Genomic DNA, 144,179 nt, shown 5'->3' on the forward strand with positions numbered 1-144,179 from the left:
AAAGTAATAATATACAAAAGAGCATTTATGTTTAGAGCTAACATCAATTATATTGGCATAGACACAGACACATTAAGATTTTGCATTACTGGACAATTGATATTCTACATCAGAAGGCATTAATGAAGAAAGAAAGGACAGAATGAGAGTTATGATGCAGTAGACAGTATACAATAGCTAAGTGTAATACAACAAATGATCACAAGGCTTCAACTGACATGACAATTACAATTCCAGTTGTTCCAAAGTTGATTTTTTAGTTAATTTTTAAATTGTGTTTTACACTTACTGATATAAATTAGGGTAGAAGATAGTAAATTCCCAAGTTTTCCTACTTATGATGAATAATATTCAGCTTTGGTCCTGTTAAGGTGGTAAATAACTGAGTCCAGTCTTTTGGCAGCAGTGCAAAAATCTTTATTTCACACATGCATGTGGGGGACAGAGTTTCAGGAACAGAGTCTCTCCGAAGTATAAATATCACTAGCTTATATACATTTAATATGTATTGCCAGCAGTTAGTTAGACAAAGGAATGTAATACTGACTAATAATCTTTGAAGAAGTACCAAAACATATAGCTTCACATATAGTACAATCTTGTTGCTAGCCTAGACAGATCTGGACAATCGACAAATTAGCGTTGTACACATCTTTAAACTAGCACATACCAGTTCCCCTGTTGCTGGGGTCTTAGGCAGAATATCAAACTTCCTAAAAACATGTTTATCAGTTAAATTCCAACTGTCAGCAGTTTGGTTTGAGAAGAAAAACATGCTTATTATTACTCCTTCAGTAACTGTATGCCCAAATAAGGTCAATACTTCTGAGACATAAGATTATCCCTAAAAGGACACACACATTAAGTTTTTTTTACAAATGTCAAGTTCTCTTACTTCCCTTTGCACATGCTCTTAATCACATACATACAAGGCCCTTCTACAGAAATGTACATTTTGTTTAATTTTTCCCTCTACAATCCCCCATTTGATACTGTGTAAGCATCACCTTTAACTTTTGTGTTATGCATTCATTCATATATTTTGCCAAAATCTTTCATTACCTCATCTGCATTTATATTAATTTCAACTAATTTCAACAAACCCCTCATCAGCATTTTGCCCAGTCCATAACATACTTTTAGCTTTACAGGAGTTCTTGTGATTAATAGCTTTAAACTTAATGCTTTTAATATAAACAAAAAAGCAAATAATACTATAGCAATGATTGCAATTAACATGAAAAACTTCAATATTTCACCTCCCCATCCAGAAAACAAATCAGTGAGCCAAACCCGCTGAGAACTGTCTGCTTTTTTAGCATGTGACAGTGCAGCAACCTTTTGTAAAGTTTCAAGATGGCTGTCTATTGCGTGCTTATTATCTGGAATAAATGTACAGTACTCCTTGTGCATGAGTGCGCACACAGCCCCTTTAGAAGAAAGCCCGAAATCATGTGCCATTCTGTTTTGCAGTACTACAGTTCTCATAGCAATCATTTTAGTATTGATTAGACTCACAGTTTCAAAAGCTGAATTTACTAAAACGTTTAGTAATTTTGACAACTGTTCCCAAATAGCTTTAGGGGCTCTGTAGGCAGAAAATATCCCTGCTCCGGAAATTACATCATCACCTAAATCCATATGGGATATGCCCTTAAATGCGACATGGGCCAAATCATGGTGATATATCTGTGATGCATCAATCTTTCCCACAGGGTTGTTGGTAGGCTTCACTTCATGCACATTTTGAATTTTTTTCCTGCTGACAAAACATCAGTGTGTCGGATGATAGGAATCAAGTAACCTAAAAAACAGTTCCCTGACCAGTTTTTAGGTAACATTTTTTTTTTACCACAAACAAAATAATTTTCAACAAGTACTGAATTATTTGAGGAAACAATAGAAGCACTCTGAAATGCATGAAACATTTTTTTATGAATTACACTCATTTTTCTTTGGAACGTCCTTGTTGTTTGATTATTGCTTTCATAAATCAAAATAGTTTTAACTTCTGAATATCTTGCATTACACCCTGTAGAGTTAGAGGAACAGTTATACATTACAGTGATATTACAAAAGCTCCAACCAACATTTAAGTTCCACCCATGCCTCAAGTTCTGTTTTCTTTGAAAACACAAAGTCCCATTTCATCTGCTGAATAACTGGGGCAAAACTGTTCTTGTGCTATTGGTGTTTAAAATTTAATTTAGCAAACTAGTCCAAGTCTCTGTGGCATTTAAGGGGACTGTATCCATCATCAATCCTCCATGCACAGTAGGAATAGCAGTACAAACCCAGCAGTTGCTAATGTTAAAATATAGGGCATAATTGTATTTTATGGCTTGATAAGTATTAAAAGTTGGGTGCCAGGAAGTAGCTTTTTTGGTAACATTAATGTCAGCATTGGCACCAGGCAAATGAATGTGTATGGCCACAACAGGAAATAAAAACGGCCAAAGCAGCACAAGTAGAAATACAAAAATAAAACAAAGGGCACTTACCCAGTGTCACTGCGGAAAATGAGTCTGTATCATAGATTTGCTGGAGTTTGGAAGACCAAAAGGTTTGAACTGAGTAGATGAGATGGGTGCAGAAGTTTTGACCAGAGGTGGTTGATTAGCCATTTTTATGGTAGCTGGCTTTTTGCTTTTGGTACGATGAGCAACTGGTTTGATAATGTTGTCCTCAGTGAAAGGAAGTGGCTGATGGTCATTTGTTGGCAGTACCTTACGCATGTGTGATACGTGAATCCAAGCTGGAGACCTTTGCAGATGAACAGCTGAAGTAGTTGTGAGAAGTACCAGGAATGGACCTTTTTATCAGGGTTGTAACAAATGTTTGCGTTGGAAATTTTTTACATAGATCCAATTACCAGGTTGGATGGAATGAGTGACGTCTGGATTAGGCAGCTGTAGGGAGGAGACAACAGTCTTTTGATAGCACTTCAAAAGTGAAACAAGGGTTTGGCAATAACGCAACAGAGAGTTATCAGTTAAGGTGTTTTTTATGTTTACTGGAGGGGAGGGTGGAAGCTGCATGGGGCAGCCCATTAAAATTTTGTGAGGAGAAAGTTTCCTAGTAGCACTTACTGCAGATCTAATGGAAAACAATGCCAAAGGTAAAGCCTCAGTCCATTTTAAACCTGTTTCAGCTGTAATTTTAGCTAACTTATTTTTGATACTTTGATGAGCTCTTTTAACCATGCCGGAGACCTGTGGCTTGTATGGGCAATGCAAAGACAACTTAACATTTAGCATAGTACAAATGTCATTAACAAGCTTGGCAGTAAAGTGGGACCCTCTGTCTGACTGTATTTTGCATTGAACCCCGAAATGGGGAATCAGTTTAGTTACCAGTTTTTTTGCTACTGTTGTGGCATTATTTTTAGCACGGGGAAGGCTTTAACCCACCATGAAAAAACATTAACCACAAACAACACATAAAAAAATTTAGCGCACTGTGGGAGTTTAAAGTCCCACTGTATAGTACAAAATGGTCCCCATGGCTTAGCAATATGTTGTGGAGAAATCAGAGTAGTTTTACAAATATTAAAAGCTAGACACACAGAACAAGTCTGAATTAAATGCTGAATTGCCTCGTAAAGGTAAGGTGCATACCAGTCAGTCAAAATTTGTTTAATCAAAACATTTTTACCCACATGAATTGGCAAATGATATGCTCTAACCAATTGATATAGAAAATTGCCTGGGGCTACAGGTCGGCCATCGGGGTGGTGCCAAAAATTATTCACTGACCGAGTGCAGCCATCATTAATTCATTTTACTTTTTCATGGTCATCAGAGGCATATTGAAATGAAAACACATTAATTAAACAAATAGACAACCCAGCATTAGATTTGTTTTCAGTTTGTAATGGCTGAAACTGTATTGCCTGAACAGGAGATGATAATGCAGGCTGTTTTGCTGCCTACTCAGCTAAATTATTTCCCTTGGTTTTAAAAGAAGAAGCTGATCTATGGGCAGCACACTTTACAATAGCTATCTGCTTTGGCAAAAGCAGGGCATTTAACAGTTTATGTACAAAATAAGAATTTTTTATCTGAGTTCCTGAGGATGTTAAATACCCTCTCTGCTTTTATAATATCCCAAAGTCATGCGCGATACTGTGTCCATATCTGGAATCAGTGAAAATAGTTCATAGGTTCATACTAAGCTAACTGCCCTTGCGAGCCATTTTAAGCCTAGCCAATTATCCCTTGTGAGACTCAAACCCTGCACCTTGTGTTTATAAGGCAAACACCTTAACCATTAGGCCACCCTCCCAACAGTTTTGTCTTTAGCAAGTTTTCAAGCTTTGGTCAATGCAGCTAATTTAGCTGCTTGAGCGGACACCTGTCCTTGCTGAATTTTAGTTACAAGTACACTTTTAAAAGTATAGACAGAAAACACAGGTACAAGCTGGTCATCCTCTCTTTGCAGGCAGGAGCCATTTACAAAGTGGATCAAATCTGGATTTTTTAGCGGCGTATCCTGTAGATCATTTCTAGGAGAAAGTATAAGGTTAACAGCAGAAAGACAATTATGCAGTTTCCCTCCTTAGCTGTAGATATTAGGAAAGCTGGATTTAGAGGTGGACAGCAGATAACCCAAAGAGAAGGGTTGTTTAATAATGCTAACTCATACTTAGTCAGATGTGTGGTAGACAGATACTGTGTTTTGGATTTTAAGAGTAAAGACTTCACTACATGTGGCACGGCCAGGAAAGTATTGTGGCCAAGGGTAAGGGATGAGGCCATGTCAAAGAGATGTGCTGCTGCAGTTACTGCGTGTAGACAAGGAGGCAAAGCAGCTGCCACTGAGTCAAGTGTAGCACTGTAGTAGGCAACTGGATGAAACCCATCTGTTCATCTTTGTGCCAATAGTCCAAGGGCAACATGTTTTTTTTTTTTACAACAGAAAGATAGAATTTCTTAGAGTAATCTGGCAATCCTAAAGCTGGGGGGGGGGGTGTTAGATAAAAGTGTTTTAAGCTGACAGAAGGCACTTTCATGGCTAGTTTTCCAGGGAAGAGGCTCAGAAGTCCCCTTTTTTAATAGTTTTAAAAGAGGTTTTACTACTTTTGCATAGTTGATAATCCACTGTCTACAATAACCAGTAAGGCCCAAAAAAGAAAGAGGTTGTTTTAGAGTAGTAGGGTGAGGAGTCGGCTAAATGGCTGACACCCTACAAGGGAGTACCTATCTGGAATTAGCGGCAATAAGGTGTCCAAGATACTGGACCTGGGGTTTCCACAGCTGTATTTTTTTCTATTTACTTTGAAGCCTAATTTAGCCAACTACTGGAGCAGAGTAAGTGTGTCAGTTTTACAGGTGTCAAGTGATGGAGAGGTAAGCAGCAAATTATTTACATAGTGTATTAGAGTAGAATTACATGGGAAATATAATTTATTTAACTGGCATTTTATTTTCCAAGAGGAAAGGATGGGGGACTCTACATAACCTTGCGGTAATCTTGTCCAGGTCTACTGTTGACCCTGGTATGTGGATGCAAAAAGATATTGGCTATCTGGATGTAGCAGGCTAGAGAAGAAGGCAGAAGAAATATATATGACAGAGAAAGTGGTAGCTGTAGGTGGTATAGAGCTTAGAATAGTAGCCGGATTTGGAACTACTGGAAATGCTGGTATTACTACAGAGTTTATTGCTCGAAGATCTTGCACAAACCTGTAGGTTTTTTCCCTGGTTTTGAATGGCACCAACTGTTAAGATGGTAAATAACTGAGTCCAATCTTTTGGCAGCAGTCCAAAAATATTTATTTCACATATGCATGTGGGAGACAGAGTTTCAGGAACAGAGTCTCCCCGAAGTATAAAAAGCACTAGCTTATATATCTTTAGTATGCATTGTCAGCAGTTAGTTAGACAAAGGAATGCAATACTGACCAATAATCTTTGAACAAGTAGCAAAACATATAGCTTCACGTACAGTACAATCTTGTTGCTAGGCTAGGCAGATCTGGACAACTGACCAGTTTGATTTGAGAAGAAAAATATGCTTATTATTTCTTCAGTAATTCTATGCCCAAATAAGGTCAATACTTCCGAGACATAAGATTATCCCTAAAAGAATACAGCACATTAAGTTTTTTACAAATATCAAGTTCTCTTTCTTTCCTTTGCACATGCTCTTAATCACATACTGAGGCCCTTCTACAGAAACATACATTTTGTCTAATTTTTTTCCCTCTACAGTCCTTCTATGATACAGTGGCTTAACAACTACTTAATAAACAGAACCTTCACAGCCAGATTTAATGGTTCTCATTCATGCCCAAAGAAAATCACCACTGGAGTTCCACAAGGATCAACACCCATTCTTTTCAGAAATTTTATCAACCCCTTCCCAGACTACCTAAATACAAACAATATCATTCTATATACAAATGATATAGTAAGATTCCATTCATCCTACACATACACACACACAAAAAAAAACATGCTGTAATACTTAAAACTCACCCTCAAAAACTTACATTTGTGGATAAAACATCACCTGCTAGTAATGAGTCCCAAAAGAACTAAATTCATATTCTTTGGCACCCCCGAGAAAAAAATCAGCAAATTGCCATCTCTCCTCACTCCTCTCACATATGATACCCAACCCATTGAACAAGATACCTCATTTAAATACCTTGGAGTATCTCTTGACCCCAGTCTAAACATGTCTATGTACATTAACAACCTTAAGGCAAACATAAAATTCTGTGGTCTTTTATCTCAGTAACTCAACCCAGAAGGAAGAAATGCAATGGACAAGAAAAAAAAAACCTACAAACCCTCTTAAACAAAATATGCAGATTCATTTTACTATCATAAAAATATGAACATCACTGTTTCACAATCTATCACACCACATGGTTAACCATATAAGAAAGAGCAGACCTCCTGTTCAACATTGTCCACAAAATATTTGTGGGCTGTGTGTATATTCAGACAGCCTGTATAGTAAAGGGAACATAGCTATGACTTGCAGGAGTCCAGTGCATGCATGAAAATTTGACATGCGAATGTTATGAACTATCCCGTAAAAATAATGTGCAAATTGGTCAGCCATCTGATTATCTATAAAGAGGAAGGAGGGAGAGGGAATATTATGTTCTGGATTGAGGAAATAGCCTGCAGTTTTCCAGATACTTTTAGCGTCTGCTGGGTGAGATAACAGTTTTTTTAGGTGAAATTATAATTTCCTTAACTTTTTACTACATGATGGCTAGAACCTAAAAGGTCACCATCTAGGTTGATTTTGAGACAGCCTACAGTTCATCTTTAAGAACTTTAAGCCCAAGGAAGCTTGACTGCTTCAATATTTCTTCTTCTGCAGAACACCCAACTCACTCACAATAAAGAGGAAGGTAGCATTAAATGGTTTATGACATCATCCAGAGATATCCGTTTTTTAGAAAAGACAAAATCCATAAGGTCGTAAAAAATCCAAAAGGTATTAAATTATTTCATAATTTGAGTTAAGTTGAGCATTTAGCTTTACAACAACTTAGTAATAATGATCAGATTTGCATCCGCTCTGCTGATAAGGGTGGTGCTATTGTAGTTATATATTGCCTGTTTTATAATGAGGCCATGTTGAAGCACTTATCAGATGCAGATGTATATTCTCCCATAAGTTTTATAAGAAGTTAGAAGGCTGATTACTGTATTTCAGAATGAATTGTATGATTTGTTATTATCAGGAATGTTTACTTATGTATTCTTATTTTAATGTTGAAGAACAGATTATTCCAATCATGCATAGTCTTCCCAAAATAGACAAGCATGCCACTACACCACCAATGAGACCAACAGCTGCTGGTCTAGGATGGATTACAGAGCCATTGTCAATTTTTGTAGAAGACAAATTGAAATTGGACTTGGACAAACCCTCTGCAGTGTTAAGGGATACAGAAGACTTCTTAGTTGATCTATATAAATTTGTTAATTCTTATCCAAAAAAGGCAGACTTGGTTTTAGTTGCACTTGATGTGCACAAATCATTCACAGTGATTTTGAATGAATATGGTTCACAGGCTGTTAGATCTTTCTCAATCTTTAACTTGGGATATACTGTATCCTAAGTGAATTTGATTATTTCATTGTTGATTTTAGTTTTGGAATTTAATATTTTTATTTTTAAGGATGCCTATTTTTTGCAAAAGTTGGGCTTAGCTATGGGCACAGCATGTGCCTATAGCTACACCAACCTATGTTTTTTTGGGAGAAGGAACATGTATTAAAAAATGATACATATAAGCAACATGTTTTTTACAGAAGATTTGTTGAGGACGTGTTTCTTTTACGGGATGGAGAAATACAGTATTTACATAGTTGTACTGATTATATTAATAAGAGTACACTTTTTTAAAATTTACAGTTAACTCTTCCTATTCTAGAATACAGTTTTTAGATGTGCCTATTTCTAAGGAACAGAATGGCAATTTTAATACATCCTAAATATGTTTTTAAAAATTCGATGAAGAGGCAGTTCCTGAGAATTTCTAGATTGCATACAGACTCTCAAGAAATTGATATGGCTTTTGAGACATTGATAATGGAATTTATAGAGAGGGGTTATTGGAAAGAAGAGGTTTTCGAAATATTCTCTCAAGTTAAGGAGTTGAGAAATAGTGCTGGTAGACCTTTCTTTTCTGAGAATGGCGGTATTAGCGAAGGTACTAAGAATGAGATAAATGGAAGGTTGAGGTTATCTCTAACATATACAAGTAATGTTAGTTTTGTGTGTGATATGGTTAAACGTAATTGGCAGATTTCACTGTTGAATGAAAAGATAAAGGGCATTGTTGGACAAACTCCATCATTTACTTTTAAGAATGTCCTTTTGTTGAAATATAGGCTAAGTTACACTAAGAAGAAGAGAATGGGTAAACTATCAGAAAGAATAGGAACATTTCCCTGTCGCTCTTGTAAGGCTTGCCTTATATTTCAGGGAAGAAATCTTTTGTTCATCCCACTACAGGAACCAGATTTTATGTTAATTTTTATGCAGATTGCACTAGTTCAAATTTGGTTTATTTAGCAACTTGTAAAAAATGTCACTGTTTTTATGTTGGCATGACTAGCAGGAGATTGAAGGATATGGTACTTGAGCATGTAGGTTACATGAGGACAGATGTACCTACAGATGCTTTGAATAAGCATGTTAAATTAATGGAAGGTCATTCTTTTGAGTTTATGGTATTACATACCCTATATGAGAATATTAGAGGGGGCAGTATGCATAATAGAATAGAAAATGAGAAACTGAAGTGGAGTTTAACTTTGCAAGCAGATAAAGGTTCTGGGTTGAATGACAGTATTTCTTTAAAATCTCTTTTGAAAACTTTGAGGCTGATTCACTGATTAATTGCCATTTGGATCCTTTCATTGACTAAATGCCTTGATAGGTTGACTAATTAACTAGTTATTGAATTGAATTAGTATATAAGAACATTGGATTTATGTCTGCTTTATGGTCTGATGAAGTGTTATATGAAAGTGCTTACCTGTAATTAAACTATTTTAACTACAACTCTGGTGTTCATACTCTTTTTTGGAATATAATTTAATACAATCAGGAAGAGGAATCAAAGAACACATGCATTTACACATAGTCCTAAAAATATATGCTGACGGACCATGGTTTGAAAACACCCCAAGGGTGCACTTATTCTACCACTGGCCAGATGCATTTTTAATGCGTGCGGGTTTCAATGAAGTTTCAAAGAATGTGATTTTCAAGGGCAGAGAAGTTTACTGTTGCTCATGTGAAGTCTGTTTTCATTGAGAGACTGTATTGTTTTGTTTAGCAAATGGCTAGTTTGTGTTATAAAGTCTGAAATAAAATTCTTCAGTTAAATCCGAATATCTTTAATCATTGTAAGAGTAAAGAAAACAACATTATGTACACTGACAGATTTGAACAGTGTTACTAGTAACTGGGAAGAGATAGCTAAGTAATGGGACACTGAATGGCTACTGAAGGAGACTGAGCCATTACCCTGCCTAGGGCTCCATTTCACCATGATCTGGCTCTAGTTGTGTATACACCATACTGTTGTGAGCAGTTGTGGACAGTAAACAGCTTTTTGTGCTAAGAAAACACAACTTGCATGCTGACAGCTAGCATATTTAGAAGAATATGCATCAGTGTCCAGAAAAGGTGCTCACAACAAGCATTACAGTGGAGGTATTGTCCTTTACATGCAATGGTTTCCAAAAGAAGCCTCAAAAATGTAGGTAGTTTCATAATATACAGGTAATAATATCTTCCATACAAGTCTTCATCTTCCACAGGCACATAGCAGGAGCATTATATAGATCTAAAAGGTAATAGAGCACAATTGATGAGTCATAAAATAAATCGACATACCATGGTATCAATCAGCTACACAATTCCCCCATGCAGAAGTAATCCCATATATGTGAGCATTTCAGAACACTGGTGTGAGGGAGGCTAATCATGAAGGCTTTATGAAGTCAAGAGCCATGAACAATGGCCAGAGTAAGTGAATGTGCAGGTTTTAAGGGGGTGTCACAACCTTACATTGGGGTATGGACATACCTAAAGAGAAGCTCATGACTAACAGCTCACAATAGTCTTTAAACATTGCCATCATAGATGGGGTTGAGCTTCTTGGTCCTGTGTCAAGCCACTATATTTGGGCAGCCATGTTGGCTCTTGGTCTCACATCCTGTTTTCACCAGTGCATACTAGCTGGTGACCCTGCCTGAGAGGAGAGGGGATTAAATACATTGGTGATGTTGTATAACTGTGGTACCATGGAGAGGAGGGCTCAGGAGAGCCACACTCCCATCACAATTCTTCACATACAGCAGAACATCTCTAGATTTACCAAAAATAAAAAAGTTCTTCAGATGAAATGTGTGTAATGCAGCACACATCACCAGATGCAGAGATGAGCACAGTTACATAAATATCTCAGCTTTTCAGGTATGCCTTGAATATTGCACTGATATAGAGCACACTGCAGCATGGTCATACCTGAATAAACATATGATGTCTGCTATTATGAGATAATCTGAGCAGAATGACCATATGCGTGTACACTATTGAACAATATAACACAATGTTTAACAGCTGATATTGGTTCACTCATATTAATGCAATTACTGTGCACAGAGCTATAACAATATGGTCATATACTACTCCTAAGCAGTACTAGTTGCTGTACTAACTAGTATCCGATACTATTATGGAAGGTGTTCTCATGCTAGTAAAATGCATTTATATGTGTAAGAAACTGAATGATTAATATATTACCCAGTCATCACAACCAAATCACCTAGAGCCATATTTTACATTTTTGAATGGCTAGCCCTGCCACAGTGCACAGTCTGTGATCTGTGTTGTCATCATGAAGATACTGTGTACCACCGCCACTAGTTCATACAACTCTTCCCCTTATAAGGCACTATGTAGCCTGTGCTGCTGCCCACAGCCCCATTCTTTGATGAGTTTGAGATGGAAACACTCTACTTTGGAGGTGAGAGAAACCCCACAGAGGCACAGGGAGAACATACAAACTCCAAGCAGGCAGTGGCCAGAGGTCAGGATCAAACCTTGTGCTTGACAGGCAAAGACCTTAACCATTATGCCAGCTGTGTAACTTGCTGCATACTTGTAGAAAAGGTTATATAATTACATAAGAGGAAACATGATGCTCAGTATATTCCCAATAATATGGATATGTAAAATAATAGGTTCTAGGGTCTTCTCTAGTTTAAAAGTACATATTGTTTAATGTAGTCATGAGCCATGGGCTTAGTGTATCTCCTTTTGTACTGTAATGTGTATGGTAGGGTTATGTTGCTTATGTATTCATGGGTTAATGTCTGATGTGTGGAACTGATGCTAGAGCATGGGTGCAAGAGTTAGGAACATATCATCGTAGGGACCATAAGATGCCCCACCATATATACGTCTAAGTAGACAAACTTAGACGTTCTTGCCACTCTTGTCAAGCACTTAATACTGCTTACCTCACAAATTAAGCAGAGCCTTCCAAGATAACAATGGTGTAAACTTATGTCTACCCATCAGTCATCAAGAGACTAACCTTAAAGTTAGCCAAAGCAGTACTTTGTTTGACCCGCTTATTCCATAAGCTGGGAATACATTGTTTTAGGAACCTATCCCTCCAGCAAGTCATGTTTATGCTTTTTTTTTGGTTGTATCCTCACCTCATCCTATAGCACCCTACCTCAGTGATGCCCCCCCATCCATTGCTGGGTTTATCAGCCTTCCCCAACATCACCACACTTTCTCTGTATGGGTTAGGGCCAGCATGGAGCCTAAGGGCATCCTGGGTGGTTTTGGCATCCTCACCATCTGCCTGGGGATTTTTCATTTTAAGCTCTACCCAATTCCCCCCTCCTCTGAGGCTTTTAATTGCATCCAGAGGACAGGTAATGGGGACACATTGGCCTACCCGCCTCCATACCTCTCAACCTGAAAACAACAAAAAACTGGACAAAGGCCCATGAAAAGTAAGTACAAGTGGCCAAAAATTAGGATGCTAATTAACATAAAATTTGCGTACATATTCATGTGCCCCACTCACTCCAATGGAATTGTGGGATACCAACATGAAAATTGAAGTGACTAAATAATAATAAATAATGGCAAACATTTGAATTTCAGACTTCATATCCCCTCAGGAAATACATAATAATGCAAAACCTGCTATTGAAGCAACTATCTGAGTTTACAGGAGCCATATTTAAAATCTGTCCCTATTTTGGGGCCTTTGTCCCAGCATTATTTTTGGATTTGTCCAGATTTCTTGTTCTGACAGATTGAGAAGTATGCTGCCTGTCACTATTGCAAGTACTTGAACAGCTGTGCAGCCAGAAAATTCCATAACTGTATGCATTATTTCCTCTGATCCCAGAAATAAATAATGATTCTAGTACTAAACAGGTTATTATGTACAGATCACTGTTGCAGGTTTTAATACACACAGCTATACACATAATCAGCTGGAATTTCTAATAGATGATTAAAAATGTATTTAGATGACTTTGGAGTTTGCACTGTTTATACTGCCCAATCATTTGATGGATGAGGAACTCGTATGTGTAGTGGTGTGAGTAGAAATAAAGACCTTTTGCACGTCCAACGCTTAATTTATTAGATCACAAGTGTTTGTGAGATGAATGCCTGATTATTTCTCATAATATGGCTGGATCGTTAAAGGTATTGGCTCAAGGTAAGCTGTAAGTAAACTGGAATTTGAAAAAAAGTAAAGTGCTTGTGCTGTCCCTTATTTCCAAGAAGTTCTGCATGACACGTAAATACTGATGTTCAGCATACCTTGCATGTGCTGACTTAGACTCGAGGATATAATAGATCATCATATATGTATTACTCCACCAGGCCTTCTGGTGTACCAAGTGATGTTGGATTTTTTTAAGGAGTTACATTTATTAACCTAATGAACTAAGCCTACACAGGTATTCCTCATTATCCGATATAAATTACAGATTTAATGTTTGTAGAAAACAGCTTCACTTTGCATAATGATGCCAGGTGTGTATCGGCAGCAATGGGCTGAGGCAGTTGTGTGAAATAATTTGCCGCTCCATATGAAATGCTTATATGAAATATTTTGACAGGGTAATTGCTATCAGCTTCGTCAGTCTCTGAATCCAACAGGCAGTCAGGCACTACCTCACAAAGCTGATGTAATCATGCACGCCCCTTGCAGGATATGTTGGCAATGCATGATGAGATCAACCATAACTTAAATTTGTAAATAAAAACTAAAAAAAAAAAAAAAAAAAAAAAAAAATTGGGAATTGAAGGGGCCATTCAGAAATTCATGACATTGGATTCAAAGATGGCCACCATTCTGTAGGCACTGCATATCTACAGCTCTTCAAATATTTGGAATAAAATCTAACCCTGAGGATATACCACAAGCTTTTCTACATTAATGTTTGGCTAAAATTAAACCACTACAGTTAAATATCGCTTGAGAGGTGAAGGGACTTGAGGGAATTAAACAAATTAACAGGATTGGAACTGATTGACTGACTGACTCTGAACAGAGTTCTAAACAAAGGAACTGTCTGAGTAGCAAACTTGGCTTATTTACTGTTCAGTTATAGTAAAGTCCTGCTTCGCTTTACAATGTCAAAAGAGAACAAAAGTATGGAAACAACAACAACAAAAACCAAATTATCAGAACTTCAATCACCAGAAAAAGATTTAACTTCAAAAAGGCAGAAGATTACAAAACAGCAGGAACTTCTAAAATCTGGAATGAAAAATAAACCGGATCAACTGGCCAATATGGAAGATATTAAAACTGCTTTGCTACCCATCCAAGAAGCTTTGAAAGAGCTATCTAACCAGGTACAATCTTTTGGTACTACATGCAGTCAAATTCTCGAAAGGATGGATAAAACAGAAGCCAGATTATCTGAGAATGAAGACAGAATAACACTGCTTGCTAAAAAAACAGACATTCATGACCTAGATATTCAGTCTATGCAAAATAAAATTCTGGATTTGGAGGCACGATCCCGGAGGAATAATATAATTATTAGAGGAATACCAGAATCTATTCAATATAATGATTTAATTTCAACTATTACACAAATACTGGAAATATTGTTCAATGACTCTGACATGGCTAAACAAATAGTTATAGAGAGAGCTCATAGAGCTCTCAGAGAAGCACAAGCCTCAAACATACCTAGACCAGTATACGTCAAAATACTCAACTACCAAGATGTAAACAAAATAATATTAACTGTTAAAAAAAATGGAGGTTATATTATGTGGCACAATAATAAAGTTTCCATGGCTCAGGATTTACCATTACAAATAAGGCAAGCTAGACAAGCATTATCTGCATACTGCAAGTTTCTCATTAAAAAGAACATTAAATTTCAAATGAAATACCCTAACACATTAATTTTTACAGTCGATGGCTCCAAATACTCCATATCTACAAAAAAAGAAGCAAAAGTTACCTTTCTGAAGATCTTTAAGTCTCTTCCTGCTTCGGAAGCTTGATCTGGCCATCCAGTCCGTTTGCAGCAACGTGGATGCTGGGATTCTACTGTTGCTATGTCTCGAGGCTTAAAGATCCTTTGTTTGTTTTCTTTTGTGCACCAGGCCTCTTGGAAAATGGTTATTTAGTTTTTTTTTTTACAGGTCCTGATCGTCTGCGAAGATCTTCCGAAATTTTATGGCTTTCACAAACTGAGCTCTTTCACGAAGTAACAGGAAGTCCTTCGGGTGCTGCTGAGGGTCCGTTTTCGAAGTGGCGCATCCGGAAGTCCGTCCATTTAATGGTTCCCCCGTCGCAAAGTCAAGGACAAGATTACAAGCTCAGGAAGCAGGAATTTCTTTGTTGAAGAAGGGGAAAGTTAATTAGACTGCAATACGAACATTCGTGGACATTTAAAGTATGTAAAATGTTTTTAGTGATCCAAAGGGAACTGTGAATTCATTCAGGTATGAATATAATTTAGTTAATGCTGTAGCAGTTTAAAATGTGTTAATTAACTGATTGTTTAGAGGAAATACAGCTTTACCATAATTATTCTTTTCCCTCAGGTATATTATGCTGAATGTTGATGTGGTGATAAGCTTGTATTATATTTTATTATTTGTTTTTTATTATTGCTATGTTCTAATATTGCAAATGGTTAGACAATGAGGTGATTTAGTGATGGGGTACTTAGTAGGTAAAGAGACCATAAGATATTACATTGTTGGTTCTCCAGGAATGTGAAGGATGTTTTGGCTATATATTAGCATTTGGTTCCGACTATTTTGAGAGTTGTGTTACTCAGTCATTATTTTATAAATTTAATTATATTAGTCATTAAAGTGAAGTTTGAGTTCTAATTTCATTCACCTTACTTGCAGACATTAAAATTCTAGATAATTTGGGCTTTACAAATAAAGTCAGATCCAGATATAATACTCAAGTGTTAAGTATTTACTTTCTCTGTAGTTCTTTTTTCTTTTTTGTTTTTTCTCTCTCTCAATTGACAGTACATATGGTGAATTATCATTAATTTAATAATTCTACTGTTTAATATGGGTAGTGTCTCATATTTGATTACTTTAGGTTTAAATGTGGCTGTTAGATAACTTAATGAGACACAACCAATTAGTACAAGTAAATAAAACATTTGAGATTTATTAGTAAGGAATGACAGTAACTATATGTGTAGTTAAGACCATTTACTTGATATGTTTAACTAAACAGTTTGCACAAGAGCTGTGGATATTTATCAGTGTTTATTAGGGAATGTTTTGGTTAGGCTTTGTAGAGTTAGATGTAGCTTTTATAGGTTTTTTGCATGCTTTTGATGTTATATTTTGTAAGGTAAAGAATAGATATTTAGTAAGGTTATTTACCCGTAAAACTTTTAACATTGTAAGAAACCTATGTATGTCCTGGTCCAGGGGAATAGTGGATAGGCACTGGTATGGGATGGGATGTCAAGATTGCTTCCAGACAATATATATTGTGCTAGTATATTTGAATTTAGTACAGTTTCTCAATTTTAAAGTATACTTAAACAAATTAAAGATCTTAGTATGTGGATAATAGATTCATGGAATACTAAAGGGCTCCAGAACTTGAAAAAAAGGAAATTATTTCTTCATCTATTTCTCCAGTCAAAGGCATATTTTATTTTACTACAAGAAACCCATTTGACCAATGACCAATGGGCTGTTGTTAAGGATAAGAAATGGATTAGAGAGGTTGTAGCTTCAGAAGGGACAACTAATAGTGCAGGAGTGGCTATTATTATTAAAAATCAGTATCAAGAGAAAATTCTAGATTCTAAAATAGACAAAGAGGGAAGATGGTGTTATGTGATTCTTTCATCTACCCTTTATGATAAACCTGTCCTACTTCTTAATATATATGCCCCGTGTACCAATCAACAACTTTTTATAGCATCACTTTATTTTATCCTGAATCAATATAATAATTGTTATATAATAATAGGAGGTGATTGGAATACGTATCAAGATCCCAAATTGGATAAATCAAGTTCACACAGGTCTTTTAATAATCAAGCAGTAATAGCATTAAAGGAACTTAAAACAGATTTTAAATTATATGACCCTTTTAAATATACAAACAATCAAATAAATTCAAACGACTTCACATTTTATTCAAGTTGTCACAAAATGTGGTCTAGGATTGATTTTTTCTTGATTTCAGACGTACTAATTAATTTAGATCCCTGTGTATCTATACAAGCTCGACACTTATCGGATCATTCTAGAATCACATTAACTTTTAACAAAGACATTAGAAATAGTATGCATCATAGAGGTTATAATTGGTCTCTAAATCCGAATTTATTAAATAAAGAAGATATAATCAATGAAGTTCAAGAGACCTTTAATCTTCTACTAGTTAACCTCTCTAAACACCGATATTCACCTGATATAGAATGGGCGGCGACCAAAGCACAAATAAGAGGAATCTTTCTTCAAAAAGCTACTTATTAGAAGAAAATACAAACTAGAGACATACAAGAACTGGAATCTAAAATTAAGCTATTAGATCAGGATTTAATTGGGAACTATAACAAACAAACTGAAACGGAGTTATTAAAATGTCAAAAAGATCTTTTCTTGCTACAGAATAGTAGATTGTCGTTTTATGAACATAAAATACTGGTAAAATATGCTAATCACATTCAGACCCCATCAAAAGCACTAGCTCGTATCATTAATCAATCGAAAATACCTTCTCAAATTCCTGAAATACAGTTTAATAATAAAAGACATACTAATACTGAAGATATTATGAATACCTTTGAACTAATATTCTCTCAAATGTATGGCGAGCATCAGGGATTACTTACAAATAAGATTAATAATGATTTTCTGCAGAAGATTATCTTTCTGAAAATTGGTGATGAATCTCATGTGGGTTTAATTAAACCAATTTCCTCTGAGGAGATAACAGATACAATTAATAATTTGAAACCGCATAAAGCTCCAGGACCGGATGGTCTGACTGCAGAGTTCTACAAAACTTTTTGTGATATGTTAGGTAAAATACTTCCACATGTATTTAATTATATAATCAACAATAAAATTAATGATCCACACTTTAATGCTTCGAAAACAATTCTTATACCTAAAGAGAATGCAGATCTTCAAAACCCGGATAACTATAGGCCTATTTCACTTTTAAATATAGACATGAAAATTATGACATCTATTTTAGCTAATTGATTGAAGAAGGTAATAAACTTAATAATATCTAATGAACAAGCTGGTTTTATAAACAGCAGACAAACTACTGATAATACGTTATCACTTCAGACACTAATTTCTTATGCCAGTCATAGAAATCTTAATGTTTACGCACTCATAATTGATGCACAAAAAGCTTTCGATAGAGTTAATTTAAAATTTTTGTTTGATATTTTACCATATTTCAATATACCCCAAGACTTTATTTTAACATTAAAAAAACTATATAATAATCCTTATACAACTTTATACATTAATAAAAACTTCTCAAAAAGAATACAAATTAAGAATGGAACCCGTCAAGGCTGTCCGTTATCTCCTATATTATTCAATTTATATTTAGAACCATTATTTTTACATATTAAGCAAAATACATATCATAATGCCCCAATAATATATGGTACTAAAATATCCATGGCTGCTTTTGCTGATGACCTTAATATTTACTGTACGCCTGTTTCAGATACCAAGAAAATACTAAAAGCAGTGGAAGATTTTGCAGAAATATCTAATTACAAAATAAATTAAAAAAAAAAACAATTTATTTCCTTTAAAAACGCCTAAACCCTTTTCGCTTTTACCATTGGTAGGTCAGTTAAAATCCGAAGAAAAAATAAAATATTTGGGTATTGTTTTTTCCACAGATAATAGAGATTTCTATGTGAACAATGTTAAGCTGATTTGGGATCATATATTGTCTGATTTAAAAAGATGGAATAATCTGAAATTACCAACAATGGCAAAGGTTTCAATTATTAAAATGAATGTACTCCCTAGAATATTATATATTTTTCGAGCTGCCCAAGTCTCAATTTCTAAGAAATTCTTTAAACAAATTCATACGGAATTAGCTAGATTTGTATGGGAACCTAGAAAAACTAGAATATCTTATGACAAATTGATGACTCCGAAAAATAAGGGTGGTTTAGACTTACCAAATTTTGAATTATATTATTTAATAATAAACTCTAATAGAATTCTAAGAGTGGTTAATTTTGACATATCCAGTAATAAATGGTTACCTGTGTGGTTGGTTCTGAATTATAAACATGCTGTTAGATTGGGTATTAACTCTAAGGCATTACCCTTTTTAAATAAAGATACCCTTAAATTGTATGCTTTGATGGAGCATATTAGACTATATATAATATCATTACAAAACCTGTTTAAATCTTTAAATCTCTTACAATATATGATGACTTTCCAACCATTTCATAAGAATCCAAATTTGAAAATCAGTAATCAATTGATAGATCTTAAAAAATTTCCACTTATAGTTGATTTAACCGTACTTGATCTATATCCTTATCTTGGTATCTCAATACATGACATGTTAAGAGAGATGAGCCTTCCTAACTCTTATTTAATTATAATGAGACAATTAAAGGATCTTTCCATAAGTTATTTTAGTAATTTCAAAATTAAAGAAGAAGATTTAACCAATTGTTCAAATCTATGGCAAACTCTTATGCAGGACTCTAAATATATAATGTCGTCATATAATTTGGTAAAAGACGTGAAATATAAAAACCAAATACTCTTATGAAAATACTGGAAGGATAAAATATTACTGATTGATGATAATAAAATATTGAAAGCAATTAACCTAACCTTAAAATCAGTATCTCTTCAAAAGTTATTATTTACTCAGCTGATGATATTTAACAATGCTTATTATACACGTCTCAGTCTGCATAAATTCAACTCTAAAAATTCACCTAAATGTCCATATTGTATTGATCAAACGGCTGACCTTTTACACATGTTCTGGAGCTGTAAATGTATATTTAAACTTTGGAACTCTTTAAAAATTCAATTACAAAAAATGGGTTATCAACAGTCCACACTTTCTTGGGAGTTTATGATTCTTCATATTCCCCTGAATAACTTGGACAGATCCCAAATGATCATACTTATAAATATTTTCTTGTTAATGAAGCTTTATATAGCTACAAATTGGCTGAATCCATCTCAGACCTCATGGGAAAACTTTAAAAGTGTAGCGATAAAACATATTTTAGCACATAAATTACTAATCAAAGTTCATAAGAAAAATATAAATAATACAAAAATATGGGAGCAAATCTTTAATATTGTGTTGGCTTAACGTTCTAATCCAGTTATCCCCTGGAAGTACATACTTAATATGGAAGTTAGTATTGATAAGCTTGTATATTGATACTAGATCTTTTAATACTCTTCAGAATTTTATCTCAATGTATAATGATCTCATGTAACTGTTGGAAGCATTCATGTATATAATTTATATATATTGTAGTATTGTATTAACAATTGGAAAATAATAAAGATTTATTATTGAAAAAAAAAAAGAAATTCATGACAGCCTATTATAAACTGGTAAATAGCAAGCAATTCAGTACAGTTGAGAGGTATGCCTACCTCTCTGGCAGCTCAGTTAATTTCCCCCACTATAATCCCTCTTTGGACTGTACACCATTCTTCACACATCTCTGGCATCCACCCTGGACCATGCAGAGAACACCCTTGAGACTGTGCTCCCCCTGGAATGGTAACACCCCTTCCTTTCCTACCACTCCTTCAGTTGCCCAAGCCCCTAGTCTACCCCAGGTTGGCTTGACTGTAGCCAGGGCTTTTTCTTTCTATGCCACTGAAGTGCCTGAGTTTTGATTATGTTTTGGTGTAGATTTAGGTCCCTAGTGCAGGTGTTTGCAGAGGCACTAGTTTGGCAAAGGAAATAGAGGTCAAGTAGAACTGGGTCATTCATGGCTTGAAAAGCTAGCTACAGGTCACCATGGAACAGCCAGTAGGCTGCTGGGTGTAAGGAGCATCATACTAATCTTTTGGGATAGTTGAAGGATTTAAGACTTCTAATTTTCTTTGTTAGAAATCTTTGGGGCCTTTCCAGTTGCATGATGTGCTTGAGCTTATACAAACCAAAGAGGGCTGTCGCTCTCCTATCTTGGACAAACTAGAAGAGTCTTTGTGGGTTTTGTTCAAGCAGCTTTATTTTATACAACCACATCTTGATAGAAGATTCCTGACTTTAACTTAAGTAACTTATATGCAAAGTAACTGCAGGATTCATACATGCTTACTCTCTGGCTGCTCTCTCTAAATGGCACTAGGTATGGCATGTGCTCAGTCTTTATACATGCATGTTACGTCTTTGACATGCTTCTTAAAGATACAGTACACACGGCACTGTGTACTCTGATCTACAAGGGCATTGTATAGAATAATAGAATCATAGATTGCACAAGGCAACTTTGACCTCACTCCCTTTTTCAAGACATTTCCTCCTCTTACAATGAGTGATAGGGCAGTCATAATACCTAGGGTGAATTTATGAATACTCATCCAGTTGTCTAATTCTTTCTTAAAGGAAGATTGTGCATTACATTGCTTGATTTGGAAAGGAAATTTGTTTCCGAGAAGGGATAGTTGTTGCATGACAAATATGTGTCTCCATTGTGATTTTTTTTATTTGCTGAAGCAGATTAAGATCTCTTATTCTAGTGTTCACAGGACTGTTGATTTGTGGAGAAATAAGAGGTCTTGGACTGCCATATCCCTAATGGCCTGGAAGGCAAGACGCAGATCATTCTTAAGAAGTGCGTAGGATAATGAATATAGAGACATGGCCTCTAGGCTCTATCAATAGCTCAGGTCCTTTAGTGCCATGATCTTTTTTTGACAGGAACCTTTGGGGTCTCTGTACCTGCTTGATATGTTTAGTAAGACATATCCCAAAGAAGCACTGTATTCTATGATGACTCTGATTAGAGAAGAATAAAGAGGGGTCAGGACTTCTTTGGACCTGGAGGAAATACCCTTTGTGATTAGCCAAACAGAAGGATTTCCTGACCACTGTTGCAACAAGATGGTCAAAGGAGCGGGAGTTATCTTCCCAACATTTTTGTTTTGAAGTTGGGTGTTTTCTCTAATATAAACTGGACAGAGATTTTGTTTGCCAAATACAACAAAATTGCATTTTTAGCCTTTAGTTTTAGCCCATTATCAGCACACCAGCTACTAACTTATGTAAGTTCATTTTGTAGCATCTGCATATCAGAAGGAGATTCAAGTATAACATCCAGTTTGCAATTGTTATCAAACCTGGTTAACCAGAGCTCTCAATTTTGATTTTGAGATCAGAAAAATATATGCTGAATAGCAAAGGTCTTAAGCACAGAACTCTGTGGTACCCCACTGGTTACTTTCATGAGCTGTAGTGCTGGACCTGCCACCTTTATAGACTCCTAGCACTGAGCTGCACCACTTGGATATTGCCTGGTGCTTTGTTATATATAGCTGAGTATTTGATGATAGGTCTGATAAGGGAAGAATCTCAGGGCAGGATTACTTCTTTGGTTCTTGAAGATATTCCCTTGGTAATTAACTAGGTCATTTAGGAGGATTTCCTAACTGTGGTGAAAACATGATGACTGAATGAGGTAGTGTTGTCTACATGAGTATCAGGGTCTTTTATGACAATCTCTGTCTGAAGAGGAGTACCATTTCTAACACATGAGGTGGAAGCAGCTGTTTTGCTGAATGCTTCTGTGCTGCACTTTTTTGTATCTAACTTGAGACCATTTTCAGTGCACTAGGTATGTACATATTCCAACCCTTGCTGAGAGCTGTTAAGAATGAGTGGATGAGTGCAGAACAATACCCAGACTACAGTCATCTGTAAACTTGATCACCTACACTTCTGGAATATTGGCAAAATGCCAAACAGGAGAAGGCCTGGCACAGATCCCTGTGGTACCCCATTCATTACAATGTTACATTCAGAGAGTTTACCAGCAACTTTCAGAATCTGAGATCTATTTGATAGCCAGTTTGCAATCCCTGCAGATAAAGTAGGCATTGCATTAAGTTTGTCTAATTTTCAATAATTTCAATATGGTGAATTGTGTCAAAAGCCTTAGCCAGGTCAAGATATTTACTGTGCACAGAATGATCACTATTAGCAGTCTCTGCAGCCTTTTCAAAGAAGCTTAACAGGTTCCAGAGGTACCTGCCAATCAAAAAAAAAAAAAAAAAAAACAATCTGTGTGTGGTCTAGTTAATTTGCCTTTGTATAAATAAGTTCTAGTATGGTATGTTCAATGGCTTTGCATATACGGCTGGTGCGAATGATGAGCCTCTAATTACCTGGGTCTGAAAAGGGGCCATCCATGTATAGGGAAGACACAGTGGCTATTCTGCAGGCATCAAGCTCAAACCGTGTAGACAGGCTGATATTGAACAGTTTAAGCAGAGGCTCGATAGTGCATAGTTGACACTTATGAGAATGAACTCTTAATATGTTGTCTGGTCCCATGAACGTATTATTTTTAGTCTTTGACAGGGATTCTCCAATAAGGAGATTTCATGACAGACTACATTTTCTGGAATAGTGGGGACAAGAATGTAGGCAGGTGAAGTAAAGTTAGCACTAAATTTGTTTGCTGATATATTAGCTATATCTTGGGATCAGAATGTGCTATATTATTATGGATGAGCTGAGCGTATTGTTGGATATTATTCCTTAATTTCCTGGCATAGCTGAATAAAAGTCTGTAGCTTCCTTTGGTACCTGTAGTAACCTAAGTTTGTTTTCTGCTTTACATTTTATAACAGTGTTGCTAGGTTCCTTGCTGGCATGTTTCAGTGTGGGCTTCAGGAAGGGGGATACAAATCTCTTGCAACTTTTCATTATTTTCCCTCTTTTGTAATGCAATTCTTTTACATGGGAGTTCCACCAGAGAGATCTTTTCTGAATTTTCCATTAAATTAAGTTAGTTAGGTTCTGACTTTTATATGCAGCTGTTTAGCTGCTGGTAAAAGTTGGAGGTGAATACAGCAGCCCTGTCAGACGGGCCTACTTGCAAGGTATTATTGGGAATTTTTGTGTATGTCTTCTACAAGCTGAAGTAGGTTTGCCCTGAAGTATCTAATGATGGCCTTATTTGCTGATAAGATAGTACAGCTAGCCTGACAGAGAAGACATCAGTTTGTAGTCAGATTTAACTTAGGATGAGGAGATGTGGAGTGGGGTACAGGCAAAGTTTTACAGCATGCAGTGGGAAGTTTTACAGTTTGCTCCAGGACATTGATATCAACAAAGTCTAGGAAATGCAGACTATATCTAGTTTAAGAGGTATAAGTGTACCAACTGATGCTTTGACAATTGTAGCAAGAAAATAGTTGGTTCTTATTTAATGTCTCAGTGATGTTAAGGTAATTTCCTTGATCTTTGGAGGACAATGTTCGGGATCTGTAGCTAGCAAGGAAGTAATAGTTGGATTTGTTGAGGGGGATTTGGATTTCCAGGAACTCCAATTTAGGGTCATGGGTAATTTGATGTGAGGTAATGGTGTTTCGAACAGATACAGATGCAGATGCAGATGTAGATACAGATGTAGATGTAGATGCAGATGCAGATACAGATACAGGCAGAGATACAGAAGCAGATGAAGATGCAGATGTAGATGTAGGTGCAGAAACAGGTTCAGGTACAAATACAGACACAGATACAGATACTTTCCTACAGTTACCCAAGTGTATAGAGGGAGTGCTGCTACTGCATTGAAATTGTACTTCACAAACTATACAAAATGAATGTATTCTTGTTGCAGAAGAGCCTCATGTTCTGAAATGCATGCCTAAGATATGCCCCATTGTCCTTTCCTTGACTGGCAAAGGGCTTCTTATTTCATCTGCCTCTGAACATTTATCTTCTTTTTTGTAAGTCAGTGCATCAATTTAGCAATTTAAACTGCTGTCTTTAATGCTCATCTCTCCTGAGTTTAGATCTGTTTGTTGAGTGCATTTTCATAATAATCTCTCACTGGCTGCCATTGTTTGTTGTTACTGCACTAGTCATACTAGCTTGTGATATATACTCACTCATTACCACTGCTCTTAAACTGTTTACCTGCCCTGTTCCATTACATTGATCAGACTGCTTTCTGTGTATTTCCTGTCATTTGTGCTATTTGTTTCCAAGCTGTGAGGTTCAGCCTTTGAAGCTTTAGTTGGGATGGGTACAGGTAGTCGAAGCTGTGTGCTATTCCTTAAGGATCAAACTGGGTCTCCCTAAGTAGTATATAAGGCTATATTCATACCCTACTCTTCCTACATGCTGTGTCTTCCACCAGTGTCTCTTAGCATTCACAGTGCATTCATTAAATCTGTCCACAGTCCCTAACCCCTTCTCCTACTCTGTCCTCCCCCCACAGCTTGGCATCCACCTTTGCTCAGCCTTCATTCCTTTACCTTGACCTGATCTGATACTCCTCACTTAGTTTATCTCCCTATCACTTCTCAAAAATGGTGATCAGATTAACATCTTGCTTTCTGTTTCCCATTCTCACTTACTATTTCCCATTCTCATTTCCTTCTGTGGTGTAACCCCTCAACTTTCCACAACCATAACCCCTCTTTCAGTTCCTGACCTATGTCATTCTGGCACTCCCAGCTTACCAGTGCAGGTACTCTGAGGTCCATTGGGATGCTGCAAAATAACATATTCACCCTCCTCCTGTATTTTATCATACAAGAAATGAATAATATGAGGTAATATTGCTGGGTGACCCCCAACTGTGACTTTGCCATCTTGCAAGATTCACAGGCCAGAGGTACAGGGATAACAAAAGACCATCACCAATGCACATCTTCACCAACAATGCTTGATCCAACCACCAGAAGACATAGTATACTGAAATGGGTGGCAAACAATTGGCCTGATCTGCTGTAGTCTGTAAGAACGAATGCTCAAAAGAGCGAATGCTTCAGCCTGCCAGCTACTTTATGTGTGAGATCACAGTCTGGGAATTTGTCCTTTCTCAAATGTTGGGCAACCTTGGAGTTAGAGTGTGGGGGTACAGGGGGACTTGCCTCCCTCACCAAAAAAAAGATCTTTTTAGATCTACTCTAAAAAAGAAAGATCGATCTTTTTGCATTCATTCTTCAGAATGTTTGATGTTTGATGAGACAATTGCCTGATCACATTCCTGATGCCATTAGTAGTTACTATCAAGTATGGGGAATCTGGAGAACCAAACCAGTAAGAGTTTCACTTCACATTTTCATATCTAGACAAATTAACAGCTGTCACCTCCATGCTTTCTTACATACTCGTATAAATATAAACTGAATATGGATATTTATAACGGATTTGCTTCACATTGACCAGCCACTTACCTACTTTCGAAGGTGTTTCTTGTTGATTCTGGACAATTATGCCCTTTTAAGAAAATTAAGACTTAACAGGTACTTGGTAACTTGGCTGTCTTCCGCTCTGAAGACCATGATCTTAGAAAGAAATAAAACCTGGCTAGTCCACTGTACCATCAGGACTACCCATCAGCTCATGCTTTCAAGTCCATCTGCAGTAAGTGCAAAGCCTTATTCAGAATGGCTAAACATACCTACCTACAATGTCCTCAAGAAAGTATTCTTTCCAATATACAGTTCTATTAAGAACTAAACAAATATTAAATGTGGAGTGTGATAATAATGTATACTCCAATTGTATATGCCCCAGTAATGACTTTGCCTCTTATTTTAGGATACCCAATAAACACCTACCACCCTGATTTAGGTCCTCAGGTTGATTCTGCAGCAGCCTGCACAATAACCTCCCCTTCCATCTGTGCCAAACTGAAATGCTGCCAGCCCAGCTAGCTGGAATTTTGTAAATAATCATATGTCATTTGTGAATATTAATATGATCCATAGGCTTGTCTTACAAATGTAAGAGAACTATATGTTGTGTGTATGTTAAACTATTGGTGCAGAAGTGTGTGGTGAACTGTATGTTATGTACTGAGCCTCCAAGAATGTAACCACAGTGTACCCTCCTGGAAAAGAACAGAAATTTATATAAACTATAGTTGGAACATACAGAGTTAACTTGCAAAACTTCAAGAAAATAAGTTGAAATTGTTTACAATGTGCTATAAAAGTTAGTTTCAAGGCAGCAAGGAGACAGAATGTCTAGAGCTAGGAGTTTCTTTCTTTTGTCTTGAAACAAAAATAATTACTAGCTTTGAAATGTAGAAGTGTTTAACTGTTTTATGACTTCCAGTTCTAAGCAAACTTCTGAGAGATATGTACTTCTCACACCGAGATGCTAAAAATTCTGTTGGTATTTGTTAGTTTGGGAACTGAAGGCAGGTGACAAATAGTGATATCATCCACCTGGCCCAGCAGTAATGTTTTGATATTAATTTGGGAACTCTCTCAGAGACTGTGCACTTTGTATTTATCTTTGGCCTGGAAACATCCCCCTTATCAGCACTTACCTTGCTATTCGGAAGTAATCAGGGTACAGTAATCTCTCTTAGATACAGATAGGAATATAGTAAAGATTAGTTTAGATGTTTTCTGTATTTATTTGAGACTGTCCTGCAATGTTGTTTTAAAATATTTCCTGTGATTCTGAACTCTGTAGTCATTGTGTTGAGTTGTTGAGTATTGTCTTGTTCTTTTATTTATTATTAAATATATTTAAGCCTTTTAATTGTGGCTGGTTTGTTTAGAGATATTTAAGCTCTTAGCGTACTTGCATATGTATTTGGTGACACTGTATAGGCCACTCCAATAGTCTTGCTGTTGGTCACACTTAACCATTTGGATAATAGTAACATTACACAGTAAGATTGGGCACTCTTTGGTAAGGGCCTAAAAGTAGTTGATAAGAGCTGGCTGGTGGCAGTGATAACTACCTTATAGTCTAGGTAGAAGGGGGCATAGCTAGTAAACCTGTGCCAGCCTTCCCCAGGAGTGTCTGTGGAATTGTATATAAGTCAAATCTCAAAGTGTGCGAGTGTGTCAGCTACTTGGACAGGGACATGAAGCACTGGTTGGACAGAGAGGGTGCTGGGGGTCTTAGCTTGGCCATTCAGCTGAGATCTTAACCCTATAGCTGTGCCAATGGGGAGTCTTATTGGGGATCTGCAGAAAGAGGGAAAAAACAGCCCCAGACTGACTGTGATCTCTGTGTGCTCTTAAGACAAATTGTACTTTACTGTGTGTGTACTTGTCATCATCCCAATGTGTACTTACCTCACTGGTGCTAGTGGTGAGAATTGAGGCTCCTTGATTACTGGGCCAGTGCAAGGGCATCACACCATCCTCCTTCTTCAATGCAGTTCTAAGATGGAGAATGGCTATTGAAGTCTCTGGAATAGCTACAGCAGACAATATTCCTTCTTGCTCATGAAGGTGGCCATACACAATGTTGCAACCCCAGCATGGCTATTTTTAAAATGTTCCCCAACTGAAAGTACCATCCCATATCTATGGAAAATGACTCTGTTTCGTCAATGTTAGCATTTCACAAAGCTTCAGCTGGATGGAGTATTCTGGCCAAAACTTCATCTTGACAAAATCCAAAACAGAAAGTGTTTTCTGCAAGGGAGGAAGCCTCCTTGCACCTCCACGTAGGGAGCAACCTTCCCCTTTAATGATGTATACTAATTGCTATGGCCCATAAATACAAAAAAAAAGAGAAAAGCCCACAAAAAAACAAATCTCTGTCAGTGCATAAGTAGAAACTACAGTGGGCCCGGAGTTAGAAACTAGACTGGTGGTGATTCCCTATTGGTAACAGTGGCCACTGAGTTTAAAGTTTGGGAACTGAAATTCATGAATCTTCATCCACTTTGCATGTGCCCAAGAGCAGGTAAGCCATGGAAAAATGCTGACATCACCCCTATTGGTAAGAGAGGAAAAAGGGATCTAGATAGTAACTGCTGACCAATTTCCCTAAAGAACCTATTCGCAAAACTGAGTGAACAATTTGCAGATTTATAACTTATATCTTGTCCCTACAGTGATATCCTACTAACTAGTTCCCAACATGAATTCAGAACTAACTATGGGATAGTAACTGCATTGATCTAGCTATCAAACCATTTTCTGACTATCATCAACAGATGCCAGTGTACATGCATTTTTTCCTAGATTACAGCAAGGCATTGGATAGCATATCTTATACCCTGCTGCTTAACCACCCCATGCATTCATCAGCTTCCTAACAGAGGGATATGTTAAAGTTCAGTGACCATCTTTCCTCTGTGAAGGAGGTAACACATGTAGTTCTATACTTGGTGCCCTAATGTTTTGCTTCTTTTTAAACAAAATATGGTGAGACTGCAGTACTTCTCATTGTTCAATATATAGAAATTTTGGCTTTGTTATGGTCTGAACCCTCCCCCACTACAATGGTAGCTGTACTACAATCTTTCTTTCATATACTGAAAAAAATGATTTTAAGCAACTTCCTACTCCTCGTGGTCTGAAATACAAAGACTATGTTACATGGTGAGTCTTGCAACCCTGACATGTTCCTTTTCAGCTGTCATGTTCTTGTCTTGTGCTCTCATTTAGGTTCCTATAAACAGCACAGTATTTCAAATGTCCAGGCTTTCTGCTTGATGAAGCAATATCATTCATTAAGCAGATCTCTGTTGTGGGAAAGACTCATTCAAAGATGAAATTATATCATATCAAAGGTTCCCTTACTCCAACTTAAATACAAGTGACAATTCATCTTCACTTGCTTTCCTACAGTAACTGCATTCTGCTTAATTTAAACCAAAGAGACGTAAGTAAACTCAGCTCTGTATCTCACAGGATTACAAGGTTCATCCTGGGAACAACCACTGATGTCCATCACTGTGCCATTTTTGTGGTAGCTTAACTGATAGGCTGACCTATATCTCATTTCCTTTTGCTATATTCATATCCAACCAGATGTTACTGCTGCTTTATTTAACTTCCTTGTGTGATACTGCCTGCATCCCTTTCTAGAACATGCCTTGCATGCCTCCAATGCCTCTCTTATTTGTTCACCACTACCTACAAAGCTGGAGACCATAGCTTTTCATGTGTCATGCCCAATTTGTGAAATCATTTATGTAAACCATTTAAAAGCTGAGCTTCAACCATTCCTTCAAACCTCTCATCCACAAGCAGTTGAAGAAATTGCCGGCTTCTGTAGTGCCTGCTCACAGAATCTAGCATATTGTGCTAAATGTCCCATGTCATTTGTGGGCACTCCAAGCTAGGGATGGTACCTATTTTATTAATTTATTTTCCTGTATAAATGCCTATTTACTGGTATTCGTATATTTGCACTTGTTATGTGGGCAAAGCTTACCTCCCAGAGCTCTACTGAAACTAGGCCATGGTTCAGTGGATCAACCCATTTAAATAAATAAGCAAACAAATAAAGACATGCATACATACATAAATATATGATTGAAGTAATTCTATTCCTAAGCCCCATGTCTAGAATCTACTTAACATCCGCTCACATACACCCATCAGGTCAGTCTGATATGTTTATTGGGAAAACCGCATCCTTATTTCTAAGCTACGGCAGATCAACTTGATAGATATTTCATGTTCAGTGCAGAATATTCTATGAATCGAGAAATGTTTTGAACATTCACAGTTGTCAAATAAATATTTTATTATTTGACAAATCAAATAATCATTTCCTTAGCATTATTAACACTTATTATTGATAACAAACATGCAAGATGAAATATTTAGCTACATGAGTTCTATTCCAAATTTCATATACAGTGTTAATTGCCTGCTGTCAGCTATAATACCCAGGCCATGTGGTAGTCTGTGAAAAGCTAGAGCTATCACTTTTGCATTTCATTAAGTTTCAGCTGAACAGTTGGTGCTCAATGGGCCTTTCTCAGATATGAAAACTAATTAATCAATCAATAATTAAAGCCAAACAAGATGTATTATATATGCTACCCATACAGTATGTCATTCTATTTTTTTGATATTTTGCATGTTGTTATTTTTTTCTAACTACAGATTTAGAAGGTCATATTCTGTCAGTCATATAATATCATTACAGAAATTTTCTTTTTAAGAATTGATACTGCAACAGATATTACCATGCACATTATCAGGGTTGTAACCAGGATTTTTGGAATTGTACACTAAACTCTTAAGAGGTAGCCCCAGCTAAAGTGTAGTCCCAGCATCACCACTGCTACATACCTAATTTTTGGACTGCATGCACTTTCAGTAGTAGAAAATGACTTCTAAAATGACAGCTTTATGTGAAAAAAAATCTGTCCAATAGTTCTGAAAAAAATATTTAGCACATATCATTCCAAATTCAACAGTGTGTGTGTGTGTGTGTGTGTGTGTGTGTGTGTGTGTGTGTGTGTGTGCGCGCACGTGCATGTGTGCATGTGTGAGTGAGTGTGTGTGTGTGTGTGTGTGTGTGTGTGTGTGTGTGTGTGTGTGTGTGTGTGTGTGTGTGTGCGCTCGATAACATAAAAGGAGGTAATGATATGTGCCTGGCTGTATTCTTGCATCTTGCATTGATCAAAATTTTCCATTTATGACATTCTGTTAACTTAATGAATACTCTGAAAAATGTCTATGGGCTGGATTCATGAATGCCTACACTAAGTGTTGCTATTGTGTACATGTTGCAGCATGCTGTGCAAACAATAGCACGGAATTTCATATTCATTAAATGGCTCTGCACTAGCAGAATATGCTAATGAATGCATAAGTAGCTGAATAACATGCCAATTAACCAATCCAAGTAAAGTAAAAAGTGGTTGCTGAACAATGAATCCGGTTTAACAAACAAAACAGAAATAATGCAGAAAGTAGAAAAAAACGGAACAACGGCTAAAGTTAAAAGCAGCTTTAATGATAACTTTTGGATACTGCTGAAGAGTTATTTTTAACTTCTTGTACTTAACTTTTGGATTTTGTAGAAGAGTGTTTTTAACATTTTATTATTAAATTTAACTTTTAAATGTTTAATTAATTCTAAAGTTTAACTTAGTCATGGTTTTGTTTTTTCTTTCTGCATTAGTTAACCAATCTAACATGGCGGAGCTATTTAGGAACCTATAAAGTGATTGTTTACAGTCAGTGCTGTCTTTTGCCTTGAAATCCAAAAACTCTTTGGATTACAGCCATGATTACACTTAAAAAAAATGTTAGGGGTTGCTGCTGCCATCATTAACCTGTATATGCAACAGGCGTTAATTTAAAGTACTGCTGCTACCAGACTGTGGCGAAGAAGAAATAGAAGAAAGGTATTTAGACCCCATTTGACCTCTCATGGACTGCATAACACAGTGATTGCAGTGATGCTGGACAGCACGGGAAATATGCAACCTCTGCCGCCCTCAATTGAGGCCCCTGGAAAATTTTGGAGAACCCATCCCAGTGGAAACAAAGGTATGTGTAACAGTGGGTATACTGGCTACATGTACTTTACAGAGACCCCCAAGCAGGGTTGCCAGATTTCCAGCCCCCCCAGGTAGGGACAAAAAAAAAAAGAAGGTCTCTCACGGCAAGTGAAGACAAAAAAAAAAAAAAAAGTCTTCGGCAACTGAAGACCAAAAAAAAAAAAACAGAGTTCTACATTAAAGAACTGAGCTCACTCAGTAGCTCTGCACTAAACACGGAGCTTCTCGTGTTTAATGCATTGCAGTTCCGCATTCAACACAAGTAGCTCTGTGTTTAGCGATTTTTGACTGGCCCGTATACCGGCATATGGGCCAATCAAAAATTGCTAAACACGGAGCTTCTCGTGTTTAATGCAGAACACAAGAAGCTTCGTGTTTAGCAATTTTTGATTGGCCCGTATGCCAGGTATACGGGACAATCAAAAAAAAAAAAAAAACAAAACAAAGCGGAGGCTGGCCAGGATTTAAACCGGCAGGGCGGGACTCGGGATCAGGCTGCTGATCTCGGGACAGTCCCACCCAAATAGGGACGTCTGGCAACCCTGCCCCCAAGGGATATATTAAGGGTGTAACAGACGTCAGCATCTTGAATATTACATCATTACCTAAATGCAATACTACAACATTCAAGGGAGCATATCTGTTTCCCATGTACTCTAGAAGAGAGAGCAAGAACCATGCAGGAATTTTATGCAATAGCACACTTCACTGAAGTTTTGGGGGCCATACATTGCACACACATAGAAAGAAAAGCTTCACCTAGTGAACAGGAAAAGATGTACATTAACAGGAACGAATATCACTCTATAAACTGACAGGTTGTTTGTAATGCACAAGGGATCATCTACAATGTCTGTGCAGGTAAACCAGGCAGATTTTATAACACCTGTGAGTTGTGCAGAAGATTTGCTAGGGGTGACTTTCCACAAAGGCATCTAGTGGAGGATGCAGGTTATGTGCTGGAACCTTGAACCTTGGCTCATGACAACCATGAGAAACCCATACAACCCTACTGAGCAAGGATATAATGATGTCCATGCTCAGACTAGAAATATCACAGAACATGTATTTGACATGCTCAAATCAAGGTTCCACTGTCTAGATACATCAGGAGGTGCCCTCCAGGATGATCTAGCCACCCATATCCAAATATTCATAATCTGTTCCATGTTGCACAATATAATTATCAGGAAACAGCTTCAACAAGGACAGCAAGGAGCAGAACCACAGTTTCCAGGTCCACAAGCAGGGCCAGCAGCTCTAGAAGATCACATGATGAGTCTGAGGGAGAACCACCAGCTGCTGATGGTGGTGGCAGACACAGGCATCCCTAGTATGCCTGGCTCTGGCTAACAGGCAAAGTGTTAGACTGAGGATTTTCACTATATTCTTAGTGAGTTCACTATAGTACATTAAGGTAGAATAATAGGCCTGAAAATATAGAGTTAGACTTGTGTTTCATGTATGCATTCAGTTTCAGAGAAAGACAGTTCAGTAGAAAGGAAAAGATAAGGTTGCTGGCTAAGCATGAAATGTACAGAAATAACAGTTCTCAGGGAAAGCTACAGAATGTTCCTTTCTCAGGTGAAAGATATGTGTACTTGCAATGGAATGTCAGATAAAGAATAGACAGTCAGGTGCTGTAAGGCACATGCAAGACAAGGTGTGTAGAACATTACAGGGTTTTGGTATTATTAGAAAATACTTTAGACATAGTCATTTGAATTAGTTAAGTTAGTTTTTGGACTGATATGTAAAAGGTTTTTTTTTCAGTACAGGCAATCAAGCCTGAGTACCTAAGTCAGATCAAATATATTATTCAGGAGGAAAATACTATTTCAGTTTATATTATTCAGGAGAATCAGAATATACATGCAGAAACTTTGGATATATTTATCAGCATTGTTATATTTACTGTTATCCAGCAGTCCAGAATTTCTACAGACTGTTAGTTTTTATCAGCACTGTTACTGTAGACAGTTTCTGGATATTGTTAACATATAATGAAGCATTCTTAACTGAACTACAGTGTGTGCAGAATTAATTCTGAAAAGTACAAAAAGAATTGGCCCATAAAGAAGAGAGGCACTTTTTCAGCACAGGTTTGGGCAATTAACAGATAAAGACATTCATTCCAGTCTCCTTTTGGTTGTTTCTAGTTAATTCTAGTATACTGCAGTCTTGTCAGTTCTTATGATGGCGAGCCTACCATTGATTGGGGGGGGGGGTCAACAGTTAAAGTAAGTCCCAAAACTCCATAGCAACCTTATCTGTAGTCAGACTATGTGCATTCTATAGAAAAGACTGCAGGGCAAAGTAAAAGCAGTCTCTGACACTTTTTTCTAGTCTATTGGTAAATTTTGTTACAGACTTTTCAGCAGCACACCAATGTTTTTCCAGATGGGAGACTGTGAACTCCATACAGAATAAGGCCACTGCTGACAACACTACAGTTACTCCTTACAGAGCAGACCTTTCTGTAAGACTCCACTGATATTCCAGATGTAAACTTCATACAGAAAACATCCAGAGCAGATGACATACAGTAATTGTGTCTGTTAGACAAATTGCAGAGCACCAATGTTTATTCAAAACACTACTTCAGTAAAAGCCTCAAAAAATATCAGTAGAACAGCAGTACTTCAGAAAATGTCATCTACAAATATCAGCAGTGTTCCTTCAGAACATAAAAGACATTATCCATTTAACAGCAACATACTTCACCATCTTTACAGACTTTCAAGTTTCCAGTTTGGCATCACACAGCCAAGATGCAAAAAAAGTTAAAAAAGTTGCAGATGACAGAACACATTAATCATAAAGTTATATAAGAATTTATGTACTTTTTAGTTATGTCAAGCAGTAATTATCAGAAAAGTTTAAATAAATTAAATAAATTACAGTGTATAAATATGTCAAGCATTAGTTCTACAGTAAAGACACCAGTAAGTGTTTGGTTTAAAGTTAGAAATTGGGTAAAGCAGTCTAAAAACTGTGTTCTAAAAATGTTTATTTAAATTTAAAGGTTATTAGTTCAGGAATGTTACATCTTTCCAGACGCAAAAGGGTTAAATCACAGAAACACACTGCAACAGACATACTATCTCATGATTTGCAGAATGAGTCAGCTTCTATCAGTATGGTTTCAGACTTAAATAACACAAATTCTTGTTTATAATCTTCAGAAGTCAGTTTAAATTATATAGTTCATGCAATTCAAAATACAGAGTTAAGTTGCAGTACAGTTTCAAATACAAATGCTCAGAATGTGATAAATTCTAGTTTACATGTTATTCAAAGTACAGCATTAAGTAGCAGTATTGTAATTACAGATGTAAACACAGTCAGTGTACTTAACATGCAAATTTCCAGACCAAATAGAAAGAAAACATTTGCTATGTCTGAAGTTCACATTATTTCAAATAGAGATGTTCAAATGTAATACATTCTTGTTTCTTGTTTTCAGAAGCCAGTGCAAATATTGCACTGAGGGGGAATAAGAGGGATCAGAGTGCAGATTTTTATCAGTCTGATAAAGTATACACCAGCATAAATGCTATACAGCTTTCAGGGCAAAGTAAAGAAAAACTGCATACCTTATGTCAAGTCATGTTATTACTAGTGTTTCAGGGAAAAAATAAAGAAGAAATGCATTTCATAGCTCAAGTCAGTTTTGTTGCTAGTTCTATAAAAAAGGGATTTTTAGCTTATCTATAAAGGTGTGGCAGTCCATCACCAAACTGGATTATTTATCTGTCATTGTTTAAGGTAGAAAGAAATGACAATATTTTATTGCTTATAGAAAAATTATGGAATAATGTACTGATTAATACAGGCAAATCAACTTCAGTTACAAACAGACCTTTATTAGAGGACACAAATACAGTTTTGCCAGGATTTAAAGGGTCAAAGATTACAGCAGTTAGTTCGAAGTGTAACAGCCCCATACTAGGTATGGACATGTCATCAATATTATATGTTGTTTTAGACTTCAGTAACAAGATTTTATGGAAAAATAAAAATGCTACAGAATGTTCAGTAGTGCACACAGATGATACTTGTAAGAATTTGGCTTGCAGTAGATTATGCAAATGTGCAGAATTTGAAGAATTGGTAATATCAGGAGCTTGCCGATTTATAGGTTAAAGATAAAATAAATTCCAGTTCAGCTGACATATCTGTAGTGCTCAGAAAGATAAAGTGCATAAGGCCAGTGCGAAAAAAGGTAACAGTACACATTTATCATTCTGAAAGCACATGCTGTGTAGGTTATACCACAGATGACAGTCAAGTTAAAGGATTTACAGTTACAGGTTTGGCAAATTAATTTTTTGTTTTATTGTTTTATCAGACATTGTTAAAACCTTTGTATTATGGTAGTAAAGGGTTGCAATGCATAAATAATACCTTGACAGACAGTGATGACAAGCATTCACAGATATCATGATGTTTTTCTAGTTTACAGACTGTAACATTTAAAGTCAATGCTACATTTTAGAAGTGACAGTACAGTTAAAAGTTAAGATCCCATGCAAGAAAAGAGTGCATCATAAATATTATGTATCATTAAAGCCACAGGTTCATCTACTATGTTATAATTGTATAAAGGGCAGACAAGTAACATTCCAGAACTAGATCATTTCAAGTTTAGCAATAAATGAGTATACTGAATGAAGAAATGTTGCATACTTGTATAAAGAACAGACAAGTAAACTTCCAAAATTATACTATATAAAAAAACTTCACATACTTGTATAAAGGACAGACAAGTACACTTCCAGAATCAGATCAGTTCAACTCTAGTAATAAATGTGTATATGTAAAGGGTTCAAGATTGTATATATTTAATGCAGAAATTGCAGTTTACCAAGCACACCAGAGCAGACTTCAGGCCAGCTCAGCGAGCTGAAATAAAGACAGTACTGCATGCAGTAAAACAATATGGTAAATATCAGTTTAATATTCTTAGTGACAGTTTATGCAGTCACAGTTCTTACTATTTATCCAAGAAATATAGACAGTAATGATAAATCCTTGCAGCATTCAGTAGTACTGAAAAAATTAAATGATGTCAGCTAAAGGAACAGCTATGTTAAGACAGTGGGTGGAGATTTACATACAGAATACTATGTTAGGACCTAAGGGTGACAGAGAAAATGTAGAAAGTTCAACAATTAAGATTATTTTTATAGAGGTGCAGAAATGCAAAAAATGTTGAAATATTAATACAGTGTTAGATTACTACTTCAGTTTCATTTCAGGTTATGATAGGAAAAAACAATGCCACTGAGGTTTTTGTTTGATTTAATAACAATGTTACAGCCTTGATATTTCACTGTAGTATATTATCAGTTCAGTTACAGACTTGCAAGAATGTATTTATTAGTAACATTAGTTTAGTTCACTATAGTACATTATCAGTTTGCTTGCAGACTTAAAATAATTTATGTTTATTTCATGGAGAAAAATGTAAAGTCAGGGCAACAAGCAATGTATTTATTAGTAACATTGGTTTAGTTCATTATAGTACATTATCAGTTTGCTTACAGACTTACAAGAATTTATTAGCAGCATATGCTTATTTCATGTAGAAAAAAATGTAAATAAAGTCAGGGCAACAAGCAATGCTATCAGCTTATAATTGTTAAAGCTGCAAATTTTATTTTAAGGACCTGACACTATTTTTGTCCTTTGCAGAAATAATTTCCAGGTTGATTTTAAATATAGTCAGAATCATCAGTCACACAGCCTTGCACAAGAGATGGAAAAGGGGAGGTTTGGAAGGCCTAAAAAGAAAAGGGACACAGAAAAGCATACTTGAAAATAGTCTCCAATACCTCAGCAGTGACTGGGACAACGGAGAGTAAGGCCTAAGCTTGGCAAGAGCTGTGGTGCACAAGTCAACTACCTACAGAAAATCTGTTTACAACAGCTGTGCATTTATGTAAATTAGAGTTAAAGCAAGTGTGTAAATGTTCTCATTTTTTCAGATAGTTGCATAACAGTTAAGAAAATAAATAGCAGATCTGGTTGTTAAAGGTTGGTTCGACAGACACAAGTTACTACAGTATATGGTAATTATGCTCTGGTGACATTGTCAATAAGATTGAGCTAGCAGAATTGAATTGGATAGTAACACTTCATGCAAATAAGGAGTTTGATCTAAATGGTGCTATACCATTAAAGCTAACTCTGAAGGCTCATAGATTGTTTTATTGAATAATTGTCTCTTTTATTTAAACATTTTACATGAGCATTGTTTTTATCTTACTTTTATCGTCTGAAGAATCAGCTTAGTGCATGGAAGCACTTACCTATTAAATTCTTGGTACTTTTCAGCCCTGTTTGGTTGTTTTTTTCTCTTTTGTTTTACTAGTTGTATAGCAGTGCTAGTTTTCAGTTTATATTTTTATCTATATTTAGACAGTACTGACAGAAAAAAAGGTACTAATAGTTTAGTTTCCAGAGCGTAGCATTTACCAGATTTCAATTATGCTTTTATGCTTTTATCTGTGTTCAATTAACCTTTCTGGCAAAATATATTCATTTAGTATTAGTTTAGTTTGTGTCCAGAATATACATAGCTATTTTAGATGTTCAGTATAAATATCTATCACTTTAGTACAAATTTCAGTCAAGATTCAGAATATGACATTAATACTCAGTTTTGTGTGTTCAATCAAGTATATTTCAGTAAATTTCAGAATATAATATTAATACTCAGTTATACATTTCTAACAGCATTATGTAAATTTCAGTCAGGTTTCAGAATATGACATTCATACTCATCATTATTTTATATATTAGTTATCATTTCAGTATAGTACATTTCAGTCAGATTTCAGAATATATTATTCATACTCAGTTACAACATGCAATTACATCACACTTTACATTATTCGGTCATTAGCTTAAGAGTAAAGTGATAGAATTATTTGTAAACAGCATTACTACATCATGCATCACTTACTACTTTTAAGAGTAAAGTGGCAAAATTATTTCTGACAGGCTTATTAAAATAAGCTATCTAAAGAATAGGTAGTAATAGTTATTCAATATACTCAAGGCATAACAGGGCAGGCTTCATTTGTTAATTTACAGATTAAAGTGCACTTTACATAATTATTTTACATTAGACAAAAAGTTAAGAGGACACTGACAGAGTATGTAAAGATATAGATCTGAAATACAGAAAGCATAGGTTTTAGTAAATTATTATAGTGCATAAATATTTACAGGATATTTAAGACACAAATTTAGAGGGTAGACATCTATTACAGCACATAGAAATTAAAAAGATAAATAGAATTATTAACAAATCTAGCTGAAAATTCAAAGAGAAAAGTTAATACAGTATATTGGTAATTGTGCTTCAAGACCAGTTATAAAGGTATCCCGCTAGTGCTGATTTCAGTTAGTCTTCAGAAAATAGCCATCACACTTGATGGGCTATATATAGGTTCATAGGATCATAGGTGGGTACTAGGCTATTGGCCCTAGGGCCTATATAAGCCTAGCCAAACAGTACCCTGGCTTTTGCCACCCAAGAAAATTATTTTCCTGTGCCCCTGATGAACAGAGCCACAGAAGTGATCCCCGGAGTGAATTTCCTATCTCCCATCCAATCATCAAGATTTTTCTTGAAGAGTGCTAATGGGGAGCTTTGTTTGATATAGATAGGTAGTTTGTTCCAGAGTATGGGAAGTCTCTGGGACAGGAATCTATCCCTCCAGCATGTTCTGTTTATTGTGGTGATAAGGTTTAAGTTCCTAGAGTGTGTAGCTCAGAGGGATTGGGATTTCTTTAAGTGGAGCATGTCCAACAGCTCTGAGTTGGACATAGCTTTGTATGTTAGGCAGAGATCACCTCTGAGTAGGCGATATGCGACAGAGTAAGGATGGAGTTTTTTGAGACGGTCTGCATAGGGCATCTGCTTGAGGCCAATAATCCTCTTTGTGAGGTATTTCTGCGGCCTTTCCAGTTGTTGTAGATGTCTTGTGAGGTACATACCAAAAGGGCATTGTACCCTATAATGGGTCTAATGAGTGCCGAGTAGAGGGGAACAATGACCTCTTTTTTCCTGGATGAGAAACCTTTTGTGATGAGGTGTGCCACATAGAAGGATTTCCTGACTACTGTGGTGATGCGATTATCAAAGGAGAGACTACTGTCCACCTGTGTCTCAAGGTCTCTTATCACACTGTCAGTGTTAAGTAGACTACTGCCTATGTGGTAGTTCATGGGTACAGAGTTTTTACCAACAGGGATGGCAATGCACTTTTTGGCATTGAGCTTGAGGCCATGGCTTTGACACCAGGCATCTGTCTCAGTGAGGCCCTTTTGTAGGATATCCACATCATTAGGAGTTTTGATTATGGCTCCTAGTTTGCAGACATCTGCGAACTTCATTAGCCAAAGACCTCAGAGAAGTAGATACCAAACAGGAGAGGATCCAGGACTGAACCATATGGTACTCCACTTGTCACTGGTCTGAAGTTGGATTTGGAGTCTGCTACTTTCACAGTGTGGGTTCTGTCAGTGAACCAGCTGGCAACTCATCTTGTGACATAGGAATTTATACCTAGTTTAGTGAGTTTATCTATAATTCCAGAGAGGGGGATGGTGTTGAAAGCCTTGGGGAGATCTAGATAGGCTGTGTGAACCACCTTACTCTCATCTACGGCTTTGGTGACCGCTTCAAAGAAGTCTATCAGATTTAGGAGACATGATCTGCCTTTTACAAACCTGAATTAGGTGGGATCCAGAGTTTGGAGATTACCAATGCCATTGTTTATAAGTTCCATGATGATACATTCCATAGCCTTGCAGACCAGGCTCATCAGGCTAATGGGGCAGTAGTTCCCGGGGTCCATGGTGGCTCCCCCTTTGTGGAGTTGGTTCATAGGTTCATAGGTTAGTACTAAGCTAACTGCCCTTGTGAGCCATTTTAAGCCTAGCCAATTATCCCTTGTGAGACTCAAACCCTGCACCTTGTGTTTGTAAAGCAGACACCTTAACCATTAAGCCACCCTCCCAACTGAACCTATGAACCTATGAACCTAAGTTTAAAAGTTTTACCTGTGCAGCCGTGATTACAGGAACTTTGCATTCTTCTGGTATAGAGATGGGCCTTTTAGGGGATGAGAGGGGGGTAAATTTAGCACTGAACCTATCTGCCAGGATGTTGGCAATATCAGTTGGTTCTGTATATTTAGTGTCATTGTGCTGTAACTCAGAGCAGATCTGAGTGTTATCATTGAGATTCTTGACATAGCTATATAATGCTTTGTGGTTGTCCTTAGAATCAGTGGCAATTTTGTTTTTGTAACTTACTTTGGAGGATTTTATGAGGGATCTCAGCTTCTTACTGAGGCTGACCAGGGAGTTCCTCCAATCATGGGATTTTACTCTTGTTTGCAGCAGTTTCTTTCTTCTGTTGTAGAGTTTGTTTATGGCAGGGGACGAACAGATTGGCTTCCTTTTTTTGGAGGATACCACCTTGGGTCTGTTAGGGATTGCATGATCCATGCACTCGTGTAAGTGTTTATAAAGTACATTTGTGTAGGATTCAGCAGTCATACCTCTATTGTCCATCAGCATGGGTGTCATGAAGTTTACCACTTCTGTCTTAAGAAGCATGAAGTTGGCTTTTGAGAAATGTTTTACGGTGGTTTCCCTAATGGGGGTGGGAGCATGATGTGGATGTCTAGGGTGATTAGCTTGTGGTCGGATCTGACCAACAAGGAATTGACCTCTGGTGTGGAACACCGGTTGCCCATGTTGTTAATGAGTAGGTCTGGCATATTGCTGCCCCTGGTAGGGGTGTGGATAAGCTGATCCAAGGCGTTGGAATTTATGAATTCCAGAAAACGTTGAGCACAAGAGTTGGTACATGAGTAGTTTTTCAAGTTAATGGTGTGGTAGTTGAAATCACCCATTATTAGGGTGTTAGGTTGGACTCTAATATTTTCCAGTGTATCAGTTAATGAGGAGTGGGATTCCTGGGGCATGGTGGGGGAGCTGTAGCAAGCTACAGTTTGGACTGCGGTCTTGCCCAGAGTTAGTTGCACTTGGATAATCTCAAATGCATTATGCTGAGCAACTAGCCTGGAGGTGTGGATATCCTTAATGAATATGGACATGCCTCTGACTTTAGTGTTTCAGTCCAGGTTAGGTGGCCGAAAGGTGGGGTATGAATTGTAGCCTGGTAATGCAGGGGTGCTCTCTGGAGCCTTGAACCAGGTCTCTATCACTGCACAGATGTAGATGTTTTCCATTTTAAGGAGTGCCTCAAGTGAGTGCATTTTGAGGTTTAGACTTCTAGCATTGAGTAGCATTACCCTCAGATTTTGCTTTCTTGTACCTGTTACGTTGGTGAATTTGTCATTTGAACCTTGCCTAAAAAAGGCACTATAGGGGTGGCAAGAGCCTTAGCCAGTATTCAGAATCCCAAGAGTGACAGGTGCAGGCCATCTCTGGCAAAGCATCGTGGTTTGTCAGTCATGCCATCCCAGGCAGACAGATACTGGATCCCCTTAGAATGACACCAGAAGCTTAGCCAATTGTTGAAGTCAATCATTTTGTCCTTGTACTGTGGTATCATTCTGGTTGATGGCAGGATGCTACTCAGGGCTAGGGACATACCTGCCTGGGCTACAAGATCAGACAGCTCCTCCATGTCTCTTTTCATGTAGTCCCAGGGAGGTACGTCTCACGTCATTCACACCAACATGGACAATGACAGAGGCATATTTGTACTTGTTGTGGAGTGACCTGAGTGCATGCGTTATGTGGTGGATCCTGAAACCCAACAGGCAGCTGACATTAACTTTCTCCTTGTTTAGCCTGAAAAAGGAAATGGACTAAACAGTACAGTGTTTGAGAATTTAAATCTATGTACAAGAGAGAATGTTTCATTTGCTGTAAGAAAGAGACATCATGGTACAATAAGGCACCAGTTCATAAAATAGAAAACATAGACAATAGTCAGTCTAATTTTATCATTACACCATATAAAGAAGAAAAATAGGCAGGGTTAACAGTTCGTATTCTGTTTAACTTGACTGGAGACTCACAGAGACAAGTTGAGGTTGTGTATAGCAATCTCTTCATGCTGTTTCTGCAACAGCAGGGTTGAAAGAATTACCTGGCCTAATCAGTTTTACAAACCACAGAATTAAAAGGCACTTATTTTCAGAATAATGTGCAGGTTTTAGATACATCACACATGCATCGCAACTCAGACTTAAAGACTCTAAAGACTATGGATCTAGGTAATGGGGTAATCACTGGAGCAGGTATATTTCCTGCATATGGAGCAGTTAAAGCTATTTGGAGCTAATGGTACCTTTGAGACAATAAAGGACTTCATCATTTATCAGGACACAGATTATGAGTGAGATGGCATAAAGCCCATATACTCAAACCAGATTACAGTAGTTAGCAATACAGATATGAGGTAACTACAAAAGAAGGTCCCTGTAAACTTTTGTAAGGGACCACAGGCTTTTAGATTGAGGGTTTTCACTGTATTCTTATTGAGTTCACTATCGTACATTAAGGTAGAATAATACGCCTGAAAATATATAGTCAGATTTGTGTTTTATTTATGCATTCAGTTTCCGGGAAGGACAGTTCAGTAGAAAGTAACAGATAATCTTGATTGCAAACATGAGATGTGCAGAAATAACAGTTCTCAGTGAAAGCTACAGAATGTTCCTTTCTCAAGGGGAAAGATGTGTGTACTTGCAATGGAATGCCAGATAAAGAATAGACAGTTAGGCATAGTGAGGCACATGCAAGACAAGGCTTGAAAACCAATGCTTAAAAAGCATGTAGAACATTACAGGGTTTTGGTATTATTAGGAAATATCAGACACAGTCAGTTTAGCCAGTTAGTTTTTGGAATGATATGCAAAAGGGCTTTGCAGTACAGACATTCGAGCCTGAGTACCGAAGTTAGGTCAAATATACTATTCAGGAGGAAAATACTGTTTCAGTTTATATTAAACAGGAGAATCAAGAATGTATGTGCAGAAACTTCAAATATATTTATCAGCACTGTTATATTTACTGTTATCCAGCCTTCCAGAATTTCTACAGACTGTTATAGTTTATCAGCACTGCTACTGAAGACAGCATTTTGATATTAACATCTAATAAAGCATTCTTAACTGAACTGCAGCATGTACAAAATTAATTCTGAAAAGTACAAAGAAACTTGGCCCATGAAGCAGAGACCGATACCTGTTCAGCACAAGTTTAGGTAATTAACAGATAGACATTCATTCCAGTCTCATTTTAGTTGTTTCCAGCTAATTCCTGTACACTACAGTCTTATCAATTCTTTCTCAAAGGATAGCACATACACTTCCTACCTAAGTGAAAACCTAAGATCCTAAGCACATCCAAATAGTAAATCTGATGCCTGCAAAAAAATCCACAACCTTTACTTAACTATGTAATGGTTGTATTCTGTTAGAATCAGACAGAGACAACCCCAAGGGCATATCTTATAGATGCAGTATTAACAAGGTAAATGTGGAACCTGTATGAAAAAAGAGTTATATAACTGATTACTCTCATATGCAAATAATTATAAGTCCCTAAGTTGAACATGTTTCAGATGCACAGTAATGTCAGTAATAGCTAATGACTGATGTTTGCAATACACAGCTATGGATTTTGCACAATACTATACATTAGGAATTCCAGCTGACCACTCTATATAAACCATCGGTTGTATCACTTGCACAAGCATGGGAATAAATAAGATTTGAATTTCTTCTTTGAATGCATTACTAAGAATACTAATACAAATTCAATGAGGGTCAGCAGTTACATAAACCATCATTCACAACTGAGTTGGAACAGTAAATAAAAACTTTTTTCTACAATAAATGAATGCAAGATCCTTGGTGAGCTTGCATTAGCTATCCACTGAATGAGACATATATGTAACCCCGAGTCACAAAAAAATCGCAAAGGGCAGGGCAAAGTCATCATCACTTGCACAGGATTGGGGGGGGGGGTGATAAAGGAGGACAAGCCTAACACCAAAGAAGTGAGTGTGTGTGTGAGTAACAAACACATTATTTAGTAAGTATAAAATTGTCAGGACCAGTGGCAAAAGATGTATATCAGTCAACAGTACTGTTTAAATAGAGTGTGTGAGTGTGTGCGTGTGTGCGTGTGTGCGTGTGTGTGTGTGTGTGTGTGTGTGTGTGTGCAGTGTGTGTGTGTGTGTGTGTGTGTGTGTGTGTGTATGTGCAGTGTGTGCAGTGTGTGTGTGTGCAGTGTGTGTGTGTGTGTGCGTGTGTGTGTGTGTGTGTGTGTGTGTGTGTGTGTGTGTGTGTGCAGTGTGTGTGCAGTGTGTGTGTGTGTGTGTGTGTGTGTGTGTGCAGTGTGTGCAGTGTGTGCAGTGTGTGTGTGTGTGTGTGTGTGTGTGTGTGTGTGTGTGTGTGTGTGTGTGTGTGTAAATGTGGTGGTATGGGCAAGTTTATTTTCAATGTGTATGTGTCTGCATGAACATATTTAAGCACTGTGCTAGCACTATATCCTGGTATCTTTGACAGGTGTGAATCGTGCGTGGTAGTTCAGTTCAGTGTCATTCCCCTGACCATGAGAACTACCTCTGCCAGGAGTTGCACTGCTGGTTCCATGGCCCTGGCTAGAAGTCGGTGTGCTACCTGAATGTGGGTATTGCCTGCTGGATGAGCTCTCATTACAACTGCATCCAGGACCATGACCACATGGCCTACCATGTCTGGGTGTTGACACTGCAATCACTGATGGAGCAATGGAAATAGTACCAGTATGGGACTGGGATCTTGCACAGCCACATCGGCTCACACAAGATGATGTAGCAGCTCTCCAGCCATCTGGATACTAACTCTCCCCAGCAGATGTTCCACTATAGACACTGCCTGATCCAGTGTTTCATTCATCCTGTCCAAAGAGTCACCCACAACGTTCAGGCAGTCTCGCACATCAGAATGCACAATGTTTAGTACTTGTACTACCTCTTATGAGGCCCTAGTGGAATTTGTTTGTTCACCCATGATGGCCCCATGCATACATTGTGTGGCACCTACTGATGCACCAACATCAGGAGGAGACTGGACAGCAGCCCTCCTCTGAGTACCTCTACCAACCCCCCTTTGTGGCACTTCACCCTCACAATGGCTATAGGGAGAATCAGCCAGCTCTGCAACTGGAACAATCACACTATTCTGATCCACAGTGTCACCCTCAACCTGTCCTACGACTGTGTCTCCATGTCATGGGTAAGTGTAGAGATACTGACTGTGTCCAAAATATGGTCAGCAGATGTAGGAGCCACAGCCTCAAGATCAGACTTATACTCTGCACTCCCAGACTGTGCCTCTTCATTGCCACCACCATCATCAGAGGCTACAGATATTAGATATCAGATGGTAAGAGTTCCACAATGCCACTGGCAAGATAATCTATGATAACAAATAATCAACACAATAAAAAAGAGAAACGGAAAAACAAACTGATCAAACTTATCTTATGTAAAACATTTTTCAAATAATAGATATTAATGCAATGCAAAAATGACATTCATGTATACATACATCTACCTTATGTACATTAATAACAATAAAAAGGTGTGATTACCATGTGCAGGTGGCCATGCAAACTCAGAACCAGATGTGCCTACATATAAGAAAGGGAGATGAAACACAGCTGACAAGCATCACAATATAAGTGACACAAGAAACAGAAAACAATTTCTTTATAACTGCAGAATAATAAACATCTCATACAAAAGTGTACTATCCAATTTACTTTCCCCACTCCTTCTCGGTCTCTGTCTCTCTCTCTCTCTTAGTATCTCTTCAAGCCCAGTCTTCTCACTGGCTCTCTCTGTATACACACACACACACACACACACACACACATATATATATATATATATATATATATATATATATATATATATATATATACACACACATACATACTTACATATACTTATACATTTATATATCCTTACATATACTTATACCATTACGTACCCTTATATACCTTACTACTTTGCACCCAATACTAAACTGACCTTATAAACAGCATCTTACATAGATCTGCTGCAGCCTCACTGCTTATTTACCTGCTGTTTTTTGTTCTCTGGGGTGTGATCCCACTTTGTGCGCCATCTGGGCTCACTTTGCCTCCCTTCCCTGCCCCCTAATCCCTCCATCCCCCACTACCTCTACATTTAAACCAATCCACACCACACCAATCCTCTGCCAGCTCCACCCCCTATCATCCCCTTCCTATGTTAGCTCCACTCTGCTCATCAATACACTCCATCTCTCAACATATTCCTATCAATATCGCACTAGCACTCTAGCTGCATACTACTCCCCTTCCTTAATTTCTACAAACTTTACTAATCTCCTCAAATTATCCACTTAAGTAGTATCTCTGATTAAATCTCTAATTATCCCTAATCTAAAATAATTCACCTTACTTTACTACCACTAATGCTCTTCTCCCTCTCTTCACTATCATCATATCTGGTCCCTATCCAACTTATTCTAAGCTCTCCTACAGACACTACCTCTTACACCAATAACACAGATCACTACTCCCTACCCATCAATGCACATCTCTTTCACATAGACAATATATTGTTCTTTAAACCCAAACTGTTTAAGACACAGATATACCTGTTTAAGATTACACTTACTGACAATTTAACCAAAATTAGATCCTATCTTTACTATACAATCTTGAAATTCCTCCAACTCTGTGGTGACATCCACCCTAACTGTGGTCCCAACATCTCACAATACATATCTTCAACCCATATTCCAAGTACACAAAATATGCTTAAATTTATAGCATGTGCAGCAAAATTTCTGAGTTGCATGCTTGGATGACTGCACAATTTCCTGACATACTAGTAATTACTGAAACCTGACTTAAACCACACATAAAGGATACTGAAGTACTTCCTCCAGGCTTTAATATGTTCAGAGCTTACTGACTTAAAAGAAAAGGAAGCTGTGTTGCAGTAATATATCCTGCTTCTATCTTCTTAACCCCTCACAACCAATCCATACCCTCCTTTGACAAAACAGAACTACTGATTATCTGCCTTAAATTAAACAATAATAGAAGTCTCTGCGTTATAACTTCATACCCCTGGCAATAATTTATCAATTCTGGAAAGTATCCTATCTGGGGAATCAAAAAATATCTCTCTGGTGGCAGTAATATTAGGTTATGTCAACACCGACTGGCAGAAACTTAACTTACAATTTCAAAAAGATAGGTTAACTTACAATTTTCCACAGATAGCATAAACCTATTTAGATTTTCTCAACTAATTAGTCACCCAACCTTTACTATTTCCTCAAACCAAAATGGCTGAATAATTAATTGCATTTTAGTCTCCCATCCTAACAATTTCTCTCAATCCAAAACACTTCCAGCCTTTATTAGTGATCTTCACCCCATCTGTACAACTAGATTTATTTCACATTTATTCAGACAACACATCTACAAGACAGTACGAAACCTATCCAGCTTTGACTAGCAGGCCTTTTAACTGGTCCTTCATTAAATACTTACCGCTAGAAGATGCAGTTGAACAATTTAATTCTACATTCCTAAACACTTTAGACAGTTTAGCTCCCACCAGAAGGAAAAGGGTCAAAACCAGCTATACTCCTTGGCTTTCTGTCTATACCAGATCACTCATGCAAAAAAGTGAGAAGGCTTGGATAACTTACTTAAAACAAGACTCACAATAATTTACAGCATTTCAAAGCACTGCGTAAACTTGTAAAGAAACAGGTTAGTTTAGACAAAAAACAATTTTATGTAAAACCACAAAATCAGCACAAATCCAGTCCAAAAACCTTCTAGCACAGTATCAAAAAATCATAAACCCAGGAAGTCATTCCTCCCCCAAACTTCCTGTGATTATACCTCCTGTGACATAGCAACTCAGTTTAACTCTTACTTCATTGATAACATAGCTTCTATCACTAACAAATTCCCTCCGTCTCCCTCTACCTTCTCTCAGTCTCCTTTTACCTGTCACTCCTCATTTTCCCTTCAGTTTCCTTCATCAAATCCCTCCTGTGCAAGCTCAAGCTATGTTCCCTCTCTGCAAACGATCTTCCTAACAAATTCCTAAAAATGGCTGCTGACTCAGTCACCTAGAAGAACGGACCAGCAGAAACATTCTTTAGATTTATTAAAGTAAATCACTTTTATCAAAAACAAGCAAAGATTTCAGGTTACCCCTTCCTCAGTGCTTTTTAAGCAACTGAAAGATTTACTTGTTTTTTATAAAAGTGTAATAAATCTAAAGAACATTTCTGCTGGTCCTTTCTTCTTGGTCTTCTGATATTCATTTGATTTGATTGGACAGTGTTTTACACAGTAAGATTCTGCTTTGTATGACTCAGTTATATAGCCAGTCTCAATGATCATTAATAGATCGATCAAGGAAGTTTATGTCCCCTCCCTGTAGAAAAAAATTCTTCATCCTTCCTCTCCACAAAGGTGATACATCCACATAAATTTCTAACTATAGGCCAATTGCTATTCTTTCACCACTATCAAAAATTCTAGAAAAATGTATACATAAACAACTTCTTCAATACCTACTTAACAATAATCTTCTCCCTCCCACCCAACATGGAATCATACCAGCACACAGCACTATCACTGCTCTACAGTTCTATACTGACGCTGTCAACAAAGCTCGTGACTCAGGAAACTTTGTCTCCTCTCTGTTCTTAGATCTATCCAAAGCATATGATACTGTCTCCCAACCCTAACTCTTATCCCAACTATCTCTTCTGGCCTTAACCAAAACATCCTTGCAATGGTTCACTAGCTATCTCTTTAATGGATATCAATCTGTTACATAGAACTCTTAACTTCTCTCCTAACTTACCTGTTAGCACTGGCGTACCTCAAGGTTCAATACTAGGTCCACTTCTCTTCAACATTTTTATTAACCATCTTAATACTGCCACCAAACAAGCCACCCTAATTCAATATACGAATGACTCTACATTAATCAGCTCCACCAGGACACTCTCTCACCTACAGAGTTTAACTCAAGAAGCATTCATCTGCATTGAGTTTTGGCTCACCAACAACCATTTACTATTTAACCCCCCACCCCAAAACTACACATATTTTTAGCAAAACAATTTTCTCCAGATACCAATAACTTTGCTATTACTTCTCTGAACAATACTTCAGTTGATGTGGTTTCACATACAACACTGTTAGGTGTAAATATTTACAGCAGTCTTAAGTTTGATCTACATATTAGCAGCAACATAAAAAAATAACCAAAAATTGGGCATGATGCATAGAGCTAAGAAATTCATCTATAACTCCAGAAGACTAACCCTTGCCACCACCAATTTCTTACCATCCCTTCTGTATGCTTCACATATTCTAACTAATCTTCACTCTTTCCTCAAAGCAAAACTTAGTTAATGTTATAAGTAATAGCTAAATTTGCCACAGGGCAGGCCCACTACTCTCACCACTGCTCTGCTCTCAAGTCTATAAATTGGCTTGAACTACCCCACCTTCTCACCTTTAATCAACTAACATTAACTCACAAAATACTGTACAACTCCTCATTTTTGCAAAGTACATCATCATTACTTCAACACTATATTCCAGCTCATGACCTATGCTCCTCTTACAAGTATCTACTATCTATTTACAAACCTCAAAGATCTAACAGGGTTAGTCTGTACTCTCACTATGTTGCCAAATCATGGAATAGCATTCCAGAGGCAATCAGACTTATACCCTACTACTATTCCTTCATGTCTGGGCTGAAAGAACATCTAACCAATAACTGGATCTGCCCATGCTCCACGCCATCTTAGCACTCTTTTCTATTCCCTTCTTCCCCACTCTTAATAGACTTTCTCTTGCTATATCTTACTTTCCTTCTTGCATTGCCTACTTTCTAGCCTCACCTCTCTTTAATTCCTTAATCTTCTAATGTCCTTTCTTTATATTCTTACACTAACCTTTATCTATCCCAGAATTTATGACTGAAATGTACTACCGAGTACTGCCAGAAAGATTATATGGCTTTTATGACCTATTACTTAATATATTTTTCATGCGTCGTTATGTAACATACATATTAGGATCTCTCTTCTATGTTGTATATAATGCATGGTCAACTTTATTGCTTGCTTATATTTTGCGTATTTTCTTTTATTGTATTCACAAATTGTACTACTTTGTTATTGTCTTAATATTTGTAACAATTGTTCATTTTTTTTTTAATTCTGTTTAATGTATACTGTGGAGCTTTTCTCCCCTGGCCTCTGCTGAAAATGGGTTCATACCCAGTCAGACTTTCCCGGTAAACAAATGTCAAATATACTATATATATATATATATATATATATATATATATATATATATATATATATATATATATATATATATATATATAACAAAAAACGGAAGACACCAAATGATAAAAACTTGTATAAATTCCAAAACTTCCCCAATGTGATGCAGCAAACTGTGAGCAAATTCTTCAGTTCTTCAGCTATCATTCAATAAGAAACAAATAATCCAACAGCGAACTAATAAAACACAAGTATTTAATGAATGTAAGCGCTTTCACGGATTCAGTGTTCCGCTTCATCAGACATCAAGAACGGAAAAAATCAGTATGTTTAAATACCTTCTCACTTAGTTCATAGTCAGTCAAACACTTAAACAATTAAGTACTGAATTAATTAAGAAGTTGCTTACCAAATACTAACCAGTCTATATATAAAGCTATAAAACACTATTAAATGCTTTCAAAGTTAAAAGTTGAAAAGAGTTAAAAATTATTTCAAACATACAATTTCAAATACATAAGTTATACTACAAATAATCATTTAAGTCTTCTCTTCTTGAGAATAGGTTGGAGAGAGACAGTTTCATTTAAGCCTCTCCCTCGATGAGCTCCCAATCTAAGAATCCAATGTACTTCCATTCTCTCAGTCTCAATGCTGATGTCTCCTTTTGTTAAGTTGTCATGGACAACCTGTAAAATCTGAAATAAAAATGTATGTTCCTTTCCCATATTTAAGGTGTGTTTCGCTATAGCACTATAATCATCCTTTCTATTAGTGCAATAAATATGGTCTCTGATCCTCTCTCTAAGAGATCTATTGGTCTTACCAACGTAATATTTAAAACAAATTTGACAGTGTGCTACATAAACTATGTTTCTAGTATGACAATTACCCATATCTCTCAATGTCCATAAATAACCCGTATCCGGGTGTTTAAAGAAATGTGAAGAATCAATATATATGCATTGAGCACAAGTGCCACATTTCTTAGTACCCATACTGGTAATATCGACAGTATTATGTGTGTATTGTTTGTTGCAAAGTCGTTGTTTAAGGGACTGTTTATTACTATTTACAAATCTAGGGTGACAGCCCAATAAATCTTTAGTTTGTTGGTCGACCAATAATATGTGCCAATTGCGTGACACTGCTTCCTCAACTGTATGCACATTCACTATGGTCTTCACCACTATCTCTGTGTGAGAAATATGGTTTCTAGTATGCATAATGATAACCTTTTTGGAAATATTATAAAGGGACAGGCAATGTGACTTTCCAGATTATGCTGTGATGAACAGACGCCACTAGGTGAGATCGAAACCCTTAAGCATGACTTTATGCAAAGAGGTTATTGTAAAGAAGAACTTGACTATTCATGTTCCCAAGCCTTAGCCCTATGGTCAACTCGTGCGAAACCATATTTCAAACACAGAGATAGTGGTGAAGACCATAGAAAGGAAGATGCATACCATCATAATAATATATATATATATATATATATACATAATAATATAAATATCATCCTTCCATAAACACCCGGATACGGGTTATTTATGGACATTGAGAGATACGGGTAATTGTCATACTAGAAACATAGTTTATGTAGCACACTGTCAAATTTGTTTTAAATATTACGTTGGTAAGACCAATAGATTTCTTAGAGAGAGGATCAGAGACCATATTTATTGCACTAATAGAAAGGATAATTATAGTGCTATAGCGAAACACACCTTAAATATGGGAAAGGAACATACATTTTTATTTCAGAATTTACAGGTTGTCCATGACAACTTAACAAAAGGAGACATCAGCATTGAGACTGAGAGAATGGAAGTACATTGGATTCTTAGATTGGGAGCTCATCGAGGGAGAGGCTTAAATGAAACTGTCTCTCTCCAACCTATTCTCAAGAAGAGAAGACTTAAATGATTATTTGTAGTATAACTTATGTATTTGAAATTGTATGTATGAAATAATTTTTAACTCTTTCCAACTTTTAACTTTGAAAGCATTTAATAGTGTTTTATAGCTTTATATATAGACTGGTTAGTATTTGGTAAGCAACTTCTTAATTAATTCAGTACTTAATTGTTTAATTGTTTGACTGACTATGAACTAAGTGAGAAGGTATTTAAACATACTGATTTTTTCCGTTCTTGATGTCTGATGAAGCGGAACACTGAATCCGTGAAAGCGCTTACATTCATTAAATACTTGTGTTTTATTAGTTCGCTGTTGGATTATTTGTTTCTTATTGAATGATAGCTGAAGAACTGAAGAATTTGCTCACAGTTTGCTGCATCACATTGGGGAAGTTTTGGAATATATAGATAAATATATATATATATATATATATATATATAAATATATAATATAATATATATATATATATATATATATATATATATATATATATATATATATATATATATATATATACACACACACACACACACATAGAGAGAGAGAGATGAATAGTTATACACACAATGAGAATTATTTAATTATATTTCATAACTGGAAGTTCTGGAGTAGACACACTTGGGTTATCCTCCACATCAGCACCAACATCACTGATTATGTGTGAACCCTATACTGAGAACTCCTCTGTTTCAGTGGTGGTTCAATAGCAGGAACACTACCATAGGCATGCTTTCCAGGACAATTGCAGCCTCCCTATGTCTCACCCACATGGTCACATCACTGCCCCAATGTTTATTTTTGGATAAGTATGGCTATGCCCTACTGCATTGACGTCATTGACTCCCCTGCTCCCAGATATTGGCACAGGAGGACTTGTCACCTCTGCTTCTCTCTGATAGGAATGAGCTGTGTTGATGTAGTGCCTTGATGATCACTTCATTCTCTGTGTCGCTGTGTGTCAGTTTGTGCCTTGATGATCACTTCATTCTCTGTGTCGCTGTGTGGCAGTTTACAGGGTGAAAATGTCTTGAATGCCATAGCCCTGTATGGCATAAAGCATAAAAAGAAAAAAAAAGTAAGCCACAACTGATTGTTAACAAAGCAGATATGTATCAATGCATACATCCATCATGCACAAAATAATTGAAAAAGTAGGATTCCATATGGGTGCACACAGGTTAATACAGAATCCCCACCCCACCATCAAAAAAAGAAAAGAAAGGAAAACAGTGCTAAAAGTATGTAAGGAGGATAAAAGTTATGTAACTCTGTAGTACATTGCAGCATTAACAAAAATAATTTACCCTTTTCAAGTAAAAAGGATAAAACTTTCATGGGGTATTCACTTGTGTAGAGGGCAGGCAGGTATATATCACAAACTTAACACATTTTGTGAGCCAATATGTTAAACAATAATCTTCTGCATTAACTGGTCAGCTTCCTGATACAAGTTTCCACATTGTCAGGTAACATTCTTTCCAAGCATTTTTAATGGACAAGAAATAACTGATATACAACAATATGCCAACAGCAAGGGAAAATGGGAAGAGTAAACCAATTTGCAGCAAGTCAGTTGTTAAACAACAAACAGATTTTGAAAGCAAATATCAGTTTTGAGTTCTCTGGATCCAGTCTTCCCTACTATGATACAAGTTCTTTACCTACACGATTACCTTTATATAGTGCAGATTCAGCCACCTGAACACTGTGAATATGCAAATGAGGTGTGAGCTCATTAGCATTCATGAATTCCAGAATCTGCACAAAATGCAGTAAGGTAAACATTGCGTAAGGACCTACATGATTGCTTGATACATCGTAGCACTGCAAGGATGAGCATTGAGAAGTGTTACCTGCTAAGGGCTTGCAAGTGTGAATGAATAGTCTGATTGCTCCTGCTAAGGGCTTGCAAGTGTGAATGAATAGTCTGATTGCAGGAACAATCAGTGTTTCATAGTCAGTCCTCTTTGGTGTACACTTAACATGGGTGTGTCAGGGAGAACAGACTTACAAGAAAGTCTGTGAGTACATTGACTGACATAGAAGAGCAACATTCCTATCATTTGTTTGAATTGTTTAAGACCACACTTTGTCTCTGAGTAAAAATTTGTCTGCAGTTCTAAGGATGTGCATTCCTCATTGAAACAGATATCACAAGCAATGCAAATGAGATTGCAGTGTTTATAGAAAAGCTTATATAAGGGAATGATAATCAGAAAATAAAGAGAAGAAAAGAGCTGCACTATTGGCAATATTTGTTTTATACTGTATGAAGATAAATTAGCATAATTGTTGTCAATATTCCATTAATTCACACAAATAATGGCAAATTACAAAGGACAGCTTTCAGAACTAGGTTCTGTTGCACCTTTGATGTAAACTGACACAATGTCACATCTTGAGTATATGTAATCTAATTTTTCTTCTTCTTAGTATATATCTGTGTCTGTGGAAAAGTTATAATAATCTCAAATGTGTGTTGTTAATGCTCTGGCTTGATGATTAAAATCCAAAGAAGGTGCTGTTTGTCTGAACATTGTGATGTCTGAGGAGAATATGTTCATGTTGCAAGACAACAAAGTTAGGAAACATCATAAATGTACATTTGGCTGCTTGCTTCATAATGCTTCCTTTTTTAATTTTTTCTCTCGTCATCTTTTATTTTATTTATTTATTTATTTTATTTATTGCATTTGTTTACCGGGAAAGTCCACTGGACCTAAAAGAGCCCATTTTCAGTGGAGACCCTTGGAGAAAAGCTCCAACAAGAACATAGATACAGAAAAAATATAAACATCAATTGGTACAGAAGCAGAAATAGTGTTACAGATAATAAACACAGTAACATATACAGAATATATACACAAAAGCAGGAATCTAGTTTGTTTGATTACAGTAATATATCCAAAAATATACATTAAAGCAGAATTGATGAATTCAATCAGAGAGGTATAAACAGAGATATATTAATCAGTATTATTGTACCAGTATCAACAAGTGAAGATAAAAATACAAAATAAATATGGAGAAAGTATCATCAGTCACTAGTAGCAAAAGCCATAGGAGTTTAGTAATCATATAAGGAGAGTGAAGAGGTTAGGTTATAGAGCAGGAACATAGGAAGAGTTGAGATGATTTTTCAGCATTTGTTTGAGGGTGGTGGTGCTGCCTGTGTTTCTTATAGAAGGTGGAAGTGAGTTCCATAGTTTGGCGATGGTGAAGGAATAGAGGAGTTGACCAGCAGGTAAGATGGGCTCATTTCCTTTTAGAAGTAGATGATTTTCAGATCTTAGATGCCTGCTGGAATTGTATTTGGCAAGTAGAGTTGAGAGAGCAGGACAGTCTGTGGGTCTGTAGATTATTTTGTGCACTGTAGTTAGCTGGGTGAATGAGAGATGGTGGGGGAGTTCCAGCCACCCTAATTGTTTCAGTGACTTACAGTGGTAGGATGAGAATTTGGCCTTGGTGGCAAATTTTGCTATTCTGTTGTAACATATATCAAGTTTGGATTTTGTCGAATTTTGGATATTAGTGAGGAGAAGGGAACCATAAAGGAGAGAGGGTAATAAAAAGGTAGTTGCAAGGGTTTGTCTAGTAGAAAGGCTAAGAAAGTGTTGGTACCTGTAGAGCATACCAAGCTTTTGGCGTATTTTTTTGATGTTATTGTTTATGTGTAGGTCAAAGTTAATGTTTTCATCTATAATAATGCCTAGTAATTTAGTGTATGGGACAACTTCTATAGTGGTATTGTCTTGGGCTTGTATAGTGAAGAGTTTTTTATCAAAAGGAGTGGTTTTCCTAGGGGTAAAAATTGCTAGCTTAGTTTTTTTGGGGATTTAGGGCAAGATGATTGTTAAGCATCCAAGATTCAGTAGATGTGAGGGCATTCTGGGTAATCTGCAGGAGTTCAGAGCTGGAATTTGCAGTGCATATTATTGTAGAGCATACTGGATTACTAAGCATTGTGGAAGAGTGGAGTGAAAGTTGTTAATAAAGATGCTAAATAATCTTTTGTGTGTCATTTGGTATTGCACACTACCAATTGATGGCAGTCCCTAGCAGTGAACAAAAGTTCACTTCTTAAGGTAAAAAAATGACAAATTTAATTAGGAATGCCATCAGCAATGCAACTGCAACTGGTTCTAGTCAACACTTTGAACAGTACTGAGTGAAGAAATTCCACCTGTCAGCTAACTATATGTGTTGCAGTAGGTGTAAGTAAAGTGAGTTTAGAGAAAGAGGCCACATATTTCAGGGTTCAAATCTGGCTTACAGATATTTTTATGACTGGATTCAAAATAAATATTGACACCAAATGTTGTGTATGAAATGATGAGGCTGCATTCTGTAGTAAATGCTAAAAATCTTACCTGTCATCATCTTGAATTGTGATCGTGAATTGATGTTACAAAGGTGCTGTTGTTGTAAACTCACCTCTTGTCATTATTAATAACAGTATGTGCTTTGGATGTTGTACCATCTGACATTTTGTAAATTGTGATAACACCAAAGCAGTAACATGAGTAATGAGGACATATGTTTCATATATGGTAGAGAAGTTATCCATATCTTACAAGTAATACATTATATTACAAACTTTTATGCCATGAGTAATTGTATGTATTGTGGCAAGAATGACCTCTTGTCATTCTCTGTGTGTCTGCTTTCAAAACAATTGCCATTACATATGAAATCTTGATGATGTGTAGCCTAATTGTTACTTGTGATGTAGCAAGCCGAGGTGAAAAGGGTGAATGCATCATGCTAATGCTATAAAAGCTGTTTTTCTTGCTACCTATAGCCATTAAACATGCTACTCTACAATGCACAGCATATTTTGTAATGCCTTTTCCATTTGCACCCACTTGACAGTGCTAAAACACAGTTCACGGCCGAAGGAAAAAAGTGAAAAAGTTAATTTGGGCCACTTGCTGTAGTGCAAACTAGCCCATCACCATTTTGTGGCTGGCAGCATGCTGGATAGAACCGAGTGAAGAAAATGCACCTGTCTGCTAAATTTCCCTGTGGGATAAGGTGTAAGTGTAGTGAACTTAGAGAAAGAATCTTTACAGAGAGTGGTCTGAATAAATGTTGACACATATTTTGGTATATGACTGTGGTGTTGTTTTTGCTGGAAAGTCAACTATTCTCAGTATTGCTAACAACATGTGAGCTATTATCTGTCCCCTTTCCCATTATTTGGCATTACCTAAAGTCCTGATAATGTCTGCCAGAAATTAACATTCAAATGTGATAAAGAGATGTGAGAAGGATGAATGTGCTACTGTAATGCACTTCTTGTTCTGGTTATTGCTAGATATACCCTTTGATTGTTTTAATTCTCCTTTTACCACTTTTTTTCCTTTCTAGCAAAAACATTACCAAATTAAACAATTGTGATGTCATCTATTCAAATGTGCACTGTCACAATTGTAAACACAATTGTAAACCAATGTTTGGTATAGCTTGTGCAATTCAGGCAATGTTCTTTACCTTGTGTTCTTAGGTAGTCATTTCAAATCCAGCCATTACTCTTTACACTCAGTTGTATCAATATGACTGTGAATGTGTACATAGATATCAATGCTGTCACCTAACTACCTGCTAAATACATGTATAGCTGGGGATTCCTCTTACAAGAACTTCTGCTCATTTTTCACAGAGAATGCTTTATTTGATGTTGATGATGCCATTTGTTGAAATTTGGCTTTCCTATGAGAAGTACTAAGGCTTCTCTTGTGGTGTGAGGAAATGAGACAATGTTCTGTATGTTGTTACTTTATTAAGACGTGTTCCAATCTGTTATTATCTACACATTGTGCATAACCGCCATTCTACTGTCACAGTGATGACTGCACAATGAATTGCATGTGTTTGGGTATACCTAACATCAGACAATGTTGTGTGACAAATAGACATATAGCAGTGGTCTTTTAAACAAATTACAGGCACAGATATATCCCTTGCAGCAATAACATGATATCATGCCTTCAGATACCCAAATATCTCACAATGGTAGCAACAATCGTACCATGGTGTGTTCATTCTTCAGAATATCATGTAGCTTCTGTCATCACATATGTGTTCAAAACACACATTGACTGTAAGCATTGTGAGTCCTTATACTGTTATGCATGGATGACATCCACCACAGTTATAATGTGTACAATTGGGAAAGGCCTCCCCATCCCTTTTATCTCATACAAATTGTTTGCAACACAATCATATGATGTAATGACTTCACATAAGTGGAGTCTCACAGTTATGTTAAGACTGCCACTGTGGCACATGTGATTCATACACTTAGCTTTTTGGTGGACTTACAAAGATTGCTGTTCAAGTCCAACAAAGGGCAATATTATATGTATATTGTACTGATATTACACAAACAACACTGCATCAATTTATTATTATTATCCATTTTTACATTGAACAACGAATACAAACGCATTTTGTAATTTCATGGCAGTGAAACAGTTGTTCTTTGAATGTTGTGTTGCGAGTGCTCCTGAGGCACGTGCATTGAGTACTGACTTGTATAGCATATCTACGCAGATAGAGTGTGGTTCATTTCTGGGACAATGTGTATACAAAATAATGAAAAAAGCTTCTATGGCCAAGAAACACTGACACTGAACTGCTCACGGTTCTGCGAACATTAACATGGGTACATCCTTATCATCATTCTGACAATTTAATATTGTAGAAATTATCATCAAAAGGCCATTCTTACCTCACACATTAATTTCAGTTATTTGTGACAAGCCTCACTGCTGACTTCTGTGGCAGATGTAGTCAATGCATAACTCTGCAAAGTGTTTAGTATGATATGCAGGGGTTTGAATCTGGTAACTTCTTTCTGTCAAATAACTGTGTCAGACAGGAGTTGTTTAAGCAAACAAAGTGGTTATGGCACAGTCAGAGGATCACATTTTATGTTCTCATGCTCAATTGTAGGGGATCCATACCCATTAAAACAGGGTTGTAAGCCCTAAAAGGGTGTTCCTCATGACACAAATAGCATGCCTACTTCTGTGACATCAATGGTTGATATATAGCTTTCTGATACCTTTCCTGGCATGTGTTTGAGACTGGCAAGATACATATATTGAGTATGTCAAGGATTGCTCACAGGCATTACTTATTTTACAAATAATAATGTTCTGTATTGCATGTCTTCATCCATACATTTATGTACTATTCTAATCCTTTTCTTCACACTGTAGAGAATTATAAGACATAGGTTCATAGGTTCATAGGTTCATACTAGGCTATCTGCCCTAGGGCATTTATAAGCCTAGCCAGAATGTGTTTGGCTTTCGCCACCCATTTTAAATTTATTTTGCTATGCCCTTTTTCGAGGTTAGTATACTGTGCCTCTGTCTAACAGTGACACAGAAGTGATACCCAGGGTAAACCTACGATCTCCCATCCACTCATCAATATTCCTCTTGAAGAGAGTCGGCTTACATAACATTTCTTAAATTTCTCTAAATATTTTAGGTTTCTAATACCATGACAGGAGTGGACCTCATTCCCAGTTCAGAGTATGATTAAAGTTCATGAAATTTGTATTGTTTCAGTTTTTGATGTTAACCAAAAGTGCTCTTCACAGTACCTGTAATGTGTTCCAAATTGACTCCTTCTGCAATTCCTATGGAGTTAAATGTATTGGTAGCATGTTTACATATGACTATAAATTCTTTTTTGAGACCCCATTGCTCTTACTGCTATTGGAGCTGTCTGGGTATCTTTTTTCCACCTTGCTCCCATTTCTGTCTGCAAATCTTGATATGTTATGACTTTATGTCTCTCTGTATGTAAAACGCTGTATGATAGCTGTGTCAATTTCAATGATCAATGCTACTTTTGTCTTTTTTCATGTACTGCTATATCGGGTTTTCTTGCATCTATTTTTTCAGTTGTTAGTAATGGGTGATCCCATGTGATGTACACTTTTATCATTCTCTATAATTTTTTTTTGTTCATGTTTCTAATGCTTCTCAGCTACTTCTGTATTGTAGCATTTGCAGAATCCCCAGTGCAACAGTCTTGCCATCGTTTGTGCCTTTCAGTGTACAGACCCTCTTCCATGAGTATGTCACACCCAGCAACAAGGTGCGCAACTGTTTCCAATTCTATTTTACAAAACCTACATTTGTTAGTTTCTCTCGCATCTTCAATGGACTTTGTAAACTACTGCATTTGTAGTCCATTATCTTGGGCTGCCATTATTAATTTTTTTATCCTTTGGTTTCAACTAACCTCTAATAAGCATTCCTGCATCAAATATTGATCAGCATAAGGTTGTTTCAGGGGATCTCTATACTTGCCACTATATTTCTGGCTTTCCCACATTTCGTTCTTTCTTATCTGATCCTTCTCCTTATAGGCTTTCTTTTGTTTTTATGGTACATTAAGGAGCTATCTGATTTTTGCCTACATCTGGTTTGATTTCCATTCCCACTTGCCACCTGTATGCTTTTGCTAAACTAAGCAGAGAGGTAATCTTAGATTTTCTCTCCTAATGTTTTAAAACTTTCACTATGTTTGGAACTGATGAGGTCAGCAAATATGTATACAGTGCCATGACTTCAGATTTATATATGTAATTAATTTCGAGAAGGCCCATACCTCTTTCAGAGTGTGGAATATATAATCTTGGTATACACTGATTTTTGTATATCATTTAATAAGTATGATGCATTTTTCTTGTTTTTCTAGCTAACTGATCAAGTACCTTTTGGGGTCAATCAGTCACACCAAAACTGTAAGTTAAAACAGGAAGAGCAAATTGGTTTATAGACTGGACTTTATTCCTTGATGTCAAGCCTGTTTTCAATATTAATTTTAGTCTTCTGAAGAATTCTTTAATGAGTTCTTTCCGCATTTGTTCATGTTTTTTGCTGATCCTTCATCAATTCCCAAATATTTACATACTCCTTCTTGCTCACGTTCCTTTATATCAAATTCCTTATCCTACTTTCTTACTGTACTACATGATACATGATCATCATAAAGTGTGACTGAGCCTGTGTTAGGACACTTTCTTGTGTGTTTGTGTAGTTTACTTGCTGTTATGGCAGTGTTTGCTATAATTTCTTGTGAGCATGTCCACTATAACCATGTAGTTGATGAGCTCTGTTTATGAATGGAGACCTTGAACTAATGAAATGTCATCAGATGCGTGTTATCATTTGTCACTAGTGTATTTTTAGTGCCATTATATCACTGTTTAGGATTTACATGAATATACAACACATGCATGTTTAATACATGTTTAAAGATAATATACCTCCTTTGTTATGGTTGCAAATGACAACAAATGGCAACAACATGTCCCTTACTGATGTTCATTACACAACAGCTATAGGGTTCCTTTCTTTTTTTATATATGATGAAGTGGAGAATGTAGCAGTACTGTTGGTCAGCAAACATACATTCCCTGTATATATATATATATATATATATATATATATATATATATATATATATATATATATATATATATATATATATATGGGTCTAGGACTATACACTGAAAGCACATTTCACTGAAAGTCAAATGATTGTGCACAAATCACTGAAAGCACAAGTCACTGAAAACTCAATTCACTGAAACACATTTCACTGAAAGTTATACATGGCATTTTCCCACTGTAGTGCGACCCTGGAGTTAGTATATATAGTAAGGGGGGGTGTGGGGGCACCGCCCCCCACATTGGGAGAAGTGGAGGGCGTAGCTCCCCACATAGTTTGGATATATATTAAGTTTAGAAAAGAGTAATTTATAGAAATTGCAAGTATCCATGTATATAGTTCAAAATATTTAAAATAGGTGGGGGGCTATGCACCCCCCCCCAATGTGGGTGGTGGTGCCCACCACACCCCCCTTACTACATATTCTAACTTCACCCTATAGTGGGTAACAGGCCATATATAACTTTCAGTGGTTTCAGTGAATTGTGTTTTCAGTGAATTGAGCTTTCAGTGAATTGTGCACAGTCAAATGTGTTTCAGTGAAATGTGCTTTCAGTGAATAGTCCTAGACCCATGTATATATATATATATGGTTTACTATCATAAATTCGAAAATCAGAATAAAACATGTCTACATTTTCAAATTTATACATCGGAAATGAACATTTCCGAATTAACCTAAAGTCGAAAACAGCTGTGTATTGTTGAAAATGTCACTCGCGACATTTATGGCAATACACAGCACTCCCACCTGTCCCGTAACTACCTACCTACCTAGCCTAAACACACAGTTATGCAGGGGGGCTGCGCCCCTCTGCACCCCCCCTGTGGGGGGCTGTGCCCCCCACCCCCCAACTTAATATTCCAACTCCGAGATCGCACTACAGTGAGGAAAGGGATGTATTTCCCTAACCGCACTGTACCGCGATCCCCTCACATGAGCGAACGTTAGAATTGCGAATGCACAGTCCATTCGCAATGGTAACGTTCGCTCACATCACCTGCCAAAATATGAAGTATTCGAACATCTGTTGTTCGAATACTTCATAGCCGTGCAAGTGCACGTCGGCATTGTGATAGTAAACCTATATATATATATATATATATATATATATATATATATATATATATATATGTGTGTGTGTGTGTGTGTGGGTCCCCTTCAGTAGATCGAACATATAACAAGTTCGAACCTCATATGGCCGAGACCATATGTTCAAACTTGTAAATGTTCGATCGGACTGAATGGAGATCTCCATACAGTGCGGAACGGGAAGATTTCCCTTTTCCGCAATGTAGTGAGATCTCGGAGTTGGTATGTCAGTTTTATAAGTATACAAAATTTTTTTTTATATATATATGTTTTTGTATAAAGTAGGTTGGGATTTAGAGATTTTTTAATAATATATATATTCATATATGTATTACATATAGTTTAGTATAGATATTTATTAATGCATATAGCTTTTATGTTTGCTGTGACTTTCACTGTTTAATATTAATTGGTATTAATTGATTTTTAGGTAGGTTGTGTAGTATAAATATGGCTGCATTTGCTTTTTTACTTTGTCTGAAGAAGTTTGGTGATATCTACCAAATGAAACCGCTCACCAATTTATGTTGAATAAAAGCCTTGGAATATATTTGGGGATTCCAGTCTGTGTGACATTTTTTATATTTGCTGGTCATTGTGTTTGTTGGTTTACTTGGTTTTGCTGCTAACATGTTGAAGGGAATCCTATCATTTCTTAGGAAGATTTTTTACAACTGAAGGACTCAGTGAACACCCTCACTGTTTTGGTGCAACGGTTTCTCCCTAAACCCTCTACTGCCAGTAATAGCGTAGCTCAGGCAGAGCATACAGGCTTGGATCATGACTATGTGAGTACACCTCTTATTTTGAGGGAAGAGGAACATTTATCTAATAATGCTGAGTTTCCACTTTTAATTTCTGAAACTCGTAATACTACCAATTTAGGTAGTAATGGTACTGTTCGTGCAAACAAATGTACAACAAAGTGTACTTCCTGGTACATTGGATTCATGGCTAAATAGGAATGTTCCATCAGTGCTAGAAGAGGGGGTGATTTAACACTTGCTGATACACAACTTATGACGTTTAAGGACAAGTTGCTTGAATTTAAGAAGATCCCGCAAGAAAATCTATATTTTCGAGAATGCCTCAGAATCCAGCAGGTACCTAAGGTCCTCCGGATATGGAGATTTCCCATAGGTCTTACACCACATTCTCTATACCATCAGGGACTTCTGGCTTTATTCGACCATCATGGTTGTGAGTTTCTGGAGCTCATGACCAAGCATAATACCATTAAACTTGACAAGTTGCAGGTAGATATTCGTGTTTTAGACAGGAGCATTCACCAGTCTGGGTTATATGAAAGGTACCGTTCACAATATGATCTTATTTTTCAACAGGTGGATAATGTGGTTGCTGCTATTTCTAATCAGAAGGCCAAGAAACTAGATCAGGACCGGAGGGCATATCAGGCAGGGAAAGCCTACCCTGCACCTCCGATACTTCCAGGGAACCGATCGGTATGCTTTAATTCATTACCTGAGGATACTACTGTACGTGAAGATTCAAGGGATGTTGTCCCTTTAGATACACTGGGGCTGAGGCACTCTGAAATACCCAGAAACCACAGGCCACAACAGTGGAGCCCTTACCCACAGGGGAACAATTGGAGACAGCAGGGCCAGAGGAACAGCTCTTATCCCAACATGAGGAGGTAGCAGAGGTGACTGTTTTCAAACCACCTAGTATTATTGTAAACTCAAAGAATGATTTTAAAATGTATAATTATACCAATGTTTCCTTTTCTGTTTTGCATGCTGATTTGTTGAGTAAAGGGCACAATTTTGTGCCTAGTAGACAAAGTGATTTGGCTGAATTAATTTGTGATTTTAAACTATATACTTGTAACTTGAATCTAAAATGTTTACATAGGAATGACATTGATGCATTTAATGTCAATAATTATTCAACCAGGATGCCCGGATTTACATAATATTTTGAAATCCTTTGAGAAAGTGTGTGAAATGGACTTTCGTCATTATTTAGGTAAAGCAGATTGTGGTTGTAATCTCACTGATGCTGAAGTTGAATTACTAACTGAATTGAGGGGTAGAAAGGATCTTAGTCTTATGCTGCTGGATAAAGGGGGAGGCTTAGTGGTAATGCAGAGGGATGTGTATGTGCAAAGAATGTTCAGTTTGTTATACAGTGACACCTACTGTGAAGCCTCCCTCATTTAAGTTAATATTGCTTACCGGAAGATAGACTGTGATTTATTTGATATGTTAACACAAGATCAAATTAATATTGATGAATATAATTACATGTCTACAGATTCCCCTAAAACATCAGTAATTTTTGGGGTGCCTAAGATCCACAAGGATCTATCTAACCCACCACTACATCCCATAGTGGATTTGGGATGGTCCAAGATCAGCTATATTGCTAAATACTTGGACAATCAACTTAAGGACAAGGTTTTGAGAATTCCCCATATCTGCCATGACTCTTGGCATTTTTTGGAAAAGTGTAATGAGTTGGTATCTTCAGGGGAAAATATTATATTCTTGACTATAGATGTCAAAGAACTATATAGTTGTATTCCACACGATATTGGACTTACATGGTTCTCAGATTTTTTATTTGAGGAGCTAGGTATGGAGTAAGACAGTATAAATGTTTATACACAATTAATGGATATGGTGTTGAAAAATAATTATATCTATTATGAAGAGCGCTATTTCAAACAATTACTTGGTGTTGCCATGGGTTCAGAGTGTGGCCCATTATTTGCGAACATTGTGATGGCATGGTGGGAAAGATGTTACTTGTTCCCTTCCCCATTTTTTGTCAATGTTTCCTTATACCTACTTTATTTGGATGACTTGTTTGTAGCATGGAGGGGTTCTCCAGGGAGTATTTTACAGTTTATTGATTATATAAATCAAAGCACTACCTTTCTTAAATTTACATATACAGATAATATGGATAAAATACCCTATTAGATGTTATGATACATAAATTGAAGGATGGGCAGTTGAAATCTACTATTTTTAGGAAGCCTACCTATTCTAATAGCATCTTACATTTCACTAGCAGTCATCCTATGCATGTGAAACGAGGCATAGTGAAGGGCCAACTAGTAAGAGCGGCCTGTATGGTTTCTAACTATGGGAATTTTGTACAAGAATGTGATACAATGTGCCAGATGTTCTTTGACAAAGGATACCCCTATAGTTTGGTATTTGCTATTAAACAGGAGGTGATTGAAAAATGTCAAAATGGGTTTTATATGCCAATCTTGAACAACCCTGGGGAGTTATCCTCTAACCATGCAACTTTTAAAAATGGGTTCCAGGCCACCAGTAGTTTCTCGGGGGACAATAATGATTTTGGGCCCCATGGGAATGAAATTGTGGATAATGGTTCATGTCCTCAGGATGTGCTTTTGTGCTCATGTGTATCTACCTTTTCCAACGAAAGTCATATGGTGCAGGGCATTGTTAATAAGAACTGGCGCATTCTGTTGAGTGAACCATCAATGGCTGAAACTTTTGGTAGGTACCCTAAATTTGTTTTTAGGAAGGGGAGAAATATAAAAGGCCTGTTGGAACAAGTAACAAATGTGGGTGTAGAAGGAAGGATGGCACCTTGTGGAATGTGCCACCAATGTAATTATATATTACCAACATCAAGTCTCATCATACGTGATAAGAGGATTTATATAAAAGGAAAGTTTAGTTGTTATACCCATGCAGTAGTGTATGCTGCTGTGTGTACCATGTGTCCAGCCTTTTATATAGGCAAAACGCAACGCACATTGGCACAGCGGATTTACGAGCATGGGTATGATATACATCACTGTGATGAAAAAAATGCCTTATATAGGCATGTGAAAATTTTCCCCAATCACTGTTTCAAATTTGTGGTGTTACAGCAGGTAAAATATGGGGATAGAGGGGGACCCTGGAAGTTGTTTCTCGAAGAGAAAGAAACCTAGTGGCAAGTATTTCTTAATGCTTACTTGCCACCAGGTATAAGTGATGTTGTGTCTATTTCCAGTAAATTAAAGTTAAGAGTATTTGACAGATGAATTTTCCTACCTAAGTTTTTGATTTAGGTGTAATATTTATTATATTTATAAAAAGACAGAATAGATTATTATATATTAATCATATATTTTTTCTTTTTATTTGTTTGTATTATCAGTTTTATAATTATACAATTTATATATATATATATATATATATATATATATATATATGTGTGTGTGTTTTTGTATAAAGTAGATTGGGATTTAGAGATTTTTTAATAATATATATATATTCACATATGTATTACATATAGTTAGATATTTATTAATGTATATAGCTTTTATGTTTGCTGTGACTTTCAGTGTTTAATATTAATTGGTGTTAACTGATTTTTAGGTAGGTTGTGTAGTATAAATATAGCTGCATTTGCTTTTTTACTTTGTCTGAAGAAGTTTGGTGATATCTACCAAATGAAAGCGCTCACCAATTTATGTTGAATAAAAGCCTTGGAATATATTTGGGGATTCCAGTCTGTGTGGCATTTTTTATATTTGCTTGGAGTTGGTATATTTAAGTAAGGGGGTGTGGGGGGTGCAGGGGGTCATAGCCCCCCTGCTACAGATGTTTAATTTTTTTTTGTGTTTTTTTTTTTTTTTTACTTCAGTGTTCGAAATATTACAAGTTCGAACATATGGTCTCAGCCATATGTGGTTCGAACTTGTAATGTTCGATCTACTGAAGTAAATACATATACTTATATATATCTATGTCATACTCAATAACTGCAGTCTTTGTGACAAGACCCTAATGTATCTACCATCCTTGCTAAATGTTTTCTCAATTCAGCATGTTATTAACATTTATATTATATTTGCTCCCCTTTGTTACAGTGTTGTTACATCAATATGGAAGCATTTGTGTTAAAAATGTTTATTTGTGACATAAGCACATTTGATGGCATTGTCTGAGTATATTTCCCCATTTACACTCCCCTATTACTTATTTCTGCACTAATCTCATTGTATTCTGGATACATTCTCTCCATTTATCTTTTCATGCATCTTAATTCTTTCAATCAACTTGCCCTTACTTTGGATAAGCTGCCTGTGGATGCACACATAACAGGTTTGCCTACAGTCAAGCTGTTTTGTTTACATTGTGTGCTCAAGCTTCCCTGCACCTTTTCATGGTCACCAGCACTTCTGCTAGCCATCATTGCTAATGCGCTTAAATTGTGTAGGCTTCACGTAAAGCCTACACGATTGTTAGTGAATCCCAAAGTATATGTTTATGGTCTTTCCTTATTTTTCTTAAGTTGCATACTATAAAACTTTTAAGATTTATTGTAAATATGGCCAAGTTCTTTATACAATCTGGTTTTCCTTTAGGATTCACCTCTAAAAATGTGGTATACACAGTAAGGACAACCTAATATACAAAGTGCATTAGATAAATATGTAAGCAAGCAAAAAATATACTTTGCAGAGTATGACATCCCTCCTCTGGGCCAGTGATCAAAGAGCCTCAATCCTCACCATTGACACTGGTGGGGAATCTTCACTCTGGTATAAATAGACACACATAGTATTTTCAGATGCAACCCTCTACATCAAGTACAATTTCCCTTACTAGCACACAGGGAATGCACACTCCAGTTCTGTGGCTGGGCTTTCTCACCAGGCCCCAAATAAGACTCCCCACTGACTACTATAGAGCTTGGTCCTTAGCCAGGTGTTCCAAGCCAAGTCCTCCACTACCCTCTCTGTAAAATCAGTGTTCTCAGTGTCCCTTTTCAAAGTAGCTGTCACACACACTCTTTGAGATTTTATTTTTGCACACACACACACACACACACCTGGGAAAGGATGGCACAGCTTATCTGCTCTGTCACCTCCATTCAGACTATAAGGTATATCCGTTGCCACCAGAACAGCCAAAGCCAGCTACTTTAAGGGTCTCACCAGGGTACCCAATTGCACTTAGTAAAATTAATACTTATCAGATGGTAGTGTTTAACCAAGCAGCAAGACTTTCAGGAATGTGGAGCCACAGTGCCACTAAATAAATGCAAGTACTCACTAAGGTTAACTATTTTCTAAAGGACCAGCCACAGTGAAAGGTTCAGATACATTTAATAATAAATAATGAAATAAACCCAATGAAACTACTGAGTATTTATTTACAATAAACACCAGAGTTTCAATCACAGGTAATATAAAAAATAACACAGATGGAAAGACTTGGACAGATATAGAAAAAAAACATTTAGCTAATCTCATGATATTATCTAACTGACTGAAGAATTACTCTTCCCTAGTTACTTACTAAAGCAAGGCAAGATGAAAGTGGATGAATGTCACTTGTCAGGTCCAAAACAGAGTGCAGTTATCACATCTCCCACTAGTATTCAAATACAATTTCAGTGCTGGCTACAGAATGACATCACATTTGGTCACCTGACTCTATGGTTCCCACACCATCCCCTCACTAGAAACTGAGCCAGGATCTGGCACTGATGTGTCACAATACACGCATAAAACTTTAACTAAGGTTTATTACAGCTTCTGGAAACTGTAAAACAGTTCCAACACGTCCAGCTTTCTTGTAGAAACTAAAAGGTCATTCTCTGGCTGCATTCAGACTTGTGAGATAACATCTTTATGGCCTAAACTAAGTAATTTCATTTCAGGCTATTTTTTTAAGGTAAGCTTAACCCCTTCCCTTCCAGTATCCTCTGTTAAAGTATATGCATTTCATCAGTTACAACAATACAGTCAGACATACATATATATTTCTTTTCTGTCCAGCGGGACCCACTGTTGATACATTTCTAACACACGCAACTTTACAAATACATTTTTAACACAAGCATCTGTACAAGTCAGTTTCATATTCAAATGACAAATAATTCTTTACAAAACTCCAGCTAGCTAGGCTGGCATATGTTACACATGCATTGCCGTACTTTCACTGGCACAGCAGGCACTACCTCACATAGAGGTGAAGCAATGATACAGTGCTAACCTAAGACAGAAAGACAGTAATACGGTAGCTTAAGTTATTAATATGTTACGTGATAAGTAAAAAAATCATAATAGACATGTTCTGGAAGACAAATTTCAGAGGGAAAAAAATCATGATAATTTATTAAGTTGTTTTAGAATAAGAATAAATAAATGCATTTTTTTCAGGATGGGGTAGGATCTCTGTACTCATCACATCCCTGCTACATATATACACTTTCACTGAGACATCTGTACTTCAGAGAAGAGTGACTTCTTCAAGATACAAAAAATCACAGACGTATTGAATATATTTCTTCACATTTAAATATTTTCTATTACAGGGAGCACACTCACACTCCTTAAATTAATAACGGGATCCCCTATGATATAGTTGTTCACTTATTTTCCAGAAGTCATCAGGTCATGCTGACCACTTCTGGGCACACATGAATATTACAGCACTATATCCACCAGTGATAACTTACTATAGTTTTGACACTGTGCCCATGCTGTCCAAAAGCTAAGCATATTATAGTGTAATACCTGTACTGGCTCAGAAAGGTATCACATCTCTGTGTTATAGTCTTTTTTGGTTAGTGGACTAGCATGTTCAAGCATGTTATATTGTAATACCCTTATTGGCTCAGAAAGGTACCACATCTCTGTGTTCTACTTTGTCAGTGGACTAACATTGTAATTCTCTTTTTATGCTGAATTGTTCTAACCTAAATGAAGGTCTGAACATTAATGCAAGCCTCTTATCAGACTTGAAGTTATGAGTCTGCTAGAGTCTTTGTTCGCAGCCCCTGTACTTCTTTAATCAAACTCTGTTGAGGAACATTGGAAATTTCAAGAAAATAATGTGAAAATGTTATTAACTTCTATTGAGTTCGTTGAGAAATTGCAAGAGTTCATTATGTTTCCAATGCTCTCTTATGTGGTATTGATTACTTCATTATACAATGATTACATAAATTGCTTCATAAATACCCTGCCACTTGCACAAGCATTCAGTATGAAGAAAGCTGTATTTTTTAAGATAAACTGTGAGGAGAAACACTACAGAGTATTGCTCTTCATTCTTCAGTATATCAACCTTAGACAAAGACAAAATACTTTATTTTGACATGTTTTTCCTTCTGTCAGTATAATTACTGAAGACTGATTTGGGATAAGGCTCAGCAAGCATGGTTGATGAATTATCTGCTCTAAAAAACAAAAAAAATCAGTTTTCATCACTGGTGCTGTGAACGTAACAGATTTCATTTAGTCCATAGCCCTTTTCTTATCACTTGGGAAAATTATGAGCTGTTTAGGGAAGTAACTGTTAGCATATGTTTTAGCACAAATGGAATATTGTTACTGAAGGAAAATTGTGCTGGTACATTATGAAGAATATCATACGTTTAACTGAATCACTTTTTCGTGAAGCTCATTTGGAGCAGCAAGCTTAATGGGCAAAGTGCAAAAGTTTTCTTTTTTATTTCTACATGGAGCAAACTCTACCTATACTCTATACAGCAGATTTCACCCTTGCACCTCTCCATTAACTATCATAAATAACTTTGATATTGTGAAAAGGTGAGCAAGTTATAGACACCCTGCGAAAATTGCATTTATGGAGCAAATACATGCCATCAGGAGCAGTATTTTTTAATTTGTGGACATATATTCAATGAATCAAAGTTGTGCTTGCTTTTGTATTATCTTGCTTTGCTATTGTCTTGATTGTAGTTATCAAAAATCTAGACTTAAGCTTGGTAAAAAAACTGTTTGATAACTGGTGCAACACTTAGAAATACACAATGATGCTATATACCTAGAGTCTGGCCTCACTAGTGAGCCTCTTTGCCTTTGGATATACACTGTACCTAAAGTCTAGCCTCACTAGTGAGCTTCTTAGCCTTTGGATGTACACTACCACAGACACTTTTAAATGCTACCAAAATAACAGCTTTGTTGGTGCAGAAAAATGAAGTCTTGACTATGATCCACATGGCCCAGTTTCATTTAGCTTCTTAGGGGTCTGTTGGAGACAGAATGGTATGCCTATCCTGGGGCAGGGGACTATGTCTAGTTTCCTTATTAAGAGTGGATAACTGCACTTGCATCAGTGGGTTCCTTGCCCACTGGGAGGGGCACCAGCAGCATATGTTGCAGCATGTATAAGTGCATCCAATAAGCAATCACTTGTGGAAGTCACAGCTACATGGAGGGAGAAGTTATATTTTCTGTGAACACAACTACAGGCTGGGCCACAGTCTAACTACTGACTCTCACCTCCAAGAGGAAAAAATAAGCTGACTGGGTTCTTGCTCTGATGGGGGTATGAGTGGGCTATATGGCTCTTACCCTGTTTAGGGAGTAAATTAACCTGATTCTCACCTTATATTAGGAACAAATGCACCAAATGCTTACTGGTAGGTGAACCACTGGGCAAGTCATGTGGCTGGAGGGGGGGAATATAATACCAAAATATTAATGGGTGTAGCATTGGCACTGTGAAATGACAATGTTTCTAATACTTTCTAGATTTCAGACACAAAATGAGCTTGCCACACTAACTTTCTAAATATTTCCTCCAGTTACTGACTACTGAAAATGCCTCCACATTTTTTTACTGAGATGTATGTGCGTCACATGAGAGTGTTTAAATCTGTCATTATAATGTTACCCCAATGACTTTAATTCTGGGAATAACACTGATTGTTTTCTAAACTGCTAAATTCCAACAAACAATAAAATGAAAAAAAGTCTTATTGCTACCTAGTCTGTAATATTAGAAGGTGCTTCTCCTACTTGCCCAGCATTCTTCCCATTTTTGAGAGTTAAGGAGTTCCTTTAAAAAATGCTAACCACTACTCATAGGATTATGGAAAGGTTACTAGGCTAATGGCCTTGGGGCCCTTACAAGCCTAGCCAAGAGTTTATCCCCAAAAAGAAACCTCAGTCAGCACATTATATCACCTTTAAACATCATTATTTTCTTCTAGACTCCATAGCAAGAACAAATACTCAGGCAAACATGAGTGTAACAAAAATACATAAATAGACAATATGTTACTTTAATGCAATGCATTAAGATGAATTTAGATCGGGTAATACCTACTAACTACAAGGTAACAGATAGCATGGTGGGCCACTGGTTAACATTTCTGCTTTAAGTTCAATGCTAATGTGTATCAGTGTTTGTGTGGAGTTTTCATATTGTTTTCCCATGTCTGCATGATTCTTTTCCAATTGTTACAATTTCTTATGACCTCCCAAAGCATACTGTTTGATTGGCTACTCTAGATTGTTCATATACACTTTTTGTGGTGTGGCTTTTTGCTGAAAAATGATTGTTGAAAAACAGGTCAGTTAGCTAGCAAAATTAAATCACATGTTTAAAGACCACATATTGGTATAACAATACTTCAGTACAATAACCCCAGGAGTGTCAGCATGAAAGGTTCCTTCATCTACATCTTATGTAATTATTCATGAAAATTTAAGCATAAAAACTATGCAGATCAAAACAAGGAATACAGTTACAGAAGCGTTGCAAGAGAAGGAAGGATGTCTGTTATAAACTACCGGTTTCTAAAATATCCTTGTCATATGTTAAAGCCGGGAGAAGGCCAATATGGCTGAAATGTATCACCTGCCATATTGTATTCCTAATAGTGGTCACTGAGTACAACAACTGTTCCATCCTCCAGTTGTGACTCCTACATATGATTCCCAGTGGATTACTAGAGAGGGAAGAGGGCTTTCCTAAGATATCATACACTAGCAGCTATTCATCTGGTATTGATTTACCTCAGCAAAGGTGGGCCACTGGAAGAGAAATCGACAGTTGTCTCATACCTGTTAGTGATGAATGCTTCTTAGTTTATAGGTAACTACTCACGCAGTCTGCAGACTATTACATACCTAGCGAATAACCAGACAGTAACCAAAGGTGAGAATCAAATCCTGCACCTTGTGTCTGTAAGGCATAGGCCTTTAAGCTCCTGAGAACTGGTTGGTAACATTTCAATGTCACAAGGTGCTGTTTCTAGGATTTTGGCCTACTTTTTACCTGTTGTACTGTTACTTGCAGAAAAAAGTTACTTGTGCTCATAAACACAAATGCAGTGCATGTGGAATTAATCTATCATTTCTGTTCTAGATTGACGTAGCTGGTGACAAGTGGCAACACACTATAATAGATACTTGCATTTGCCATTTGTGCATCTCACAGTAGGAACATGTATCACCATCAATGTCACAAGGTGCTGTTTCTAGGATTTTGGCCTACTTTTTACCTGTTGTACTGTTACTTGCAGAAAAAAGTTACTTGTGCTCATAAACACAAATGCAGTGCATGTGGAATTAGTCTATCATTTCTGTTCTAGACTGACGTAGCTGGTGACAAGTGGCAACACACTATAATAGATACTTGCATTTTCCATTTGTGCATCTCACAGTAGGAACATGTATCACCAGGAGCGGGTTAAATTCTGTTATATATTAGTAAGTATATGAGTGTGGGACCTGGATGGAACTAAGCATGATAAAGCTCCTAAACTGTGCATTGATTAGCCTGACAGTACTCCTAAACAGTACAGTGATTACCCTTATAGCACTTATAAATTGTACCCTGATTACTGTGAAAGATTTCCTAAACTGCGCCCTGATTACCCTGACAATGCTCCTAAACTGTACCCTGACTACTGTGGTAGTCCTTATAAACTATACCTTATATACCCTGCAGTGATCGTAAATTGTACTTCAACTGGCCTGACAGCTCTTGTATATTTTTTTTTAAGTGGCCTGATTAAAGCATAGATAACTGGTCATTTTAAATATAGTTAGCAAATACAGTTGTAGCTCACATAAGATATGGCTTAAAGTCAGAAAATAAATGATATGTTATATGAAATTACATAACGCATGAGTGGCAGGATGAAACACTGATATGAATGGATATTTAGGAAATGATAAACAAATAAAATGTGTAGTAGGAGCTGGCAAAATAACATGTTAAAAGTATTGCTAGAGGCATTACATGTTTATTTTAGCTTTGGTCCTTGGCCCGTAACCTTCCTAATGTCATCTAGGAGTCAAGCTATGATTCATAAAATATGACAGGCATGCTTCTGATGCAGTAAAATAATATGTCAATGCAGAAGACTAGTCTGATTGTATCCAAAATGCTGCATTTTCTAAATCATTTGTATGGTGCTTGACAGTAAGTACAGAGTAGATATGCTGGAACTAGAGAAGCATGATGAATGATGGGCAATCAAACATTCATGGCACTTGATAATACACACTGTCTATGCAACACTGTTCAGAATAGGAGATTCTGACATATGATGACAAAGGAGAGAAGACTTTTTATTAAGTTACCACAGAAAATACAATAGAACTGCGGTGGTGGTGCTGCGGTAGCATTGTCGCCTCACATTAAGACGTTGTCCTGTTCGATTCTCAGCTGAAGCGTCTTCTGTGTGGAGACATGCGTGAATGGGTGTACCATCATTGAAGGTTGTACGTCAGGGCTGGCAACTCGGTACGTAAAAATCTGCTGCCAATCATTAGCGGACCGGAGTTCCACTGTGGCGACCCCTAACCGGGAAAAGCAGAAAGATACAACAACAACCACAGAAAATACAATAAAACAGGAACCCAAGGCTTTACCTCCAAAAGCAGAAAAAATTGTTGAAGGAAGTTGAGCTCAAAAACTAAGAAATACAATAAAAGCAAATAAATCAGTGAGCGCATTCATCTATATGTTTTAGTCTTCCTCATAGTGATTTACTTTGTTCACTGTTGTTTTTATGTAATGTTAAATCACGACTGTCTTATAACCAAATGACTTCAAAACAAAGTCCATACAAAAATATGCTTTAACTATGAGTGGACAAATGGAAGCTTGCTGAAGATCGGAATCCCTGAACTGCATTATCCCCCCCAAAAAACAGCCAAAAATAACTTTTTAAATGTTTTTTAGAAGCAAACCATCTGCACCCCCCAAACTTATGTATACCAACTCCACTATAGCACCAACTCAAAGAAGAGAGAAATTACCCCCAATCAGGGCATCGCTGCTAGCACAACTTGCTGGCAGGGATTTCCTATGGAAGACCTCCAAATCTTGGCTGGTTGAACTTTGGGCAAATGATGCTTGAGAGTTTAGTCTTCATCTACCAGTTGGCTACCTCCAAAATATATGCTATAAACAAATTGTTCTCCTTACTTCCTTCTCTTAAAATTCTCCTTAACATGATTCACACTATGGAACAACCCCCCCCCCCCCACAATATGTCTATATGCCACACTATACTTAGAATCATCTAGAGCACTAATTTGATACAAGGTACACTGACCAGAATACATCAAACCAAAAAACCTCAAAACCACAGGGTTTCATCAAACACAACAAAACCTTTAAACTAGTCTTGAAATTACTCAAAATAGTGTTTTTTTTTGGGGGGGGGCAAGCCCCTTGCACCCCCATATCAATGTATACCAAATCTGAGATCAGACAACAATGGGGAAATGGATAAATTATCATTCTAAGTCTTTTGGATTAAGCACTTGGGCTTCAGACCAGTTGTTTTACATTAGGAAGGTTTGTGGCCTGCACTGTGGTGGCAGGACAGGTAGCTTATATCCTTCTAAGTTGGGAACTGCTGATTGAGGGCTCAGTGTCTGTTATTCTAAAAGTGTATTAGTTCTGGTTTAAGTATTTGGGCTTCAGACCAGTTATTTTGCATTAAGAAGGTTTGTGGTCTGCACTCTTGTGGGAGGAGAGGCTGGACTCTGCCCTTCTGAGCTGGGAATTTCTGGTTAAAGGCTTATAGTGCCTGCATATTTGAACTGTTTCTTACTGAAATTGGTACACCTTGTTTGCTGTAGCATAGACTAGATCCAGGCCTGCTGAATCTAGCTTTGTTTGTATGCTTGTTGTTTGTTTGCTTGTTATTTCCCTGAAATGCTAATTCCACCTAAAACGCGTCTTTTCAGCGCTTCTGTGAATCCCTAGTGATATCTGCATTGCTTACTGTACTTATTTCCTTGTTTCACTTGAAAGAAAGTTACTGTTTGTCGTTTTTGCATTTAAGTTACCTGTAACACATTGCATTTAAGTTACCTGGCACTTGCTCACTAAAGCAATTATATAAGTCAGCACTAAAAAATTAAAAGCACTACACCCTCACAAACTCCCCTTCAGTACCTTGTTCCCCACTGGCCCTTTTTTTCAATTATAAAGGAATTCCCAATACTATTCTAGCATGTCCAAAGGTCAGTTGTCAATCTCCTCTCTGGTCCAGCTGGTGAATCTGGGAATCTTGAGGCAATGTTACAACTGCCTCATGTACACAGACAACCCTCTCCTCCTCCCAACAAATTCCAACACATGTGAGAGATGCAACCATATAGCCAAACTGGAGGCTAAGCTCTCTCAACTCAGTACTGGCGTAACCAGTCAGGAGGAGAAGGAAACCACACTCACTACAATTCCAGTCTCACATAGACCTACCACGACAGCAAACCAAACACATAAACACACAAAAAAGTACTTGGAGGCTCTAAATAAAAATCTGCCTAAGCAGCAGAGACCTCCAAAGCAGACACCCAAGCAACCGCTACCCCAAAACAAAACACGTGCAACACATAGCTCACAAAGCCAGTGTGCCAAACAGTCACAGCCCTTAAGGCTAAACAACACACCTGATACACTTGTAATAGGTGATTCTATTGTTAGGCACACTGACGTCCTGCTCACCAGGCTGAACAAGGAGAAGGTCACGGTGATCTGCCTGTCGGGCGCTAGGATCCGCCACATAACACAAGCAATCAGGTCACTCCAAGGCAAGTACAAATATGACTCAGTCATTGTCCATGCTGGTGTGAATGACCTGAGACGTACCTCCCTGGACTACATGAAAAGAGACAGAGGAGCTCTCTGAGCACGTAGCCCAGGCCGGTATGACCCTGACCTTGAGTAGCATCTTACCCTCACCAAGAATGATGCCACAATATGAAGACAAGATGATCAATTTCAACAATTGGCTTAAGTATTGGTGTCATTCAAAGGGGATCCAATGCCTGTCAGCCTGGGATGACATGCTCGACAAGCCACGATGCTTCGCTAGGGACGGCTTGCACCTGTCACCCCTGGGCTTTCGGATCTTGGCAAAGGCTCTTGTTACCCCCATAGTGCCTTTTTTAGGCAAGGCTCAAAAGACAAACCCACCTCCATAGGTATCACAAGGGATAAGAAACTAAGAGTAATGCTACTCAACGCCAGAAGTCTAAACCTCAAGATGCACACACTCGAAACTCTCCTTAGCATGGAGAACATCAATATCTGTGCAGTAACAGAAACATGGTTCAAGGCTCCTGAGAGCACCCCAGCACTACCAGGTTATACCTCATACCATGCTTTTCAACTCCAAAACTTGGACCGAACCACAAAAGGAGGGGGAGTATCAATATTCGTCAAAGATACCCACACCTCCAGGTTGGTGGCACAGCACGAAGCATCAGAGACTATCCACGTGCAACTAACAGTGGGTAAAACTGCCTTCCAGTTTATAGCCTGCTACAGACCACCCTCCCAAACCCAGGAACCCCACTCAGCCTTCCTGAGAACACTGGAAAATATGAAGGTCTCTCCAAACACCATTATATTGGGCGACTTCAACTACCCAAACATAGACTGAGAGCATTACTCTAGCTCCAACACCCTAGCCTAAAGGTTCCTAGAATTTATAAACTCAAATGCTATGGAACAACTTGTTACCACTCCCACAAGAGGGGAAAACATACTGGACCTGATCATCACCAACATAGGGAATCTATGCTCCAGACCAGAAGTGTATCCCTCACTGGTAAGATCAGACCATAAACTAATCTCACTGGATATTCACATCCTGACCCCACCCCCTGCCCAGAAAACCACAGTGAAAAACTTCTCTAAGGCAAGTTTCACACTCCTCAAAACCGAGGTGGAATCCTTCAAAGCCCCCGGGCCTGTAGAAAATACGGCCCAGACTACAGAATCCTTTATAAATGCATTCTATGAACACCTTCAGGAATGCATGGATCATGCAATCCCAAATAAAACCAAGACCCAATCCTTCAAAGGCAGATGTCCTGTCTGGTGGACCCCAGCCATAAACAAACTATGCAATAGAAGGAGGAAGCTACTACATGATAGAGAAAAATCCCAAAAAGGGAAGGCATCTCTGATCAGTATTAGCAAAAAACTACTGTCACTCATAAAATCATCTAAGGCCAGCTTCGAGAGAAAAATTGCACAGGACACTAAGGATAATCACAAGGCTTTCTTTAGTTATGTTAGGAACCTGGGTGGGAATTCCCAGATATGCTCAGAATTAGTCCAAAATGGCAAAAAATACACCGAACCCACATACATTGCCAACATCCTAGCTGACAGGTTCAGTGCAAACTTCTCCCCCCCCCTCCCCACCAAAAGGGCAAATATCTATCCCAGCAGAGTGCTGCCCCCCTGACATCTCAGATGCTCAGGTAAGAGCCGCCCTCTCCAAAGCAAAAAACACAGCATCAGTGGGACCAGATGGTGTCCTGGGCTGCATCCTACATGAACTCCAAGAAGAGCTAAACCCAAACATAAAACTACTGTTCAATCTCAGCCTTACTACAGGATATGTACCCAAAGAGTGGTGTACAGCAACAGTGGTCCCTCTCCACAAAGGTGGTGCCTCAGCGGATCTTGGAAACTATCACCCCATAAGCCTGACTAGCTTGGTCTGCAAAGCTATGGAAAGGATCATCATGGACCTCATAAATAAAGATATAGGGGACCTACAGACACTGGATCCTTCCCAGTTCGGCTTTGTTAAGGGCAGATCCTGCCTCTTAAACCTGGTTGATTTCTTTGAAACAGTCACCAAGGCCATTGACGAGGGGAAGGTGGTCCACACAGCCTACCTGGACCTCGCAAAAGCCTTCGATACAATACCTCACTCAGGCATTATAGATAAGCTCACCAGCTTAAATATAAACCCCTATGTCACTAGATGGGTTGCAAACTGGCTCAAGGACAGAACCCACATGGTTAGAATTGCTGGAGCCATGTCAGACTCCAAACCAGTTACAAGTGGCGTCCCACAAGGCACAGTCCTGGGACCTCTCTTGTTCTGTATATATTTCTCAGAGGTACAGGCCAACATGGAAGGACTGTGGCTGACCAAGTTCGCAGATGACTGCAAACTGGGCACCATAATCGACTCTCCAGCCGACACAAGCATCCACCAAAAGGGCCTCATAGAAAAAGACAACTGGTGCCAGAGCCATGGCCTCAAGCTAAACGCCAAAAAGTGTATAGTCATCCCCTTTGGCAAAAACAAAGTGCCCACAAATTACCACATAGGTGGTAATCCATTTAGTACAGAAGAAGTAATTAGGGACCTGGGGACCCAAGTTGATAGCAATCTCTCATTTGACAACCACGTGGCCAAAGTGGTTAGAAAAACATTTTATACAGCCCACCTAATCATGAAGGGATTCACATCTAGATCAGGGGAAGTCATCGTGCCTCTTTACTCATCCCTCATCAGGCCCATTATTGAGTACAATGCCCCTTTTGGGATGTACCTTACCAGACACCTGCAGCAACTGGAAAGACCCCAAAAGTACCTCACCAAGAGGATCAAAGGGCACAAACAGATGCCATATGCTGCCCGGTTATAGAAACTCCAGCTCTACTCAGTGACATACCGCCTGCTCAGAGGCGATCTGTGCCTGACGTATAAAGCCATGTCCAACCCAGAATTAATGGACATGCTGCACCTCAGAAAATCCAAATCCCATCAAGCTACGCACTTGAGAGACTTGAACCTCAGCACTGAAATAAATAGGACATGCTGGAGGGACAGATTCATAACCCAGAGGTTCCCTTCAATCTGGAATAAAATCCCAGTCCAGGTTAGGCAGAGTCCCTCATTGACTCTCTTCAAGAGGAATCTTAATGAGTGGATGGGAGATCGTAGGTTTATCCCAGGTATCACTTCTGTGTCACTGTTAGACAGAGGCACAGTATACTAACCTCGAAAAAGGGCATAGCTAAATTAATTTAAAATGGGTGGTGAAAGCCAAACACACTCTGGCTAGGCTTATAAATGCCCTAGGGCAGATAGCCTAGTATGAACCTATGAACCTATGAAACTAAATTCCCTTATCCCACTGGCTGCTGATCTCAGCCAAAACAGACGCAATACACAAACAGTCAGTGTGAATGAAAGGAATCTATACATTCACACACACTGACAAAACACATTAGCATGCAGCTAACTGAACATTTTGTAGAACTCAACCAAAATCTTCATTCTAATGCTACAAAATGAATTTTGACAAATCCAGTATTGGTGTAATGGGTCTATATTAAAAGCACAAAGGTTTACTTACCTGAATACCTAAACGCCGACAAGTCTTCATCGAACCACAAAAACAGTGATCGTCTTGAAGCGCGAAATCCAAAACATCGAATCGTCATGGTTGGCCCTACTGCTGTATAGCTCCGTAAGGTAAGTGTGCAATGGTTATGGACCTTAGGGTTAGGGTGCGGGTTAAGGTAAATGCATAGATGGTAATGTATGTGAGATTTAGTGTAGGGTTAGAAGTAGGTTTTTGTTAAGTGTATGTGGATTATTTAGTTTGTTTGTGTATAGCTTCTTAATGTAAGTGTGTGATAGTTACGGACTTTAGGGTTAGGGTGAGGGTTAAGGTTAATGCATACATGGGGGTATATGCAAGATTTAGTGTAGGGTTAGAAGTAGGGTTTTGGTTAGTGTATGTATGTGGTTTATTTAGTTTGTGTAGGTAGTATGTAGCGGGCGGTGGGGTGGGACAATTATGACGGTTCGAGTTTTTGAATTTTGCGGTTTAGGACGTTCGGTGTATTTGTGGTTCACAGAATATGTGTCGGCATTTAGTTATTCAGATAAGTAAATCTTCGGGCTTTTAATATAGATGCGGTATAATGTGTGTACCCATTTATAAAATGCATTTTCTGCACTTCCATATTTAATTGCATAACCATACTCATAAATTATATTTCTTAACTGCCTGTTTATCAGAGTTATACAATTAAACACAACAGGATGAATTAGAAAACAGGGGATGTTATTGTCAAGTAAATCTGAAAACCAGTATGACCTCTGGATTAAATGCTACAGTTAATTTTAAATGTGTACTAAAAAAAAAAAAGAAAAAAATGATCTGAGAATGATTTTATGTGTTTTATAACACATTTTTATTTGCATTGATTCAGATATTGACATTGGCAAAAGACATTGGGAACCTCCAAACACTTGACCCGACCCAGTTCGGCTTTGTTAACGGCAGATCATGCCTTCTAAACCTGTCTGACTTCTTCGAGACAGTCATCAAGGCCATAGATAAGGGGAAGGTGGTTCACACAGCCTACCTTGACCTCGCCAAGGCTTTTGATACCATTCCCCACTCGAGAATTATAGAAAAACGCACCAGCCTGAACATAAACCCCTACGTCATGAGATGGGTTGCCAATTGGCTTACAGACAGAACTCACACGGTAAGAATAGCGGGCTCCAGGTCCGACTCTAAACCAGTCGCAAGTGGTGTCCCACAAGGCTCAGTCCTGGGATCCCTACTGTTTGGTATATACTTCTCAGAAGTACAGGCAAACACAGGAGGACTATGGCTAACCAAGTTCGCCGATGACTGCAAACTGGGAGCTATAATTGACTCTCCAGCTGACACGGACATTCTCCAAAAGGGCCTTACCTGGTGTCAAAGTCATGGTCTCAAGCTAAATGTCAAAAAATCCATAGTCATCCTGTTTGGGAAAAATAAAACACCCATGAATTACCACATAGGTGGCAGCCCCCTTAATACAGAAGCGGTAATAAGAGATCTGGGGACCCAGGTAGATAGTAATCTCTCCTTTGACAATCATATTGCCAGAGTAGTTAGAAAATCCTTCTATGTAGCCCATCTAATTACTAAAGGGTTTGCATCTTGAACTAAAGAGGTTATAGTGCCCCTCTACTCGTCACTCATCAGACCCATCATAGAGTACAATGCCCCATTTGGGATGTACTTCACAAGACACTTCCAACAGCTGGAAAGACCACAAAAGTACCTTACCAAGAGGATTACTGGCCTCAAACATATGTCCTATGCAGCTCGACTGAAAAAACTCCGGCTGTACTCAGTGGCAATATCACTTACTCAGAGGTGATCTCTGCCTGACTTACAAAGCCATGTCCAACTCAGAATTGATGGACATGCTCCACCTAAAGAAATCCAAGTCACTGCGAGCCACTTGCTCTAGTGAGCTAAACCTTGCCACAACAATAAATAGAACATGCTGGAGGAATAGATTCCTGTCACAGAGACTCCCCATGCTTTGGAACAAAATTCCTAACTACATTAAGCAGAGCCCCTCACTAGCACTCTTTAAGAGAAACCTTGACGAGTGGATGGGTAACAGAAAATACACCCCTGGGATCACTTCATTGGCTCTTCTTGACAGAGGCTCAGTTAATTAATCAATGGGGTGGTGAAAGCTGACAAACTCTGGCTAGGCTTATAAATGCCCTCAGGCAGATAGCCTAGTACCTATCTATGAACCTATATATGTGGTTTTAAGAGTGACATGTTATTTATGATTATGTAGCATAAAAATGGCAGTAAGCAAAGTAAATCAATCTGATGAAGTCAACGCATATACACAAAAGTGCTCACTGATTGATTTGTTTTCATTATGGTATTTTCTGGATTTTAAGGTCAGCTTTATTTTCTTTTACCTGTTTTTTTTTTAATTATTTATCTAAGTTGTCACATCTCTGATAATTATCCACCTTCTGTAGCGGTCCTGCTGACTCCCTTAATTTCAAAGCTCTCATGTACTGATACTTCTCCTTGACTTATTGTTTACCACCTCACACTAAGGCTTCTCCTTTACTGTAGTATGCACAATATTATGGGATGTACAGATGTATACACACATACCAGCAGGGCATACCAGTCTTGCAACAACTACAGTAAGGAACCAGATGCATTAAAGCACAGTTCAGATTCTCTGCATTTATTAATGTATTGTATCTAGTACACAGTGGGATAGATACAGAAGAAATGGTGATAAGGTTGGCAGATATGTGCAGTACAAATCAGCCAAATCCAAGGAAAGGGCATTGTGACACAAAGGACAAGGAAAAAACCCTCAGGGAACATAATGAAATTTTGCTTAACGATCCCCTACTTTAGAATAACTCATCCATACAGTTTGTATGTACTAAAAATTGTCTATACATCTTTACTATAGACAGACTTGTGCATACTGCACTATTTGTAGTTTTTCTTCAAATATTTTACTTTTCTGCTTGTTTCTTGAAAATACATACTTGAGTTCTTGACTAGAATTCATATCTTTACATTCAAAATGGAATTGTGCAAATGTGTAGTTGGACAACAAACCACAAAGCTATTCTACTGCTAAAAATAAAACATAGGAAGACTGCTTTTCTAGGAACAAGTACATTTAAAAATAGTGAACAGGATCATGAATTAGCAAGAGAATCATGCTGCACATCACGACACTTCAGGATTCACTGAAACAATTGCTGTCTTTACAGTTAAAGAACTTGCTTTTCAAATGCCATTCTATATTCTTTCTTGGAAAATATATTGAGCCAATAAAAGGCAGGCTTCAGAAGGTAGTTACCATATTCATAAATCCATTTGCATGTTAACCTGCTTATTAAGGAAATGACTTGGCACTAACTTGCAGCCTCAGTTTGCAAGCTATCAAACCATTTTATGTCTAGTTATAGCATAAGCACATCCTTAGATAAAGATATGCTGGATTACTTTTTGATCTACCTCAGAATTCTTAGAGATAGGACTGATACAATGCAATAGAAGGTCGGTCTTGCCTTCATCACTAGTAATCTGGATGTAGCTTTTTATTTATTTACACTTTGTTGATTGGGTTAGTCCCACTAAGCCAATGGCCTTTTTTTACTGGAGACCTAAGGTAATAAAAACAAGTGGCACAAAAGCAGAACCAAGTACCACTGAAATACAAAACACTGCATTTGAAACACCTGTAGCAAAAATGGTACTTACATATTATTGCAACCAGATTACAAGCAGGAGAAGCGGTTGCTTTCCAAGTCATACTCCTTCCTAAGTATGTACTCAAAGTTTGTTAACAGGAATAAGTAACATTCCTTACTTCTTCTGTGTAACTGTCTTGCCAATATATAGAACTAGTTTTGCTTTTTTTTTCAGGAGGGTAGTCGGGTGGGCAGACAGGGAGCCGTGAGTGTTGTAACAGTAATGACTTCTCTCCACTCATCAATGGTAGCTGTTTGAACCAAAAACTTTGTAAATGCATGACATCAGTTAGGGACACTTTAACATTTTAGTATAGTGCACAGAGAACTGGATCATCTTTTACTAAAACTGGTGGTGAAATCTGTCATCGTAAGCTTACCTCTCAACCGTGCACAGAAAATTCAGTACAGCAGTCACCATATCGGTGAGGAATGGTTAACCTTCAAATGCCTTAGCCTTCCTAACATTTATGTCACTACTAATATTTTTTTTAAACAACTAACTTAATAACGGCAGTCTCTTAATCTATGTCCACTGTTATGCATTTTTTCCATTCTGTTTACGGCTTTCTGGGGAATTTGTGAAGAAACCAGGTGACACATTTGTCCGAATAATATTACACTGTGCCCAAGGCATATGACAGTCTGATCATGTAAAAAAGAAATCAGTTTACCTACAAACATTTACAGACCACATAATCAAATGGATTATACTTAAAAGACATAGATAGACTGATAACGTACGGTAAAAGTGGGAATTACAATCGGAGGTAATGACTCTGTTATCTGGTTGTGATAATACGTTAAGTACCGCAAAAAAAAAGTAGTCTGTAGGTGTAATCCCAAATTCTGTAATAAATCACAACATGTAAAACACAACAGTTTAGTGCTTTCGTTCAAACACCTTGAACTTCATCAGAACTAAAGACATAAAACTTCTAGTGCAATATATTTGTACTCAAGTTACATGATCATTTAAATTTCACCAATAAAAAAGCATTTTCAATAAAACAATCAAGGCTTATTTAAAGATACAGTACTATTAAAGCCAACATGTTAAATATAAACATAAAATATGAAAATTTAAGTGCATAAATAACTTGAAAAATAAACATTTTTGTAAAACCAATGTCGTAAATACACTTAAATAATACATTTAAGTAATGTATAAGAATGCACATACTATAATTGTTGGGGGGGTTAGGAGGGTGGCCTTATGGTTAAGGTGTTTGCCTTACAAGCACAAGGTGCAGGGTTTGAATCTCACAGGGGATAATTGGCTAGGCTTCAAATGGCTCGCAAGGGCAGTTTGCCTATTACTAATCTATGAACCAATCAACCTATGCTCTCAATCTTAAAACTGGAAAAATAGAAATGACTTCATTTAAGCCTGGATATCTGCTGGCTTGTGCAGTCAATTGCCAAAACAGCTCTCTGTACTCCAAGAGGTTCTCCCAGTTTCCTCCTCTTGGATTTTTTTGCACTGGGAGAACCTCTTGGAATGCAGAGAGCTGTTTTGGCAACTGACTTTACAAACCAACAGACACCCAGGCTTAAATGAAATAATTTCTATTATTACAGCTTTAAGATTGAGAGCAGTAAAATTATAGTATGTGCATTCTTATACATGAAACATGTTATTTAAGTGTTTTTAGGACACTGGTTTTACAAAAATGTTTATTTTTCAAGTTATTTATGCACTTAAATTTTCATATTTTATGTTTATATTTAACATATTTAACTCTTCTCCTTTCTACTCTGCCTACTTTTTTGTCTTTCTTTTCTCTTCCCTTTACTTCTCTACCTGCTTTTCTGCAGTACTTGCTCTTTTATTTTCACCACTTTCTATTCCCACTTTTTTCCCTTACTCTCTTCTCACTTTATTCTCCTTACCTTCACTCCTTTCTATGTTAATCTAATCAGTATTTTTCAACTGGTTAATTGAGAATTCAATTGTATTGAGTGTTTTAGTAACTAACTCTTGTAGTAGTTTTTTATTTATATAGAAGAGTTTGCTATCTTTTATTTTTAATGTTTGCTTGCAAACTCGATTACTAACTCTTAGATTTTCATTATAATGAATACTGCTATTACATTTTTGTATGACAATTTTTCTGTATGTTAATTTTTTTATCTCTGAATGTATCTCACTCTGTGGAGCTTTTCTCCCCGGGCCTCTACTGAAAATGGAAATTTCTCCAGCTAGACTAGCCCGGTCAACAAATGTAAAATAAAAAATAAATAAAATATTGATTTTAATAATACTGCATCATTAAATAAGCCTTTACTGATTTATTGAAAAGGCTTCTTTATTGGTGGATTTTAAATGATCATTTAATTTGAGTGTATATATATATATATATATATATATATATATATATATATATATAAAACACACACACACACACACACACACACACACACACACACACACACACACAGACGATATATATATATATATATATATATATATATATATATATATATATATATATATATATATATATATGGATTCACTTCAGAATCTCGAATGGCTGAAAACCCGAATGTAATATGGTCGAGACCATATGATCGAGTTTTCAGAAGCTCAAAACCCTGGGAGGTGTAGCTAGCATGGTCATGGTGTAGCAGCAGATTTCACAAGCTCCACTAAGGAAAATATATCTTCACTGGAAATGTGTTTCATATCAAGAAAAAGTGGATTTGATTTATTTTTGCAGAATTTGATAGTATTCAACATTCTCTTCAGGAATATCTACTTATAAATCGAAATTGGTTATAATTTCCAGTCAAAACCTTCATCTGAGCAAATACTTCACTTCTGTGAGATTTTCAACATGAGTTATACTAAGGCAAACAACCAGGATTCCAGTATAAAAAATGAACTACAGACTTTAATAACAACTATTCAAGACCTCACATCTAAGATTGATATAATTGACTGTAAAATAGACAACTTTAAAGAAAAAGCTACCATGCAGATGGATATGCTTCATGAGGATCTAAAACAGCAAAAAATTCAAATTACTAGTATTGAGAAATTAACAGACTTTGATGTAAGATTGCTAGAAAATGAAAACAACATAGAATTTTTGCTTAAACAAAATACTTCATTACAACATAAACTAGATGATCTAGAGAATAGATCACACCGGAATAATATAAGGATTTCTGGTCTTCAGGAAAATATAGAAGGAAACAATATGTCAAGTTTTCTTAACTCATGGCTGCCAAAATTTCTAGATTTACCAGAGGCTTTATCTTTCAGTATAGAGAGAGCACATCGTTCTCTCACATCAGGAAACAGTACCAACAAGAAACAACCTAGATCTGTCATAGTAAAATTCCTATCATCTTCAGATAAAGACTTAATTCTAAAAACAGCCTGGTCAAAATCACCTTTAAAATACAATGACTCTATCATTCACTTCGATAATGACTATTCAACAATGGTAATTACCAAAATAAAGTTTTTTTTTATCTCTAATTAAAGAACTGAAAAAGGTACAGATTAAGACTCACCTCTTGTTTCCAGCAAGGCTGAAGATTTTTCTTCCTGATGGACCTTCATTGTTTGAGGATCTTGATTCTGCTGTGACATATATTAAAAACCACAAATTACTGGAAAAATAAAAGAGATGGAGTGGGCTAACACCTTTCTTAAAAGAATGGCTCTTAAAACTACATGGAAATCTACTGAAAAACAAAAGAGATTAAAGAATAAATGAGAAATATAGACTATTTATAAAACAAACTATTATTGTGGACTATGCTTTTATTAACAAGTCTGTTTTGATATGTTATAAATACAAGGTAAGATCTACACTGCTTTTCATATGTTGCATATATATAATGTTTCGTTCATAACTTAATTTGGTATAATATAACATACTTAATATACAATCAATATATTTATAATTAACACTTTAAGTATTCATTGTATATAAGTAAGCATACCATATAAAATGCATTACCTCAGTATCTGCTTCATAATATAGGATACTGCTTAGCTGTATACTACACTCTAATTTCACACAGCTATAATAGATACAGTTATAAATATTTAATGTTCTATGTAAGATAAAATAAAGGGATACATTGGAAAATATCAAGTAAAGAAAAATGGAGGGGAGGGGGGAAGGAGAGAAAAGAAAAAGATTTTTTTTTTTATATATACATATAATTTCCTGTATAGATAATATATTATACATACGTCTCTTTAAACTCAAAGTAATTACAATGCATAACATACTTAAAGCCTTCTTCTCTCTTCTAATTGCACTTTATTTTGGTCATAGAGCATAACATATTCATATAACAGTTTCCATCTCACTTCTAATCATACAGTACTGGTCAGCACTGAGCATAAACTGCGTTACACCCTCAGAGTAGAACAAGAATTCACAATGTAATTATTAAATATGTACATGATATACATTTGTTCAGGATAGGTAAATGCTGGGAAGGTAGTGTAGTATCTGTGGGTTTAAATGCCAAGGTAGTGTAGTATCTGTTGGTTTAAATACCAATGCATACATTAGCTCGGAGAAACTGGGAGATGTTATATATGTTTCTATTACAAGGCTTATTATTTATATATTAATCTAAACTCTAGGGAATATATATAGTTAGAAATAAACATAGTGATTTTAAATGACAAAATAGAGCAGTAGGAAAAGTTACAACATTACTTTCATGCTTTGCTTGAAAACTTTTTTTTATGACAGTTTTGCAGTTTCTAGTATGGGAAACAGATATTTGCTGATTCACATGTATAAAAACGTTTTTTTTTTTTTTACTGAAATTTGGCTGTTTCCCGCTGAAAAAATAAGGGAGTCAACTTTGAACATTCTCCTTACCTCATGCAGTGCTCTCACGAGCTAATTATTCATTTGGAAAACTTTCTACAGTTTGTGGAATCATCTCTTCTCTTTCTGAACTCCCTCGATGATGTGAAGCAGCTGGATGATGTCATCACCATGCGACAAACATTTCCAGGAAGTGCAGAACTGTATTTTGACTGTAACTTGGTTTAACAATCTTTTTTGTTTTAAATCAACTGTTATTTACTTAAAATTATCATTTATATGGTCGATGACAAGATTACATATTACAATAACACAATATCTTCATCTTTTGTGACTTGAAGAAAGGATTACAGAACAGATAAAGTAAGAAAATGTAAAAAGAAAAGAGGTGAGAGACGATATGGTTATGAGAGAACTGTGTGAGTATTAAAATGTAAATATCTATGTGCTTTATTCTTAGACCCTACAAGTGTAAATACTGATGGTAACATTAATTTTTGTATGTATGTATGTATGTATGTGTGTATATATATGTATTTGTGTGTGTATATATATATATATATATATATATATATATATATGTATATATATATAAAAAAAATTCTCTCCATCTTTCTTTGAAGTATCACTGCATACTACGATTATGGTTACCATACTCAAAGTTAATATCTTCACAAATTTGTGCACTCTTTATATTTAAGTATCATAAGTAAGGTTATGCATATCATTTCAGAATGTTTGTTTGCATAGCAAAGAATTGAATAACAAAAGTGGTATAATAAAACGAACTTTGAAAATAGATATCTTATTCTGCCACTAGTAAAAGTGGTTGTATATACATGTGTTTCTAGTGACTACATCCCATTTGGGGATGATACAATGTTTATTTAAATGACATAGTGTTTATAATTACACTTACATCTTCTAAATAGTCATTTTAAATATAACTATTTACAAGGGATCCTAACTACATGTTAGCCTTGTTTTACGTTTTTTTCTCTCTCTCTCTCTCTTTTCTCTCTCTCTTCCCTCTTGTGTTCATGTATATAAGTTAAATAAAAGGAAGAGATATAACGAGAGTTATAAACATGTTAATACAAAATAGAATTACATTTAAACAAACCATGGTTTGAACAATAACATCATGTCCTGGATAACATATTATATCTGATAACCTAATGGGAGTGGGAAGCTTAGAGCAGCCTATCTATCCCTGGAGGAGTGTTCCCAGCACAAGAATCTGGTAGTCTATTGGCCGTTTTGGGCCAATTTCTAGCTCTTTCAAGTCCCCCTGTATAAAACCCGCTTTAGTGTGGCTTTGCGCGATTTTGCGCATAGCGCAACATCGGGCAGTGTCGTTTAATTGGGTTTGAACCATTCTCGGCTCCACAAAGTCGGCTCTTCACTTTTTCCCTTAGAACTGCTCTAGTTCTAATAATAAACACCCTATTCCTACTTTAAAGCCTGGCACTTGCTCACTAAAGCAATTATATAAGTCAACACTAAAAAATTAAAAGCACTACACCCTCACAAACTCCCCTTGAGTACCTTACTCCCCATTGGCCCTTTTTTCAATTTTAAAGGAGTTCCCTGTACTATTCTAGCATGTCCAAAGGTCAGTTGGCAGTCTCCTCTCCGGTCCAGCTGGTGAATCTGGGAAACTTGAGGCAATTTTACAACTGCCTCATGTACACAGACAACCCTCTCCTCCTCCCAACAAGTTCCAACATATGTGAGAGATGCAACCATATAGCCAAACTGGAGGCTAAGCTCTCTCAACTCAGTACTGGCATAACCAGTCAGGAGGAGAAGGCATCCACACTCACTACAATTCCAGTCTCACATAGACCTACCACGACAGCAAACCAAACACATAAACACACAAAAACATACTCGGAGGCTCTAAATAAAAATCTGCCTAAGCAGCAGAGACCTCCAAAGCAGACACCCAAGCAACCGCTACCCCAAAACAAAACACGTGCAACACATAGTTCACAAAGTGCTGAACAGTCACAGCCCTTAAGGCTAAACAACACACCTGATACACTTGTAATAGGTGATTCTATCGTCAGGCACACTGACGTCCCGCTCACCAGGCTGAACAAAGAGAAGGTCACGGTGAGCTGCCTGTCGGTCGCTAGGATCCGCCACATAACACAAGCACTCACGTCACTCCAAGGCAAGTACAAATATGACTCAGTCATTGTCCATGCTGGTGTGAATGACCTGAGATGTACCTCCCTGGACTACATGAAAAGAGACATAGAGGAGCTCTCTGAGCATGTAGCCCAAGCCGGTATGACCCTGACCTTGAGTAGCATCTTACCCTCACCAAGAATGATGCCACAATATGAAGACAAGATGATCAATTTCAACAATTGGCTTAAGTATTGGTGTCATTCAAAGGGGATCCAATGCCTGTCAGCCTGGGATGACATGCTTGACAAGCTCCGCTGCTTCGCTAGGGACGGCTTGCACCTGTCACCCCTGGGCTTTCGGATATTGGCAAAGGCTCTTGCCACCCCCATAGTGCCTTTTTAGGCAAGGCTCAAAAGACAAACCCACCTCCATAGGTATCACAAGGGATAAGAAACTAAGAGTAATGCTACTCAATGCCAGAAGTCTAAACCTCAAGATGCATGCACTCAAAACTCTCCTTAGCATGGAGAACATTGATATCTGTGCAGTAACAGAAACCTGGTTCAAGGCTCCCGAGAGCACCCCAGCACTACCAGGTTATACCTCATACCATGCTTTTCGGCCCCGAAACTCGGACCGAACCACAAAAGGAGGGGGAGTATCAATATTCGTCAAAGATACCCACACCTCCAGGTTGGTGGCACAGCAGGAAGCATCGGAGACTATCCATGTGCAACTAAAAGTGGGTAAAACTGCTTTCCAGTTTATAGCCTGCTACAGACCACCCTCCCAAACCCAGGAACCCCACTCGGCCTTCCTGAGAACACTGGAAAATATGAAGGTCTCTCCAAACACCATTATATTGGGCGACTTCAACTACCCAAACATAGACTGGGAGCATTACTCTAGCTCCAATACCCTAGCCCAAAGGTTCCTAGAATTTATAAACTCAAATGCTATGGAACAACTTGTGACCACTCCCACAAGAGGGGAAAACATACTGGACCTGATCATCACCAACATGGGGACTCTATGCTCCAGACCAGAAGTGCATCCCTCACTGGTAAGATCAGACCATAAATTAATCTCACTGGATATCCACATCCCGACCCCACCCCCTGCCCAGAAAACCACAGTGAAAAACATCTCTAAAGCAAACTTCACACTACTCAAAACCGAGGTGGAATCCGTCAAAGCCCCCGGGCCTGTGGAAAATACAGCCCAGACCGCAGAATCCTTTATAAACGCATTCTATGAGCACCTTCAAGAATGCATGGATCATGAAATCCCAAATAAAACTAAGACCCAATCCCCCAAAGGCAGGCATCCTGTCTGGTGGACCCCAGCCATAAACAAACTATACAATAGAAGAAGGAAGTTACTACATGATAGAGCAAAATCCCAAAAAGGGAAGGCATCTCTGATCAGTATTAGCAAAAAACTACAGGCACTCATAAAATCATCTAAGGTCAGCTTTGAGAGAAAATTTGCACTGGACACTAAAGATAATCACAAAGCTTTCTTTAGTTATGTTAGGAACCTGGGTGGGAATTCCTAGATATGCTAAGAATTAGTCCAAAATGACAAAAACTACACTGAACCCACAGACATTGCCAACATCCTGGCCGACAGGTTCAGCGCAAACATCTCCCCCCCCACCAAAAGAGCAAATATCTATTCCAGCAGAGTGCTGCCCCCCTGACATCTCAAATGCTCAGGTAAGAACCACCCTCTCCAAAGCAAAAAACACAGCATCAATGGGACCAGATGGTGTCCTGGGCTGCGTCCTACATGAACTCCAACATGAGCTGAACCCAAACATAAAGCTACTGTTCAATCTCAGCCTTACTACAGGATGTGTACCCAAAGAGTGGCGTACAGCAACAGTGGTCCCTCTCCACAAAGGTGGTGCCTCAATGGATCCTGGAAACTATCGCCCCATAAGCCTGACTTGCTTGGTCTGCAAAGCTATGGAAAGGATCATCATGGAACTCATAAATAAAGATATTGGGGACCTACAGACACTGGATCCTACCCAGTTCGGCTTTGTTAAGGGCAGATCCTGCCTCTTAAACCTGGTCGATTTCTTTGAAACAGTCACCAAGGCCATTGACGAGGGGAAGGTGGTCCACACAGCCTACCTGAACCTCGCAAAAGCCTTCGATACAATACCCCACTCGGGCATCATAGATAAGCTATCCAGATTAAATATAAACCCCTATGTCACTAGATGGGTTGCAAACTGGCTCAAGGACAGAACCCACATGGTTAGAATTGCTGAAGCCATGTCAGACTCCAAACCAGTTGCAAGTGGCATCCCACAAGGCTCAGTCTTGGGACCTCTCTTGTTCGGTATATATTTCTCGGAGGTACATGCCAACACAGAAGGACTGTGGCTGACCAAGTTCGCAGATGACTGCAAACTGGGTGCCATAATCAACTCTCAAGCTGACACAAGCATCCTCCAAAAGGGTCTCATAGAAACAGACAACTGGTGCCAGAGCCATGGTCTCAAGCTAAATGCCAAAAAGTGTATAGTCATCCCCTTTGGCAAAAACAAAGTGCCCACAAATTACCACATAGGTGGTAATCCATTAAGTATGGAAGAAGTAATTAGGGACCTGGGGACCCAAGTTGATAGCAATCTCTCATTTGACAACCACATGGCCAAAGTGGTTAGAAAAACATTCTATATATCCCACCTAATCATGAAGGGATTCACATCTAGATCAGGGGAGGTCATTGTGCCTCTTTACTCATCCCTCATCAGGCCCATAATTGAGTACAATGCCCCTTTTGGGATGTACCTTACCAGACACCTGCAGCAACTAGAAAGACCCCAAAAGTACCTCACCAAGAGGATCAAAGGGCTCAAACAGATGCCATATGCTGCCCGGTTAAAGAAACTCCAGCTCCACTCGGTTGCATACTGCCTGCTTAGAGGCGGTCTGTGTCTGACGTATAAAGCCATGCCCAACCCGGAATTAATGGACATGCTGCACCTCAGAAAATCCAAATCCCATCGAGCTATGCTCTCGAGGGACTTGAACCTCAGCACAGAAATAAATAGGACATGCTGGAGGGACATATTCATAACCCAGAGGCTCCCTTCACTCTTGAATAAAATCCCAGTCCCTCACTGACTCTCTTCAAGAGGAATCTTGATAAGTGGATGGGAGATCGTAGGTTTACCCCGGGTATCACTTCTGTGTCACTGTTAGACAGAGGCACAGTAAACTAAACCTCAAAAAAGGGCATAGTAAAATTCATTTTAATGGGTGGCGAAAGCCAAACACACTCTGTCTAGGCTTACAAATGCCCTAGGGCAGATAGCCTAGTATGAACCTATGAACCTATAATAGAAATGTTGTTTATACACACAACCTCTGTTATCTATGTTAATAGTAAGGCAGTGGGCTAAATTACTTAGTCCTATTAAATAATCTGTTAGACATTTGCCTTATTCTGGAATGTAAACCATATTTTGAATCTGTTAGGTTACATAGGTTTTTTATTAGATATGATATCTATGAATGTATAAATCTTCCAGATAACACTATATTAGGACAATTAATGATTTCATTAGAATTTGGTTATCTTAATGTTTCTAACTTAAAGTATATAAAGTATGTTATTAGTGGAGTTTGTACTCTGTTCTTACAGTTTAGGGGTTGATCTCAGTGACATATGTCATTGGGATTAGGAGGTTATAACTCCAGGTGGGGAGCGCTGGGGTGTTTGTTTTTATCTAGTGCATGTAATAATTTTTTAAAAAGAGTTTTTTGACATCCAGAGTAGCTTATTTACAGAAAATATAGAGAATAAAGCTCAAGGAATACATTTTTTTCCAAAAGACATGAGATTTAATATTTTTACTAGGAACAAATTCACTTTTTTGCAGAAATTTTCACATTATACATATGATATTGATATGTTACTAACACATCTTTCAGGTACAGTTACATAATATGACTATGTTGAAAGGTATGTCACGTAACACAAATGGTTTGAACAATCCGTATAAAAGAAGTAATTTATTTAAATATCTAGCTTTTCATAAACCTAATATAGTATTCTTACAAGAAACCCATTTAACAAAAGATACTATTAAATTTCTAGATACAAATAAATACACAAATATAGTAAGCTCAGAGTGTACAAAAAAAAAAAAAAAAGAGGTGTAGCAATATTGTGCAACAAAACATTACCATTACCCAGAATAATCAAAGTATACCAAGACAATAAAGATTTACTTTGCTTGGCTGTAATTGCGATGGCTAAGAAACTATATACATTAATAAACAACTATTGGTTACCTGGTATTGGTACTAATACTATTAGACACATATTAATCAAATAGTTTCACTATCTGAGGGACATATCATTATGGCAGGTGACTACAACTGTATCTTAGACCCTAAAGATACAACCACTTCAGGAAAAAGAAAAATTACAGCACAAGCTAAACAACTTATAAATTTCATAGACTTATACCTACTCAAAGACATATATAATTTTCTGGAGCATAAATCATTACAATACACGTTCTTTTCTAATAGATACAAAACATATTCTAGAGCTGATAGAATATTTCTTTCCACACAGATAATGAATAACCTGACCAATAGCAAACTTATATCCTGCCCAATCTTGGACCATAATACTATCATATTTGAACTTAATATTAATAACACCCATAGTGTCCAAATTAAAATGATTCCAGCATATCTCATACAACTTAAGGATTTTCAATTATTCATAACAGAAGAGACACAAAACTTCATTAATATAAACTCAGCATCAGACACACATTATATATTTATTTGGGATGCCCTAAAAGCATATTTATATGGACAAATAAACAAATGGTTTCATAATAAGATGAAAATATGGGATAAAGATATAAGAATAATACAGGATAAACTGGACTCACTATACACAAATAATAAAGACAACTTGTCTTCAAAGAATATAAGGGATGAGATATACAAACTAAATGAGGAATATAGATCTATCCTACATCATAAAACAAAGATAACACTAGAAAAATATAGGTTTCTTGCTTATTCTGTAAATCCTAAACATCTATCAAACCTTAAGAATAAGACCAAAAGATTAAATAAATATAATTATATTAAAGAAATACATTCTGCAAAAAAGAAAAGAGAAGTACATAGTATGCAAGATATATTAGAAGAGTTTAGATGTCACTTTCATGAAATTAATCAATCCACACAACAAATTCAAACACAAGATAATGTAAGAGATTATATTAACAAGAATATATATAATAAACTAAACAAACAACAAATAGAAGTTATTGATAAACAAATTACTTTATCAGATATACAAAGTCAAGTAAGTAAGCTTAAACTAAACAAAGCTCCAGGTAACGGTGGAATTATTCATGAAATATATAAGATAATGCCCAACATGGCTATTTCCTTACTACACAAAGTATATAATTCAGCCCAAAATGATAATATTACACCCCCATCCTGGAAATATACATTTATATCCCCTATTTTAAAATGAAATAAAGACCCAAAATTCTGTTCCTCATACAGACCAATATCTTTACTGAATATTGATTATAAGATGTTTATGAATATATTCTCAGAAAGATTGAAGAAATTCTTACCCCACTTAATAGACGAAGATCAGACAGGATTTATAACTAACAGAAGTAGTTTTGATAATATAAAAGGAACCCTAGCTATTATAGACTTCTCACAAAGGAAGATAAGGAATTTATCATTAATTAGTCTTGATATTAATGCGGCCTTTGATTCTGTTAACTGGATCTATCTATTTACTCTTTTGGAATGCTTACATTTTTCACATCATTTTATTAATCTTCTAAAACATTTATATGAAGAAACCTATGCATATATCAAAATAGGCTCATATATTTCCAATAAAATATCTATTACAAAAAGCATCAAACAAGGATGTCGTCTCTCTCCTCTACTATTTACTTTGATCATGGAACCCTGGGCAAATGAAATAAGAAACAATAAAGAAATAGAGGGTTTGGAAATGGATAAAGACAATATAGCCAAAAATCCAGCTGTTCGCGGATGATGTTCTTATCACCACAAAGGGAAATGACTCCTCAGTCATGTCATTATATGAATCAGTTAAAACATTTCAAATGATGTCCAGTCTCTCATTCAATGACAATAAAACAAAAATTCTACCCATATATCCTAATAATAAAAAAATAAAAAAAGGATGATAGGAAATAATACATATCACATTGCTAATGCAGATCAAATCACATATCTTGGAATCATTCTTGCCAAAGACATTAAATCAATAATTCAATTAAACTATAACAAATGTTTACAAAATATCCAAGAATTATTTTCAAAATGGAATACAATAATATTTACTACTGAAGAAAGACTAACCATTATAAAAATGATAATTTTACCTAAAATCTTATACATAATACAATCCATTCAAATTCTACCCTCAAAAAGGTTTATAAATAAACTAAACACTTTAATACTAAGATTCTTTTGGTCACAAAAAAAACCTAAAATTACTATTAATCAACATACTAACAGCTGGAAGAATGGTGGAATAGCTTTCCCAGATCTAAATCTCTATTCGATTTCTGCTATAATCAGATCAATTTCTCAGCTCTTAGATATAACCTATTTAGGTAAATGGAAATCTTTATGAGAAGTATCAGCCATGGAACGTATAACGAGACCAACAACATATCAACTATAATTCATAAACACACCTTTTATATGGATCTTAAAAGAATATTTTATCACACATACTAATCCTAATCATACTGCCAGTTACATACATAATATTATAATTAACTCTAGAAACTTTGTATATAAACATGTTAAATATAAAGACTGCTTTTTTTGTTATTTCCTATAGCATATACACAAGAGACTTTTGTTACCTCAGATATTAACAACATTTCTCAACTGAAAAACAATGAATTCAAATACTGGTTCCAGCTAACTTATGAATACAAGACTAGTTCAATGGATCATATTATACAGGAATATAAACTTAATAATTCCTCATGTTTAGATATACAAACACATACTGTATCTTGATAATAAGCTGAAACTAGCTTCACCAACTAGCAAACATGACGCCAAGATATTATTACAATTTCTTCAATCAACATTATTACACCAGCATACATATTCAGGTAGTCTCTCCTTTATTTATAGACTTTTAAGAGAAGAAATATTTTCTTGCACACATAACTACTGGAGTTATTATAGTTTAATTACTCATAATTCCCCAAGTGAGCAAGATAAGGTTAATATGCTACAATCAGCTGGGAAAACATCATTGTCTCTGAAATGGATGATTTACACATGGAGATTCATGAATAGATCTTTTATACACCACAAATAATGGACAAAATTAATAAAAAACAGAACATCTGTAATAGATGCAACTCTAATGTAGATATTAACTGGGCACATATGTTTTTTGACTGTCCAGCCTTAAATATCTTTTGGAATAAAGTAAATGACTTTTTACAAACACCGTTTTCAGACAACTTCATATTGAATAAATCATTAATCATATTTAATACACCTGTTCCACAATGTGTTAGGAAAACCAAATACTCATTACTATGGACTATATTGGCAGTGGATAGAAAGATCATAACAAAAAATTGGATTTCAAAGCATTCTCCTACATTCTCTGAGTTTACTAATTTATTAAAAGAAGTTAGTCATTTACAGATAGGAACCATAACCTCTAGAACATCTAAAAAGGCATATGAATATCATTTATGGGTTAACTTACAAAATATGTTAGAAAAAAATGATAATTTTGCATAAAGGTAATTGGCTTTCCTTGTCATTCATGAGAACAAGTTACAAAAGGAAGGTTATAGTGTATATTAATGTATAAATACTGGATGTCTATGTACATACTTTAGTTTGTTTGCTTTGTTATTTGTATATTCATATTTAAATGCTTTAAATATATGTTATCAGTTTGTAAATCTATAATGTAAATTATCTTATATATGCCTATGTGATTGTTTTCATTATAATCAAAATCAATAAAACTGTTTAAAAAAAAAAAAAGAAGCTTGAAGCTCGAAACCCTGAAATGAATCCCCAAAAAATAAATTTCTGCAGGGGGGCAAGCCCCAATGCATCCCCACAACCCTGCTACTTAAATATACCAACTCGGAGATCGCACTACAAAGAGGAAAAGGGAAATCTCCCATTCTGTGCTGTATGCAGATCTCCATTCAGAATTTAGAGCTTCTGAAAACTCAATCATATGGTCTCGACCATATGACATTCGGGTTTTCAGGTGTTCGAGATTCTGAAGGGAACCTATATATATATATATATATATATATATATATATATATATATATATATATATATATATATATATATATTTATATATATATTGCATTAGAAGTTTTATGTCTTTAGTTCTGATGAAGTTCAGGGTGTTTCTATGGAAGTGCTAAACTGTTATGTTTTACTTGCTGTGATTTATTAAAGAATTTGGGATTACACCTATGGACTACTTATTTTTGCTACTGGTGTTCCAAAGGCATTGTTTTGTGTTTTAGAGACCCATGGTAATATTCATACTGACTAGGGGAAATTAGGCTAGAGCACTGGGGGAACATCCCATACTCTTTGGAGCTGCTAGAGGGCTGCTACAGCAGCAGAGAATAGGCCTAAGGGAAGTAGTGGATGGAAAGTGAGAATTTGGAGAAAAAATTGCTCAGTATGGAGCTTCATAATGTAAACAAAGATTCCTGTGTGGTGCATGCTACAAATGAGCTGCATTTAGCTGTCTCCATGGAGAAGGAAGTAAGTGAGTGTTGACGTGGTGCAGATAAGAGTGTCCACACTCCTCGAACCAAAACCAAAAAACACACCCCACACTAGGAAAAAGTTTGAAAAAGCTTTACTGGTGCATCAGTAAAGCTTTTTCTAACTTTTTCCTAATGTGGTGTGTGTTTTGTGGTGCAGATAAGAGAACTGGTGTCAGGAGTGCTTGCATATGATTTTTTGTCAAAAATAATCGAGTGGATGATCCAGGTGACAGTTCTGCTGTTTCATGGGGTGAGACGGCAGATAACTCTTTTGGAAGTACCGAGGATGTTAATGTGGAAAAGGAACCAGGTGAAGTGGCAACAAAGAATGCATCAGTTAAAACATATGCAGCAGTGACAAATGTAAAACAGGAAAGAAGCAACAAACTGAGACAGTATCTGGCTTTGTGACAGCAGATAATGCAGTAACTAAAACATATGCAGCAATAACAGCAGGTAAAACAGAGTGCAGCCACAAAATGAAAGGAAAACTGTTTCTAAAAAGAAGAAAAGATCAAGTGTGAGAATAAGAGCAAAAAAACGACACTGTAATAGACAAGACATTATGCATGGGACAATTTGGTAACTCTTCTGTGTTTTAAAGCTTAATAAATTCACTCTTAAAAAGAAAAAAGAAAGAAATCCAGTCTTTTATACATATTGGGACAGATACTTTTTGTGACATTTGAAACTGATGAATTGATGATTACATTTCTGGAACTGTTTAACAAAAAGAAAAACATTTATTGGCGGAAACTATTTGTTTTCTGGTAATACATTAAATGTTAAACAAAATTTTAATTTGCAGTTTTTAGAACTGATGAACTGGAAGAAGACAATGTTAAAAAATGTATGCAGAGTTTGTGTGAAACTGTTGATAACAAATGTGAAAGTCAGAGATGAGAGAAACATATGGAATGAAGGGAGGAAGTTGGAAGCTGTTTTGAAATGTGAAAAAAAAAACATGGGGGAACACTTGCCAATTGTTATTTTTGTGGCTGGTCACAGAAGGACATTAAGATATGCTGGCCAGCCTAAATCATGTTCTTTATGACACTCATTAGAGCTCTAATTAAAAAACTGAAACCAACCACCCTTTCAGCTGACCTCCTCCCTGCAGACTATCCACAAAAAGCTGCTGATGTTATAGCATACCCTGTCTCTATTTTGATAAACAGAACCATAACTGAAGCCTCTATCCCCTCTATCTGGAAAATATCCCATGTCATACCACTCCACAAAGGTGGCAGCTCCATTGAGCTGTCAAACTATAAACCAATAGCTATCCTTTCCCCTCTGGCTAAAATTATGGAAAAGTATATCCATAAACAACTCTTACACTACCTTATTCAACATAATCTTCTGGCCAACTCCCAGCATGTATTTAGACCACAGCACAGTACCACCTCAGCCATCCTCTCCTTTTCTAATGTCATAAATTCCAACTGTAACAACAACAAACTATCTTCTACCCTGTTTCTTGATCTTTCCAAGGCCTTCGACATGGTTAACCACCAGTTACTCTTACTTACCCTAAATAAAATATCCCTAAACAACCATCCCATACAATGGTTTCAATCTTATCTTAGTGGAAGACAGCAGGCTGTCCTTTGGCAGGACAAACTCTCCACCCTTCTCCCCGTTACCCTTGGTGTCCCTCAAGGCTCCATATTAGGTCCCCTTCTTTTGCCCCTCTTTATCAATGACCTCCACACTGTAATCCCAGATGCAGCCTGTATACAATATGCCAATGACTCCACCCTGATTTGCTCAGCCTCTACCCCTACAGATCTCCTTTGATTAACACAGAAAAACTTTAATACAGTGGAAAACTGGATCTCTAATCAACAGCTGATATTAAACCCTAATAAAACAAAGCTATTGCTCTTCTCCCCTACTCACACATCCCCTCAACCTTCATTTACTATAACATCTAAGAATGGGACCATAATTTTACCAGATATGTATACCAAACTCCTGGGTGTTATAATAGACAACAACCTCAAATATGATATGCACGTAAACCAAACTATTAAAACTGTTAATAAAAAACTTGGCTCCCTATACAAAAACAAACCTTTTCTCACCCCTCTAGCTAGGACTGCCATTGCCCATACCCATCTGCTTTCAGCTCTACTCGATGCCTTGCCAATACTCACTAACTTGAACAAAACCGATCTCAGCAAACTCTCTAGCTGCTACAATCAAATTACCAGCTTTGCCACAGGAACTCCCTACAGGACACACCATTGTCAAAACCTAAACCTCTTAGGATGGCTAGAACTCCCCAGGCTAATTCAATATAATCAACTTACTGTAGTATTCAAGGTTATTACCATCCAGAAAAAATGCCCTCCCTTAAAAAACATTACCCATCCCTACAAAAATGTTAGGTCACTTCGTTCCACTACAAAACTTTTGGTTCAATCTGTTAAAGCTGACAACCTATCTGGAGAATCTTTGTTTGCATATTCAGTAGGCGATTTGCTCCCATCTGACCTTACTCTGAACCCCTCCCTTAATCAGTTCAAAAAAAAAATCTAACCCAGTATTTTAAAACTCACTGGTTATGCCCTTGCTCTAACCCTGACTAAAGCCTCATCTAATTCCATATCCCTGCAATTTGTTATTCACAGCGACTAACCTCTTACACTAAAAGGTTTGAAAAGTGAAACTGTAACATCTTTGCAGATACTCTGTATATAAGCTGCACTTATAGGTTTGATAAGAGAAACTGTAACATATTTATATACATTTCTGAATATAAACTGTATTTTTCATAGGCTTGAAATGTGAGACTGCAACTTGTATGTCACTACAATATGTTTGTGCATATACTGTAACTTGCTTGTCTTTATCTGTTTGTAAGTTTGGAGTTTTTCTCCCTGGGCCTCCACTGAAAATGGACATGTATCCAGTCGGACTATCCCGGTCAACAAATGTAAAATAAAATAATAATAAATAATAAATAAATAATTATGTGGGGACTTTTCTCATTTAATTAATGATTGTGATAAGGTACAATGAAACCAGAGGGGGGAGAAAGGACATACAGGAAGAAGGTGTGTCGCTGAATGCAGGTTGTGTGAAAAGGGACACTTTTGGATTGATTGTCAAGAGCAAAAAGTAAGTAATGAAAAAGAAGGGGAAAGGGAAGAAAACATACTCAAAGAAGGACAAAAAGAGCATGGGAGAGAGGGTGACCTAGATGAAGAAGAAGAATTAAAATATATGGAGGGGAAAATGAGGAGAGAGTACACGCAGGAAAAGAGGTCATGAAAAGGGACTGATACATAAACCCAGGAAAAATATTCAGTTGGGGAAGAAGTAAAAATAAGAAAACATTTAAAAATATGTCCCCTAAATTTAAAAAGAAAGAAAGAAGAGCAATGATTTTAAAATACTTTGCAGTAAATGTGAACGGTATTATTAACACTCTAAGAAGGAGAAGGATGCTGGAATGGTGTGCTAAATGTGATGTGGATGTTACTCTGTTATAGGATATAAGACTCTTGACAAGGGAAGAAAGACTACAAACAAAAAAAATTGGGGGGGGTTGGAAATATAATATATAACTTAGGAAGTGAACATTATGCTGGAGTGGCTGTGTTGTGTAAAAACAACAGTGAAAATATGAAATGTAACGTTGATAAGGATGGAAAGGTTAATTGCTGTGGATGTGAGGTGGAGAGAACATGTTCATATAATTAGAGCATTACATGCATATATAACTAATAAGGAAAGAGAGAATGTGTTTAATTAAATATTAGACTATATGGGGGTTAACATGAAAATTATAACTGCAGGGGACTTTAATTGTGATTTAAGGGGGAAATGTATGAAGAAAGGGAAAGATGTAAAAAAATGCAGGAAGTGAAAACGTGGTTAATTTAGCTGTGTGGCACAAAAGTCAATGGATTTATAGAAGGGGCACTTGGATCTGAAATTGACTATTTTGTATTATTGGAAGGCTTGGGTGTAGCAGAGTATATTAAAACAGGAAAGGGAATAAAAAAAAATAAATTAGAAATCATAGTATAAAATTGGAGAGTGAGAAGTATTGCAGTTATACAAGGATCATATAACTATGAAAAACTTCTATAAAACTTGTCTGAATGGTGGACTGAATTTAAAAAGAAGTATAAATAAAGTATTTTTCCCCAATGGCAGGATTCTGTAAGAAAGGAAGAGAAACTGAAGTATGGGAAAATGTATAGGAGTATATTAGAGAATTTAGAGAATAATACAATAGAGTAGTATGATATGTGGAAAAAGAAATACATAAAAGAATCAAGAAAAATGAAGGCATTACTGTTTAGGAACAGATTTTATTTACAAGGGAGGAGGGAGGAGATATCTGCATATTTGCGTAAAATAGTAAAGGAGGATATTAGTGTAATGAGGAAAAAGAAAAGTGTAAAAGGAGAGGTAAAAGAACACAAGAATAAATTATGAGTATTGTAGTACAGCATTTGGAAAATGTGTATAGGATCAAAAGGAGGAAAATAAGAGAATGTAATATAAAAAAACAAAACGAGTTAAGAAAAATTTTAAAATATAAATTACTATTATTGAATTGGATGAAGTACTTTGGAAAGTAAATGTTGATTCAGTATCAGGCCCAAATGGTATAGGGTATAGGATGTACAAGAAAATAATGGCTTGGCAACGAGTGCGTTTTGTAGATGTATTAAATTAATGGCTAAAGGAAGGATTTGTTTATGAAGTGTTATGGAGCAGGATATTAAAATTTATTTTCAAAAAATATGAGAAGTATGGAATAAAAATTTGGAGACCCCATCACACTGAATAACACAGATTATAATTTTTTATCAGAATAATACAGAGCAGAATGGAAGGAAGGATGAGGGATATTGTGGAAGAAAGAATATATGGTATAGAAGGGAAGGAATGTCAAGAATTGTTATTAGCTGTGAGAAACATTGCAGATGGTATAAGTGAAAAAGGGAGGTTGTGAAACCTATGGTAGGTGATATTAGCAAGGCATTTGATACTGTAGGGCATGATACATTGTGGGATGTTATGGAGAAGTATGGAATTGGTAACAGAATTAGGAGAGTATGCATGTATGTCAGCATATCAAAATAATAGAGTGATAGTGTTAGTGAATGGGTGGCTGAGTAAAGAAAGCTGCATGAAGTGTGGTATAATACATTAATGTCTCATGAGTAGAATATCATTTGCATTGGTAATGAATGTGATAGTGAGCGAAATAGCTTATAAAATGAAATATGCTAGATATGTGATGCAAAAGGAGGTGGTTATTCCAGTAGTTTTGACATGCACAGATAATATAGTTGTAGTTAGTAAGAACAAAACACAGATGAGAGAAGGTTTGTATGAATGAATGTTTAAAAGAAATAGGAATGACCTTGGATAAAGATAAAAGTAAAGGTTTGGGTGATGTGTTGAAAATGATGGGTGTATATTTTTCAATGAATGAAATGTCCTTGTTGGGGGAAATGATGTAGTTATGGTGCAATGGAAGGGTTTGATAAAACATGAAAGAAATATGTCTTCTGTGGAGGATGTATAAATTAGCATTCAAGAAAAAGGTTTAACTGGTGAATTCTGTATTAGTGGGAAAATTACATATATGTCAAATGCACAGAAAATACAAAACTGATAATACAAAGTAAGATAGAATGGTGTGGTATAATAATGTAATGAAACAATATTATTATAGAAATCCGTGGGAAAATTTACCAAATTAAGAGATTAAAGCCATTAAATTCAGGAAGAAGTGCTACATCAAGAAAAAGTATTAGGATTTCCTACGAGGACTGGTAATAAATAAATTACAAATACAGGGGAATATGCCATATAAAAAGAAAGCTGAAAGTATGTTTATTTTGTGGGGTGGAAAAGAAAGCGTAGCATTTTTTTGAAATGTAAATTAGTTGTGAAACTCTGGAAAATCTGTGTGAAGAAAAATGTATTGTGAATACTAATGGCATTAACAATATAAATATGATTTAGTATGGATATCATAACAAGAAGAAGAAAGAACATGTGAGAAGGATAGATAAGAATTTATTTTATGTAATATAGTTTTTTTGGAAAGAAAGATTGAATGGAAGTTTTTGTAATAGGAAATGAATTGTGGCAGATATACTGCAAAAAATTAGATTACAGTTCTGGAAGGGGCTGGAGTCAGTTATGGAAGAACTACAATGAGAATTTTATAAAAAAAATGATAAACAGTAAAAAATAGAAATATGTACATACTGCATGTGCCTGTAAATATGTACATTTTGTAAATATGTAAATATATAATAATGTTTTTATGTTGTGTTAAATAAAGGACCCCTACTCTTTTCAATAAGTGCGTTGGGATCTTTTACATCTACCTGAGCTATCATTAACTAAGGCAGATGGTGCCTTGGATTAACATCTCATCTAAAGGATGGCATACACAGTAGTTCAGCTCCCCTTATGCTGTTCTGCAGTGTTAGTTTTATTATAGTGAATATTTGTATTGTTGATGTACATCTTTTATGCATTTCTAACTATTAAACAATAGGAATATCCATAAAAACATAACTTTTTTTTCAGTTTATAAGTTTCCCCTTCCCACATTGTAATGTGTGATCACTGAAGAGAACATTTTTTTCATTTAGAATGGAGTGCAAAGAATTATTGCATGCTTTCATAATATCTGGAGCAAATGTCAATAACTTTTTACTGACTTTCTCTGGTTCCTGCTTTAGTACTTAAATTAAATTATCTTTATAAAGAGGAATACTTTGGTAGGTGCAGAGGCTCCTTTATTCACTTTTCCTGTAAACAATGTCAAAGTTCCTGTCATTTATCTCTAAGTTGAACTCTGATCTGTGACTGAAACCACACAGTAATTTTGCTGACTTGATCATCCATCTATCCATCCATCCATAACATCCGTTTTCACATTTTAACACATGGGTCAGGTTGGAATATCAACAATGACCTTCATCTAGAGCCAATGTTCACACCATTTTGTGGCTAACCCTGCCATGATTGTTCTTCTGTAACACACATGCACTCACAACTATGGCCAATTTAAAGTGCCAGTCATCCTGCTGCATGTGTTTGGACTGTAGGAAGAAACTGGAGCAGACAAAGAAAATACATGCAAACACAGAGATGATATACAGACTCTGAACAGAAGGTATTCCAGTCAAGAATTGAAATGGAGAACCTTTTGCAGTGAAACTATAATACTACCTGCCCACTGGTGCAGTGAGTAGCAGTTATGCCACCGTGCCACCCATTGGTGTCTTGTTGATGTTCCACCAAAAGTATTCCTTCCCTACAGCAGTAATTTATATGCTGCTTGAGCCATCAAGACTTTGTTATGGCTGTAGTGGTCAACAGAAGGGACAACTATTATCATTTTGCTGTGTAGTGTGTTCTCTGGGCCAAAGCTCTGAAATGTGATGAGCAAAAGGATTTAACATCTAGTGAAGAATTTCTAAAACAAAGTAATGCAAGACTTCCTGCAAACCTAAGATATTATTTAGTGAGAAGGCAGAATAGCAAGACAGAGTCACACAAAAGACGAAACAGCAAAATCACACTGAATTTATTTATATTTGGCAATTCAGGGACTATACTCTATGCAGGGAAAATATACTAGAAAAAGAAGAAAAGTTGTTCTTCTTCACCAATTGATGATGGCCAGACACCCTTTTTTAAAAGGAAGCAAATCTGATTACATCGCACACTCATAAACAGTGGCGTCTGGTGACTTCAAATCAAAGGGGGGCTGCAGGAGACAGTTGAATGGGTGGGGCCAATGTGAAAGGGTGTGACCAACTAGAAAGGGGCAGAGCTATGCTCAAAACCACAAAAACTAGGACTTTTATTAAATATGCTGTCCTGGGTGCCAAACCATCATTATGAGAGTCCAATCAAGACAAAATGAAGTGTAGAAGAAAAAAAATATTTCAGTGCATTGGCTACATGATAGCTTACTTAATATCTAGATGGAAACAAAAAGGTTGTGAGGCATGAAAAAATAAATTACTTTTTAAATACATTACTGGAATGCCAGTCAAAATCAAGTATAAAAAACAAGCAGCACTCAACTCAAACCACTTCTCCTTGCACTGCAGTTCTAATTATAATTTATATTCAGCTTTATAAAAGTACCAAGTAACATGCTGAAAGTAACAATCTCTAGGATACCCCCACTTATAAAAACGTTTTCTTATCCAAAAAAGACCTGGTGCCTGAAAACAACTATCTATTTGTTTCATGGGGAAAACATGATCAAAGTAAAAAATGAACAGCAAACAAGAAACAAGCTCAAGGTAAATTGCTTAAAGGATTACTGCACAGGTTATGGACCACACATGATAGACTGGCATTTTGTTTAGTTTACTGGTAAAGCCTGCAAAGATGACTGCAAGTCTCCAACAAATGTAGTGAGCTTCTGAAAATGCTGTAATTCTGTCCTTTATTACAAATACTGTCATATCCATTTCAATACCTAAGGTTTATACGTTATCTAGTTATGTAAATATTCTTTGCATGGCAACAAAAAGGCTTTCAATGTTGGTAATTCTTAAACAGTATGCTTATTAAAACTTACTTGCATCTTACAAACTTAGACAAGCTTACCTGATGGCCATTAAAGCATTGCTACTTAAACACAGAGCAACAGGCACTGCAACAACATGTATTTTCTGAATAATAAGAGGCATAAGTCAACAGTATAAAAATATGACAGAAAAACAGAACATTCTGCAAAATCAAGGACAGATGAAAAGCCACTGTAATACATGTGTCTGCCTTGGATGGGGAGATACTCTGCACACTTACACTGCATAACTGCTCCTTGCCCTGCTTGGACACATCCAGAGTCACTACATGGGGGAGTGGGGTGCAACAAGTATGTTACAATTTGAAATGTCTCTGGCTGACAGTGATGGCCCTGACACATTTGTCATACCTCTCAACCTTAGAGCAAGAAATCTGAACAAAGCCATAAATAGAAGTGGGACAAAGGCCCAAAAATAAGGACAATTTTTAAATATTGCTCTTATAAACTTAGAAAGATAATAGAATTGTAGCTCTTGCATTGGTATGAATTTTCTGAAGCGTATGAAATCTGAAACTCAAATGTCTGTCATTATTTTCTAACTTTAGTCTTTAATGATTTGCCACTAATTTGCCAGAAAACCACAATTTTATTAAAAACAGACCAAAAATGTGATGCAAAAATCTGGATATTCTGCAAAACTCTGTATACAAACACACACACAGGCACAGTTTCCATTTAATATTCTTAGACAAGGACATGCAATCATATGTCGATAAAACTACAATGGCAAGACAAATGATATGAGTAAGCTGATAACCAAGCTCTAAATGATTCAGGTTGCACAGAGAGAGAGAGAGACAGAGAGACAGAGAGAGATATGGTACGTCCTGCACCATGAAATTCAACAGCAGAAGTGGCTACTCTCTTACATTCATTTTTTCCAATAACTTGCTTCATACATTACAAGGTCATGGGGAAGTCAGAGCTTATGACAGCAAAGGACTGCAAGGTATTGAAACTTGTAATAAATAAGACATGTTGGCCTATCACAGTATGCACATTCATATTCACTTTATGCACAGTATGTGGAGTTTGGAACATTGCCAATCAAGCTACTGCATGTCAGTGGGAGGAAACCACAGCACAAAGAGAAAGACTTACAGGGTGCAGAGGAGGCACCCCAGTAAAAAATCAAACTGGATAACCTCTTGCTGTGAGGCAGCAATGTTACTGTCTATGTCACTGTGCCCCTCCTGTTCTGTTACATGCCTTATCAAAATTATGATGGACAAAAAGTTGAGATACAGCAGATGAGATGAATGGAGCAGGGAAGGGATGGAAGCAATAGGAGTTACAGCTGAGAACTGTAAGTAAGCAATGATCAGGCCCTGTAAAGGATTTTGACTGACACCAACTACATTGTTTATATGGGTGTAGGTTAGAAGATCGACAGCTGAGATAACCGACAATGCATGAGCGGGCGCCAGATGATCGACACTCGGAAGACTGACGCTAGGGATGAAAACTCCGACGCCAGGGATAGTGAGTTGGAAGAAGGCTGTGTGAGTATGCGGTGGTGACGGAAGTTAGGGTGCGACTAAGGTAAGTGTGGATAGTGATAGTCTGTGGGGATAGGGGTGGGTTAAGTGAGTTAGGGTTAGGGCGCGGGTTGGGTAAGTGTGCGGTAGTGGTATTTTTTGGGTTAGGGGGTTAAGTGAGTTAGGGTTAGGCGGTTAGGTAAGTGTGCGGTAGTGGCAGTTTTTTGGGTTAGGGGTGGGTTAAGTGAGTTAGGGTTAGGGCGCGGGTTATGTAAGTGTGCGGTAGTGGTATTTTTGGGTTAGGGGTGGGTTAAGTGAGTTGCGGTTGGGCCACGGGTTAGCTGAGTGTGCGATAGTGACGGACCTTAGGGTAAGGGTTTGGGTTAGGGTTGGACGTAGTTGTGTGTGTGAGGTTTAGTGTGGGTTTGTGAGGATTTTGGTGTGCTTGTGTTCTGTGTGTGGTTTTTGGATAAGGGGATGTGTTTTGTTAGTTGATTGTTGTTATTGTGGTGTGTGCAGTGTGTGGGGTTTCGTGTTTGTGGACCGTCGGTTACTTGTTTGTCGGGCATGTGAGGTGTCGTGTTTATGGTTTGTCGATAATGTGGTGTCGATGTTTTTGTTGTCGGTGAGAGTGGCTGTCGATCTTATGACCTAGAACTGTTTATATGCATATCAAACTTCATGTGGTTATGAAGGATCAGGCTAAAATTTTAATGGACTTGTTTTCCTCAATTTGTGACAAGGTCCAACAAAGTTAAATTAAGACATAATTCTGTCTGAGGGGCAAGCACAGTTGGCTGAGTCAGGAAATGCTTCATTTTCATCCAGATAAACTTCACTATGAACAATATACAATTTACTTTACTTACATTAAAGTACAGGCCTAAGGCAGACAAACATATCTGCTGGGTCTGAAACCTGTGCTTGTAATTTTTTTTCAACCTACTACAATGGTGCACTAATCAGCATCTTCCTAAAAATAAGGGAATGTTCCACATTTTTCTCTTTACAGTTTGTAAATTCCCTACTTCATCTCTGAAGTACAGCCTATAAAAGTTTCAGTACACACACACACACACACACACACACACACACACACACACACACACACACACACAACAAAAAATTAAATATATAATAAAAATGGGAAAAACAGAGATATCAAATTGTTAACATTTTGGAACAGAATCAACTATATGTAATAAAGAAATGTACACTAGATCAACTATGTCCACAAAGCTGGCAATAATCATCCCTAATTTACTTTATAGCCTTCACAAGCAATCCATTTCACACAATAACAGCAAAACTAGCATTGTACGGCCATGATATGAGGGCAGTTTCAACAAGACTGGAATTCCCCTTATCAGGCATGAACTCTAACAGTGACACCCTTTTGTATTGTAAGGAATTTGGAAAAATACTATTAATGAGCAACTCCACATGCAGAAAACATTTTCTCACAGTGACCATCCTGCACTGTAATCAGACTCAGCTAAGCAACTATGTCTTGTAACAATAATAAATAATTCATGCAATGGAGCCAGGATATTATCTTACTCAACAAACAGGTGTGCAAAAACAAATATAAAGACACAACCAAAACTGAAAAAAATGCATGGATAACCCATACTGTACAGCTCTCAATGATCCAGGAACAATTCCACCATTAGCTGCACCCTTAAAGAATGACAAAGATAAGAAGACAAAACACAATGCATAAATGCTGAAATGCTGACAATATTTCGACGTCAGCTATACATAAAACAAGAATAAGATACAGAATGTGAAGTGCAACAGAGAAACGGCAGCATTCCTATATTCTGGACTTCATGATTTTCTATTACTTGTCTTGCATTTTATAGCATATACATACCAGACACCAGCAAGAAAAGAGTAAAAATATGTAAGCTAAGCCACTTCAGTCTCAGTCAGCTGTCAGCTCTCCCTTTCACTGTCCGTGTCCGTTCGATTGAACGAAGCTAGGATGATTGCAAACCAAACAAGTTAACTCACTTAACTGTCTGCTAATGATTGTTTCTCACCCTTTTCCCAGCACAAAAAGCCAGGGAAAAGAGCGAGAGCCAATCAATACATAATACATAGTAGCCATTCAGCCCATCCACGTCATGTACGCGACTGTGGACGTGGCAGTCTGAGCCCCTTCCACTTCTATGTGGTTACAAAACAACATAGACTTCTGGGCATCACACTAATGCCTGCACTCCTTAATCTGGACGGCTTTTACAGCAGTCCAGATTTACAGAAATGATATATATTTTTTTAAAACTCAGAACTTAGCGAGCATACGCTGTTAAGTTCCGGGACTTCAGTGAGTCAGTTGGGCTTGCACCTAAGTAAGCAGCCAGCTTAAAATAAATTATAATTTATATTTTATTTTTCGAAATGTTCTTTATTTTTCTTTCTTGCTAGAGGGGCTGCAGTCCTGCAGTCCTATGGGATGAGCCGCCACTGCTCATAAATATATATATATATATATATATATATATATATATATATCTTATATGATTTCATCAAACACACATCCATTTAGTCCCTGCTGACCATGTTAAAATAAGAAGACTTGTGTACTTCCTTGATAGGGTTTTATTGGGTCTACTTTATGCGCTTGAAAGCTGAAAAACCCAAATCCAAATAGCGCGACATGTAAAAGAGCGAACTGTGAATACGTCGAACGAACGAAACCGCGAAAGTGGAAATATCAAATTTGCATAGTTGGCCCATCTGCGGTATAGCTCCATAAGGTAAGTGTGTGATAGTTACGGACCTTAGGGTTAGGGAGGGGTTAAGGTAAGTGCATAGGTAGGTAGTGTATGTAAGGTTTTGTGTAGGTAATGTATGTAAGGTTTAGTGTAGGGTTTTGTTAAGTGTATGTGTGTAGAATATTTAGTTTGTTTGGGTATAGCTCTGTAGGGGAAGTGTGCGGTAGTTATGGACCTTAGGTTTAGGGAGGGGTTAAGGATAGTGCATAGATAGTTGTGTATGTGGGGTTTAGTGTAGGGTTAGCAGTAGGGTTTTGGTGCTTTAATTTAGGGTTAGAAGTAGGGTTTTGGTTAGTGTATGTATGTATGTGTTTTTTTTATTGTGTTTGGGTAGGTAGTGTGTTGCGGGTGGTGGGTTTGCTGACTATGATAGTTCGAGGTTTTAAATTTCGCACTTTAGTACGTTCGACTTATTCGCGGTTCGCTCTTTATGTGTTGCGCTATTTGGATTTGGGTTTTTCATGTTTCGAGCGCATAAAGTAGACCCGGTTTTATTTACTCACACAAACCAGAAGGGTAGTGTTACAATTTAAAATAAAGATTTTCCTGCCTAGGTTACTGTAGAAGCCTTGGAAGTAAAATCTGATGGTGATGCTTGTCATTGTTGTCTTTAAGCACCATACCAGCTTCAATGTATTTAGCACATAATTCCTAAATAAATGTAGTACACCATATTGTAGAGCCTAAAGAAATTCCAAGTGGCTCACTGAATTGTTTTAAGAAACATTAACTACTAAATTCAAGATTGATTCTAAATATCATAGATTTCCAAAAGAAAAACAGCTAAAGCAGATTTCAAGGCAAGTAAGCTTCATGATGCAAGTATAAATATGATACTAGTTTCTGTTACACTAGGTTATATGTTATTATTAAACAGGATCCTAGACTGTTCCTTGAATATTTATACAATACAATAGTAGCTTCATCAGAGGTGGTTGATCTCACTAGCCTTCCTAAGATAATTCTTCCCAGGCAAAATAATGTATCTTTATTAAAAGTCCCTGATATTTCTAAGGAATTCAAAAAAGAGTAATTCATTGGCACTGGTAATCAGCATTCTTATATATTTTTATACTTCCACATGTTTAGCTTGGGAATGCTTTAAAAACATTTATAAGATGTTGACCAGCTCCATTTGAACTACACATAACTGCCACCACTGTGTTCAGATGAACTGCTTTTCAACATACCACAGTTCATCTTTTTTAAAATTGGATGAAATGTAGTATGAAAAAATCCACAACTGTAGTAAAAAAGGGTTTGAATATGGGGGCAAGTCATCCACCTCCCATGTGAGGGCACTACCTCTCACCCCTAGACTTAAATATACCAAGTGAACAGTTGTACATTACAGAAAAGTGAAAAACCTTACTAAGTGCATGCATCATTCTTGTTCAAGCAGGGAGACCACAGCTAATAATACAAGTCTTCAGGTCTTCTCTATAATTTGACAATTGCAAAAGAAAACCTGCATGACTATAAGATTACTGATATAAACTAAACCATTGATGAATGCATTTGAATAGTAAAAGAACTTCATGAACTACTGCAGACATATCTTAATTTTTGCTTGGTATCCTCTTTTGAAGAATAACTCCCCTAAGTAAGCTACTTCAAATTCAAATACATTATCTTCAGTTGTTAATCTACTTAAACTAATAAACTGATCTCTAATTACATTATTTTTCATAAGATAATGGTGCTGACTAGTAAAAAGCAAATAATTATTAACAAAAGCCCTTTTTCTAAATATTCTACTATGAAAATACCAATTTGATAAATGTAGGCTAAGGTTTACATCTAAAAACTGAACCACATTTCTGCACTACCAATGAAAACCTGTAATATTTTAAAATAGTTGTAAAAAACTTTAAATTATCCTTTATTACCTTTCTAAGCAAAAAAAAAATCATTATAATGTTTGTAAATGCAAATTTTGTGAAAAAGTGGGTGAGTGACCAGAAATTCATCTTCCCACCATGCCATCACCAAATTTTCAATGACTAGGGCCACCTTTGCTTCCATGGTGACACCTTTTTTTGCTAATAATAGTTACTATCACATGTAAAAATATTTTTCTAAAACTATTTCTAATCAAAACAAATCAAGTTAATGTAGCTGTTAGTAAATATACTACATTTAGACAAATCTAACAAACTCAAGACCTTGAACTTGAATAATGCTGGTATAAAATGAGGTCAAATCAAGGATAACTATCATAGTTTTATTATAATTAAATTTGTAATTGCACAAAATGTCCAAAAACATCCGTGATTCTTTTCAATAAAAATTAGATGTTTGTACAATATGATTTAACACAGAAGGTAAAAAAAGAGAAATATTTTCAGTTTTTTTTTCAAATCAGCAGCTACTATGAGTCTAAAAGGTGGATTGTGTATATCCTTTTGAATTTTGGGTATACCAAATATTCTTGCTATCTCATGAAAATTACCTTTAAAAAAGCAAATACAAAACAATCAATATGACGACCTAATAAATCAATCAGTTGCAAATGAATATTCTTAAACTTAATTAAACTCAACATTGAGCGCATAAATTTAATGTAATCCTTAGTGTCCGTTAACATTATTCCATTTCACCTGTCTGCTTTCATAATTCTTACATCATCATTTCTATTCATTTCAAATAGTGCCTTCATTTCATTATTTGTCAAACTGAAAAAAAGTAATTTAGATTGTTACTTAATAGCGGTGGTGGTGCTGTGGTAGCGTTGTTGCCTCACAGTAAGACATTGTCCGGTTCGATTCTCAGTTAAGAGCATCTTCTGCATGGAAACATGCATGAATGGGCGTACCTTTGTTGAAGGTTGTGCATCAGAGCTGGCAACTCGGCACGTAAAAATCTACTGCCAATCACTAGCGGACCGGAGTTCCACTGTGGCGACCCCTAACTGGGAAAAGACGAAAGACACAACAACAACGACAACAACTTAATAGTTCCCTAAATTCATTTTCACATACATTGTGAAAAATTTGTAAGGTGTGGAGCTATTAAAAATATCGATTTTAGTAATGCTTTAGCGAAACATGCTAGTGCATATGCAGCACAGTTTTTTTTTTTTTACTTTTTGTTTTATTATTAGAGTCACTGGGGGAGACATAAATACAGCACTTGAATCCAAATAAGCTAAATGGCAAGTTCTTTTACCTACTGATAAGCTGCCAGGGTTGAATGACTGTATTAACATCAAATATTTTTTTGAAAATTCAAAGGACTGGTAACTAATAAGTTTTTAAGCAGTAAATTTATTAAATTAAATAAAAATAAATAAAAATACAATAAAATTAAATAGTTTAAATTTCAATTTAAATTTCAATTGTGGTATGAATTCACATTTTTCCGTTTTTATATTAATGAATTGGTTATAATAGGAACTGATGTCAGATTTTGGCCATGTGACTTTTGTAGAATTTACTTAAGATGGATTATTTGACAAGGTATGTCTTCTGATGAAGTCTTAGTGAATAATGAAAGAAGATGAAAGTGCTCTACTTCACTACAATTGGACTGTCATCTCTTCTTCTTTGTGGACATTTAATTGTTATTTAGTTTCTAGTTTTAAATCTACTTGCTTACTGTTTTTTTTTTTAATTTTGGATTTATTTACAAGTGTTTAATATCTAAAAGTAAGAAATCTGTGCAAACATTGCACTTCATTTAACTGAAACCAGCACTGAGAGTTAAGGAACTATTGTTATGAAACATATCTTAAAAACCAAATAGTCAGTTTGGTTATACAGTGTACAAAAACAAATGTAAGCATTGTAGCATTTCTCAGAGGAATATAGTAACTGTGTGCAATAGTTGAAGTACAGGCTTTTGCATGAAAATGTAAAGATACAATTAGACTGTGTAAAAAGACTAACAGAACACAAAAGCTTTTATTAATAGAACATAAAAAAATCAAAGCTGTATTCTTATAGTCCACAGATCTTTCACTGGTTTTAAACACACTGCGGTCTTAGTGTAATTTTTTCATTGTAGCAACAAATCCCACTGGGATTTGGAGAGTAGCCTGTTTCCAAAAGTTAACACATCACAATGTTGGTAGGCTATCTTTCTTCAAAAAGAGAAATCTGTGGTATCCCTCAAAGTCACAGAAAAACCCAGTATGCGACCTATACTGGGTCCAAAACAAACCAAGAAGAAACTTTGCAGTGTGGAAGGTGTGATGTTCACTTCCTGAATTATGTTGTGCATTTAGTTCACTTAATAAAAATCAAACTGTAAAATATAACTGTAAAATATATGCTACAAAATAATCAAATGGAAAATAGTAGGTAGTCCACAGCTGAGTTAAACATGGAATATCCTTTACTAAAACACGCAAACAAGTGATCCTAGTTGAGTATAATGAAAAGCATCAAAAACATTCCTTATTTATATATAATCAGGTTGTTTGGAGCAAGGGAGTAGTTACAGAGGGTGGTTCTGTTAAGAGCAATAAAAACATTAAAATCATTCCTTTAGCCAAGTCCCCCTTCCTCCTTAACACCATAGTGTAAATAGAGACTGTGCTATCTAAAACTGAAACTGAAAAGCTAGAGGCAAATTACAGTGTAAGACCAGTTTATTAACAGTTTCTATAGGCTAACCAGCTAATCCAAAACTGTATTAATTGAGAAACTAACTAAAAAAAATGACTGACTGCTTTATTTTTAACATTTATCACTGTATTTCCAGCTTAGCAATTTTTATGTTTTTCATCCTACTTAGGTTTTTAGTTGTATATCTTGTGACGCCCGTGCACTGGCCCAGTAATCAAGGAGCCTCAATCCTCACCACTAACAACAGTGAGGGGCATCCATATTGGGAAGGATAATAAATACACAGTAGAGTTTCTCTTAAGAGCACACAGAGATCACAGTCAGTCTAAGGCTGGTTTCTCCCTTTCTCTCCAGATTCCTAAATAAGACTCCCCAGTGGCACAACTATAGAGTGAGGTCCTTAGCCAAGGTCCCAAGCCAAGTCCTAATAGCACTCTCTCTGTCCAACCAGTGCTTCGTGACCCTGCCCAAGTAGCTGAACCACACGCACACACACGCACATGCACACGCATACACACACACACACACACACACACACACACACACACACACACACACACACACACACACACACACACACACACACTCTTTGAGATATGATTTATGATTTATATACAACCACACAGACACCCATGGGGAAGGCTGGCACATGTTCACCAGCTGTGCCCCTTTTGTCCAGGCTATAAGGTAGTAATCACTGCCATCAGGACCCTTACTTATCAGTTGCTAAAAAGGCCCTTAACAAAGGGTGTCCAATTATTACTCTGCAATATTATTATCCAAATGCTAAGTGTGACTGAGCAGCAAGGCTTATTTGGAGTGGCTTTGTACAGTATCACTATATACATGCAATGCACTCTAGAGCTTAAATTACCTTTACATAAAACATCCACAGTTGAAAGGTTTAAAAATATTTAATAAATAATAACAACACAAGACAAGTCTTCACAATTCAACACAGTGCTAGTCAGGAGTTCAAAGATCACAGGAAAATGCATAAAATAATACTGTAGAAAGTCCTTTAAATTGATAATACATCCTGATGACTCATTTTAGATTACATCATTCTTAACAATTATCTGGTTTCCCAGGCTAACAGAAACTCTACATTAACATTTATTAGCAAGCTTGTACCTGCTCAGGAAACTACAGTAATTAAAAACATTATATATATGTCAAATCTAGCAATTAACTCTAGTCTCAAAACAATAGAAATAATATGCTGGTTCAGACACCATGGCTCCAAGCCCTGAGATCAAAACAGTCATAAAATGCTTGACTTATCAGCTTTCTTACAGCAGAGTGCACTGTTGTTACATTTCTGCAGTTCAACATCCAATACAGTCTTTTCACATTTAAGAGAACAAGCCTGGCTTATATTAATATTTACAAATGACAGAATTATCTACAAAATTCTATATAGCTAGGCTGGCAGCCTTCACATATCTTCACATATCCCCCCACCACTGAGGAACTCAAGTTAGTTTTTCAAGTGACCCTTGAGAAATGTTGCTTGAGAGGGTTAGGTGTATCTGTGTATACCTTACCCCATTCCCTGTCTTGAGAGCCCATCTGCATTGGCATTGCTACTCCCACTGTGGTGCTACACTGACATATCATATGCTTGCAACCCTAGGCTCCAGCTTAGCAATTTGGCATTTTGCTGGCTGGCTCTGTTTAACCATGTTAGGGGATTGTGGTCTGTCACTACAGTGAATTTATTTCCATACAGATAAGGCTGAAGTTTCTGCAGTGCCAACACTATGGCTAGACATTCCTTTTCTACAGCTGCATAGCATTCCTCCCTGGGTTGGATCCTACGACTGAGATAAACCACTGGGTGCTCTTCTCCCTCTGAAGAAATCTTGCTAAGTACAGCCCCCACTCCATGGTTCGAAGCATCCCCCTGCACAACAAATTATTTGCTGTAATCTGGACTGGCTAACACAGGGGGTCCTCCAAAAGCTTATTTAAGCTTCTGGAATGCCTGCTTACATGCTGTGGTCCACACTACCTTATCTGGCCTGTTCTTCCTTGTCAGGTCTGTGAGGGGAGCAGCTATGGTATTATAACTGGGGACAAACTTTCTGTTGTACCCTGCTGTCCCTAAGAATACCCTCACCTGCTTTTTGGTAACAGGTGCAGGGCATGCCCGAATGGCTTCTACTTTGGCAGGTTCTGGCCTGATCTTACCACTCCCCACTCTATGTCCCATGTAGGAGACCTCTCCCATACCCACCTGATATTTGCTGGACTTAATGGTCAACCCTGCCCTCTGTAGTTTGCCCAGCACCTCCCTGACATGTTGATGGTGCTCTTGCCAAGAATGGCTATAGATGGCAATATCATCTAGGTAAGCAAGGGAAACCCTCCTGTTCCTGCTAGGATATAATCTCCCAGCCTCTGGAAAGTTGTTGGGGCATTTTACATCCGAAAGGGCATCTTTGTGAACTCATACAAGCCAAAAGGAGTCACAAAGGCTGACCTCACTCTAGCACTGGGACTCACGGGCCCCTGCCAGCAACCCATGGTAAGATCAGTGGTGGTAAGATACATACCCCCACCCAGCTGCTCTAGGGCCTCATCTGTCCTAGGCATGGGGTAAGCATCTGACTCTGTGTGACTATTTAATTTCCTGTAGTCCACACAGAACCTGGTGCTGCCATACTTCTATGGCACAAGCACCACTTGGGAGGCCCAGGGACTACTGGACTCTTGAATTACCCCTAGTTCCAACATCACCTGCATCTCCTCCTTCAGAGTCTGTTTGACTCCCTCAGGCACCCTATAAGGGGCCTGCCTAATAGGCCTTTGGGGTCCTGTATCCACCTGGTGCTGCAACAGGTGGGTGCACCCTGGTTTCCCAGTGAGCATGTCTCCAAACTCCTGTAACACTGCTCAGATTCCTTGAACCTGGGTAGGAGATAGCTGCTAGAACATTGCTACCCCTTCCACTGAGTTGTCAGTCCAAGCCTCACTGAGGAGATCAGTCACCAGATCTCCCTCAGATTCCTCCAGCAATCCACTGCAAATACTCAGCACAAGGGCCTCCTTATCATGGTAAGGTATCATCATGTTAACATGGTACAGTTTGTGCCTCTGCCTCCTGCCTAGCAGTTCTACCATGTAGTTAACATCACTTACCTTTTGTTAGCTATTATTAATATAAGGCTGAAATTAATTCTGTTGTAAATATGCTGAAAGAAAAAGCTTGCTTAAATGCAGAAACAGAGTTTAGTAATATGTGATCAGCAACCATACTAAATGACTATGGCTTAAAAAAATAAGGAACTTGCTTATGAGTGTATTACACACACATCAAGAAAACTGACTTCTTACAGACATGACAAGAATGTAATTTGCTTTCTTTAAAGAATTGACAACAGGACATGTTTTTCTAAGAAAGTTTAAGAATATGTTTTTCTAATCCACAAGGTGTTTCCTTGAAGACAGTTTACTTATCAGCATTTGCAGAAGAACAGATGTGTCAGCATTTGCGTCATCAAGGCAGTATCTTTCCAAAACCAAGAGGGTGTGTGTTTAACAAAAAAATATATAAAGTCTGTATTAAATCCAGTTATGTTAGGGGTATGGTAGGGACACATTTTTTGTCCTGAGGTAAATCTTATATCTCTCACATCATCTGTACTATATGAGAAGTAAAGTGGAACAGTACTTTAAGCTGCAACGTTACTCCATTTGGTTTATTATAAAAAGTTATTTGTTATTGCTCTAAAGTTGATGCTGCAAAGTATATTCTCTCATCAGTGTATATTCTGCAAGTTTCTGTATGCGACAGACTGTGAATGCAAATATAACCAGACTGAATTTTAGCAGAATCCAGCCAGCAAGACTGAGTGTCTTAAGAAGACTTCAAATCCCACAGCAAGCAGCAAGTAAGAAGCACCATATAATTTTTCAATGGCAAGCTAGCCTGCATTTGAACCTATAATCTGCATTCAAACACAGGGGGAGTGATGGTAATTCCTGCAGAGGGTTACTTCAGTTAAATTGCAGTAACTAACATTTGTATGTATGTGTAAATCCTAAACAGAAGTATTCCAGTTTATGCAGCTTGCAGTAGTAAAGTTTTTTAGACATCTAAAATCCGGAGTGAGACTAGTTCAGGAAAGTCGCAGTGGATGTCCACTTGTACAGCAGTCCACTGCCTGTTGTGCTTCACCAGCTTCTCAAGTGACTTTGAAAAATTTCCAGCCATCTGCAACAACAGCCTGATCACCTGTTTTCTTGCTCACTGGTAAGACTTTTTTCTGCGTCACATTTTTTTAATATGGATGCTATTCGACAGTTTGGATATTAGACAGTTTGGATATTAGACAGTATGGGTATTTTCAGACATAATTCAAGCAACTGTAAAAAATTGCAATGTTGGTATACACAGCACATTAGTAAATGTAAAACATTAGGGCAGGTTGATAGTAAGGCATTATGCAAATGTATTACAATATTTGACTGGTATCTCAAAGAAAACCATGTGGGGTATGACAAATGTTTATTGTGTGCTTCAACAAAAACTGCATTTTGTGTATTATGCCATAAAAAAGTATTGCATCATATTGTTAAAAAAATAGACTGTAAAGACAGATTTGTTCATGATAAAGAATTAACTAAGATTAAAGTGTTTCCATTATATTCAGATGTTAAACAGTTATGTCCTGTCACCACATGTGAGTCAAATCAGTTACTGACAAGACCTCTAGTACATTTTGTTACAAAGGAATGTAGTAAACTTCTAAAAGACAGACACAATGAGTTCAGGAAGTTTAGACAAGTTATACATACATCTTTTCAAAAGTGCATAGGAGTTTCAAATTCAGCAGAACAGCTTACTAAAACATGTCAGAAAGATCATGCAATATTACAGGAGACTCTTAAACAACAGTTACAAGATGAAGAAAATAGATTAGCTGAACTGACAGAGACTGACTTCCTACATACATTGGGAAAGAGTAGGAAACTAAGCTGATCTGTACAAAAGATATATATTTTATAATATGTTTGTGTTTTGAAAATGGTTAAGCATACATGGTAGGATGGTAGGATCTGACAAATCATTTTCAAATGTTTTACTTTCATTCAGTTAAAGCAAGACATTTATCAGTACTACAGTAAAGTAGAACATATGACTGCCATTCTTAGCATAGTCAAAAGGTAAACAAAACTGTTCTAGTGTATAAAATTAAATAAAAATAGATAATAAGAGTAAAAAGTTAAAGTCACAAGACTGACATGATTGTATAAAGATATACAGATACAAGACAGACATGCATGTATGTTATTTTCATCTAGAGTACATTTGTTTACAATGCACAAAAGCAAAAGGCAGACAACAGCAAATATAAATAATGTAAGTATAAACATATGTTAATTAAGCTAATATCTATTTTGTTTTTTACAATTTTTTTATAATTATAAAGTTCTGAATTTTAAAAAGAAATAAAATCACAGATGGTATTAGTTAAACAGTTTTTGTTAAATTAATGGTAGGACAGTTAAATAGTTAAATAAATAAAATACTGAAATCCATTTAAGCTAATTGTAAAATAATGTCTGTTTATGTAGATAGTTATGCAAATCACAATCACATTAAAGGAAAAATGCCAAAAAACTTAACTATAGTTTACATAGTATGAAATGTGAGCTCAGACCTTCCTAGACTGAATGAATAGTTACAGGAAATGCTGGAAAGATAAGATAAACAACAAGACTGATTGCCAGACAAGTAGCTTGAGTTTTTCTAAAGCATCATTGTTATTAAAACATACTTGTTAAAATGTTTACAGGAAACACTATTTGGTAATTGTAATAAAATATCACTGATAATCTGTTTGCAATTAAATGTTAAAAAAAAAAAAAAAAAAAAAAAAAAAAAAAAAAACTCAGTTGCATCAAGTACAGCCAATAAATGGGCTATAGTATACATACAGTCCAAATCAATTGTGCAGCAGGGGGTAAATGCCTACTAGTGGTAGTAAACAGCAAACACTTTATAAAAAATTATCAAATCAAACAGAGGTCTATAGTTTGGTAACCTAATAAAATAAATGTACAACCAAAGTGTTGGGCTGACATACATTCTATTCTCACTGTATAAAGCAGATAAACAGTGCTGCAGTACTACAGGGGGGGGGGGGTATTTTCTCAGTTTTACAATGACTGTAAAAGCAGTACTGCACAAGAGTCAGAAATAAAGCTACAAGAAAAATAATATCTCATTCCTTCTTGACAATACTTTTTTAGGGGGAGGAAAAAACAGGTATTAGTGCATTAAAAATATTGGTAAACAGATTGAACCTGATAGAATAAGATATTTTATAAGTTGCTAATAGCTATCGTTCTAGTTATTATTGTATTGTTTAGTATTAAATTGTATTTACAACCTGTTAAACTGTAAAGTTATACAAGAGATGGTTTAAAAAACAAGAGATGGCTTAAAATTAATTACAGCTATACAAGACAGTGTAAAGATATGTAAAAATTGAACAAGAATGGTCACTATTTTTAATATAGTCTTTGTATATACAAATGCAGAAAAATTCAGTACAAATGATAGTCTTTGTATGTACAAATGCAGAAAAATTCAGTAGAAATGATAGTCTTTGTATGTACAAATGTAGAAAACTTCAGTACAAATGATAGTCTTTGTATGTACAAATGCAGAAGAATTCAGTACAAATGAGATTAATGTCTAGTAATGAATATGTGTGAAAAACCATGTTTAAAAAAAAAAAATGGGTCCAAGGTACCTACTAGATTGAAATGCATGAACAGCAAACAGTCTGTGTAAATACATGCTGTACAGGATACATTGTAATAAGTTCAAAAGTAATTTGTCAAGTTGTAATATCACTGGTTTTACCCCAGTTAGAGGAAAATTACATTAAAATATTGTACTCATATACAGCTAATGGACTAATATGCACATAGCATTCTTTATGCCCAGTTCAGTATTTTACCAAGATGTTAATGAGCAGTCCAGAGTCAAACACGATGTTATGGTTAAAATGACATTGAAACTGTATATTTTCAGTAGTGTATAAATGCTTGCAGTAGCACATGGTTCTTGTCTCTTATAGTTAATTCAACAGCTGCAAAGAGTTAATGAAACAGTTCTAAGTCATAAATTAAATTCTGTAATTGCAAAGGAATAAATTAATCAAGTTAAACTAAAGCAGACACAGCTCATAACTGATAAAATAATTTCACAGAATGGTCTGCAAAAGAAAAAGTTGTTAAATACATTCAGTTTGGTAGTAATACTTTAATATAATTGGATTAACTATGTAAAATTGCATTTTGATTTATTGTATCAAAAGACTAAAGGTTTGTTTCTTGTGTTTTCTATATAATGTGATCAAAAATACATATCAGTATAAAATGTTCTGAGTATGTTTAAAAACAGAGGGAATTGTTAGATATTAGGAATAAGGCTGAAATTAATTCTGTTGTAAATATGCTGAAAGAAAAAGCTTGCTTAAATGCAGAAACAGAGTTTAGTAATATGTGATCAGCAACCATACTAAATGACTGTGGCTTAAAAAAATAAGGAACTTGCTTATGAGTGTATTACACACACATCAAGAAAACTGACTTCTTACAGACATAACAAGAATGTAATTTGCTTTCTTTAAAGAACTGACAACAGGACATGTTTTTCTAAGAAAGTTTAAGAATATGTTTTTCTAATCCACAAGGTGTTTCCACTCACCCACCTATGAAAATAAGTGCTCAGTTCAGCAGCATATTCACACACACTTTCATCTGCCTTGCGTCTATGCTCATGAAACATTTTCCTATAAGTTTCAGGTGTTAGCTTAAAAAATTCTAACAAACAATTCTTAACAGCAGTATAGTTAAAACAGTCAATGTCAGACATTTTGGACAAAATAGTTACAGCTTTACCATGGAGTAAGGGGGTCAGGAACCGTACCCAGTGCCTTTGGTCAACATCATATGAAATAAAACAGTGTGATCTGAACTCTGAATATTCATTCTTTGGCTGATTTAGAGTACAAAAACACCTTCAGTGATCACTGTACACAAGCTACACTGTACACAAGCTACAGGAATTTGCTATCCACACCACTACAAACCAATTAATATGTGGTGTGGATATCCCACCACTGCCAAACAATTAATATGTGATGCCCGTGCACTGGCCCAGTAATCAAGGACCCTCAATCCTCAACACTAACACTAGTGAGGAGCGTCCACATTGGGAAGGATAAGAAATATGCACACAGTAAAGTACAATTTCCCTTAAGAGCACACAGAGATCATAGTCAGTCTGGGGTTGGTTTCTCGCTTTCTCTCCAGATTCCCCAATCAGACTCCCCACTGGCACAGCTACAGAGGGAGGTCCTTAGCCAAGGTCCCAAGCCAAGTCCTCCTAGCACTCTCTCTGTCCAACCAGTGCTTCATTTCCCTGCCCAAGTAGCTGACACACACACACACACACACACACACACACACACACACACACACACACACACACACACACACACACACTCTTTGAGATATGATTTATATACAACCACACAGACACTTCACTACCTGTGCCCCTTCTGTCCAGGCTATAAGGTAGTAATCACAGCCACCAGGACCCTTACTTATCAGCTACTAAAAAGGCCCTTATGAAAGGGTGTCCAATTATTACTGTTCAATATTATTATCTAAATGGTAAGTGTGACTGAGCAGCAAGGCTTATCTGGAGTGGCTTTGTACAGCGTCACTATATACATGCAACATTACATGCAATTAAATTGCCTCTACACAAAACATCTACAGTTGAAAGGTTTAAAAATATTTAATAAATAATAACAACACAAGACAAATCTCCACAATTCAACACAGTGCTAGTTGGGAGTTCAGAGATCACAGGAAAATGCTTAAAATAATACTGCAGAATAGTCTGACATAAATATAGAAAACAGCTAGACTAAACTTACTACCTTCTATCTATTTCTAGGAGAGACACTAAAGTCTAAGATCCTACTTACATACAGACAGAGCAAAGCAAGTGCTGGTGAGTGGTCAGTTCTGAAGACCAATGCAAAATGCTCTCTCTCTGTCTCTGAGAAAGTCCTTTAAATTGATAATACATCCTGCTGACTAATTTTAGATTACCTCATTCTTAACAATTTTCTGGTTTCCCAGGCTAACAAAAACTCTACATTAAAATTTCTTAGTAAGCTTGCACCTGGTCAGGAAACTACAGCAATTAAAGACATTATATATGTAAAATCTAGCAATTAACTATAATTTCAAAACAATAGAAAGAATCTACTGGTTCAGACACCATGGCTCCGAGCCCTGAGATCAAAACAGTCATAAAATGCTTGAGTTATCAACTTTGTTACAGCAGAGTGCACTGTTGTTACATTTTTGCAGTTCAAAATCCAGTCTTTTCACATTTAAGAGAACAAGCCTGTGGCTTATATTAATATTTACAAATGACAGAATTATCTACAAAATTGTATCTAGCTAGGCTGGCAGCCTTCACATATCTTCACATATCTATACACAGGTTCATTTATATTATGATTTGTTTTTGACACACAAACTTGATAAAGTATTTATCTGATACAAAAGCAATTTTTGTTAAAAAATGTATATTTATTAATATTTATTCTGGCAGACATCTAGTGGTAGATCTTTTTGCTAGTCAGTCAGTCATTTTATATTTTTTTATTGCTGCTAACAGAACCACCCTCTTTAACTACTCCCTTGCTCCAAACAACCTGATTATATATAAATAAGGACTATTTTTGATACTTTTCATTATACTCAACTAGGATTGCTTGTTTGTGTGCTTCAATAAAGGATATTCCATTTTAGACTCAGCTGTGGACTACCTACTATTTTCTATTTGATTATTTTGTAGCACATATTTTACACTTTGATTTTTATTAAGTGAACTAAGTGTATAACATAATCCAGGAAGTGGACATCACACCCTCCACACTGTAAAGTTTGTTCTTGGCTTGTTCAGGCTGTCCTTCTTCTTTCCCAAGTCAATATCCACAGGAACTTAATAGCTTATTTTATGGAACTGTAGTATTCTTTTTCTTAAATTCTAGATTTCCTAAAAAATCCCAGATAATACAGCTCAATGACTTTCAACACACACAGCTCCCTCAAGACTGAATGTCTGTCATCTATAACTCTCACTTAGTTGGGTTGGTAGTCACCTCAGCTTGTCACAGGAAATCTAAAGGAACTTGAACTTTAGGGAGATGGCTTTCCTAATCTTAAGAAAATGGTACATCATCCAGGTAGGCTGCTGAATATCATATTCCATAGGCAAGCTTTCAGACATAGCTAGCTTAATGCTGTTGTATTAAGTGTGTAGTATTTGCTATGTGTCATTTTCTAGAATATGTAAAGCAAAAGTTCAGGTCATGACAGTTATGGCTTGTTTGCAGGCAAGCACACACATGTGAAGGCTTAGTCTTTGCTCACAGTGCATGACAGTCTAATTTGGGGTTTGCAATTTCAGGTAGCAGGATATGTTCTAGTATAGCAACTAAATGGTTAGAAGACTTAGGGCTACTATGAAATAAACCTTTTGTTAATCTACTAGAGAGTACCATTTTACATTTATTTATAGCTAAGATTTCTAAAATTATACTTACATAATTTATATCAGGTAATCACACTGCTAACATACATATTAAATCAGTTATGTGTGACTGTACCTGTTTGTCCACAGAGAATGTCCAGTTCTGGAAGTTAATGGTTTGTGCCTCAAATGAAACACCATTCCTAGATAAAAATCTTATTTTTCAAATTTCCCCTGTCATATGCATCGGCGTTCCCTAGGCCCATGTTTGCTTTTTGTCAGGCCATAGTTAAACATAATCCTCAAAGTCTCAACTTTAGTGATGACAGCTGAGGTGTCTGTGGTTGGTTGAGGATGGATATGAATGGGAAGGCTGCTAAATATATTAAAATTGAGAATTTGTCTAGATTCTGGATTACAGAAAGAAAATCTTATATTTTTTAAGCTTTTTGAAGATGTGATTATTTTGTCCAGTTAATAATAACACTTCTTTGTTAAGGCAGTAAAACATTATATCTGATTGCCTCTGTTTTCACTCTTCCAGTAAAGAATCCTTATGCTAGAGCTGCCTAGTAATGTCACAACATGTCTCTACTCTACAGATAGTTTAAATGAGGCTAGGTTCAGATTCAGGAACCATGTTACAGCTGCATATACTGAAAATGAGCAGACAGTATACTATAAATCTGTTTTTTTGTTTTTTTTTATTGAAAATGAACAAGTAAATGGCATAGAAATAAATTGCAAGCACTGGAAATGGCAAACCACCATATTAAAGGACAGCATCAAGTGTGGAAGATGTGCAGTGATGCCCCTTCATAAGAAAGTCGGACAGGGAGAGGGGACAAAGATGGAAGAGTGTATGGACTAACCACCTCCTTCTATCTGCAAAAGTACTTTTTTCACAGAGAGGACTGTCAACTTATGGAAAAGGCTTCCAGAATGGCAGGTAGACAGACTGAAAAGGCATGCAAGAGAGCATAGGACAGCTGAAAAGTGAATAAAGAGAGAAGAGGAGGGATAAAAAGAAATAAAATGTTAAATGCACTTAAAGGACACACAAGATAGACTGTCTCCTTCAATCACCAAGCAAATTCTATCAAGCAAATATTGTCTGCAGCTCCACATGTCATCTGCAGCTGCACATGGCATGACCAACGATACTTGATTATTAACACTGATATCTGTTTTTTATCATTTTACTTGACGTATTCAAATTATGACAGTCTTAGTCAGCTTTAGCTAAAAGTTTGATTTAAGAATGAGAAGTTGTGGTTGATATGCTGAGGATGGCAACTCTTATCATTGGAGCAGGGTGGCTGAAAGTGCAAATATTATAAATAGATGGATGCCAATTCTGAGGTTGCGGTACTTCAGAGTTTCCCCCTTATTCCAAGGTGAAGCAATAGCCGTGTTAATATGTACTACAAGCACAAGTATGAGGTTCTGCTTTATACATATTATAGGGAGTTTCAATTTACACTGTTTTCCTTGGCAATCATATTGTATTTTTCTTCTCTTGGCATACACAATTACAAGTCTTGTATTACTGACAGGGAGCTAAGGCTGACTGAATATCCAGTTACTAGACAACTTACTTGACTGTGAATTCTTAGTGTAACTACATGTCTAAGATACATGCAAAAAGTCATTTTACTGGGGCAAATGCCAAAAGTCAAACTCTTAGATGTTCCATGTAGTGCTCTAGTCATAAAATTGTAATGCTTTTTTGTGCTTACTGAGAGACAAATTGCTCTCCCAAATCTCATTGGCTCACCAGGTCACATACTTATCTTTGGTACAGAAGGCTGCGGGTTCTATTCTCCCAGCAACTGCTTGCATTAATTTTCCAATACTGACACTGCAGTGCAGCAAAAAGGGTGCTGCACTCCTGAGTGTGTTGTCCTTTAGATGAGATGTTAAACTGAAGCCCCATCAATGTGAATTTGTGGTAGTTCAGGTGGATGTAAAAGATTCCCTAACACTTAAGATTCTATGACACTTATTAAATATTTTTTTCACTTGCATAATCTATACATGCTATTTACATAACTTTACACTATTTTACATTTTCAATATCTGCAGATGACATTTACAGTATACACAATATTTACTATAGTTATAATATTCCAAATATATGCAATATACAGTGACATCATTCCTTTTCAATCTACCAAAATACAAAACCTCGTTTATTTAGTGTGTTTAGCAGTGTAGTACACTGCTCACAACAGACCATTTGTAGGCAAGTTAATTGATTTAATTAATCATTATCTCCCCCTCTGTTTCCACAATCAGAATTTTATCTTTTCCAAAACATTTACAAGAGTTCATCTTTTATTAAACAAAAGTTCTCTTAATGTTTCATTCCAGATTTCCTGTATTATCCAAAACATTTGTCATCAATTCTTTTGCTCATACCAACATATTCTTTTCAATGTTTAAAAATACAAAACTGTTCCGCTTAGGCAAAAAACAAATCGCCGCTCTTTATTAAAACTTTAAACGTTAAAATATATCAAACGTTTTTCGTTTAAAGCAATGTTTAAACTTCTTCAGAAATTGGCAAACATCAGCATACTTTAAAGCATTTGCTTATATAAGAAACAATTAATGAATGCTCGCCAAAATTCAAACCAATGAAAAATTTCTTAAAGTCACAGTTCTTACTTTAAAACATAACTTTTATATTAAACATAAAAACATATTTGTGTGAATTGTATTTTGAATTGTTAATTATATTTTTAATTAAATTTCCTGGGTTAGATATTATTTTATTATCTATGTTTGTGACATTAATTATAAGATAGAAAACAAATAAAAATGAATATCAGACGTCTTGAAAATAGATTCTTACTAAATAATACAACATCCTAACATTTCATTTTTAGTAATAAGACCTTAGATATGTGCAGCAACTTAAGCAAAGCAATCGCTAATGATAAGCTGTCATGAGTAATTCATGCTATTGATTAAAATTTAAAAAAAATTTATTTTTTATATTTTATATTTATACTTTATATTTTATACATAAACTCACCCACTAGCTCATAAATGTTTTCTTATATTTATAAATATACTGGTAATCTATAATTATATACGATTAACTATCTTTCTAAACTTCTTAATTTTAACAAGCTCATAATTGAGCATTTTTCATTCAGGCCTGGGTAGGTGAAGGCGTTCAATTTAATTTGCCATAGCAATTCACTTTTCTCTAAAAGTAAATTGAATGGACCCCCTCTCATATCTTGCTTAAGTTGATAAATAACTTTAAAGCAAAATTTATGCTTGGGGTATTCAATAACGTGTCTTGCTAGAGCATTGTCTTCTTTTTGTAGATTAATACTTCTTAAATGCTCATACACCCTATCTCTTAGCCTCCGCTCTGTTTTTCCAATATAAAAACAGGGGCAACATTGACAGGAGGCTAAATATACTATTCCTTTAGAGTTACAGTTAAATTTACCTTTTATATGGACTTTATAACCATTAATAATTAAAGATATACCTGAAGACATATACAAACAGTAAGGGCAATTTCCACATTGTCCCATCCCTCTATTCATTGTTGATGGTTTATTGTTTTGATGCTTTTGCAAGATGTTTTTAAGATTAGGACCCTTCTTACAAATAATTTTAGGCATTGGGCCTAACTTACACATTAATGCATGATCATCATTAAGAGTATTCCAGTTTTTCAGTATTATCTCCTTGATACTACTGAAATCCATAGAGAACCTTAATATACACGCTGCACTATAGTTTTCACTGTTTGATCGTCCTCTTACAATTATTTTCCCCTCATAAGTGTTTTGAGCTCCTTCATTTGAGGTGATAACACATTTCCACTTTAATATGGGTATAAAATAACCCATTTGTCTTTTTGTTTTAACTTCTTCTAGTATGGGAGCCAAATAGCTAGAAGGATATTGCCTATTAATAAACATCTGTTTTAGTAACAAACATTCTCGATCAAATTCTATGTCCGTTGTAATCATGCGTGCTGCCCTGACGAGTTGTCCTTTTACTACCAATTTTTGCTGGTGTATTGGATGTTTACTGGAAAAGTGTAAGAATTTATTGGAATAAGTTGATTTCCTAAAGATATTCGCTTCATAGCATTCATTTACTCTATTCTTGCTTAACTTCACATCCAAGTAAGCAATGGATTCTTCATTGAAAGTATGAGTAAATCGCAAAAAAATTGTGCTCTCATTGAACAAATTTATCATGTCTATTGCCTGTTTTTCATCTCCTTGAAATATTATTAGAATATCGTCTATGAATCTAGCATAGAATATTATTTTGTCCTTAAAAGACATATTGTTAAAAATATAATTTTTCTCCCAATGGGACATAACTAGATTCGCAAAGCTTGATCCGCATGGGGATCCCATCGCAACTCCTTTCGTTTGTTTGTAGAATTGCTTATCAAAAAAGATGAAGTTATAGAACAAGATTATGTCCAACAATTCTCCTACAAGAGCTATTTCATCTGATTGTGCGTTTTTGTTTCGTATATTTTCTAATACCCATTCAATGCCTTGTTGATGAGGAATACTAGTGTAAAGTTCCTTCACATCTATTGAGATAAAATTATTTTCTTGCTGATAATTTAAATTGTTAATCTTCTCCAAAAAGTTCCATGAATCCTTTATAATCCATTCATCCTTGATAACAAATTTCTTAAGAATCAAATCCACATACTTGGCACAAGCATATGTGGAAGAATTTCTACCATCCACTATTGGTCTAAATGGTGGATCCTGGATGCTTTTGTGGATTTTTGGAACTCCAAAGATTGTTGGCACTTTTGGGGCTTCTATCATTAGATAGTTGAAAAGGTGTATATCAATTCTCGCTTCTATAAACAATTCATTCAGCAAGCTTTTAATAAATTGATTTGCTTTGTTATATTCATTAATTGATGATTCCTCATAGACATCTGATGTTAAATGGACAGTTAATTTGTTGTTATAATCCACCATATCCATTATAACTAGCCCTCCTCTTTTGTCTGGATTCATGATTCTAACATCAGCTGAAGTTAATAAATTAAGGTTATCTCTCTCATCTTTAGATAAATTATAAGAGTATCTTTGCTTTTTCTGATGTAATTGCCTTAAGTCTATTTCACACATTTATTCAAATGTGTGAAGTATGTTGTGTAAGGGTGGATTATAACAACTAGCTACTCTCAATGGGTTATTTGCTGGACCCTGATTACCCAAAAGTTGTTTGAGATTCAGTTTCCTTGCAAATAGTTTAATATCACATATAGTATGAGCTATGTCCATTTTACTAGAAGGTACAAAGGTTAAACCTTTTGCTAAAATGTTAGCTAGTTGTGTAGTAACAGTGAATGACGAGAAATTATACACTATGAAGTCTTGCTGCATATTTTTAACTAGTACCAATCCGTTTGGTTCTATGTCAGATGTTATCTCCTGTGATTGTGATTTTTCCTCCTGTTCCATTGCTTTCTTTGGTTTTGTCATGGAAAACCCTGTCCAGAATTGGATGTAGATGATTGTTGATTGTTATTTCCATTCTTGTTATAGTTGTTATTTTGATTATTATTGTTACGTTGCTTTATTCTATCACTTCTCCTGATGTTATCTTCATGTACCTCGTCTATATGGGCATTAGCATGCATATCTTGTTCTTGTAATTCTACTTCAGATGTTACAACTGGATTGTGACTGATCGTCTCTTCTGTTTGTATATAATTAGATGAATGGTATTTTGCCTGCAAGTGTGCCTTGGGGGGTGGAGGGTATGCCATACCGGTTTTATATTGAGCTTGATCTCTTTGCAATTTTTTAACCTTGTTGGCTCTTATCTTTTACAAATGTTGTTCGATGCTTTGAAAGCATCATTGATAGTCATACTTATATCTTAAAAAGTTGACATGTTGTTTGATTTGATTATCTATACTTTCTATTTCACATTCCAAATCTTTCATAGTTAACGTATAGTGTTTTATCATTGTCTCCAACAAATGCATTCCATTTTGGTTAAATAATTTAATCAAGTCTTGATGGAATATGGAACCTGGGATTAAACCCGTAGGGTATCTCCAGGTTCTAAGTCCCTTAGGGACTATTTCTAATCTCAAACATTCATGAAAGTATTCGATTTCTAAACCTAATTTCTTATATTTCAACATGTTTGAATCTAATATATTCAATAACTCTGAAACTGGTACTTCTCGTTCATTATCTTGTACTATTCCATTATTTGTAGTATTGCTTTCCCATAAACCCGTTGGTGCCATTAGCCAGTCTTTCAAATTAATCGTTGAATTGACTGGTAGGGGCAAAGCACATAGTTGGTTATTAATGGGTAATGCATTATTCTCTATTAGTTCAATAAAGTTATTAGTACCATCTTCCAGTAAAATCCTGTTGTCCTTATTTATATTAGACATCTGTGTTTGTTGTAGCTGTTGTCCTGCTGATATAGTTACCACTGCTCTTTGTGCAGACTTAACTGGATTGATTCTTTGTCCCAGTGTGATATCCTTTTCTCCATCTTTATTTGTTTGATAATTATATGATTCACTTTTTTTAAAAATTCTACATTTTCCTCTTGTACTATTACACTTTTTGTTTGTGCACAATCAACCAAAAATGGCTCCCCACACACCCTGCAGTCCTTTTTACATTTATTCATTGTATCACCCATCTATCCACATTGGTTACACTTAACCTTTTAACATTCTTTCATTAAATGTTCCATGCTCCCACAAAATAACAGGTTTTGTGTTGGCTTTGGTACTTTAAGGTAACCCTAAAACCTTCCACAAAATTAACACAAGGTAAGTATTGCAAAGCATACTGATTTACATTTAACACAACTATTTCCTAACCACCATTCCTTACAGCTCTCTTATCTGTTGTTTTCTTAATATTTTCAATTTTGTCACCATGGGCTAGATTCCAAAAGAAAGTTGCTCATAGCATAGTGCATCGAAAGGAAAACATCATCAAATTAGGGAAGGATGAGATTCCAAACTGGATGAAATTTCAAGGACAAGTAATAATTTATTCAGTGTAGGATAATTGGACACCACACATGTATGCGAGATTCCAAAACACAACTGGTGCACTCAGCAACAATAACATACAACAAAGTAGGACATCAACATATCTGCCAAAGCACTCAGCAGAGGCCACAGGTTCTAAAATGATTTCAGACAAATTATACTACAACCTGAAAAAATTAACAAATAAAAATGCAACCTGCAGTAAATGCACTACAGCAGGCCAGAGTTCTATGGGTTATATTAGAGGACAAAATGCAAATGTATCCCACAAGACAGCTAGCACTGGGACAAGCCAGGCTACAGTTCAGCCAGCTCTCTGACCAGGTAATCATTTATAAATACAGATTAGGTAACGAGCTGATGCAGACTGATGTAGGATGTATGCACCTCACATGCCATCACCCAGTCTGTGGGGTAATCCTTTCCCAGTAGAAGCAAAAGTGTGCCTGAGCTGAGATATAGGATATTTCAGTGACATATGGGTGATGCTGAAGGGGTGACCCAGACAGCTGCAAGTCACATACTAGGGCAGTTTCTGGCAATAGCATGCTGCATAATGTCCCAGTGACATCTATGGAGGGTCAGGCAGCCATGGAATGGTTATATACCAACTTCAATTTTCCTTATGTCTTCAGTGTAAATGACTGCACCCATGTACCAATAAAAATCCCAGCATTAGATAGAAAGGCATGGCCATTACACAGTTTTCAGGTAGTGTGCTCCACAGATGGCCTCATTTTTGACATTATGACAACATGCCCAGGTAGTATGCATAATGTAGCATTCTGGACGGACAGTGAGCTGATGTCCACTTTCCAACAGTTGACATTCCGAAGTGGCTTCTGCTTAGTAAGCGCATGACCACAGCTATAATGTAATCTGAACAAAGACCTGCCAACATTAAGCAAGGTGACTAAATATGCCTGTTCCTCTACAAACAGGTGACTACAGTTATCTAGTAGAACCTTGAATCATGATGCCATTCAGAACCTCATCTACGCCTGCCAGGATGCACTCAACACAGTGCATGCCATGACATGTAACACCACTGAGGGGGTGTTTAGCATGATGAAATCAAAATTCAGATGATTGAACACATCCAGGGGAGCACTGCAATGCACACTGGAAAAGGTGTCACAGATGGACACTGTGTGTGCTATGTTGCCCAACATGTTAACAACTACATACAGCAGTCTTCCAGCCCTAGGTGTGGGTGGCCTACCCCAAGAACCTCAGATATCTGATGTGGAGCTATCACAGCATTCTCTGGATGACGAGGAGAACATAAGACTGAGAACAATCAGGAGTGGTTGATGGAGACTGTGGATGTATATGGTAGCTCAGGAGACAAGGCAGCATCTATCTCACAACTCTGAGTCATAAAAAGTCACACAAATACAAGTACATAGATAAACCAGTGATGCTCACACAGTGCTGCTGCATTATAGCATCACAACAGACAACTACAGGAAAAAGGTTGATAGTTGTCCAGATGGAACAGTATACATAGCATAATAATTCGATATGCAAACTATTAGAAATGCATTGCACAAATAAATGAATACATTTGGATGGGTATAGAATAACAATTACTACTGCTCTACTGTAGGGAAGGTACACTCCCAACATGGCCATACTTGTTGGGTATGGCATGCATAAGGTGTGCCAAATAGCAAATGTCAATGGCCAAGGATACTGTCATCATACTCATAATGAGTGTGTATATGTAGCAGCATAACTGTGTATATGAGAATGCATCTTGGAGTATGCATCGGGCAATGTACCATGACTAATGGAACTTCACATAGTGGGGCTTTTGATAAAATTGAGATGCAGTGAACACATGTCATACGAATGTCTTACACCATAGGCTATAAGGCTATAGAGCATACAGCAGCTGCAATACTAACAGTAGAGTAAGGTGTGCCAACAAATCTACATGTCTGACAAAGTACATACAAGTAATATGGGACAGGACTGTCCTGGCCTGAACATGTAGGGCAACAGTATAATGCACATGTGGTTACAACAACATGACTTATGCAGATGCACATGTAAGTGCAATACAACAATCCATCAAAGACAGGTATGATGCATCATCCATGGGACACTAACCAGTGTATCAATAAAGACACTATACATATGTATGGAAATGTGTGTGTGTGTGTGTGTGTGTGTGTGTGTGTGTGTGTGTGTGTGTATAAGAAAGTATATATGAAAAGCCACACATGACAATTACAGTACATGAGGAGTATAACAAAGGTGAAAAGGGAAAATGCAGGAGCATGTTGTGGTGAGGAGGAGGCAGTGACCGTACTAAAACAAAAGTGCCAAATGTAGCACTGGTATCTCATCTGAAGTACACCTGTGTATTCGATAATGGCAGACAACAGTGACATGCTGTATGAAGAAACTAAATGAAGTATCCAAAAGGTTATACGGTGATAAGATGAGCATATAGATGGTGTATATCAACTAGGAGTAGCGGGTCAAATCTAGGCACTGGTAACAGCAAGGTTCATCATTAAAAGTATCAGTATATTACAAAAGGGAAAAAAGGGCATATATGCAGATCATGACATATGTAGACAGTCTGTTATACCAGCTATATACCAAAACAATGCCTGTGGCATCAGACATGTCATACACTGCTAACGTGTATAGTAGGTAGTGGTCAGCACACAAGTGGTCATTATTGCCACAGGGTCAGGGTGACACAACAGAAAACAAACTGTGGTAGCTGTCAGTATTGCATTAATGCATTTGAGGGTACTCACACTGCTCACACTTCGGTCCTGGCTGCCACTGCCATGTCTAGATATTCTATGCCCATAGCGCTGTACCACTGAGATGGATATGATGCCATTTCCATGTTGTGACAAAGTGGAGGGTCCAAGCAGTATTGTGAGTGATATGTAAGATGTGACTCCTGGGTTCTAAATTTGGTGACCAACAGCAGATATGCATGTATGTTGCAGCACAGACATTGATGGAGGGCCATATGTGGTTCTTGTAAGAGGTGGTCTTCCTTTCCTCACTGGAGGTAATATGCTCATGAGTGTCAGGGCCCATAAAACCCGGTTTGTACTATGATACTGCTCCATCACCACTGTAAGAAGGTTTTCAACACAGCATGCAACAGACACCACACTGTCATGCTGTGCAGTCAGTGCTGCCATGACTTCCCACTCCTCTGTTTCTGGCCCTCGTGTAATGTATGGAGCTGGTGTGCTACATGATCGGTAACATGAGCAAGTGACAGAGATCATTGTCATGATGTTTCTGGGAATGTTCATTCACCTGTAAAAGCAGGCATATGCCATCAGATACATGCCCATACATATCAGCCATATGCCCACCTGTTATCACTTCATTGTCAGGCAGAGTCACCACCACTTCTCTCAGACTCATCCAGGGACAACAGCTCAAGGTCATCAGCATGACCAACATCTGATCCCCCAACATCATGAGACTTGCCGACCAAACCATTTCCCCCTATTGCAGGCTATATTCTGAACAATAGGACTGACCCCTCCAGGACATGACATTGGTGGCTGCACTGTCTAAGTGAGGCTCATCGCATCCCTTTTCAGGATCAGTGGGTGGGGTTATGGAGGCGGCAGTAAGCTGACATGCTGCAAACACAGATATAACACGTGTCAGATACCTATTAGACAGTCTTTGCATCTTGATTCTGTCTACACTGACATTGTTTAAATCTAGTATCTTGTTTTCTACATATGAATATAATTTTTAACAATATTGTCTCAATTTTTTTTGTAAAATGTTTTAACTTCTATTTTGGAACTCTAATTATCTTGTAATATTCTTGATTTTTTTCTGACAAACTGTATGTGAAGCTTTTCTCCCCAGGCATCTGCTGAAAATGGGTCTTTGGCTCAGTTGGACACTCCCAGTAAACAAATGTTAAATAAATAAATGTGAATGGGGCAGAATATATGTGAAAAATTCAGACACTTTGCTAACTGTACGGAATAGGAATGGAGATATCAATGTACTTGAGTAGTGCTGTGAGTGGTGAAGTGCCTCTAGAGAACAGTGAAATTCTGTATTAGACATCAGAAAAGTACATGAAAGTTGCATCATAAAACTGGTCATACATACATACATGCCAGACATGTACTCCTTTGACTCCAACACCCTGGTTAGAGCTGCAATGTCACTGTGGAGTAGAAACACACATATAAAACAAGTCTGTAAGAAGCACTCTGACATCATACAGGTGCATGTCAACTGATACAGACAACCCTAACTGAGTAGTGGGACACTAAATTTTGTATTGCTGATTAAATATAAAGCTCAATTTGTAGACTACTGATGCATGTCTGAAAAGGTGAAAAAGGAAGCGATCGGCTTCGCATATGCAAATGAGCTGGAATATAATTTAAATGGATTGGTCTCAAGTTGTCTTTTTTGTGTATGCCGTCTTAATGATTTCTTAAGTAGTTTGATGCATTGAGACATTTTTATGAAGGGAAGAACCTCTAAAGAATGTTTGGAAGTAAACACGAATGACAACTTATTACCGTTTACTATTTTAACACTTCTGATTTGATGAGTATGCAGCTTTATTTGCATACTATGAATTGCATTCAGAAAGGCGGGAAACGGAAGTGTATAAATCCGTATATGCAAATAAGGTGGAGAAATACCAATATGGATTGGCTGAAAGCTACCTTTTCTGTATATGGATTGGATAACAATATAGAGGCATATCATTTAAAAATGAAAGTTAGTCCCATTTTTATATTACGATCTGAAGAAGATTTTTATCAAAAGCGCTTATCGTGTGGACTTTAAGGGACTCTTATTTGACTTTGTTTTTTATTTTGTTTGTTTGTCTATTAAACAGAGATCGATTTTGGACCTACACCAGCTTGTGGATTTATTGCATTTAAAGAAGCCGATTTTGGTGAACTTACTGTCTTTGCTTTCTGTTTTTCATTTTTGAGACAGTTCCCCATAGTGTTGGGGGAATCTTTGTTTTCACTGTTATATATGACTGGGGGCACTTGCTGACTAGTATCCATTCCAGGGTAGTGTGCTTGCTGGAGTTTTTATTTATCTTGGTTGGTGACTGGACTAGTTGGGTGAAGCCATGAAGGTTTACATGATGGGTTGGATGGTTGCCAGAACAGGATTGCCAGTCAATATTGAAATCACCTAAAATTATAGTTTCTTGGGGGAGATGGTGGGTAGACCAGCTGAGGAGATTTTCTAGTGGAGGGATGTTCTGGCCAGGTGGGAAGTAGCATCCAATTATGTTGATGGTTTTGTTTTGGTTTATTTTGAGGTTGGTATATATTATTTCTTCACTGCCTATTTGTGGAGCTGATGATTTTAAGATCTGGATGTTTAGATGCTGTTTAAATATTATAGCTACACCGCCTCCTTTCTTGTTTAGCCGGTCTACTCTTAGTATTCCGTAACCGGTAGGGAGTATTTGCTTACTGGTAATGTGAGGTTTTAGCCAGGTTTCTGTCAGGATCACTATATCTGGGGAGTACAAGTCTATGGTGGCATGGAGTTCATGGACTTTCTTGGAAATACTTCTAATATTTAGGCTTAGTAGAAGGAAGTTACCTGGCTTTCTATTGGCTGTGATATGGGAGAAGTTGTGGTTTCTAGTCTGATTATGAGGAGTGGTGTTGGAGATGGTAGGGCCAGGATTGGGGTGGATGTCTCCACTTAGGGCTAGTTTTGATATGCATGAGGTTATTAGTTTTCTCGATTTTTGAATTTGTTTGATTATTAGGGAAACTTTATGATTGTGCTCTGTGGGTAATAGGTATGGTGGGAGGGTTAATATGTTAAGTTGTAGGGATGCTTTATGTTTGAGTAATATAGTTGGTAGAATATGTGAGGGGTACATAGGGATAGTTCTTGAGTTGGTGGAGGGGATCTGAGAGAGGGTGAGACATGAGTGGTGGTGCGAGTAGTAGTACAGTGGTAGTGGTTGACTGGGGGAATAATGGAGCTTTGGTAGGATATAAGATATGCAAGGAGAGTGCATGCAGTGAGCACAGATAAGGTATGCTTGTACATGTTAGTTGAGGAGGTGTGATAGTAGTGGGAAGATGGAGGAGATGGTTTTGGGTTAGTACTATGGTTGGCTATTGGAAAGATGGGAGGGGTTTGTGACTGTAATAAAGTTAGGACCACTAGGGGTGGGAGGAAAAAGGGGGTGGGTGAGGAGCGGACTGGGTAGAGACCCTGTTAGTAGCTCTTATGAGGGGCTGGAAACAATCAAGTAACAGAGTAAACTGGTAAATGAACATATGATAGTGACAAAGGGTGGTTGCAGTTTTAAAAATGGTGCCTGCCACAGGTAATATTTATTAACTTTGGGATTGGCTTAAGGTAATAAATAGGGAAGGGGGAGGGGGAGAACAAGGGTGTGAGCAGGCAGTTCTTTTGTACTGCTGCTAATGAGCCAAAGCAAAGACAAGTTTGTTCTTCCTGTTCTAGCTTACAGTTTTGGGGTGACTAACTGGCACCAAAAGGTAATGGATCAGTTGGACAGGAAAACAAGAAAAATGCTTCATGCTTATCAACTGATATATAAAAATCAGTGTATACCAAAATTATATATTCTTTATTCTGAAGAAGGCATGGGCCTGTTCAAAATTGATTACATGTACAGATCTGCAGCTGTAGGACTATATACATATCTGCTGACCTCACTAATTCCAAACATTGTGAAAGTTTTAAAATATGAGGAGAAATCTAAGATGACTTCTGTGCTTAGTTTAGCAGATGCATTTTGGTGTCAAGCTGGAATGGAAATCAAACCAAAAAGTC

Source organism: Protopterus annectens, chromosome 5.part0 (assembly GCF_019279795.1).
Source record: "Protopterus annectens isolate FY-2018-M chromosome 5.part0, PAN1.0, whole genome shotgun sequence".
NCBI classification, from domain to species: Eukaryota; Metazoa; Chordata; order Ceratodontiformes; family Protopteridae; genus Protopterus; species Protopterus annectens.